Source organism: Asterias rubens, chromosome 9, assembly GCF_902459465.1.
Source record: "Asterias rubens chromosome 9, eAstRub1.3, whole genome shotgun sequence".
In the NCBI taxonomy this organism is placed as follows: Eukaryota; Metazoa; Echinodermata; class Asteroidea; order Forcipulatida; family Asteriidae; genus Asterias; species Asterias rubens.
In genome coordinates this window covers 4,242,469-4,366,103 of record NC_047070.1, presented here as the reverse complement: position 1 = coordinate 4,366,103, position 123,635 = coordinate 4,242,469, and the positions used below count along the sequence as shown (strand labels likewise).

At 38.7% G+C, this 123,635-nt stretch overlaps 4 protein-coding genes across 8 annotated transcripts; 1 reads left to right on the top strand and 3 right to left on the bottom strand.

Moving 5' to 3' along the window:
* Positions 1-2,783: 2,783 nt before the first annotated feature.
* LOC117295103 lies at positions 2,784-26,154 on the bottom strand. Of its 2 annotated transcripts, none has more exons than XM_033777671.1 (16): positions 26,075-26,154; positions 24,158-24,267; positions 22,886-23,030; positions 21,837-21,957; positions 20,037-20,206; positions 17,529-17,710; positions 13,809-13,881; positions 13,088-13,131; positions 12,462-12,616; positions 11,120-11,452; positions 10,489-10,572; positions 8,904-8,942; positions 7,394-7,513; positions 6,163-6,304; positions 4,805-4,955; positions 2,784-4,009 (listed from the first exon to the last, which is right to left on the bottom strand). In XM_033777671.1, the coding sequence occupies exons 1-16, from the start codon at positions 26,137-26,139 to the stop codon at positions 3,931-3,933; spliced, it is 2,013 nt and encodes a 670-aa protein (XP_033633562.1). In that variant the 5' UTR covers positions 26,140-26,154; the 3' UTR covers positions 2,784-3,930. The 2 variants fall into 2 exon arrangements, with proteins under 2 accessions (XP_033633562.1, XP_033633563.1); XM_033777672.1 differs by having other exon boundaries at positions 12,462-12,610.
* A 2,174-nt stretch (positions 26,155-28,328) lies between these two features.
* LOC117294427 (SH3 domain-binding protein 2-like) lies at positions 28,329-65,441 on the top strand. 4 transcript variants are annotated; one of them, XM_033776820.1, is made up of 14 exons: positions 28,329-28,653; positions 39,721-39,986; positions 40,744-40,975; positions 47,896-48,013; positions 54,472-54,533; positions 55,298-55,512; positions 56,031-56,102; positions 57,847-58,072; positions 58,386-58,458; positions 58,673-58,753; positions 59,841-59,914; positions 61,418-61,481; positions 63,093-63,155; positions 64,348-65,441. In XM_033776820.1, exons 2-14 carry the CDS (start codon positions 39,833-39,835, stop codon positions 64,471-64,473), a joined length of 1,560 nt encoding a protein of 519 aa, XP_033632711.1. In that variant the 5' UTR covers positions 28,329-28,653; positions 39,721-39,832; the 3' UTR covers positions 64,474-65,441. The 4 variants fall into 4 exon arrangements, with proteins under 4 accessions (XP_033632711.1, XP_033632710.1, XP_033632712.1 ...); XM_033776819.1 differs by having other exon boundaries at positions 28,329-28,662; XM_033776821.1 differs by lacking the exon at positions 28,329-28,653 and adding an exon at positions 38,156-38,594.
* Positions 65,442-73,977: 8,536 nt separating this feature from the next.
* On the bottom strand, positions 73,978-86,656 carry LOC117294641. Its single transcript, XM_033777142.1, has 14 exons — positions 86,323-86,656; positions 85,224-85,372; positions 83,731-83,920; positions 83,334-83,588; positions 81,834-81,932; positions 81,473-81,613; positions 80,849-81,123; positions 80,212-80,419; positions 79,595-79,849; positions 78,833-78,931; positions 78,239-78,361; positions 76,562-77,647; positions 75,589-75,968; positions 73,978-74,191 (listed from the first exon to the last, which is right to left on the bottom strand). Exons 1-14 carry the CDS (start codon positions 86,507-86,509, stop codon positions 74,060-74,062), a joined length of 3,579 nt encoding a protein of 1,192 aa, XP_033633033.1. The 5' UTR covers positions 86,510-86,656; the 3' UTR covers positions 73,978-74,059.
* A 24,623-nt stretch (positions 86,657-111,279) lies between these two features.
* Positions 111,280-114,302, bottom strand: LOC117294909. Its single transcript, XM_033777459.1, has 2 exons — positions 114,029-114,302; positions 111,280-113,684 (listed from the first exon to the last, which is right to left on the bottom strand). The coding sequence occupies exon 2, from the start codon at positions 113,528-113,530 to the stop codon at positions 112,487-112,489; it is 1,044 nt and encodes a 347-aa protein (XP_033633350.1). The 5' UTR covers positions 113,531-113,684; positions 114,029-114,302; the 3' UTR covers positions 111,280-112,486.
* Positions 114,303-123,635: the final 9,333 nt, after the last annotated feature.

Genomic DNA, 123,635 nt, shown 5'->3' with positions numbered 1-123,635 from the left:
CATTAATGCATGAGAAGTGCAAGACTGGATTTAATTAGTTTTAGTTTAAATGCTCAAACGTCAAGAGAGATTGATAGAGCAATCATCTACATGTAGGTTTCTGACAAAAATATTGTTTGGATGATCATGTTAGATTTCAATCCTTTTGTGTGTGCTCAGAAAACTTGCCAAAATTGCAAGAGTTTACACTTGTTTCAATTTGAAAAAATATTCATGCTGTTTACAATTATTTTGATTAACCAGAATTAAAAAAAACAACATTATTTCTATTTGAAAAAAACATTCTGTATTCATTTGATATTATACTTGAATTATGGCAAAGAAGCATACAGTGTAAATGCAAGTCTGTTTTTAATAGATCAAAGAAAAAGTTTTGTTGTTGTCTTTTAAAAAAAAACACTAATTTGAACCATAATTTATTTTATTTTCTAATCATGCATTTGAGAAACCATATTGTTACTAGTTACTGTTTAAATATTGTGTTGATCAAAAAATGTTGACAGATTAATGTTTGTATGTTCTCAAAGATTGAAGCGCAGAATCACTTCTGAGGCGAATAAACGTCTGATTCTTCTTTTTATAACTTTTGAAATCATGATTTTGCTAAAGTCAAACTTTCTCTGAAACGGCATTTCTTCAGCCATTTGAAAGAGTTAAAGGGTCTGGGTACTCTTTGTAGGACACAAAACACAATGTTCACAGATTTGGAGATAATGGTGGTAGAAAGCTTCTCTTAAAATATTACTTGCTGAGGTGCTGTAGTCTTTGAGAAAAGGGTACACGACTCTCCTGAAAACATTGCTCGATGATGTTCATTTTTGTTACAGGTAAACTATATTACAAACATCTTCATTCACAGTGTGTAAGGATTCATGTCATGGCTTAACATTATTCTAGATTATTCTAGGTAAGGTCATTAGTTCACAATGCAGTACAACAAAGTGAGGTGAGGCAGTTTGAACTAATTTTGGCTGTTCCAAATTTCCAAACTTGTGCTAATTAATAATAATTATAATACTGAAGTCTAATTCAGCGCACGTATCTACCAAACAAGGTACTCAAGGCGCTGAGTATACACAAACTTTCAGAAAGATAGGTTATTAAAGTGATGAATTCTGAGACACTATTATATACATGTAGCACCTTATAAGGGTTTTAGAATTTGGTAAAAATGCTGGACTTACCCCTTGTGATTTTTTCAGTTTAGATCTGAATTTGACAAAAATGCAGGACTTACCCCTTGTGATTTTTTCAGTTTTAGACCTAAATTCGATAAAAATGCTGGACTTACCCCTTGTGATTTTTTCAGTTTAGATCTGAATTTGACAAAAATGCTGGACTTACCCCTTGTGATTTTTTCAGTTTAGATCTGAATTTGACAAAAATGCTGGACTTACCCCTTGTGATTTTTTCAGTTTAGATCTGATTTTGACAAAAATGCTGGACTTACCCCTTGTGATTTTTTCAGTTTTAGACCTGAATTTCATTAAAATGCTGGACTTACCCCTTGTGTTTTTTTCAGTTTTTGACCTAAATTTGATAAAAATGCTGGACTTACCCCCTTGTGATTTTTTCAGTTTTAGACCTGAATTTGATAAAAATGCTGGACTTACCCTTGTGATTTTTTTAGTTTAGATCTGAATTTGACAAAAATGCTGGACTTACCCCTTGTGATTTTTTTAGTTTTAGACCTAAATTTGATAAAAATGCTGGACTTACCCCTTGTGATTTTTTTTAGTTTTAGACCTAAATTTGATAAAAATGCTGGACTTACCCCTTGTGATTTTTTCAGTTTTAGACCTAAATTTGATAAAAATGCTGGACTTACCCCTTGTGATTTTTTCAGTTTAGATCTGAATTTGACAAAAATGCTGGACTTACCCCTTGTGATTTTTTCAGTTTTAGACCTGAATTTGATAAAAATGCTGGACTTACCCCTTGTGATTTTTTCAGTTTTAGACCTAAATTTGATAAAAATGCTGGACTTGCCCCTTGTGATTTTTTCAGTTTAAGACCTAAATTTGATAAAAATGCTGGACTTGCCCCTTGTGATTTTTCAGTTTAAGACCCAAATTTGATAAAAATGCTGGACTTACCCCTTGTGATTTTTTCAGTTTAAGACCTAAATTTGATAAAAATGCTGGACTTGCCCCTTGTGATTTTTTCAGTTTTAGACCTAAATTTGATAAAACTGCTGGACTTACCCCTTGTGATTTTTTCAGTTTTAGACCTAAATTTGATAAAAATGCTGGACTTGCCCCTTGTGATTTTTTCAGTTTTAGACCCAAATTTGATAAAAATGCTGGACTTACCCCTTGTGATTTTTTCAGTTTTAGACCTAAATTTGATAAAAATGCTGGACTTACCCCTTGTGATTTGTTCAGTTTTAGACCTCAATTTAATTAAAATGCTGGACTTACCCCTTGTTATTTTTTCAGTTTTAGACCCAAATTTGATAAAAATGATGGACTTACCCCTTGTGATTTTTCAGTGTTAGACCTAAATTTGATAAAAATGCTGGACTTACCCCTTGTGATTTTTTCAGTTTAAGACCTGAATTTGATAAAAATGCTGGACTTACCCCTCGTTATTTTTTCAGTTTTAGACCTAAATTTGATAAAAATGCTGGACTTACCCCTTGTGATTTTTCAGTGTTAGACCTAAATTTGATAAAAATGCTGGACTTACCTCTTGTGATTTTTTCAGTTTTAGACCTAAATTTGATAAAAATGCTGGCCTTACCCCTTGTGATTTTTTCAGTTTTAGACCTAAATTAGATAAGGGATATTTTTCAGTTTTTGACCCGAATTTGATAAAAATGCTGGACATACGCATGGTGATTTTTCAGTTTTTTAGAATAAATCAAACCTTAATGCAGAGCAATCACAAATACCAGACAGACACATTATTCCTGCAATCAAAACATTGTTTTCTTTGTTATCACTTTACTTTTAATTTTATTGTAGATACTAACAAAAAGTATAAGTAGGTAGCTATTTTATATACATTTTTTGTTATAGAGCTAGTTTTGCACTATGTTTAAACTATAAAGGGTTTTGCCATCTCTTGTGACGTATTCCTTGCCGATAAATAGTTCTAAAAGGTTCAAAATAATTTGTTCAAATAAGCATCATGAGAATTGCTTTTGCAGAAAAGGTTAAATCATAAAAAAATTTAATGATGTCATTTAGCTGTTACAGTAATTTCCTAATTGGTACCACACTGACTCTTATGGAGGCAATTGCCCCCCATGATCCTTGATCATTGCCTTGGTGCCCTTGAAAAGCACCCTTTACTGAGGACAAACTTTCTGCCTTTACTAGAACCAAATATCAGACCTGTAAATCATTCAGTAAGTGATTAGAAATAATTCCTTAAATATACGTTTATCTTTTTGTATACTCAAAACATTAATTAAACCATAAGATTTATAAGTTATTTTCATATTTTAAGCATTTTGATTTCAGAAGTAAAATAAATGTTCACATTTTCAAGTTCTGTTCAAACAAACTTTCTCCAAAATATTTGTTTCTGTACAAGTGTTTTAGGTACTTAACTTAAGGAAAAACACATGTTCGTAAGTTTGTATACTATGTATGTTGCATCGTCATAGATCCTATTGCAAATACTTTGTTTGAGCGCGTCAGGGGGAGTGGGGTACATGTTGATTTAACTAGTGATCAAGTTTGATCGCTAGCTAGACCAGCATGGGCCTCATTTAACATGTTTAACATTTAGCACTTGCGCAAGGGGTATTTGCGAAAAATGCGCCCTCAATGTCCATTGTCCTGATTGCGTAAAGAACTCTCCTGTGTTGCCAATGTACATGTCGCTGACAGCATCTCCTGACATCTGAAGGGAATATAGTAATTTTTAATTACAATTAAGTTCACCTCCCTGATGGCTGATCATGGGGAAAGTATAGCGCCCTCAATGTTCAATATCCTGAATGCGTAAAGAACTCTCCTGTGTTGCCAATGTACATGTCGCTGACAGCATCTCCTGACATCTGAAGGGAATATAGTAATTTTTAATTACAATTAAGAAAATGGCTTTTTTGCTGGGATAAAACAAATTTAAAGGCTTGAAAATTTTCATGCAGGCGGGATGATAAACTTTCAATGAGCATACTTGTTGTTTCTCTTTGCCTTTGAGAAGCTGCTGAAACAAGTAGAAAGAAGGTATCAGATATGATATTTGGTCTTTGGAGAAAAAAGCAGGATCTGGGCTGACCTACTTGTTTATAAAATGGTACATGTACATGACGACTTTTCATGTTATATATAATCCAATTTTTAAGATTTTTTCCAAGGGCAACAAAATGGGAAACAAAACTTAATGGCACTGAGAATCTTTGGTAATTGTCAAAGACGAGTATTCTCACTTGGTGTATCCCAACATATGCAAACATTTACAAACCTGTGAAAATTGTGGCTCAATTGGTCATCAAAGTTGCAAGAGAATAATGAAAGAAAGAACACCCTTGTTGCACAACCTTGTGTGCTTTCAGATGCCTAAAAAAGGCTTTAAGTCTGAAGTTTGTTTTATATCAGATATAAATATTTGAGTGAGAAAAAACTAAGTTACTTCAGATGGAGCCGTATCTCACAATGTCATGTACTTTTAACAGCTCCCCGTCGCTAGTTACTATGTTTTTTTTGCTAAGAATTATTTGGAGTAATTACAAAAAGTGTCCAGTGCCTTTAAGTATAAGACAAGTTTTTTTTCTCTCTCGTTGTCTTCAAGAAGCTGATGAAGTAAGTAGTAGGAAGTTATAGGAAGTAGATAAAACCAAGGAGCTTACCTCTTGAGTTCCTTATCTTCATTCTCGACGGCTTTCTGCAAGGCCTGAATGGCGCTGGAGAAGGAAGAGACTTGGGGTTGATGGGCTCGGGTTACTACGCTGATCTCACCCAGAAGATGCTCACTCTCTGCTAGGGCACTCAGGAGAGATTCTGGTCACAAGAACAAAAATAAGGAACACACATGAAAGTTTCTAAGATACATGTAGAGGAGTTAATGGCACTGGAGAAAGAGGAGACTTGGGGTTGGTGGGTTTGGGTTACTACGCTGATCTCAACCAAAAGATGCTCACTCTCTGCTAAGGCACTCGGGAGAGATTCTGGTCAATAGAAGAAAATAAGGAACACACATGAAAGTTTCTAAGATACATGTAGAGGAGTTAATGGCGCTGGAGAAAGAGGAGACTTGGGGTTGGTGGGTTTGGGTTACTACGCTGATCTCACCCAGAAGATGCTCACTCTCTGCTAGGGCACTCAGGAGCGATTCTGGTCACAAGAAGAAAATAAGGAACAGACATGAAATGTCAGTTTCTAAAGATTGAGGAGTCTTGGAGTTTGGGTTGCTCTCTTGGCTATAAAGGGGTCATAAAGTTTCCAACTGAGTGTTAATATGATGTTGAAAAAAGGCCACTGCAATTTTTTAAAATCAAAATCCAACTATTGATGACCTCACATTTCAAATAATATATGGTCATTATTTTTTCATTTTACAGAGAATTTTTATTTCTTCTCTGAATTTTGATGATGTTTAAAGGCAGTGGACACTATTGGTAATTACTCAAAATAATTATTAGCATAGAACTTTTCTTGGTGACGAGTAATGGGGAGAGGCTGATGGTATAAAACATTGTGAGAAACGGCTCATTCTGAAGTGCCATAGTTTTCGAGAAAGAAGTAATTTTCCACGAATTTGATTTCGAGACCTCAGATTTAGAACTTGAGGTCTCGAAATCAACCATCTAAACGCACACAGCTGCGTGTGACGAGGGTGTTTTTTTCTTTCATTATTATCTCACAAGTTCGATGACCGATTGAGCTCAAATTTTCACAGGTTTGTTTTTTTATGCATATGTTGAGATACACCAAGTGAGAAGACTGGTCTTTGACAATTACCAATAGTGTCCAGTGTCTTTAATTTGACTTTGGCACCCCTTTTTTTAATCAAATTATAAAAAAATGCCTACCCCAGGCCTAGCCCCTTCCTCATAGTTAGATAGATTACCATATACACTTACCATGAAAGTGGTCAGTGCTGCTGCCCCAAGACCAGATCCTGCCCCATTCACCCCAGCACGAAACCCCTGCCCACCTCTTCCCCTGTGCCTGCCCCACCAGAAGATAGACTATCGGATGCACTTACCATGAAAGTTGTCTTCGTCTTGTGGTACATGTATTCCAGTGACGCCCAGCTGGTGTCTAGTTGTGTCCAGGGCATGTGCCAAGGTGCTGTACTGCTGTTTCAATTGGCTCAGGTGGGCAACGACGGGACTCACACCAGAAATCTGCAATCAAGGAGGCATGTTGGATTCTTCAAAGGATGTCATTCTTTCGTTGGGGATTTTGGAACATAGGACTTTATTAGTTTGCCCTAAATTCTTAATTTGTTTGCCCTAAATTCTTAATTTGTTTGCCCTAAACTCCTTAATTAATTTCTCTAAACTTTTGTTTGTAAAACTCCTCAAGGGGTGTTGTGGCTGAGCGGTCTAGGGAGGTAAGCTCAAGTTCTGTAAATTACAGAAAATATACAGAATGTGGGTTTGAATCCTGCCCTGGCATGCCTGGTCAGTCCCGACACGTGTGTCCTTGAGCAAGGCACTATTGCTCCTCTACACCGAGGGGTATAAATTGGAACCTTTTAGGGCTGAGACAGTATTGTGTTGGATTAACCAGGGCTGCCAACTCTCTCTGTCTATGCAGAAACTTCTGAGAAAATAAACCAATCTATCCATGTAAACACTGCCCTTTGAGAGAGAAAAAGGAAAATTTCCGAAGGCACAACGCAAATGCAGAGCGAGGCAGCCGAAACGCCATGGGACATGCGACCCACAACGGTACCCTAGAAACTGCTGAGGTTTATTAAGCTCTAAGGTGCATTGTTAGCCTGTAACGTGGAAGAGTTGCATGCCTGCAATCAACGCACAAGGATTTAAAGGCAGTGGACGCTATTGGTGACGAGTAATGGGGAGAGGTTGATGGTATAAAACATTGTGAGAAATGGCTCTTTCTGAAGTGCCATAGTTTTCGAGAAAGAAGTAATTTTCCACGAATTTGATTTCGAGACCTCAGATTTAGAACTTGAGGTCTCGAAATCAACCATCTAAACGCACACAATTTCATGTGAAACAGGTGTGTTTTCCTTTCGTTATTATCTCGCAACTTTGATGACCGATTGAGCTCAAATTTTCACAGGTTCGTTATTCTAAGCATATGTTGAGATACACCATCTGTAAAGGCTAGACTTTCACAATAACCAATAGTGTCCACTGCCTTTAAACTAAACAACGTAAAGGGATTTAAGAATAAAAATCATACTCAACCGGTCTGGCCATGTAGACAACAAGATGAAAGTATTATAAGCTACGGTTGTTTACCTGTACATCAAGGTGATGGTCTAGATTGTTGGCATGGCGAGCGCTCTTTAACTCCATCTCCAAGTTTCGTTTCTTGGTTCTCATTCGCTCGTTCTCATGCCACAGCCCGTAAATCTGAGACTAATACAGATACAAAAACTTGTCATTAAATAAAATAACCATTGAGCAGTCAGTCTTTGGAGTAAAGAGTTCCGACACATGCAGTATTCGAACCAACCGAAATAAGGGCTCATTGTCATGGTGATCCCTACCACGCTCTCAATGGTATTTGTATCACTTCCGAGGGTATACGCGAATCGTCCTGTACAGTTTTTAACATCATTCTGTCACTTTTGTTGCGCCTTAATTTTAAGTTGCTTTAGAGGTGGGTTGCAACAGCTCCTTTGATATGATGTCTGTGGTGTTAATGTGTTCCAGTCTTTCATAACCTTTGATATGATGTCTGTGGTGTTAATGTGTTCCAGTCGTTCATAACCTTTGATATGATGTCTGTGGTGTTAATGTGTTCCAGTCTTTCATAACCTTTGATATGATGTCTGTGGTGTTAATGTGTTCCAGTCTTTCATAACCTTTGATATGATGTCTGTGGTGTTAATGTGTTCCAGTCTTTCATAACCTTTGATATGATGTCTGTGGTGTTAATGTGTTCCAGTCTTTCATAACCTTTGATATGATGTCTGTGGTGTTAATGTGTTACAGTCTTTCATAACCTTTGATATGATGTCTGTGGTGTTAATGTGTTCCAGTCTTTCATAACCTTTGATATGATGTCTGTGGTGTTAATGTGTTCCAGTCTTTCATAACCTTTTTAGGTATGAATGAGTATACCCCCGGAAGTGATACAGATATGTTTGAGAGCTCACTCACGCGGTCAAAAATACAGCACATTTGGGATTATGACAATCTGTAGAGAGCATGGATTTATGACAAAGGAAAGTGCAGAGTTTCGTGTTAAACAATGTGATGAAATAGTGCTCTGATTTGCTAGTGGCATGTCATGGCCTAGCGGTAAAGAGCACTGGATGGAGCTCTGGTTTTTTCGATCTGCAGAGTGTTGGTTCGAAGTACTGATCATGGGCAATTTGTGTGCTTAATAAAGCTAGATAACACTATAGTTGCTTTGGTCTTTGGGATGGTCTATTGCAGTCGATTGGTCTATTATTGTACTAAACTCAGGTTCTTGTGATTAATGTCAGCGGGGTCTGGGCTCGAGTTCCGGTCATGACACATGTGTCCTTGAGCAAGACAATTAACTATAGTTGCTTCTCTTCACCCAGGGGTAAATGGGTACCTGTAAGTGCAGAGATGGTTCTTGTGATTGATTCAGTTTGGTGAGCTACACAGCACAGGCTGTATACTCCCCAGGGAGATGAGATACCTTTGGAATATAATTGTCAATGCTGTAAGGACTTGGTTCGAATCCCAGTTCCTATTTCCTTGCCCTTCATATTTCCTTGTATAACCTTTTTTTATTGTTACAAAAGCAACAAAAAATAATACAAATATTTACCATCGATTCCTTTTCCTGTTCCTTTAATGTTTTCTCCAACTATTAACAAGGAGAAGAAAAAAAAATCATACAATTAAACAATTCAGACCCAAATTTTCATTACAAAATTTAATGTTAAGAATAAATTACTTTTGTGGGATGTCGTGGGCGTTCATTTAAGGGCACCAAACTCAAGTATTTCTGATCAGCAGAGTGTTGGTTTTGAATCTCAGTCATGGTCTTTGTGTCCTTAAAGACACTGGACACATTTGACAATTGTTAAAGACCAGTCTTCTCACTTGGTGTATCTCAACATATGCATAAAATAACAAACCTGTGAAAATTTGAGCTCAATCGGTCGTCAAAGTTGCGAGATAATAATGAAAGAAAAATCACCCTTGTCACACGAAGTTGTGTGCTTTCAGATGCTTGATTTCGAGACCTCAAAATCTAATTCCGAGGTCTTGAAATCAAATTCGTGGAAAATTACTTCTTTCTCAAAAACTACGTTTCTTCACAGGGAGCCGTATCTCACAATGTTTTATACTATCAACAGCTCACCATTACTCGTTACCGAGAAAGTTTTTATGCTAACAATTGTTTTGAGTAATTACCAATAGTGTCCACTGCCTTTAACCATTTAGCCACTGGACCGCCCAGCCGCCTATCGATATACTGTATGTGGTAGGAGGAAACCTTGCTAGCTTGTGTTTGTAGAAAAAAAGGAACATCAAAAGAATCCTCGATAGTCATTATTAAGCTAATGAAGCTAATGATGGTGAAATAATTTAGCTCTTACCCCAACAAGACGCTCATTAGTAAACACAAAGGAAACTGTATTTATTCATCATTCATGATAATATTGTCGAAAACTCACATTTAATCAGTATAATCATTGAGTCAGATAAAAGCCTTGAAAAGCTATTGTGTCCATTTTATCCTTACAAACAAATATTCGCCATAAAAATTACCGTAGCCGTTTAACGAGAGACATGTATTGTTCTCATGCGAACTTGTACTTTTATACAAATATCAAGGTTCAAATTGTGCATAAAAATTAAGCTGTGGCTATCTTTTAAAATTTGAACTACGATTCCAGTAATCAACTGCAAGAATTTTGAAGTATTAGTTTTCAGCAAACTCGGGCGGTGCAGGGACTAGAGGGTTAAGCAAGATACTTCACCATAAGTTGCTCTGTCATTTGGATGGGATATTAAGCTGTAGGTTCTGATACTATGATTGTATGAAGGTAGTGCACGCAAAATGTTTGATGTCTCGAATTCAAGCATTTGAAAGCACACAGCTTGTGAGTCAACAGTGTTTTTTCTTCAATTTTTCTCTTGCTACTTCGATAACCAATTGAGTTCAAATTTTCACAAGTTTGTTATATTATGCGTTTGTTGGGATACACCAAGTGAGAATTTTACTGGTCTCTGATAACTACCAAATGTGTCCAGTGCCTTTAAAACAGCCTCAAAAATACAGAAAATTTAAAAACAATCGTAAATATATACATTCAAAGAGTAGGTATTAAAACAGTCAGCATTCAAAGCAGTTGCAATGTAAATTAGAAAAAAAAATGAAAAAAATAAAAATCCAAGCCTACCTTTGAATCGATGAAAACAGCCTGGAGGTAGCGACCGTACACTCTGTCTAAATAGTCTTGGCTTATATCAGGGTGGCGTTTCTTCTATAAAAAGGAAATGATAATAAAAACTTGGGTCTGTGATTGGTTTTTCTGTCAGCGTAATGCTGATTTATAGGCACAGTTATAAGGAATACAGTCAAAGACTTATGTAAAACTTTCAGATGAACTATGAGTATAGTGTCTACTTGCTGAGAAAACAGTGTGATTTTCACTTTTCTCAAAAAATTTACGACCAATGAAGGTGAAACTTCTACAGGTATATTACATTACATACATCTTCTTTCACAGTGAGTAGGGACTCAGATCATTGCCAAAAACAAAAGGTATCAAAACCTGTTAACTGAAAGTAGAGTTATTTCAAAATAGCAATAATAATAGCAACTGGTTTATATAGTGCCAAATCTATCGAAAAACAATGCTCCATTGCGCTTACAGAGTAACATATAAAAACAAAATCCCTATGATAAAGACAAAGTCATCATCAGAATTATCAAAAATCAGTCTGAAAAAATAAATTACAAAAGAAAAATGACAAGCAATTATAGAAATATGCAATATGTTTGAAAAATGCAAAGTATTTCTAAAATACCTTGTGCGTTGGGAGGGAAACATACGCCGAGTCTTGGCCTGCGGAATGGGATAGATTAGAGTGGAAGACAGACACGTCACCAGAGGGCGCCATTCCCATGGAAACATCGGGGCCTTGGATCATCGATGCGCCAATCGCAGATGCATCCCAGTTGTTAGCGATCATCGACTCGTCAACAGCCGGAGTTGACGTTATACCGCCCCCTCTGCGTGTCCCACGCGCCATAGGGGTGTAACTGTACTGTGATTGGTTGGTTTGTGCGCGGAGGGGTTTCTGATTGGCTGTGGGGGCTTGCTGCATCACTGAAGTGCTGACTGTACGCTTTGTGTGACTCTGCAAAATGAAAAAACAACACAACAAAGGTTTTAAAATTAGAGCCATGCTGTGGGAATAACATAAAATGTTTACTGGTACAGTATTAATGAAGCCCAATCATTTAATTTTGGTTTAAAAATCCCTACTCTGCAATCTGGAAAAAGAAAAAAGAAAATATAAACATTATTTTTTGGGGGGAGAATAAAAGAAAAAACAGAATTTCTTTTTTAAGGGCAAAAAAAACCTGGAATTCCGTTTACAAACAGAGAAATCATATCCCTGAAATGTTAAATTAATGAGGGGCTCCAGGGTCATATTACGCTTTTTTATTGACAGCTTCCTCATAAAAGTGGGAAAAAGTTACAAGTCGCTACTTCACATTAAAGTGGTGTAAAACATAAATTTTTGGCACAACTTCAGAGACAAATTTGAAAAATGACATCTTCCGACAGCAAATGGTTAAATTGTAGAGTTCAATTTTCTGCTGTTTCAATTGAATATTATCAGAATTCAAGAATGATCTGAAAAATTCTATGTAAACCAAAATATACAGGGCCCAATTTCAAAGCTGCTAAGCACACAACTTTGCTAAGCATGAAATTTCTTCCTTGATAAAAACATAATTACCAACCCAATTTCCATGTGATTCATATTGCTTGTTACTGGTATTCAGCTGTTGTTTGTTTGCTTATCCTGAAAATCACGTGGAAATTTTGTTTGATGTATTTTAAATTTGACGTCATCAGATGTTTTTTGGAAAAAATTGCACTTTGAAGGGTATCAGACACGGTGGCATTTTACACGATTTTAATGTGAAATAAGAGACTTGAAATTGTTTCCCGATATATGGACTACATCTATTTAGAAAATTAGTGCATCACAAAACTGATTTTGAAATGAAAACAAAATCTGTTTTGTTGTAGCCCTATACCAAGAGTGGCTTTTAGCCTTGTTTGGGTCAAACTTAGACAAAACAAATCCAAAAAATCTAAACAGCGGTCTTTTATGTACCATCAGTTTGCTTTACCTTTTGAGACGCTTTCTTAGCGAGACCAAACCTGGATGGCAGAGCGGTTGAGGAGACTCTTGGTCGTGGGGGCACAGAGCTTGATTCCCCCACCGAGGTGGAATGGACGGACTTGGAAGCTGATTGCATGTATCTGGAGGGTACTATTCCTGTGGCTTCAAGGTAAATTAAACTGAATTGAGTTACGTCAAAATTTCAGATGTAAAAATTTAGCATGTTTTCCGGAAGAGAAAACTTAATCAAATTCACTAGTAATAAACATGCCATACCACAAACTTAGTAAAACTAATCTTTGAGAAAACATACAAATTATATCCTAAATATTACGTAGGACCACGAACTGACCTAACTCATTCACAGTTTGAAAAAACGTGTACGGAGAAAAACCTGATTGAAGTTTCACTACTTGTGAAACTGCTGTTTCGGAGTCTGCTTACTATTTTTATGTTATTCTTTTATGACAGCCACAAGCCAAGGCTTCTAAAAATCGCCTGTGTTACTAACATTATTTTCACAAGACTTCTTACATCTTCTTGATAATTTAATTTGATTCCTTAATTTCTTCTGTTTGATTGACTTTTTCATTTGATACAGAAATAGAAAGAAAAAAAAAAGTTGTCACCTACCCTTGGTTTTCTTTTTCTTTTTAATAACAGAATCTGACTTGGCACTGAAAAAGACAAATTCATTTAATCAGACTTCTTTTCCCAAGATTAAAGCATAAATTTATTAATTCAGTTAAATCTATTTTTATCAATTAAGCATTAAAGGCACTGGACACTATTGGTAATTACTAAAAATAATTGTTAGCATAAAGACTTATTTGGTAACAAGCAATGGAGAGCTGTTGAAAGTATACAACATTGTGAGAAACGGCTCCCTCCTATGAAGAATCGTACTTTTTGAAAAAGATGTAATTTTCCACTAAAATATTTGCATTTAAATTTGAGACCTCAGAATTAGATTTTGAGGTCCTAAAATCAAGCATCTGAAAGCACACAACTTTGTGTGACAAGGGTGTTTTTTCTTCAATTCTTCCATTATTATTTTGCAACTTCGACAACCAATTGAGGTCAAATTTTCAAAGGTTTGTTATTTTGTGCATATGTTGAGATACACCAAGTAGGAAGACTGGTCTTTGACAATTACCAAACGTGACCAAACGTGACCAAACGTGACCAAATGTGTCCAGTGTCTTTAAGGGGACGTCAAATGCATCTATGGGAGTCTAACAAATATGGCTGCAGTGTGATAAGACGACTATTGAGGATCGAGAAAAAGTCTAAAAAGAATGTAGTTTTGACTTGAACAATTTTCCTCAAAATTCCTTAGGTCTTTAAAAAATACCTGTTAACTGATGTGTTTTCCTCCCCTCTTGAGCTATCACGGCCAATAGAGGGGGCCCTTCCACGAGAAACACCTTCAGAGAGAAAGAAATAAACAAGGCCATATTAGATAACCTTTAAGATTGTTCTTCTTATTTATTAAGTGGATTAAATGTTAAAATCAAAGAAAGTGCTGGTTTGTTCAATGGCAATGAATTTGGCTTACAGCAAGGTTGATTCAAAGATTCTAGTAATTGTACCGGATTGGATAATTGATTTTTTTTTTCAGTGATTGTAAAAGTTCATGACCAGCACCAATTATCCACTGGAGATTAATATCTGAGGTACTGAAGTACAAGAAATCGTTGCTGCTTGTATAAATAGTCACAATCAAATTACCCCTTATATAAAAATCGATCGTAAAATCACAGAAGTAAAAGGAGAAGAAAAAAAACATACACAAAAGGCTTTTGCCCAACAAAATTTTCATTATTATGTTTATTGGAAAGTAGAGGACAAATTTACTCTTCCAAAAACCAATGGTGTATTTTGAAAGTCTCTTATAAATGAAAATAGATTATTAAATAAACATGAGTTGATACTGCATCACCATAATGAACGGACAAGTGGGTGGTTTTGCTTCTGGGTGGGTGGGCGGGTGACACAAGTTTAGGGCTCAAAATTAACTGATCTGTAGCGTCGGGCCAGTAAACTCAAGACAGGACAAGTCTGGCTGTCTTGGGTTTTATAGTTGAATAATAGGCTACTTTATTAAGTGATACTTTTTGAAAAGTGTTGACTATTTTTTATTCTGTTAAACATATGTCCATTCTGTTGAGTTTTGAAAATACTCATGAGTTCAAAAATAAGACAAATAAGATAGATCTTTTCCTAGTGCTTCTTTTCAACTTGTTTTGACTCCGGTCTTGTAAAATCAACTCTGGTCCAGTGAAAACGTTAGAGCCCTATTGTTGGGTTGGTTGGTGTGAGCAGGGCCTAATTTCATAGCGCTGCTGAGCGGCCGATTTTGTACTTACTTTGCAATTTCTATTTCATAGCGCTGCTAACGTGGCTAACCGTAAGCACACGAAAAGGCATCCTAACCTTCCAGTGCTTACCGCACGAAAATAAATGACGTCACAATGCAAATCCGCAGTAAACACGCAATATGGCCGCCCAATTTTTCTGCCAACCTGTGAAATACGCTAAGGCTTAAGCAAATTTGTCTGCTACAGTAAGCACGCAAATTTGCTTACCGTTAAGCAGTGCTATGAAATTGGGCCCTGGTGAAATGTTTGAATAGAAGTATGTTTTAAAACACATTCTTGTCACTTTGTGGTTACATCATAATGCTTGAAGTGGATCAGATCTCAAAATAGTCATACAAATTATTTAAAATTTAGTATTCACATTTGGGACAAACACAATTCTTTATGGTACCCCTTAAAGGATTTTGGTTAATTAAATACCAGCACCGGACATTACATCTCCTGAGACAACAATTATTTTTGTGATGTTGTTTTACTCATTTCTCAAAAACTGCAGCACCTCAGCAAGTAATATTTTAAGGGAAGCTTTCTACCACCTTTATCTTTAAACCGTGTAAGTTTAATGTAAATCTGTGGACACTGTGTTTTTTGTCCTACAAAAAGTACCAAAACCCTTTAAATATTAATGCCCCTCCCCCCATTCTCCACCCTTCACCATTGACAGGAAGTAAGGCTCTTAAAGGAACAACAGCTAGGCAAACTTCCTTCTGCGTGACACTGGAAATTAAGTACTGCAACAATGCATTGGTGTGGTTAAAGGGTTAGTACAGCAATGGTGGAACAGGTGACCTGTGACGTCTAAAAATGTCACTGAGCCTGTACTTCCTGCAGGCACAATTTGATTGAACCAACAAAATTTATATTAAATCATTTAAAACAAATTGTTATAGCTACCAACTCATTCTTTGTTGCAAAAAAAATATGTGAACCTAACGAGGTATAAAAGGCAAGTAGCTTCGAAAATGGAGGCCATATTGGTTTATTGTGAGCCCAATGGTATTTCTTCAATTACTGATCCGTGAAGAACATTCATGCAGATCGTGGTGCTTGTATCACAAATTGAATGATTCACGGTCTTATCTGCCCTGATACATGTAAGTAGTACACAAAACAGATTTCAGGATAATCGAGTTTAATCCCACACGTCAAGGGGTCAACTTGTGTCATCGAGGCCACCCCAAAAAACAAGTACCCTGAGGTCAGCATATAGCCTTAATAAGGTCAACCTATAGAAGCTAATAGGGAAGTCAACAGGATATTGCTTAAGTCCTCTTTTCCATTATCACATTCTAGTAGACGGTAACCCGTAAGTGAGTGTGTTACACTTACTGTAAATCATTCCCTAGCTTTTAGGAAACCAGTTTTGACTCTAAAACAGTTTTTGCTTTTTTTTAAAGACAGATTTTGTCATGTTTGTATCAACAATTTTGTTTCAGTGCAGAATGAGTAAAAACAAAAAGTGGTCGGTGTGGTTTGTTGAATTAACTGTGTGCAGGCCAGGTGGTGAGGGAAATAGCTGGTTATTTAAGAATAGACTGATGATAGAGAAGGCATGATTTAGAGTTAAATTTCCTCAGTATTTTGAGTTACAGTGATAAAGTTCGCTTTTGATGAGGCAGCGTTGGTTTTTCTGTTGGACATTAATGTTAATTATGTAGTGTGCGTCCGCCCAAGCTTGAAACCTTTTGACAGTTTTTGGCTGTAGAAGTTTCAGCTTCCTTAGTCGTAAAAAAAAATTAGAACAAAAAAGGAAAAGCTCAGAGGAAATCTGTTGTACACTCCTGCTTAAAACAATTTTCGTCTCACCGAGACAAAAATACTTTTTGTGAAACTGTTATTTGTGTTACTCATTTCTCGAAATCTACGTACAGCACCTCAGCAAGTAATACTTTTTTGGGAAGGAAAGCTGTCTACAACCATTACTTTTAAACTGTGTAACTTTAATGTAAATCTGTGGATGTTTTTGTTTCATGTCATACTAAAGGCTACATCATAGGTAAAGATAAATAAGTTCATACTAGAACCATTTTTTCTGTGAAATACAATAATAATTTCCCTCCGAAATGAATTCACATTTGAGAAAACTGTAAAAAAAAAAAATCTCTGATTTCGATTGTTACAACCCAAATTAAGACCAACGCTGAACATTGTGCATGGTTTTTCACAATTTTGCCCTGGCTCTCACAGAGGATTATCAGGTTTGACAGGTTGATCACTCTAAACATGACATGTCTGCAGCTATTCTGTCAGCTCTACCAATCCTGTATACTACCATGGAGGTAGATACTACCAAGGGATGACATTTGATGAATGTGAAACAGCTTACAGGCATGGGTTCCCCCATATTCTAGACCAAGAACCTTCCAGATATTACAGTTTCGCATAATCTGTGAATCACCAGAAAAAAACCAAACTACAGAACTGGACACAATGAATTCTTTCTCCCTTTCGTCAAGTGAGTGCGCATCACGCATTTACGCTGGTCGAATTGGGGCACCTCAGGCATGCGAAGCAATAAAGGGAAAAAAATATATAAAAAAATAATAATAATAATAAATGGTCCTGATCAACAAAAAAAGCGGATATCCATTTTAAAGCCGAGATTTCACAGGCCTGTATTTGAGGCGCGACTAGTAGAGCAGCAAATTTCACTAGTCGCCCTTTGAGGCCTAACAAGGATCATGTGAACCTACCTGCCATTGTGTTCTCCTTTACAACTAGTGGGGTTCTAGCTCCACCATGTGAGCCACCAACGCCGTGCTTGGTTGACTCTCCACCCTCGTTGACCTGGGTCATGTCAAGGTCACCAAGAAGGCTAACTGTTGGTACAGGGTCAACCCTGATCTTGGCCGTCTCCTGAGTGTAGCCAGTGTCCCTGTTTACAACAATGATAATAATGATAGGGCTAGTTATGATAAAAATGATTACAAAACAAAAAGACCTAGTTCAGCTGACAGCAACAAAATATAATGTAGGGTGCTCTTAAATTGTTCTGGGCGCTTAAAACTGTTGGAGGTAATTGCCAGGTGTGGAAGATTTGCATGTATTCACAGTTTCGTATTTATGACAGGTTATGAAAGTTATAAATATGAAACCGATTTTATTATTAAACATGTAGCATCTTGAAAGGTTTTACTTTAGTATTGCGGCACAAACTACGCCAGACCATGCCAGAAACACTAGGCAAACCCTCTCGCTTTTAACCATAAGTGTCCTGGGTTATTTAATGTGCGTTACACAACACACGGGACCTTCGGCTTTAAATACATTTCGAAGGATTAAGCAAAAATGGTTAAGTTAAGTGTCTTGCCTATATGGACGCAATACATCAGCTTTTATCCCCCAAAATTTTAATCTGAGTACCGTTAATATAACTTATAAGATATATTTCTCAGAGTAAGTATTCTAATTACGGAATACTCTTCCAACGAGAACATAACCCTGATTTTTGGCCAATATCCCACAAACGTGACCACCTTTTGAAATCAAATTTTCACAGGTTCGTGTTACTAGTGTATAGTTTATCTACAATTTACATAGGATTAGAAACGATCAAACAGGCCCTAAAAACCAAAGGTATATACCTTCCCTTTAAAGACAGTGGACACTATTGGTTATTGTCAAAGACTAGTCTTCACAGTTGATGTATCTCAACATATGCATAAAATAACAAACCTGTGAAAATTTGAGCTCAATCGGTCAGCGAGGTTGCGAGATATCAATGAAAGAAAAAAACACCCTTGTCACACCATGGTCACACGAAGTTGTGTGCTTTCAGATGTTTGGCTTCGGGACCTCAAATTCTAAATCTGAGGTCTCAAAATCAAATTTGTGGAAAAATACTTGTTTTTTCTTGAAAACTACGTCACTTCAGAGGGAGCCGTTTCTCACAATGTTTTATACTATCAACCTCTCCCCACTACTCGTTACCAAGTAAGTTTTTATGCTAACAATTATTTTGCGTAGTTACCAATAGTGTTCAGTGCCTTTAAAGGAAACGACTTCAAATTAATTCAAGTCATTATACAGAGGGAACTAATCCCTACTTACACCGTGTACATATCCAGGTACAACCGGCGACGTTTGCTCTGAAAGGACCTTAAATAGAACTTTCCTCCCCCTCTTTGGGTTCCTCCTCTAATTAATACCGACAGAATAAGGCAGCCCAAAAGGAAGCCTGGATTATCATCGACCTAAAAATAACCACCGAATTAATTCGCTATGACGTTAGTAACTGTGGTTTATTTTTGAACTGCGGTGGGAGGAGGGGAAAAGAAAGAAGCTGCATTTGGGGGGCAATCATTTTTGGGGGGGAGTGAGGGATTTTTATTTGTCGAGGGATGTGCATTCGAGGCTGTAGAAATCTCTGGAGTGTAACGAGGCTTCGATGTACGTACATGTATGTGAATTGAATTTATGCCAACGCCAGTGATGCCAATCAGGTTCGTAATTACAATACTTTGTTTCTTGTTTCATTCATTTCATTCATTCAATGGTTTATTAAAAATCTATTCAATTCGCTGTCAGCAGCGGAACTATATGAACAGTTACATAGTTGACCATGAACAAGTGTATTCCGTGGCCTTCACGCCAAACAATTTTTCGAAAAAGAACTATCATGTTCCCAGCAGAATCATACAGCATTTGAAAACTTCTAGGAAATTTGTTTTAGGTCAAACTTGCATACATTAACTTGTAGTCATGAAGGCACCTAGACATATTTTAAGTAGGATTTGAAGATTTGCATGGTGGGAGCATAATTAGGTGAGGTTTCTTCCTCTTCTTCTTCTTCCGTAAAAGTACAGTCACCATCTGGTGTATTACGTACTGAGGTTAGGTTTGTGGTAGCACCATGTGTAGATCTCTTCTGAGTAGTCTTGGTTCTGAAAAGAACCGGTGGTTGACAACGTTGTGAACAGTATGCTCTAAACAACTTCAGGAGGACGCTAGATGCAGTATTGTCTTGGAGATTAACCTTTGCTGTGATCACAGCAGGCCTCTGGCTGTACGTGGAATCATGAACTCTTTCCCATGAACGTACACACTGGCCATCGCATCACAAAGGGCGCCCTCACTGTAATATTGTGAAGCTACAGCCAGTGCGCATGCGACCAGTAACTGGGTTAGACTTCACAATTCACAGCCACAGGCCTGCCATGATTATGAAGAAAGTCCACTTTTCTAAATGAAACAAAAATTACCTGAGATCACTTGCAACAACGGCTGGGGCATGGCATATGACCTTTGCGGGCGAGGTCACAAAGTCTGTGCTGGTCATGACCTCTGACCTATCAGGGTCGAGGCGACCTCCCGATGCGTCTACGAGTAAGACTGGCGAGGGTGTATGATGCCTCACATGCTTGACCTGGGACTAGTCAACAGAAAAAAGTATGAAATGTTTTTGAAAAACATTCATTATACAATAATGAACTGAACTAAATCGTGTATTCGCAGTTAAATCAATTCATGCATAGTTAAATTAATTTTTTGCACAATAAAATATAATTATTTATTTCTCTATAGTAGTATTGGTTGAGCCAACTTTTAAGTCCTATTTTAAGACTAGAAAAGTTAGGCTAATTAGTGAATTTTCTTTGCAGGTTTAAGTCTAGCTGGTGTAAATGTTTCTGTGTTCAACCCTAAAATATTGTTTTGAGTAAAAAACTGCCGCCACATGTACATTTACAATGCGTGGTCATCATCACAGTGCTGTTGTTGCTTGAGGCGTCGGGCTGGGGTATAATTAACCAAGAGGGAAATACTATTAATAAAAGCTACCACACCGCACATCTAAAGTTCTGAAGGGGAGAAGCATGTGTCTAAACTTACATGAATTAATCATGACGGCATATATCTATCATGACGTCATGCAAAAAGTGCCTGGGTTTTAACCGCAGCTTGACTACAGGCCAGACAGCTCAACTATATGGCATTTTTTTTACGAGGCACCCTCGAGGCCAAGACACATAGGAAACAAAAACCATGCAGGGCCCTGGGCCCAATTATTTCATAGAGCTGCTTAAAAGGCAGTGGACATTATTGGTATTACTCATAAATTGTTTGCATAAAACCTTACTTGGTAATGAGTAATGGGGAGCTGTTGATAGTTTAAAACATTGTGAGAAACAGCTCCCTCTGAAGTATCTCAGTTTTTGAGAAAAAAAGTATTTTTCCACAAATTTGATTTTGAGACCTCAGACATGTCAGAATTAGATTTTGAGGTCTTGAAATCAAGTATCTGAAAGCACACAAATTTGTGTGACAAGGGTATTTTTTCTTTTGTTATTATCTCACAACTTCGACGACCTTGAGCTCAAATTTCACAGGTTTGTTTTTAAGTTTAAACACATGTGTTGAGATACACCAAGTGAGAAGACTTGTCTTTGACAATTACCAATAGTGTTGACAGTGTCTTTAAAGACATTGGGCACTGTTGGTAATTATCTCAAGACCAAAGACCAGTCTTCACACTTGGTGTATCTCAACATATGCATAAAACAACAAACCTGTGAAAATTTGAGCTCAATTGGTCGTCAAAGTTACAAGATAATTAATGAAAGAAAAAACACCCTTGTCACACGAAGTTGTGTGCTTTCAGATGCTTGATTTCGAGACCTCAAATTCTAAATATGAGGTATCAAAATAAAATTTGCGCAAATACACATCTTTCTCGAAAACTATGTCACTTCATAGGAAGCCATTTCTCACAATGTTTTTTACTATCAACCTCTCCTCATTAGTCGTTACCAAGAAAAGTTTTGTGCTAATAATTATTTTGAGTAATTACCAATAGTGTCCACTGCCTTTAAAAATGTTCTTCTACGTGTAGAAGCAGGATACTTGTCATTAATTTTACATGTGACATGGTATTTTGGCTGGTAACCTTATTCTAGTAAGCAAAATAATGTTGTGCTTAGCTACTTTTTGTGCTTAAGCAGCTTTCCGAAATTGGGCCCCTGAGTGCTATCAATTTGTCCCATTATGCCGTTATATAAACTCACCTTGGACCTCGTGTAGTACAGGTCTCTCTCTGTGTCGGACAGTTCCAATGAGGCAGAAGGGGTGGGCTTGGAAGGAGAGGTGGGTGGGGAGGGATGCTTGCCGACAATTCCAAACGGTGACCTACATTTACAAATAAAACAGGGTTTTACAAACAAAACAGGGTTGGTAATAAGAGGAAGGGTATAAGAGATGTTAAATTTGCAATGGGGATAAAAATATTAATTTTGGTGTTTACCCATTCACCGATGTGTTTTAGTACTGTATACTCAGTACTTTCCCGAGTTCTGTGAAAAATATCACAGGCATATTTACTCGGGTGGGATTTGAACCCACGACCCTTGCAATTCTAGAGCAGTGTCTTCCTAACCAGACTACCGATGTTGCCCGGGTATGGGTAAACCAAAAGTTAATATTCTTCATCCCGATGCAAATTTAACATCTCTTATATTGTCGCGGTACCCGCTGCCAAAACATAGGATTCGAACTGCCTCTAGCTACCGGGCAATCTCGGTAGTCTGGTCGATTTCACAAAGAGTAAAAAAACATATGGCTAGTCCTAAGTTAGGACGAGTAACCCGTCCTAACTCGAGATAAGACTAGTCTTAACTCTTTGTGAAATCCACCCCAGGGCTTGAATTTGGCTGAAAGTTCCACAAGATCACATGGCTTGCTGCTCAAAATGCTTACTTCGCATGTCTGAGATCACAATATCTTGTATGGTTTGCGGTAACACGGTACATAAGTCTCTCTTACGATGTGTGTTGCTTCTGAAAAAGAGTCGAGTTATTCAACTACAGTTTTTATTTTAGAACCACAACTCATAAGAAAGGTTTACATGGTGCAACCGCAATCCTTCTTTAAAACAGTTTTTTTTTCTTTCAGTTATATAGTGTTAGCTTTTGTTAGAGTGAGGAAGGATCCTTGTACAGTACCCAAGGGGGTTAGCGTAGATGTATCACAAAAACAAAGTACAACAAATCAAAAAACACCTGTCCACAAAACATTTTGCGTTTTAAAAAAAGGTTTCAAAAAGGGAATTCTGACTCACTTTCGCGGTGTACCAGAATTGGTGACGTCTTGTGGGGTTAGCCGGTTGCTATTTCTAGTCATAACGCTGGCCATTACTTGTCTTGGGGGAGTTGTGGTTCCCTGCAAGGGGTAACCGGAATGTGGAATGGTCACTGATAAATCTCCTGGAGAAACAAAAACAAAGACAAATAAGAAGGGTAAAAACAAACTTTGTACAAAAATAAGGGCACATTAATAGAAGCAGTAGGCCTATTCAATTAAGACAAAATCTGATTAGTAAACTTTTTATATCTTACCCCAATGTACATGTATCAGGGAATTGTAAATTTCTATTGGAACATTTCAAGGGCACCAAGGCAATGACCGGGGCAACGCCTTCTTGAATATTGAAGGATTAGGCCTGCTGTGTGTTTATTGAGGAATGGGTTTGAAAATAAATTTACTTTTCCCAAAACCAATGATGCGTTTATCCCCTTGAGCTAAAGGGGCACTGTTTATATGGTACCGATACTAAGGTCCTGGCCTTAGTCCAATTTCACAAAGCTGTAAAGCAGAAGATACTGCTTAACAAAAGTCTCTGCTGAGCAACTAAAATTGAGTGGGGCATCACTTGCAACGAGGTGAAATTTATGGAACTTTGGCTGGTAACCTGTTTCTGTTAAAGGCAATGGACACTATTGGTAATTACCCAAAATAGTTATCAGCATAAAACCTCACTTGGTAACGAGTAATTTGGAGAGGTTGATAGTATAAAACATTGTGAGAAACGGCTTGCTCTGAAGTGACGTAGTTTTCGAGAAAGGGGCAATTTTCCACGAATTTGATTTTGAGACCTCAAGTTTAGAATTTGAGGTCTTGAAATCAAGCATCTGAAAGCACACAACTTCGTGTGACAAGGGTGTTTTTTTCTTTCATAGTTATCTCGCAACTCCATCGAGCTCAAATTTTCACAGGTTTGTTATTTTATACATGTTGAGATACACCAAGTGAGAAGACTGGTCTTTGACAAATTACCAATAGTGTCCACTGCCTTTAAAGGAACACGTTGCCTTGGATCGGACGAGTTGGTCAATAAAAAGCGTTTGTTACCATTTGTTATAAAATGCATATGGATAGAAAGATCTTTTAAAAGTAGAATACAATGATCCACACACATTTACCTCTAAATTGCGTGGTTTTCCTTTTACTCTGCGAACAGTCCTGTTATATATATTGTAATTATGGTGCCAGTCTTCCTTTAACCATAAAATTATAAATAATAGCACAACAAAACTGTTTCTTGTTAGTTTACCTGTTTCTGTATCAAAACTGTTCATATTGATGTCTCTCGGTGATGCAAATACTGTCATCGTGTCTGGCAGGATAGGTTTGTTGACGAGACGACCCTGGGCAAGACCTCGTCTGAAACATAAGTAAGTTTTTAATTTGTAAACAAAATTACAAGCTATAATCACAACACTACAGGCCAGGACTTCATCTCTGACTGAGAGGGCAACAGGGCCATTTTAATTTTGCAAAGGGCACTTCAATTAGAATTGTCAATTTCTTCCCTCGACTATGGTCAAATTTTAAGGGGCACCAAGGCTAAAACGTTGGACAACAGAGATCATGACCTCCGTGCAAATCCAGGCCTGCGCTCTTGCTTGGGCCCAATTTCATAGAGCTGTTAAGCAGAAAATACTAATGCTTGAAAAATTAAATGTGATTTTGGCGGGTAACCTGTTTCAAGCAATACTTTTCAGTGCTTAGCAAGTTGTTGTGCTTACAATTAAATTGGGCCATGCTGGGTGTGTTGTTACATGAATTTTGTTTATGATCGACAGCATGCATGTACACACTTTGCGGAATTTGTCTTCTTGAAATTTAAGTTTTACCCAAGCGTTAATTTTATCCCCAGGGCAAATTGTCCCGCTCTGCTTGAGAACTGAAGTTGTTATTATTGGTTTATTACTGGTTTATTAAAAACATTTCAAAAGTTAACGACCAGAGGTTGAATTGGATTTGAATTAAAATAAGAAAAAATAAGATTATGTTAAAAATTAGTTACGATAACGTAAATCCTCCTGCTGCCGACGGCGGTTACAACATTATCGAACTACTTAAAAATATAAATCTAAAGCGCAAAGGCCACAAAGGACCTACATGTACAACAAAAACATGAAACACCCAAAAAAATGTAGGAGAGGGATAGCACTTTTGCTGGATCTATCAACTTTGGAATTTGCAAAGTCAATGTTCAAATACAGAAAAAGTTGCGAGGATGATGGAGGGTTTCTATATAATATATTAATTATCACAACTTAAGTTTCCTATAATACAAAACAGAGATACATACGTAGAAGATTGCAAAATATTTACTCTCATAACAAACATGATATTTGTCTTCCCTGTGTAAGGGAGACCATAGCAAATATATACAACAAGAATAAAATTACAATTTACAGATAAAAATACAAATATACAGATATAAATATGTGGGGAGCATGTAAAAAGTACAAAGAAAGAGTGAACCAAGTTATCTCCATCATACTAATAACTGTTAAAAACAGAACCACATCGTTTCTTCATAAAACATTACTATTGAGATTGGAGAATGAGTATGCTATTATAATAAATGGAAAAGTTTCCGTATGGCATATGGCGCCACCATTTTTTCATTCGATATGAAATAATACAGTATATAATTTACCTCAATGAGGTATCCCTTTTTGTAGAAATGAGTGAAAAAGTGGTGGCGCCATACGGAAAGTTATACTTTATTTATTTCAAACTTGTTCAAACATGTCAAAGGAAAGGTTTCAGTTTTCAGTTTCAGCATGCTCAGTATCCCGTCACCACTTTCTTTGTTTTTCTATTTTTTTTACAAACCAAAATAGAAATAAAGAAAAGGAAATGGAAATGGGACATCCCATTGGCCATTGGTTGTTGGATTAGAAATAATTTTTCCTTTATGTAGTTACTTCTTGTATCTAATGTCTAACTTTAACCATTCCTCTCAACAATAACTAATTTAAATTGATACTAAATACTATAGAGACTCTCACTCTGTGATTGTGATTGCGCTATTTTATTGGATCCATGATTGAATTAAGAATGGTTCATTCTTTACATGTAACGAATTAAAATGAGGTGGCAAAATACGGAAACTTTTCCAATTCATATGGCCACTAAATAAGCAGAAAACAAACAAAACCATGCGATGACAAACCTCTGTTCTTTGCTACCAACATCTTGCAAAGTTGCCGGTTTGTAAAGTCCTCTCTTCGACGCCATCTTGAATCTCCCGCCGCCGCGCTGACACACACACCGTCGGACTATTTCCGTCCCATAATAACGAACGCAACAATGCAATGTTTTGTCAATGTTTAATGTACTACACGTCCTCTAGTTGGTAACGTGCAGTCCGCGTTGTCAGCACCTAACACTTTAAAGGAGAAAACTTCAATTTTTAAGCATTTTTTGTTCACTTCTTCTTTTTCTAATTTCTAGATAAAAAGTCATATAAATAATATGTGTGATCGCATAGGAATTGAGGAAATACGATTGTTGTTTCCTTTTCTGAAGAACAAGAAGTTTTAGCGTGAAAACGCATAACTCAAGATAATGCTCTACCGAATTAAGGAAAGCGAAGCCATACAAAAACAAGCATGGTGTGTTGACAACACAAATGCCTCGCTGAGATAGGAGTTGCTACACCAAGTCCTTTTTGAGTTATTGTTTTAGCCAAAATGAGCTTAAAAACCCATGACCAATCCACAAACAAGTTATGAGTGGATACGTCGAGTCCTTCTTGAGATATCGCTCGGACAGGATGATGTGCACGTGCACACACCCCACGCCCACACGCACTAAGGAACTTCGGCTGGCTTCGCCGGCGGGGCATAAAAATCATGCATTCCCAATCGGGCAAGGGTTTGAGGATCCACTTGTTAATTCCATATGCCCCTGCTCAGGCAAAAACAAATAACTTTTGAAATAAAACCAAAACTGTTAATGGAAATAAAAATGCTTTTGAATAAAAGAAATGCTCTGCAAAATAAAGAAATCTCTTTTTAAAATACCCTTTAAAAGGGCTTTTGCATCCCTGCCACCAAATCCTCTCCAAGGCTTTTCACATAAAACAAATATCGTAGGAGGTCCTGTTTTCGAGGTGTCCCTAAAATCGTGGCAAATATTTTACCTCTCTGTGCGCGATGTACACAGTCCCCAGATAAAAATTGTGTGGTTTTATTTGCCAAGCAAAGAGTCTCCTCTCCCTTGACCAAAACTTAGAAACACGTAAGGCTCCACTGGATATTTGCACTTGTAAATGCAAAAAGTTTGGTATTTTAGGCATTTCTACAAGGTACAACAATAATGTCATAATGTTGAGGCCATATAAAAATATTTGCCTACCGAAAAAGTTTCATCAAACACTATTTCAATTCACAATTCATGATGATCAAATCATGTGACTGAATATTTTGCTGAGCATTCTGGGGAAAAATACAGAGGCTTAAAGAAGCCATGTGCCTTATATCATTTTCTAATATTTTTGGAGATTTTTATTTTTAACCCTCCGATCAATGTTATTATTAATATTAAAACTTAAACGATCAGCTTGTTGATTCAATTATCACTGTTTATTTATACGCTTTATTATAAATTTTAAGAGAAAAAAAGGGGAAAAATCAATAAAAAATCAGATTTGAAAGCCAATGATTATTCACACTTTTTATTAAATTATTTATTTTTGTTATTTTTTGCAAATTACCATGGTAATTTTAAAATTTCATTAAAAAATATTTTGAATAAAACGAAGACAACTGCTGGCTATAGAGTCATACACAGAGTCTCAAAGAACACTTGTAGTCACTGTAGATGTGTCTTCCATGTATGGCTTCACCGTACCGGGAAACCATGCTTTCTTGTTTGCCGTGAAAACAGGAAAAAATCAAAACAAATGGGGCCAGTTGAATTCATCGAAGATCGGTGTGTAGTGTGAACATTTCAATATCCATCAAGTTTTAATATAATATGTTTGCATACTTCATATTAACAAAAGAAGGTAATAAGGGCATCGGTTAATATAAGGCATCATTATTTTTTTTCCCAATTCAAAGAAAAAGGCATAATAGCGTGAAAACTGGTAAGGGGAGGATACAATTTTAAAATTTAATTTTTAAGTTTAAAATTAACTCCAAACAATGGTCCACACACACGGCAATAAATGATCGTACAATTGAAAACAAGTCTACAGGCTTCAGTTATCGAACATCTGCTGTATTAATTGATCATAAATATTTATTAACATTTTATTATTTATTTTGAGACGGGCCAGTCAAAACGTCAAAATGTGCGTGAAGATGAAGGTTTGCCCTTTAATGCATTTCTGACACGAAGTACACGTTGTTGTACTAAAAAGTTGAGCAAGACTCGGGATTGTTTACTGGCTCCACACACAAGAGTGTGGCACACAAAAATGCACAGTGTCGTGTATAGGAGGATAGGAACATTGTTTGTCAAGTTTGTATTGTTGTGTGATCTTGATTGTGTGTCTGCTGCAAACAACTGCACTGGTGACTGGTGGCTAGCTTCTTTACTGTCTGACAGTGACAGCTGTGGTATTTCGCAAAAAGAGCAACGTGCTTTGGAAACACTCTGTCTGTGCTGGAAAGTAATATTCAACTCAAGGAGTTTCATTGAGTACTCCGTGTTGGATTTTGACCGTGCGATCGACGTGCTGGACTACCGTGAGAAGTGGTCGTATATGAACGGCCTAGGTTGTTGGCGCTAATGCGGCAAAATGTGAGTTTGGTAAGCAATATTCATCACATGTACAACAGCTTCAAGCATTCAAATTGTGTATAAAAATGTAGTGGGGTTGATGTGTAGTGCACTGTTCTGTTGTTAGCTTTTGAAATACTACTAGATTTTTATCCCGAACATTAATCTGCTGGGAATTCCTGGTAAGTGATCATCTGATCATGGTGTCGGTGATATTGGGTTGGAAAGCAAATTTCTATAAATGTTTATAAAAACCCAAAACAACATTAGTTTGAGCTTTGCAGAGCATCAGTCTCAAATTTAGACCTGTGCTGTGGATTAGTTGGTCTAATAAGGTTTATCGCGAATAGCAAAATATCAAGAGAGGGCGCGGAAAATTTTCCGTATGGCGCCACCACTTTTTCATTCGATATGAAATAATATAGTATCTAATTTACCTCAATGAGATATCCTTTTTTGTAAAAAATTGTGAAAAAGTGGTGGCGCCATACGGAATGTTATCCGAGGGCGCTGTTGAACGCACACAAATGTATAGGCCTTGCGTGCACGAGTCATACAAACTGCATAGTAACCGCCCCATATTCCTTCCCACAATGCAGTGTGTTTCAGAATCGCGATAAACCTTATGGTAATGGTTGATCAATATTTGTCATGGCGACAGCAGACCAGCTCTCCTGTGTTGCGATAAAGCGTAACTTCTACTACTTCTACTTCTAAGTGATACTCGGCATTGTCCGCAAGTCAGGATATAATGTATAATGCCAAGGAAAAAACTAAAGACGACGGGAGGAGAGTTACGTTATCGTCGGGAGGAGGGCTTACGTTATCGCAACATACGTGCAGCTCTCCCGCTGCTCCTAAAAAGTTCTTAAGCTTTTTTTTTCTTTTTCTGAGACTGCTGACTGAGATTTGTCTCAGGAGAGTCAGCTAGTACTACGTAGCTAGCAGTACGTCTATGCATAGCCTCCTGTGAGAGTCATGTATTTCAAGAGCTTAAAGTAGGCAGTGGACACGATTGGTAAAAAATTTCCTCAAAACAATTATTATCATAAAACCTTTCTTTGGTGAGAGGTTGATAGTATAAAACATTGTGAGAAACAGCTCCCTCTGAAGTGACATAGTTTTTGAGAAAGAAGTAATTTTCCGCAAGTTTGATTTCGAGACCTCAGATTTAGAACTTGAGGTCTCGAAATCAAGCATCTGAAAGCAAACAACTTTGTGTGACCATGGTGCCGACAATTGTTTTTTTTTTCTCCATTAATAGCTCACAACTTCGACGACTGATTGAGCTAAAATTTTCACAGGTTTGTTATTTTATGCATACGTTGAGATACACCAACTGTGAAGACTTGTCTTTGAGTTGACAATTACCAATAGTGTCCAGTGTCTTTAAACGAACTGTTTGAGGTTTGTTCTGTCTGCTTTCTGTGTAGATGTAGATCTTATAGGGGGGCCTAGGTGATAGCGGTCTGTCAAATTAATGTAAAACAAGGTAAAGTATTTAATTTGGGATGCTCACATGTAAAAATGTGACAAGTCTCCAACCTTCCTTTAAGATAGAACCAAGTGCCAAGTTGTATTGTGATTTATCTATCTGTGGGCAAATTCTTAACATCCAAAATATAGGAATAAAATGTAACTTTTTGTATAAAATTGGGAATTTTAAGGTTAATTCCTGACGGTAGGCCTATCCAATTGAAATAGCATTGAATTGAGACTCAGTTTACTAAAATCAAAAAGTGTACAGGATTCAGGAAGAGTGGAAATTTCTGTCTCCTTAACAACTGATGGTGTCATGTTTCAATTTCTCTGAATAAGTGAATGATACTATTGTGGTAATGCTGACTTTTAATTGTTTCCCCACTATCATAAAGGACTCTTCGACTGGAAAATGATTATTTCATAGCACTGGATTTGAGTCTGTAAGTTAAAGGCAGTGGACACTATTGGTAATTACTCAAAATAATTATTAGCATAAAACCTTACTTGGTGACGAGTAATAGGGAGAGGTTGGTGGTATAAAACATTGTGAGAAACAGCTCCCTCTGAAGTGCCATAGTTTTTGAGAAAGAAGTAATTTTCCACGAATTTGATTTCGAGACCTCAGATTTAGAACTTGAGGTCTCGAAATCAACCATCTAAACGCACACAACTTCGTGTGACAAGGGTGTTTTTTTCTCATTATTATCTCGCAACTTCGATGACCGATTGAGCCAAAAAAAAATCACAGGTTAGTCATTTTATGAATATGTTGAGAGACACCAACTGTGAAGGCTAGTCTTTGACAATTACCAATAGTGTCCACTGCCTGCCTTTAAAGCCTTCTTCTAAGGGAGCTAATAAACGGTAATTACAGGAGATACATCAGGCCTTACAAAATAATTTGTTTTGGTTTCCTTTAAAGGGGCTGTGTCATCAAGATCGAAGCAGGCTTGTGTCTGTAATGTACATGGAATTATATAGTATTACTGGGTGAAAGTTCATCATATAACAACCATAGACTAGGCCTGCTTTGACCATGAAGACAGTCCCTCTAAAGACACTGGACACTAATGGTAACTTCCATTGACCACCGGTCTTCTCACTTGGTGTCTCTTAAGCAATACACATAAAATAACACACTGTTAAAAATTTGAGCTCAATTGGTCGTCTGAAGTTGTGAGACAACAATGAAAGAAAAATTACCCTTGGCACACGAAGTTGTGTGTGTGCTTTCAGATGCTTGATTTTGAAACCTCAAAACTAATGAGGTCTCGAAATCAAGTTTGTGGAAAATTATTTTTTTCTCGAAAACTACGTTACTTCAAAAAAAGTCACAATTTAAAAACAAAATTCTTTCACGTCTCCAGACCAGAACCAACCCTCTATTCCCCCAGAAGCATTTTACTGGAAGCAATAAAGAGTTTTTGTTGTTGTTTTTTTAATAGGAAAATAGTACAGATATGACAGACTAAGTAAAATGTTATTGTCTGTTTTTCGTCAAAAGAACCGAAATTTGCATTCATAATTTTTTTTTTTTTATAAGATTGTTACACCAGGAAGTAAGGTTTCCTCCATTGTTACACATACCTTGTACATGGACATGTAGGTACTCTCAAGTAATAGGATGTCTGTGATAGCCTATTTGTTCACAGAACTCGGGAAAGTACTGGTATACTGTGCTTACACACATCGGTAGGGAAAGGGAAAACAAAACAAGTTGAATTCAATGCGTTAATTGTCTCAAAAAATATACTGCTCTTGAAAGTCTAACACCCTCATATCACCATGGTATTTCTTGGGACGTCAGATAAGTCTAATCAATTGTTTCCTGAGCAACTAGCAAACTTAGGTGACTAGGTCAAGAGGTCAAGAATTAACCATTCAACCCCCCCCCCCCACCCCCACCCATCCAGTCTCCTCTGACCACATTCAAAATGTGTCTACAGGCTACTAATTGTCAGGGAAAATGCAATTTAAAACAGTGTCATTGAAACAAAGCAATTACTTTTCAAACAATGGTAAATGTTACTTGTGGTCATGCCAACTCAAGAAAATAAATAAAAAGTTTCCGTCTGCGTTTTGTTCCATAGAAGATCATGTTTAAAGAGGAAGCGTTCTATTGTTTTGTCGTCAATGACTCATTGTGTTCATCAGGTACAGGGCTCGATTCTGCTAACCACCAAATTCTGTGCTTACATGACTTCGCCCTGGAAAGTTTATGAATTTTGATATTATTCAATGTAGAATTTTAAATTTTATTAAGTTATTTAATTTCAAGGGCATGGAACGATTTTTTGTACCCACCCAATGCACCAAAACGAATCCCGGTCAACTTTCTTTTGATTCGCCCAGTACAGGGAGTGCAAACTTTTATGTTCGATGTATGCATTGTATCTTTAGAAAAGGATATGGCTTTTAGGATGAACTCAGTTGACCTTGAATTTTAACATCATAGATTTCTACGTATAATAAACATTTGTACCATATTTGTACGAGTCCGATGTCACAAACCTTTTTTATGCATTTGTTTATTATGCAAGGTAGCTTTAGAAAATGAAATGCACTGTAGATGAACTCAGTCGACCTTGAATTTTAAAGGAACACGTTGCCTTGGATCGGTCGAGTTGGTCTTAAAAGCGTATGTAACCGTTTGTTATAAGATGCATATGGGTAGAAAGATGCTGTAAAAGTAGAATACAATGATCCACACAAACATGCCTCGAAATTGCACGGTTTTCCTTTACCTCGTCGACTAACATGGTCGGCCATTTATGGGAGTCAAAATTTTGACTCCCATAAATGGCCGACCGTGTTAGTTCGCACAGTAAAAGGAAAACCTCGCAATTTCGAGGCAAATTTGTGTGGATCATTGTATTCTACTTTTAAAACATCTTTCCAACCATATGCATTTTATTAAAAAACGGTTACATCCGCTTTTTATAGACCAACTTGTCCGATCCAAGGCAACCTGTTCCTTTAAACAAGGTAAACATTATTTTTACGGAAAAACGTGTACAGTGTGTTTCTTGTAATCTAGGAGTCTTTCATCCAACGGTACTGTGGACTTAGCATGGACCATCCAACCTTGTACCTAGCCACACCCAGAAAACCTTTAAAGGCCTGCACCCTGTCTATGAGTTACCCATTGCACCCCCCAGTAGAGCCTTTAATCTATGGCACAGTAACAGGCGCCTGCAGCCCATGGCTGTTTGATTCCAGTCGATTCCAAGTACATCCTGTTTGTTCAATAGAACCGGGACGCTTTACTCTGCGCAAGACGTGAACGCATCGGCTATCTAAGACACACACAGTATGCATCATACATTCTAACGTCTTGACATGCCGTGGTGACTTTACAATTAACTTGAATCATTCATAACAGGCTACTACAGTATGCTTGTACTGGAATAAAACCGATGCGCATTTTGTGCCATATGGAATTACCGGAGTATTTCCAGCTGGAGTATTTTTAGCCGAGTTTCTCAGCGAAAACAAACCATAGAGGTCCTGAGGTGATCATACAGTTTGTGCACTGTAGCGTGGACAATGTACCCACCCAGAACTTGTGGTTCAATCAAGTACACAATGCTCAACAGTTTTATAACTTCACAACTGTGGGATTAGTCTCTCTCTCCAGACTCTAGTAGCAGCCTGAGGTGAGTTGTACTGGCTAGTTTTGTTTCAAGGTGTTGTCTTTTTTAAATGTCTGGGTGATGAAGTCACGGAAGGGGCATTTTTAGTGTTTGTAGTGTTTTAAGAAGCATTTGTTCAGGAGGTAATCTTTTAAAAGTGGTTAGCAAAGTGTGATCGTTTTGGTAATCATTGACAAAAGTACTTTGTGTAATTGTATGAGTCCTGGATTATTTTGGGGGGTGGAGAATGGCAAAGGATGTTTTTTATGTAGTAGAAAGTGTTTTTATTTTAATGAAACTTCTCTTTTCTGAAGCAAAGTGGCTAGATTGTTTTGGATGCTGTTGTTATGTAACATGTTTGCCGTTCCGCTATAAAAAAGTATGTATAATTTTATTTTATTTTTAATTGAAAAATCCCTTGTTTTTTTAAGCAAGAAGTGTACTCCCTTTGTTGGGACTAACATTAAAATGTTAATTTATAAAGCTGTTTAGTAGAAAATATTTCTTCGCAAATTTTCTTGGTAAATGAACAATTAGTGGGTTGGCCTACCAGTCACAAAAACGAAAAATGCTTACGAACTAAGCTTATTTATTTTTAAAACACATAAACTGTGTTTTAAACAATACAATCACTATCATGACTATGACAATCTCATTTGTCTTATAGTGTTTCTTCAATGTTCAGATTGAAAGATGTTTTAAGTCAACACTCAACATGTGAACATCAACTTTTGTAAAAATGTAACACTGTTTATACAGCAAGGTATTTTTATTCAGTTTAAAACACACTAAGATTGTCAGACTTGTCCAATGTCTAGTCATACATTACATAAATCACTGGCATCTGGCATTCAGTCCAGCCACTGTCAAATTTCTAGCCCTGTGCTTAATGTCCAGCCACTGTCAAATTTCTAGCCCTGTGCTTAATGTCCAATTTGTGATTACCGTACGATTTTTCATAAAATACCAACCTGGAAAGGCATGCTGACCGAATGGCGCTTCTTTGAGCAAATTAATGACATTGTAAATCCATGGTGTATAGGTGTACACTACAAGATGTCTTTCGTATGTTCTACATGTAGCATCCTGTGAAATACGCTAGGCAAATGACACTGGTAACTGTCAAAGACCAGTATTCTCACTTGGTCTATCCCAAAAAACAATGTACAGTGTACGTATGTACAGTACGCATCAAATAACAAAGCTGTGAAAATTTGGACTCAATTGGTCATCGATGTTTCTAGAGAATAATGAAAAAAAAAACACCCGTTGTTGCACAAAATTTGTGTGCTTTCATGCATTTAATGAAAGGCTACAGCTCAAAGTATTTTATCATTATACTATAAGCAGCTACCCATTGCTCGTTACCAAGCAAGTTTTTATGCTAATAATTATTTTGAGTTACCAATAGTGTCCAGTCCCTACTAAGCTGAAATATTTGCTTATATCGAGCAGCTTTGGGAAGTTGTCCCCAGATCTCTGAGTACTGGTTTGTTGGCCTACATGTAGTACCTGAAGTTAAAGGATCTGGGTACTTTTTGTAGGACAAAAAAACACAATGTCCACAGATTTACACTACACAGTTTGAAGATAACAATAGTAGAACGCTTCCCTGAAAGCTACACTAAACTTACACAGTTTGAAGATAATAAGAGTAGAAAGCTTCCCTGAAAATATTACTTGCTGAGGTGCTGTGGACATTGTGTTTTGTATTACAAATGCAGCCTGAAAGTTGACAGAACAGTTTAGTTTTTAATCAAGTTACATCTAGTGATTAAAGGCAGTGGACACTATTGGTAATTTCACCAAATAATTATTAGCATAAAACCTTTCTTTGTGACAAGTAATGGGGAGAGGTTGATGGTATAAAACATTGTGAGAAACGGCTCCCTCTGAAGTGACGTAGTTTTTGAGAAAGAAGTAATTTTCCACGAATTTGATTTCGAGACCTCAAGTTTAGAAATTGAGGTCTCGAAATCAACCATCTAAACACTCAACTTCATGTGACAAGGGTGGTTTTTGTCTTTCATTATTATCTCGCAAGTTCGATTACCGATTGAGCTCAAGTTTTCACAGGTTTGTTATTTTATGCCTATGTTGAGATACACCAACTGTGAAGGCTAGTCCTTGACAATTACAAAAAGTGTCCACTGCCTTTAATGACATTAGTTGGAGGATAATTACTGCATTGACATTGTAATGTTTAGCTATTAATACACAAGTGGGCATACAATAATTCTACAACAAGGAAGTGGATATTGGATTTAAGTTGTATAATCAAACTTCCTTCCTTTGGGACTTATGAATTGCACGATGGCAACCGCACAAAATCAACAGCTCATCAGAGAACATTTTTTCACTGTCACAAAAAACAAACACAGTATGCCATAGTATTATCTAGCCCTGCCAGTGAGAGTTGAAGACACTGGACAATTGGTAATTGTCAAAGACCAGTCTTCTCACTTGGTGTACTCAACATAATTTTATTTGCACAAAATAACAAGCCTGTGAAAACTTGAACTCAATCGGTCGTCGAAGTTACAAGATAATAATAGAAAAATAAAACACGAAGTTGTGTGCTTGATTGCTAGATGCTTGATTTTGAGACCTCAAGTTCTAAACCTGAGGTCTCTACATGTAAATCAAATTCAAATATTTTAGTTGAAAATTACTTCTTTCCCGAAAACTACTTCACTTCAGAGGGAGCTGTTTCTCACAATGTTTTACTATCAACCTCTCCCCATTACTCGTTACCAAGTAAGGTTTTATGCTAACAATTATTTTGAGTAATTACCAATAGTGTCCACTGCCTTTAAAACACATATAAAACCACCAGTCAAAGTTCCCTTTAACTTATCTGGCTGTCTACAATGTTATTCAGTGTTGAAAAGCATCCTTTTATTTAACATGAAAGATGGACTGGTGAAAAAGCCTCTACATGTATCACTGAAAACTATTTAAATGGCAAAAACTATGAGCAACATACATTATAGACACTGGACACTATTGGTACTTGTCAAAGTCCAGTCTTCTTACTTGGTGTATCTCAACATGTGCATAAAATCACAAACCTGTGAAAATTTGAACTCAATTGGCCGCCGAAGTTGCAAGATAACAATGGAAGAAAAAACACCCTTGTCGCACCATGGTCACACGAAGTTGTGTGCTTGATTTTGAGACCTCAAATTCTAAATCTGAGATCTCGAAATCAAATTCGTGGAAAGTTACTTCTTTCTCGAAAACTACGTATCCTCATTACTCGTCACCAAGAAAGATTTTATGATAGTTATTTTTTTGAGTAATTACCAATAGTGTCCACTGCCTTTAAGACAAATTCAAATTGTTGGCTTATTCATTGTTGAACAATCCCATTTTCAGGGTAAATCAAACCAAGTTTACCAAGATTTATTCTTTAATTAAACAAAACAACAACTATTACACAAAGCCCCAGTGAAGCACATAATTAAACTTGTAAGCATTCTTTCCTGCTTATAAATCTGAAAAAAGGAATGAAACAAATTTATAATTTCTGAGAGAAGCTTGCCTGTTTTACTGAAAGCACAGTGTTTTAAAAATGAGTACAACACAGCTAAAATGCTTACTGCTACTTTACATAATTTGTTTTGTCAAGTATTCCATGGACAGCTAGCAAAATGAGTACCTTTATTAAAATAGGCATAACTCCTCCTACGAATTATCAATTTTGTTCATTCTTTTTTTCTCTCTAATAAGCAGGAGAGCAATGCTTTCCAGAAATTTTGAGTGTCATTGTTTGTTTGTTTTGAAAAACATCACCAATCCCGGTGAACTTCTTTTTGACTCGCCCAGTACAGGAAGTGCAAACTTCTATGTTCGATGTATGCATTGTATCTTTAGAAAAGGAAATGGCTTTTAGGATGAACTCAGTTGACTTTGAATTTTAACATCATAGACTTCTACGTATAATAAACATTTGTACCATATTTGTACGAGTCTGATGTCACAAACCTTTTCTATACCTTTTTTATGCATTTGTTTATTATGCAAGGTAGCTTTAGAAAATGAAATGCACTGTAGATGAACTCAGTCGACCTTGAATTTTAAAGGAACACGTTGCCTTGGATCGGTCGAGTTGGTCTTTAAAAAGTGTTTGTAATGGTTTGTTATATAATGCATATGATTAAAAAGATATTTTAAAAGTAGAATATAATGATCCACACAAGTATCACTCTAAATTGCGTGGTTTTCCTTTTACCTCTTCGACTAACACGGTCGGCCATTTATGGGAGTCAAATGGCTGACAGTGTTAGTTCGCAAAGTAAAAGGAAAACCACGCAATTTCGAGGCAAATTTGTGTGGATCATTGTATTCTACTTTTAAAACATCTTTCTAGACAATGCATTTTATCACATACGGTTACAAATGCTTTTCAAAGACCAACTCGACCGATCCAAGGCAACGTGTTCCTCTAACAGTATCAAAGACTACTTTGACATTATTAGTACATATTTGTACAAGTCCGATGTCACAGACACATACCTTTTTAGTTTTTAAATCAGTTTTATCTGACATTGTACATATTACATGCACTGTATGACGGAGGGGGGTTTCCATTAATAGTCAAAGTGCAATGCAATCACACCTATAGTGTAGATAATGCCCTCTGGGTTATTGTATTGTAAAACTTGATGGCGCAATGCCCAGTGATCCGTTTTTAGATACATGTAGTAGTACAGTCAGGTACTACAATGTACGTATATATGCAAACCATGGGTTTAAGTCAAAGTCTTGTATATGTGCAAGGCAAAGGCGAGGGCCGACCATCGAGTTTATAAGGAAGACCACATCCAGGGGTAATCAACAATTTGCGTAAGTTCTTGACACTCTTTTAAAAGTGTTGCAAAGTTGGACTGGGATGATTTGGTAACAAAATACTGACCACCAAAAGTTTTAAAGAAAATATGTGGTACACTCACATGGGTTTGCCCCAGTAGTGTTCCTGGCTGTGGCTGCTGTATGCGCCGTAGCACCTTGTAGGTCTACATGTAAACCCTTATAGGATGAGCACTACATAATTGGATCACAGAATGCAAAAACTTTAAAAACCTATCTTTCTGAAAAAATGTACATGTATCTAAGCGCCTTGAGTACCTTGGTGGTTTTGCGCATAAGACTTTGATATTATAAATATTTAATATTGATTACATACAATGCAGCAAGCAGGGTACAAAATGCCCATACAATTTGTGGATGGCCACAGTTCAGTAATTTTATTGTACCTCACAATTAAACAGTTCATGTATTTCTTAACGTAAACTTTAAAAAATCTAAAAGTCCAAGCCTCCTCATACCAACAAAGTTAGCACTAATAAAAACGAGTTGGGAAGTCTGAGCTACAAGATTGTCTAGTGGAGATTCTAAGTGCAAGAAACTCTTGGATGAAAAGGAACTCAATATTTTATTTTGTTTAATTCAGTTATTAATTCTGGTTGTACTAGCCAAGCATCTGATGGAGAGATAAGAAAGGAAGTTTCTGTTTTAAAAGTGGGAGGAAAACCCCAGAGAATTATTCCAGGGAAACAAACACTCATCATACAGGGACTGAAAACCCAATCCACGTACTTGGACATGTAGTGCCTCTGGCAGGATTTGAACCACAGTTCTACAGGTGGTAAGGCGAGGAAAGACACCACCTCCTCCCACTCGTGGTACGGAAAACCCACACCATCATGCAGGGACTGAACACCCAATCCACATAGTGCCTCCGGCAGGATTCGAACCGCGGTTCTACAGGTGGTAAGGCGAGCAAAGACACCACCTCCTACAACCCGACCAAAGGACCCTAGGGCCAAGCCCTTCTCTCTACCACTTTATGTACATGTACCTCTAGTCCTCTCAACCCCATGACTATGAAGCAAGTTCCAGGTTATGTAAAAGATAGCTGACCGCTTTCTTGTAATGACGTCTTTCCTGTTTGTTTTGTTTTATCGTTCAGATCCATGAGTTAGTGGGCTCCGCATACGTACGTATTCTTTTCTTCCCCTAACCGGCGAACTACCCATGAACCCCGTCCTGCCAAGAGTCATTAGTACCACCGTGCTTCGTCCATGGCCCAATCTTGGCAGCAGCAGTCCCAGCGAGAAGGCCCTGAGGGCTACAACTCGTCAACGAGCGCTAGTCTCGCAGGGTCCTCCTCGGTGAAACTTGACATCGAGAACAACTACATGTACAGTCTGGAACATGAAGCCCTGGAAAATATCAGTAAGTCAATTCAGTAAATCGTCTTTTAAGAGAAATTTATGTATTTATTTCAGAATTATTTGTCAATTTATTGGATACATACGTATGTACATGTCGGCAATCATCCGATGAGTGTCTCTCAAAAATACGTGTACATGTAACACAATTTGGGGTTGAGCAAAGCAAAAAATGGACTAAAGCAAGACTTGAACCATTGGGCTCTGGATTAACGTGCCAGCGCTCTTCACCAACAGAGCTACTTCGATAAAGACCCAATAGTCAAAATTGAGCCATACAATTTGTTTGACTGATGTGTCTAATGACAAGGGTCATCTGCACCTCAAGATTTTTTCTAAAACACTCTTATTAAATCTCTCATGAGTTGTTGGGGTTCTGAAAAGAACAACTCTACATTTCGATCAGTACGCTTTGATCATCTTCAGGAGAAGGCTGGTTTCTACTAAAAATGATCGGAGTAATCAGTAATTATAACTGATCGAAATATTAGCAACCAATTCTTTTTAGAAAGTTTTCATATAAAAGTAGTACTGCAAACCTGAAAATCTAGATTGTAATCGCCACCAGCCACGCAAAGTTTCAAAACATATATATATAAAGAAAACTTCTCACTAATTCTACTGTGAGTTTTCATGAACTGAATTATGAAAACTTGTTTCATAAACATGATTCAAACAGGTTACCAATTCTTAAAACTTGTTCCATAGACAGATATAAAACGGTTTACGAATTCTGGGATTTTTTTTCTTGTCCATTCAAGGTGTATGCGACATCCTCAAACAAGACAATGAACACAGCGGCTTTCTCTACAAGCGAGCCCAGGAGAAGATGACCGATACAGTGACAGAGTCCGTAGGCTCTGTCATCAGCACGGCTTTGTTTTCAAAATGGCAGCTTCGATACGTGGTACTATACCGGGAGTACGTCCTGTACTACAAGAACGACCGGAGTTTAAAGCCGAAGGGCGTGTTTTCACTGCGGGGCTATAACAGGTGAGGCCTGAATTGTTTATGAAAGAGAATTAAAAAGTTTCACTGAGAATTACTGTAATGAATTTAAAATTTAATTATGACGTGGTAATTGTGAATACCGGTACTAAAACCATTTCACTTGGGAGAAGACATTAAAGGAACACGTTGCCTTGGATCAGTCAAGTTGGTCTTTGAAAAGCGTTTGTAACCATTTAGTATAAAATGCATATGGTTGAAACGATGTTGTGAAAGTAGAATACAATGATCCACACAAACACGCCTCGAAATTGCACGGTTCCCTTTTACCTTGTCGACTAACACGGTCGGCCATTTATGGGAGTCAAATTTCAAACCTATGTCATATCTACGCTAATCCGATAACACCTTGACTACCCACAAGGGCGAGTGAAATTAACAAAGTTACTGTCTATGCAGATTGCAATGGACTGTATTGTACAGAACATTTATTTCCCTCCCCCCCCCCCCAACTCCCAACAGGACTGTTTCTCGTTGCCACTGTATGTGTAAGTGAATTAAAAACACACCCAGTTATAAATGACGAACGTCACTGGACACAAGGGAGGGTTTCCTCACAAATATCCGAGTACAGTGTTCGAAAAATCCCACGAGACATTGTAACTTGTAAGCCATACAAAGATCCGGCACTGTCACAACCAGGCCTTGAACTTTCGTTCTTGAAGGGGCACAGCAATCTTCCTCTAGTACGGGGCACGTCTAGAAGGGGCACAGCAATCTTCCTCTAGTACGGGGCACGTCTAGAAGGGGCACAGCAATCTTCCTCTAGTACGGGGCACGTCTAGAAGGGGCACAGCAATCTTCCTCTAGTACGGGGCACGTCTAGAAGGGGCACAGCAATCTTCCTCTAGTACGAGGCACGTCTAGAAGGGGCACAGCAATCTTCCTCTAGTACGGGGCACGTCTAGAAGGGGCACAGCAATCTTCCTCTAGTACGGGGCACGTCTAGAAGGGGCACAGCAATCTTCCTCTAGTACGGGGCATGTCTATGAGGAAAATTTATATTGGGGAACTTTGCAAAGGGCACAACCAAAGCATTAGCACAGGGCACCAAGGCACTTGTTGTGGGTGCCATAAGTTAATTCACTGCCTGCTCTACATCTTGACCCCTTGACCGTCCCAAGATGGCCTTCTCGTGAGTTACGAGTTGACAGTTTGATGGTTTCGAGACGGCGGCCCCTGGAGTCCGCGCGATTGAACAACATCTGTATCGGGTTACATTTGTTTTGACTCTCTGGCTGCAAGGTCTATTTACGAATGTACGAGGGGGTTTGCCCGCCAGAAAAGAGTTTGCCCGCCAGCGATGTTACTATCAGGAGGGATGCAGATGAAATGGTTCCTGTCTGTAATTGAGTTATTATGACCTGCTGAGTGAACGAGGAGCTACAGTCAGCGTTTTAATCGTACAAGGCCTCCCTGTGTTGCCAACTTTGCTTGATCAATCAAGTCTGATTCTTCATGAATGCAATTGAGGGAGGCTCTTCATAGACACAATTAAGGGAGGCAAGCCAATTCCCCTAGTCTATATTCATTGTCTCTCTAGTTGGTGCCCCTTTAAATGACAGCAGATTTGGTGACTCGAGTCTTGAGACTTGAACTTGTGCTCTCACTGGACTCTAATTGTTTAAGGCCTCGGACCACTAATTTCTTTGAATTTAATTTGTGAGAGGGCAAGGCTATATTGTAGTTTTGCAAAGGGTACTTCCGTTGACAAATCTTAGAGTCTACAGGGAAACTTTTGAAGGGGACATTAAGGCCAAGACCAGGGCAACGGAAACCTCGGTTTCCAGCGCCTCAATTGACTTGTATAATTCTAGCATTAAAATACCCTATGGCAACTCTGAATGCCGACAGAAATTTGAATTGTTCTTATGTGACTGATGTGATACATAAATGAAGGAAGGAAAAACTGCCTATTGATCTTATAAGAACAAGATACGGTGTACAGTATGGTCTTATTGAGCCAAAACATGCACTATTTATGGATAGTAAGACAGGACTGGCAAGCAACGGATCGCATGGTTGTTTTAAGGTTGAGCACCAGAAGGGGGTAGGCACTAGCTCTGATGGTTGGGGAGGGAGGTGCACCAAGGCGGTTGTACGTGTAGCTGTCACTGGCCATTGGGACTCGACGAGTCAAGGTCTCTGGCAGGTGCTTCTAAGCAATGGGTGGCACTGTTACTATTGTGGATAGAGAGTGCACTATGACTGGTTAGTGTTGACTGACGGTGGGGCTAGAAGACTGGCGGGCACCAGGACTAGAATTATGGTCCCCATCCAGGCCTTGGTGACAGTCACTGGAGTTGGTAGGAAGTAATTGGTCAGCAGGTCACCATGATTGATGGGATATGGATTGACAGTGACCAGGGAGCTCCATGCAGTGACCGTCAATACTGGATAGCTACAAAGTCCCGAGACATCTGTACTGTGACTGGCTAGTGCAGGATGACAGTGATCATTAGGACTGGCGGGCAACAAAGTGGCATAAAGCTTAGTAGTAGGCGATCCCTAAAGTTCAAGGGATGTCAGTACGTTGCAGAGACCAAAAATGATACACACTACAGTATACAGTGTAGTAAAAGATTTGGCTGTTAAATGGTGTAAGTCTCCAACACATTCAGCGTTCATTTAAAACAAAAATTGTAATAAACTCAACAAGGAAATTGAGTCATGAGAAATGTTGACGGACTTGAGTTTCTAGGTAAAAATCTTTTACACCACATTTCTGTAGATTTTCCTGTCAGCTGCTGCTTGTACTTGGGGTTAGACTGTTAGATGTCTACTTTTATTACCAAGACAGCCCCTCAGTATCATTCAGCAAGCTTCGGTTTGTGACAAGAAGCGTAATGAAATAACAACCACACCCATGTGGACTGATTGAGTGTGTTAAGAACAATAGGATCCATTGCTCCATGGTCAGCTGGTGGTTTCTGCACTGTAGATAGCACAATGGCCGTAGAAAGTTTTGTTGCAAGCACTCACACTCACAGGAAGCTAAATGTTAAATTAGAATTGAACAAAATGTAAAATGCCACTATGAGAATAATAACTACCGCATAGTAACATCAATGCTCTTCATTAAGTGCCCTGGTCATTGAGCCAAAATATTGACTGCTTCGAGTGCTATGGTTAAAACTACGACTTCCGAAGTGATCCCCCGAGCATTTTTTTTTTTTTTTTAAATTGAACGGTGCGGGGATCACCGAGGGAGTCAGAGTTTTAACCATAGCACAAGTTAAAGCAGTCAATATTTGTTTTACAACACCCCAACGGATTATTATCATCTTCGTACATGTTATGTTCGTATGCGCGTTTCAGCTACACAGATGCAGAACTGATTGGGTTCGAGGTGGGTAAAAAGACGTCTGGGTACTGCACGCCGTGTGATAGGGCCTAGTCATCGGACTATCACACGGCAAACGATGCACTATCACACGGCCCCCGTCTAGTAAAACTCAGACATATCATGTGACGCGCTCTAAACCAATGAAAATGAAGAATATTTGTAAGGGGCGTTATAATAAAATTTGTGTTATCTTTCTCAGCTGCCTGGGGAGATAGGCATTTTTAAAACACAAGTGTCAACCATTTCCCTTGCAGTACCCATTTATACCCCTATATCTGAGAATGCCCTAGATTTAAGAGCCATTATTTTATTATTATTAAAGACACTGTACACCTTTGGTAATTGTCAAAGACCAGTCTTCTGCTTACTTTTGGTGTATCTCAACATATGCACACAATAACAAACCTGTGAAAATTTGAACTTGACTGGTCGTCAAAGTTGCGAGATAATAATGGAAGAAAAAAAGACAAGAAGTTGTGTGCTTATGGATGCTTGATTTCAAATTCAAATGTGTTGGTGGAAAATACTTCTTTCTCGAAAAACTAAGTTACTTCAGAGGGAGCTGTTTCTCACTATGTTTTAAAGGCCTACAAATGTACTATCAACAGCTCTCCATTGTTTGTTACCAAGTAAGTTTTTATGCTTACAAGTATTTTGAGTAAATACCAATAGTGTCCAGTGCCATTAAACACGAGATGATGTGTGTCTCCCACTGGGAAATGTTGGTAGAAGGAAGTAAACTTGATGTGAGTAAAAATGGTATCTTCCCGATCAGTGGAAAGAGACAACATTTACAGTAGTTTGCAAATTACATGTAGTACGTGTTCCATGTGCCAATAATTAAAGTGCAATTGACTCTAGTCTTGTCAAGTCGAAGCGACTGGCGGCTCACATGTACTGTAAATGTGTGTTATCTATTTCTGATATAACTGGTCCACTCGGCTATTAAAACTGCCGTTGCATTATGATAACGAGTGTTGGGACCAGCCCTGTAGGAAATCTAAACATTTGACTACAGCAGTTATGTAGTCCAACTATTGTTGACTTAACAGCGCTCGGGCTATTTTTACTTACTCAAATGTATAGCGTGTGCTTTTTTTGTTGCATTTTTATATTTGGTGTGTTTTTAAAAAACTTGTGTGAGCAATGCAATTTCTTCTTTCGGAGATCAAAAAAGTTTTCTTATATATGTCTTATGTGTTATGTCAAATAGTTCTTTTTTGCGCGAACTTGGCCCACACCTCGGCGGTATCATACATAAAGTGGGCGTATTAAATAGGCTTTCAAGTACAGGAATCTACTAATTGTGGGTTAATTAACTCAACATTGCGGCTTGTCGGCTAATGAAGTCATAACTGGGTTTTGTTGCTGACCTTTTGGGGTGGAGCATTTAGACTTAGAGCCAGGTGGAATGTAAAGAGTCCATGTAAACAGGATTTGATCCATTAGTTACTAATTGGACTCCGAACTTGAAAATGATCCCTCTGTTTTTTTTTCCTCTCTGGTGATTTTGTTAGCATTGTCTGAATGGGCTGGAGAGACGTTTCCTTAAAGGGGGGACTGTTGACATGACCGCAGCAGGCCGGTGGCTGTCAGAGTAGTTGTTTGCTCATTTTTATGACTTGTGACTTGACTTGTTAATTTCAGCGTTAACTTTTGAAATGACTTAGACTAAACACGAAATTACTTGTTGCCTTATCTGTTGGTTGTACATATGGAATCATAAACTTTTGTCTATTTTTTTTTTTTTTTTGGGGGGGGGGGTGAACCCTCAGATCAAATTCACAATATTCTTAACAATAAAACCCAGATAGGGCTTTTAAATACTTCATGCAAAAAACTTTCAGAGGAACTACTGTAGTTTAAAGGAACGCATTGCCTTAGATCGGCCGAGTTGATCTTTGAAAAGCGTTCTGTAACTGTTTGTTATAAAATGCATGGTTAGAAAGATATTGTAAAAGTAGAATACAATGATCTACACAAATATGCTTTGAAATTGCGTGGATTTCTCTTTACCTTGCGACTAACACGGTCGGCCATTTATGGGAGTCAAAATTTTGACTCCCATTAATGGCCGACCGTGATAGTTCGCGACGTAAAAGGAAAACCGTGCAATTTTGAGTGATACTTTATGGATCAGTATATTCTACTTTTAAAACATCTTTCTAACCATATGCATTTCATAACAAACAGTTTCAAACGCTTTTAATTGACCAACTCGTCCGATCCAAGGCAACGTGTTCCTTTAAATTAATCATGCTTTAGGTCAGTATATAGACCGTGTCACCGTTAAAATATCTGCCTTACAACGTGGCGTCTGTGCACGTGTGCTTGTTTGTGTGAGTGCATGTCTCATAAAAATCAAACCGGGAATGCTGCGTGCTTCATTGATGTACGCGTTTGGACGCGTATACGGTTTGCTCTACAAGATGGCGACCTTCATAGCAAAAAGGGGGCTATTGAATAGGGTCTACATGTATCTATAGGTGTTTTTTTTCCCCTCATTGCAACACTTCCAAATACACGGTCCACAGAATGACAGTTTTGATAAAAAACCTGGGGAGAACCCTGGTAAACAATCTGTCTTTTTTTTTTCCCTCATTGCGACACTTCCAAACACTTGCTGACTAGCCATACATGTAAGTGCACGTTCCTGTATAGCATCCACGTGTCCTTGTACAAAGATATGCCAATGTGTGTACCCGGAGGATTTCCTAATTACTAGGATTTACTGGATCTCCAGGTCAACGCTTTACTCTAAGACTCCATCGTTGTGTCATTTTCACAACTTCGGTTACGCACAGGATGCGTCCCTTCATGATAAAAGAGAGAGAAGGAAAAAAAACAGCAACAAAAACACTCATGACGTTGACATCATGACACTGACAGAGTGACTAAAGAATCATTTTCATGTTTTCACTGTAGGGCACTTGTCCTCCTTTTCATCCAACTTGAGCTGATCATCCGATTATCATCCAGAATCTAAAACCCTTTTTCCTCCGGACGGATGAGAAAAGCAGACGTTCGGATTTTCTTGGTCTGTCGGAAGTGCTATCATTTTGACAGAGACCACGAAAAACAAATTTAATTACGAAGATGAAAATTAATTTGACAGAAAGCCGCATCCCCACTGAGTGATCCCCCAGACTGTCACTTCCCTGATTAGACACGGGACTGCTGGGGTGTGACACAACCAGTGTTGTAGCTATAGACCAATTTAGTCCACCAAGGGCTAAGCGGTTCAACAAAATTATTAATGTTTTAAAGATATGAGGCCATCATTGCTGAAAGTGCAATCTTGGGGAAATCTGCACAGTGGATTTTGCTCAGAGTGCTGGGAGAAATTTGTTAGTAAGGACACCCTCTTGTTCAGTCTTTTTAGAGGAAGGTTTATAAACCACACAGCATTCGAGTCCCAAGCACAACAAATATTAAACAAGGTTGATTCAGACCAACCAAGAATTACTCATTTAACAGCCTAATGAGTTGTCCATTTTGTTCATTGTCCAAAAACATCATCACTAAACAAGTTGCTCTTGTGTTTCTTGTCACCTTTCAGAGTCGTCCGTGCTGAGGACATGACATCGGCCAATCAGCAATGGGCTTTCAAAATCATCGGGTTACGGTCTGATGACAGAACATGGTACTTTGGTGCTGCCTCAGAAAGAGAAATGAGGGTAAGAAACTTAGGAGTGATGAGGGGAGAGGGCGCAAGGGAAGGGGGGCAAGAGGGTACATGTGTAGGAGGACCGAAGGAGATCGGGGGGAAAGAAGGCAGGGAGAAAATGGGACACGAGGGTGGGGGACAGAAGAGAAGTGGACAAGAGAGTAGAGAGACATGAAAGTAGGGGGGATGAAAGTAGGACTAGGGGACCTGAGGGGGAATGCATGAAGGCAGGTGGACACAAGGGAAGGGGGTCACAATGGATTGAGGGCCGCCTGGACAAGAGGGAAGAGGGACATGAAAGTAGGGGGGCAAGGGAGGGGGACGAGAGGGGCAAGAGGGAAGTGAGGACATGTGGGATCGGGAACCTGAGGGGATGCATGAAGGCAGGTGGACACAAGGGAAGGGGTTCACATTGGATTGAGGGCAATCCCAATTGAGAACATGAGATGAAATGATGGTTGAAAGGTCAGGATTCTTGACAAAAAAATTGGTTGATGTTGTAAGGTGGGGTGTGGTGAGGTGTGGCAGATACATGTACACCTGGAAGAAGGATGGTCAAAATTACATGTATTTACTAAAGAGAACAGTGGCGGGAGTGCAGCGAGAAAGCCTGGAGAAATGTCGGTGGTTTACTGTTTGGCTTTCATTAATCAGCTTTTAACATGTTTAATGGCAAGAGTTCAGAGTACAAAATGTACTTGTCAGTCAGTATTATGTATTAACTGGATTGTTTGTACAAGTATTTACAGTGTGATAATTGGTACTGTATGTCACATGGTATAGCACTAATTGAAGCACAAGTTACTCATTTACCATGATCAGAAATAACACTTGTAAATTTTAGTGAACATTTCCTGGTTCTTGTACTATGAATGTAATTATGGCTCAAATGTCTGTCCCAAAAAACCCATGACTAGGGAAATCCCTATGATGAATCCGGCAGTCACAGCCAACAAATGAGTAATCAAGTTCTTGATCTACGGCCAAATTCTACTCAAATACAGACATGAACACGAATGTATTGAGTCTAATTTGCAGCAGCACTTCTTGAAGAATACATGTATTCACAGCAGTGAACACAAATGTATTGGGCAGTATTTCACAAATACTACTTCCATGTAGTCTTATCTCGAGTTAGGACAAGAGTTACTCGTCCTAACTTAGGACTACACATGTAGCCTTAAAGGCAGTGGACACTATTGGTAATTACTCAAAATAATTATTAGCATAAAACCTTACTTGGTAACAAGTAATAATGGGGAGAGGTTGGTAATATAAAACATTGTGAGAAACGGCTCCCTCTGAAGTGGAGTAGTTTTCGAGAAAGAAGTAATTTTTCACCAATTTGATTTCGAGACCTCAAGTTTAGAATTTGAGGTCTCGAAATCAAGCATCTGATGAAAGCACACAACTTCGTGGGATAACTTGGTGTTTTTTCTTTCACAGTTATCTCGCAACTCTGACGACCACTTGAGCTCAAATTTTCATAGGTTTGTTATTTTATGCATATGTTGAGACACACCAAGTGAGGAGACTGGTCTTTGACAATTACCAATAGTGTCCAGTGTCTTTAAGTTTTGTATCCTAAAGTTAGGATTATCTTTGTGAATTCGACCCCAGGCCTATGGAATATCTTTGTGTTCTAGTATAAAAGGGAAAGCGTAGAGTTGTAGGACAGAAAACATTAACCAATGCAGTTTTCAAAAACTTGGGCCCAATTTCATAAAGCCTGTAAGCACAAAAACCTGCTAAGCATAAGAAAATCTTGCTTAGCAAAAACAGGTAACCAGCCAACATTCAAGAAAGTTGAGACTGTTGCGACTGGTGCCAAACTCATTTTGTGCCTTACGAGAGAAATGTGTTAATCAGTACTATCTGCTAAACAGCTTTATGAAATGTGTTAATCAGTACTATCTGCTAAACAGCTTGATGAAATGTGTTAATCAGTACTATCTGCTAAACAGCTTGATGAAATGTGTTAATCAGTACTATCTGCTAAACAGCTTTATGAAATGTGTTGATTAGTACTATCTGCTAAACAGCTTTATGAAATGTGTTAATCAGTACTATCTGCTAAACAGCTTGATGAAATGTGTTAATCAGTACTATCTGCTAAACAGCTTTATGAAATGTGTTAATCGGTACTATCTGCTAAACAGCTTGATGAAATGTGTTAATCAGTACTATCTGCTAAACAGCGTTATGAAATGTGTTAATCAGTACTATCTGCTAAACAGCTTTATGAAATTGGGCCCTGACAGCAACTTTTTTGTTAAAAAGAAGCATACAAAAAAATATTTGTATGAAAAGCACCAACCCTATTACTTTACAAGATACAACGTGTAGCAAAATCACACGTTTAAATTAATTTGAATTACTACCACATGGTCAAGGCTGCTGCGATCTTTTCTGCTCGACAATCCAAGGAAATTATACACGGAATGGTTAATAATTTGAATTACTAGCACATGGTCAAGTCTGTTGCAATCTTTCCTGCTCGACAATCCAAGGAAATTGTACATGATAAACACCGCTATAACAATAAACCGCAGTGTAGCAGGAAGGAATTGCGATGTTAAAAATACACAATGGCAACGGAACTGCCAATTACAGTGTTTGCAAGAGAGAGAGTCCTGTAAAGGAGTTTTTTTGAACTAAAACTAAAGTTTGTCTAATCCAATCAAAGCTAGCATGTAAATGACAAGGAGTGTTCCAACATTCTGATTGGTTGAAATAAAGAGGGTGTTTTAAAGATCACTGATAAAGATCTCAGGTCCAATTGTATACAGCTGTTTAAAAGCTGAAACTACTGGACTTTCAAAATATTTCTTTACTTAGCAATTGTAAATTTCCTGGAATATTGGCTGACAACCCGTTTCTAAAGCAAGATTTGTCTGTGCTTAGCTAGTTTTTGTGCTTACAGCTCTATGATATTGTACATGCTGAACAAGGAAACGCTTAAATACACACTATGGACAAGATACAGCATGTAGAGTTGGTACATCGAAAATATATGGCCACAGAATCAAAGGCACCAGTTAAAACTGGTTAATGTTCTGACACCCCTATGTTTCAACACCCCTACATTAAACTTGAAGGGTGCATGGCGGTTTTAGACGATAACGTATGGATTTGCAGTGACACCATGTATTTTGAAGTATAGTGGTTTCAAAGGAACCAGTGGACTCAACATTTCAGACAGGATGCTCTGTCCATTGTCAGGAGACTGACCCAACAAATAAATGTTGCTTATCCTGATCCGCTTTACCATGTTTACACCAACCCTGGCGTAGATCACAAGAGTTTATCGAAACGGCACATTAATCCGGAGGTCGTTGGTTCGAATCCCACTCTAGTAAATTCTTTGTTCAACCCCAAAGACACGCAGGGTTGTTGAAAACTACAAGTAGAGTAGTTGGAACGATATGTATAGAGGTTTCGAAACATACAGTACAGTTGTTGAAACATAAAGATGTCAGAACATAGGTTTTTTGGAACATGCATACAGTACATGAAGAACAGTCGCCTTTTAAAGATGCTATGTCAGATTCTTGGCCCCAAACATTAAAACAAATATTTTTTTGAGTGAATGGTATTTCAAGAAGTGTCACCCGCTCTAACGAAAAAAAGTTTAACTTTTACTTTTAATGGTCAGGAACCATGACAAAAATTTAATACGTTTCTTATAAAACACATAAGAATTGGTCATGTGATATAATTGTCGGGATCCTGACAAAAACTAATTTTGAGCACTTTATTTCACTGCTACTAATAATTGGCGAGCAATGGTTCAAATGAAAGCTTGTAACTTTCTCGACCCCCACCAAAACACCTATTGAATTTTAAATCAAAAATTTTGGGTCAAATTGGCCAAAAATTTGACATAGCATCTTTAACCCATGCTTTTGCCTGTACAAACAATCACAGTACAATACAATAAAGGTGTATAACCATGGTATAACTGTAAAGACTGTACATGTTATATTCAAACTAAACCCGTCAAACCACACTTTTGTCCTCTTTGAGAAAGTTTTGGTCATGAGCTCCTGTGTTAATAATCACGTGGTGTTTCTGAAACTAAAGTTGGTTCTGATGACTATAGTGTCACTTTTATTTTTATTTGACAAGGCCTATCCAGGAAATTGCATTTTAGTTTTGATTTTAGTTATCAGCATTGAGGTTTTTCTAGTAGAGTGCAATGCCTACTATACAGGGAATGAATGATACTGTTGTACAGTAACCTTTATATGAACTAATCATTTCATTTTCAAAGGAAAAAACCCACATTCTGAAAAGGGCTCTACTATGACGACGTTATGGTTTGAGGGGCAGTTGTATACAGGGCAGTTTTATACAGGGGGGGGTGGGGCAAGGCCACTTTAGGTTCATATACATGTACATTGTAAACACTATGGAAATAAAAGCTTCCTTACAGTACTACTACTTTAAAGCAGTGGCCCCCTTTGTCCAAATTCTGCCTAGTGACATTTTTATTTGTAGCAAAATAGGCCCCCTTCTCTTGGAAAGCACAGCTTTGTAAACACCCTTTTTCCTTGATCATGTTGATGTAAACCTAACATCTGCAAAAAATAAATAATATTACCACTAAAGTGGCTGGTATTTCTGATCAGCAGAGTCTTGAGTAGAGTCTTGGTGGTGGCACATACAATGTATATGTGTGCTATAGAGCAAGCCTTTACCATAATTGCTTTGTCCTTTAGATTGGTCGTAAAGCCGTACATGTAGGTTCCTAAAGTGGTGTAGTAAAAGATCCCAGAACACTTATCATGAAAGAGAAGGGTTAGCCATAGGAAAGACCTTTCTCTACGGGTTAACCCATGTGTTTCTGGTTCACATAGCAAGCGCTTTTTTGTTGTTTCCTTGGGCTTGCGAGCTGTAGTTATTTTAGTAATTTAGTTCACTTATGATGCATCCTTGGTTTCATCAAAATAAAAATAAGATAATAATAATATTAGTAACTATTATTATTACATGTGTAAGGTCTAATTTACTTCTCTGTTTGAAGGGAAATGGCGTTTTACCTTATTATAGGACAGCCCGATCTGTAAATTTCCTTGTTTACTTTAAAAATAATGACATTGATAATGAAGGCCACAGTTTTTACTAGAATAACACAAAGTGACTGTCTTCTATTGCAAACCAATATTTGGTTACATTGTGAATATGAATCCATCTTAAAGGCACTGGACACTATTGGTAATTACTCAAAATAATTGTTAGCATAAAAAAATTACTTGGTAACAAGCAATGCGGAGCTGTTGGTAGTATAAAACATTGTGAGAAACGGCCCCCTCTGAAGTAATATTAGTTTTTGAGAAAGACAAAATTTTCCACGAATTTGATTTCAAGACCTCAGAATTAGATTTGGAGGTCTCAAATCAAGCATCTGAAAGCACTCAACTTTGTGTGACGAGGGTGTTTCTTCTTTCATTATTATCTCGCAACTTCGACGACCAATTGATGAGTTCAAATTTTTACAGGTTTGTTATTTTATGCATATGTTGAGATACATTAAGTGGGAAGACTAGCCTTTGACAATTACCAATAGTGTCCAGTGTCTTTAATGCAATGGATGCTAAGATTGTGTACTTGTTCAATCATAGGTTTAATTGATACCTGCATTTGAAATGAAAGTTGATTTTATAGCAGTTTTGTGCGGACAATCAATTTGTGAATGGGTGAACACACTCGCTTTTGACATTCCAAGTGTGGCAAACTCAGACACATGTAAGGAAGACAGGGTTCTCTTCATCACGTGATGGCAACTTTTCAAGAAATGCTGTTGACTTTGAGATGTGAACCAAGGCACCTCAAACCAGCAAGATATTTTGTTTGGTGAAAAAGACCTAATTAAAAAAAAAAAATCACACAAAAAGTGGGCACTGAAAGAGTGAGCAGCCTCTCATTTTTCTCTTCAGAGTTCCCATGCGGAGACCTAGTGTTGCTACTGTCTTCAGTCTCCACAAGATAACCAATATAAAGACACTGGACACTATTGGTAATTGTCAAAGACCTGTCTTCTCACTAACTTGGTGTATCTCAAAATTTATGCATGAAATAAAAAACCTGTGAAAATTTGTGCTCAATCAATCATCGAACTTGCGAGATAATAATGAAATTAAAAAACACTCTTGTCACACGAAGTTGTGTGCGTTTAGATGGTTGATTTCAAGACCTCAAGTTCTTAATCTGAGGTCTCAAAATCAAACTCATGGAAAATTACTTCTTTTTCGAAAAGTGCTCCACTTCATAGGGAGCCGTTTCTCACAATGTTTTACACTACCAACCTCTCCCCATTATCTCTTTACCAACTAAGGTTTTATGCATAATTATTTTGAGTAATTACCAATAGTGTCCACTGCCTTTAAAACAACTTTTCTTGAAAAAAAACAGGTGTCAAAAAATGCTCAGATTATTAATTTCCTGTTTTCTTGCTTTTTCTTTCAGCTTTGGATGGCGTTCTTCAAAGTAACAATGGAGAAAGCCATACATGGCAAAGCTAGAGACAGGTTAGTAAACTCTATTAACACAGTTCATCTGGGGCCAACTTCATAGAGCTGTTTAAGCAGCAAATATTGCTTAGACATTTTCTGCTACATTCAGTAAGCAAAAATAAGCAGGATACCAGTTACAAATGGGTCATGTGGTACTCCTTTGGCTGGTAAACTTATAACTTGTAAGGATAATGGTGTTTTACTTTGCTACTTTTGTGCTTATAATGTGCAGCTCTATGAAATTGGGCTTGTCAGGTTTTTCCCTTTTCCAGGTTTTCAACATTTTCTCACACATCTGAAACTGAGCATTACTTCATCCTCTTCTTCAAACAATCTTATAATCTTAACTACAACCTTAAGGCCCGGTCACACAGGCCCCGATAACGAGAACGAAAACGAGAACGATAACAATGCACGCTCGCGATTGGTTGAATTGCTCCACGCAGAATACGCCCACGCTCATTCAACCAATCGAGGGCGTGCACTTTTATCGTTGTCGTTATCGGGGCCTGTGTGACTGGGCCTTTAGTCTTATTCTTGATCTAACTACAACCTGTGACATCTGCCTGAGAGCATGTGGCTCACACATCAAACTTTTGAGTCATCAACAGAGCCACCTTAGACACCAGCCACCTCAACCCTAATAACTTTGTTTACCTGTGGAGAACATCTTCCTCGACACCGAATGATTGCCTATTATAATTATCATCTTGCTAGTATAATTCATAGTGTTACATGTATTCAAATCTAAAGTTTCCAGACAACATTTTTAATTTCAGATCCTTGAAAATTCTGCAAGACCTCAAGTACAACGAGACAAAGTTCCTCCAGGGAAGAGGGCCGCCAAGCCCCAGCGGGAAAAGCTTCGAGCCGGGAATCTACGAGGATATAGAGGAGCCGTTAGAAGAATCAAGCGAAGATCAATATTTACCTCCGAACCTATCCTCATCGATGAAATCGCGGAATCTACCGATACCTCCTCGAAAAGAATCTTGTAAGAAAAGTTCACTTCTTTTTCCCCCAAAAAAATTGAATGGCCAGCCCTTTCTTGAAGGCTAAATAACAACACAACCAAACATGAATATTTCTTCAGGCTCACAAACTTGTTTTACCTGCTGACACAAATAAATGCAACAATTTTGTATACTTAGTCCGTTGTGAGTTTTTTATCAGAAAATCTGGAGGTTTCGAATCCCACTCTAGTAAATTTTTCTGTGAAATCTACCCAGTCAGTTGATCGCACAATATGACAGAATAGCGCGAGGTGAAGTCTGGACTGTTCCATTTCACAAGGGGGAAAAATCATCATCTTCCCAAGATCTATCAGTTTTTAATAGGTTGCATGTTTTAGCCATAGTGGTCTAGATACAACACTGCATTACAAAATCCATTAAACATGTTAAAGTGAGGCAGACCAGAGAATTTGTCTTAAGTGACTTGGTTAAGTGATAAATCTTTTGGGTAAAGTTGCATTTTAAATCTTTCAATTCTATTAAACGTTATTATTGTTAGTTCTTACAGACGTCAGAATGAACAGAGGCCCACTCCCGATCATTCCGCCGAGACCAGAACTGCCGAGAAGAGGTAAGATGACAAACTAAACCATCTTTTTCCCAACGCACTTGGCTATCCCACTTGGCCGATACGCCCGCTTGCAAGCCGGTACATGTACTGGGGACAATAGGGAAATTTTGATTCATTAGGGATTTATATTTTTTGGGGGGTGGGGAGGGATCAAATTCATTAAAATAATATTAAATAAAAAAACAATTTAGCAGCCCCAGATTCACAAAAGGGCTGGTAAAATCAATATAGGTTAAATACCAAGTAAAAACACATTCAGAGGGTCTTGTTTCAATTCATCATTTTGGGGAAAAACTTCCCAAATTTTGGGTCCAAAATGCCCCCAGTTTTGAAAAATCCTGTTGAGAATCCTGTGCTGTCAGTGTCAGGGTCATAGGGTCACTATTTTTAAATGAATCCACAGCGTAGGAATAAACTTCATAATCAATGCAACTCACAAGCCTGTAAGCTGGTATGTCAATTCGGCCGACTCACAAAAAAAGTATTATTTAAAAAAATAAATCTACACTTTTGTTTTTAAGATTTAAAATTTTATGATATTCTACCACGAGTAACTGTAAGGGATTTTTGAAATATTACTCTGTAAGTGCCATGGAGCATTGTTTTTTTGATGGATTGGGCGTTATATAAATTGTTGCTTTATTAATTATTATTATCAGAGCCAAATCTGTTGACAGACCAGTCTTGATTAAACTCTGCCATGTTACCCCCATCCCCTTCAGCCCTAGGTCCAAGAACACAGTCCGATCCCACTCCTTCTTCCCAAAAGAGAGACCGAAGCATAAGTTTCGTCACAAACCCCAAAAATCATCACAGAAGTAGCGCCCCGACCTCGCCCGGTAGTAGGCCTAAGTTACCCGAGCCACCTTTCTTGATGTTTCAGCGTGAGTGGTGTTTGCATGCGTTGCATCTCTCTGAATGAATGCATGGCATTGGAAGTGAATGTCAAGGGTCGGGTGTCATAGTCCAAGGGTCAGGTGTCATATAAGGCATGAGACGTTAGTAACTGACCTCTTTAACTATTTGTTGGGGATTCATTAAGCTTATTGAATAGATGTAAACAATTATATGGAATTTTTAGGCACTACATGGTGCTCGGGGGATATCAAACCTGATAATTTGTAACGTCTCGTCAAATAAATATTGCACAGAAATTTTGCATCCAATACATAACTAATTAATTGGGAGTGAATTTTTTAGTTGTACAGCTTATTATTGGTTAGTTATTTTAGAGAGTGTTTATGGTTATGAAAAGCAACATGAGATAGATAAAACACAATGCCATAAACAAAAAGATTTGGTGTTTGTTGTGGTTCCTCATTTGCATGGCATGCTACAAAGAGAGCATTTAATTCTCTTTTTCTTTGTCCTCGTTATTTTCAAGCTTGCAAGTGAATGCAGGGAGTGACCCTGACAAGCAATGAACAAAAAAGATAATTGGATGTGCTCAGAATGCCTCCACTGCCCATTGTCTTGACATCCACTTATGTAAACCCAAATGGTTTGTTTTCAGAGGTCTTCAAGCCTAGAATTTCACGGAGGCCATAGGGGACATGGACGCCGTTGCTCTGGTCTTGTTCCCCCTTTAATAGTTTCCCATGGACTTTTTCAAATGAAAGAGCCCTTTTCAGAATGAAAATGGCCTTGCACTCTCAAAGATGCAATTCAAGGTCTGGGTCTTCATGACCAACAAAACAGATCTCCTGAATAATCAAGAGGTGCCTCTCTGTGTTTTAATCGACAGAATCTGCAGCATCCACTGATAGCGAAGACTATATTCTGCCACAGGATGTCGACTTACATGAAGCGGAGTTGTTAAGAGGTCGACTCGGTTATTCGAGAGAGGAGCCAGTGAGAGTTAATACCAGACCTTTCGCTAAACCAGAACTACATGCGAGACCAGAAACACATGCCAAACCAGACCTTCACATAAGATCAGATCCACCACCGTTGCCTGTCAGTGAGACAAGGTGAGCTTGGTGCGAGAGAGTAGGGCCGGGGATCGTTGGTTGCGAAAGTTGGATTCTTTTGGTGGCATAGAAGTGGGACTAGTGGTAGCAGAAGTGGGATTATTGGTAACAGAGGTTAAATTATTGGTAGCAGAAGTGGAATTAGTGATGGCAGAATAGATTACATGGTTGCAGAGGTGGGATATTTGGGTGCAGAAGATCGACCTTTAAGTAAACAAACCCTAAATGAGTCGGGTGTTAGTACCTACATGTACACTACTGACTGCGTTATATTCAATTTCAACAAATCACAACACATTTTCTTTAATGACAGGCAAGGACCAGATGGCAACAGCTTTAGAAAAAAGCAATTCCAAGAAATTCCACACAGCCCAAATGAAATTCAGGTAAGTTCAAAGCCTTGTTTTGATTTGTCATTGATGTATGCAGACAAATGAGAAATTTACACATGTTTCTACTGCAAAACTTTCCTGATTACAAACTGAATGTTTCTGTTTGCCAAACTATTACTTGTGAGACCACTCTTAACACACGTACAGTGTGTATATAAACAAAAATTACGTAGAAAATGACAATTGTAAAATTGGTCTTTTATTTTAGGGCACAAGGAGTGCATTAAAGCCAGCTGTTGCCGTTAAGCCAAAGCCGGGATTGAAGCCTAAGCCAGGGGTGAAGCCTAAGGTATGGTTGGGTTGGTAACAACTACCTTTTGATGTCAGTTTCCCTGAAGTATAGATCAATTTCCTTACTTGATTTTATAAACCGAGTTTGATCTTTGATGGACTGATAATTGTTCATGCCAAACACCAGACATTATTATTGGGGCGGGGGGTGGGGGGGGATAATTGGGGGAAAGGGCCTGCTGTTATGATATGAACCACTGATTTACGCGACAGATGTCAAACATTTTGTAGTGTACAAAAATGTAATAATAATAATAATAATATCGAAGTCTTATATAGCACACGTATCTACCAAACAAGTACTCAAGGCGCTGAGTATAAACAAACTTTCAGAAAGATATGTTATGCAGTGATGAATTCTGAGACCCAATTATTTAGCACCTTATAAGGGTTTACAAGGTGCTACGGCGCATTAAGCAGCCACAACCAGGAACACCGGGGCGAACCCCTTCTCTTTTCGATAAGTGTACTGGGTTCTTTTACATGCGTTACACAACACATGGGACCAACGGCTTTACGTCCCATCCGAAGGACGAAGCAATGGTTAAGTGTCTTGCTCAAGGACACAGTGTCACGGCTGGGGATTCGAACCCACACTCTGCTGATCAGAAACACCAGAGTTTGAATTCGGTGCTCTTAACCGCTCGGCCACGACACTTCCATGTACATGGCCAGGCAAAAAAACTTTTATCAGATTATGTTCGCATTTTCTTTAAAAAAAAGTTTTTATCCTTTTTTTAATGAATATTATTGTATATTGCTTACAATAAAATAAAGGATACCTCAAAAACAAGCAGTAGCTCAGAAACGTGAGGGGCACCCCCCCCCCCCCCCCCCCCACCACCACAAAAAAGGGTATTAAAAAGAACTGGACTTATGACTGAAAATCACCTCCAAAGGTCAAAGCAAATTGTGTCTGTACTAAAGAACAATTGTATTACGATTGTCCAGACCTGAATTCAAACACTACATTCTAACCTGGTAGGCTTATTGTAGAAAACATTATCATGGTTTGCGATGCTTTTTTCTCCATCAAGTTCTTAACTTTATATGGTTACTAAGTAACTTTTTTTTCTTTTGTTCAGCCAAAACCTGCAACCAGAGACCTTCTTCCGTCATCAGCAGTCTTCAACTCACAAGACAAGAAACAAGCCGAAGGGTAAGTAATTGATTTTAGTCATTAAAAAAATTATAATAATAATTATAGTGGTAATAATAATAATAATAATAACAATATCGGTTTTTATATTCTGCTTTTCACAACCGAAGGGCTTCTGAAAGCGCTCCAACATCATTACCAAATTAATTCATACCTGGTTTACAGCCTGTGCAATATTTATGTGCTACCAAGCTACATCAATCACAAGAGCCATCTCTGCCCTCACAGCAATTTTAGTTACAAAGGTGTCATGACTGGGACTCGAACCCACAATCTTCTGAACAGATATGCCAGAGCTTGAGTTTGGTGCTCTCATCCCCTCCAGACACATCCGTTTCCCTCTTGTTATAAAAGTGCTCTCAACCACCAAGGGAACACTCGCCGATAACAAGTTATCATCCGTTTGAACATTGAAAGAGTTTCAAAGTACAAAACAATGTTGCTTTCCTGATCAAGGCTTCCAGCCAATATCACATCCACAAAATACCATTTGTGATTGTTATACCTCTGTGCAAATTGTGAAGTTTGATTGGTCGAGAACCAATCATGTGACGCGCAACAAAAACGCATGTTACACGGCTCGCGACGCGCCGGGTAACATGAAAAGTGATGTACACCGGGTGTACATCACCTTGATCATCCCAGCGTTGGTCGATTTCGCGCTGTGTACGAAACAACCGCGGGTTCGAGGAAGTTGTTTCTCGTTCGTGTGCTTATTAAACAATGAATAGTCTGCCGTAATAATGTTTGAAGATGACAACAGAACTTCGAGAAGAGGAATAACAATTATACAAAGGTATAACAAAACAATTGTTGCACGTTGTGACTGGGGTCCATGGGTTTTGTACACCCTCGAGGGTAAATGGCACCCTCGGCTTCGCCTCGGGTTCCATTTTCCCCCTCGGGTGTACAAAACGCCATGGACCCCGTCACAGCGTGCAACAATTGTATACTGGTAGCCTGCTGATTTTCGCTTGGCAGAACATTTTTAAAGACAGTGGATACTATTGGTAATTGTCAAAGACCAGTCTTCTCACTTGGTGTATCTCAACATATGCATAAAATAACCAACCTGTGAAAATTTGAGCTCAATTGGTCGTCGAAGTTGCGAGATAATAATGAAAGAAAATTCTAAACTTGAGGTCTCGAAATCAAATTCGTTGAAAATTACTTCTTTCTTGAAAACTACGTCACTTCAGAGGGAGCCGTTTCTGTCAATGTTTTACACTATCAACCTCTCCCCATTACTCGTTACCAAGTGAGGTTTTATGCTGATCATTATTTTGAGTAATTCCCAATAGTGTCCACTGCCTTTAAGCGACAGTCTCTGCTCAATGCAGTTGGACAATGAGCTTGAGTCCGGTGCCGCAACAGTTGTAGAATGTTTTGACTCTCTTGCAAAACCAACATAGACCAACATGTCTCTTCCTCATAGACCAGCCAATAGAACCGAACTACAATGGTATGGTGCTTCAACTTTCCATTTGTGTTCTTTAACTACAGGTTGCTGTATCAATACTGTGAGGACGGCATGTATCTACTTCGGCTAAGCTCTGGTCAGGGAAAGGTAGGACTTTTGATATGTGTAAAAGGGTTTTGATTTTCACAGAGAGTTGTTAGTTATCAGTCCATGTGGACTTGGGATTGTTATTTGGGCATACAGTCATGACAGTCCTCAATCCTCCACTCTATTGTCACCCAACACCAATATGTTTGGACCTGTGTAAGATTGGTATGCCTGGCCCAGTGATAAGTAATTGTTAGTTGGGCCTACAGTCCCCAATCCTCCACTAACCTCCATTCTGTGGTCACTCAACTCCTACATGTTTGGACTTGGATAAGGTTTGGTATTCCTGGCCCAGTGATGGGACTACAGTCTTCAATCCTCCACTATCCTCCACTAACCTACACTATCCTCCACTATCCTCCACTATCCTCCACTATCCTCCACTATCCTCCACTATCCTCCACTATCCTCCACTATCCTCCACTATCCTCCACTCTATGGTCATTCAACACTAAATGTTTGGACTTGGATAAGACATGTCTGGCCCAGTGATCAGCAGTTGTCATTTGGGCCTACAGTCCTCATTCATCCACTATCCTCCACTCTATGGTCATTCAACACTAAATGTTTGGACTTGGATAAGACATGCCTGGCCCAGTGATCAGCAGTTGTTATTTGGGCCTACATGTACAGTCCTCATTCATCCACTATCCTCCACTCTATGGTCATTCAACACTAAGTGTTTGGACTTGGATAAGACATGCCTGGCCCAGTGATCAGCAGTTGTCATTTGGGCCTACATGTACAGTCCTCATTCATCCACTATCCTCCACTCTATGGTCATTCAACACTAAATGTTTGGACTTGGATAAGACATGTCTGGCCCAGTGATCAGCAGTTGTCATTTGGGCCTACAGTCCTCATTCATCCACTATCCTTCACTCTATGGTCATTCAACACTAAATGTTTGGACTTGGATAAGACATGTCCGGCCCAGTGATCAGCAGTTGTTATTTGGGACTACAGTCCTCATTCATCCACTATCCTCCACTCTATGGTCATTCAACACTAAATGTTTGGACTTGGATAAGACATGCCTGGCCCAGTGATCAGCAGTTGTTATTTGGGCCTACAGTCCTCATTCATCCACTATCCTCCACTCTGTGGTCACCCAACACTAAATGTTTGGACTTGGATAAGACATGTCCGCCCCAGTGATCAGCAGTTGTCATTTGGGACTACAGTCCTCATTCATCCACTATCCTCCACTCTATGGTCACCCAACACCAACATGTTTGGACTTGGATTAAGGTATATGCCTGGCCCAGTGATAAGCAGTTGTTAATTGTGCCTACAGTCCTCAATCCGCCACTCTTTGGTCATTTGACATCCAATTTATTGGACTTGGACTGGTATGCCTGGCCCAGTGATGAGCAATTGTTATTGTGCCTTAAACGTTAAACAACAAACAGTCCTCGACATAAGTCACATACAATTTTATGAAATCTTCCGCAGGTCTATGATTTGTCAAGATTATTATAAATTCTTTTTCTTCTGAATTTTCAATACATTGTCCAGTTTTCATCAACATGATAATTAAACAGTATAATTAACAAAAAATTGTCATGCATTAAAGCTAACACAAATCTCTTCATTTCCCCTTGTTCCTAGGTGCTGATGGCTTACCACAAACATCTCAATTCATGCAAACATTACAAAGTCTTCGGCGATGAGGTAAATAATGTCACTGTTTTTAAATTTACTACAGTCCCTATATTTTCTAAGTGATGTTTAAAGCTTTGCATGGTGTGGATCATAAGAAAAACCATAGTAGTAAACTTGCGGGTATAACCATGTATTCATTAAACTCTTTCGGGAGAAGTGTTGTGGCCGTTCTGGTTTCGTCTCATCACAAACAAATAAAAGTTCAAAATTTGTCATGGACTTTTTGTTACAAAGACACCAAATGAACAACTGAATATATTGAGTAACCCGTTTCATAACTTGTTTATTACAAACTCAAGCAGTTTTGTTTATTATGACACGGTAATTGTAAAGATATAACAATAATAGGGAGGTTTCGCAAGCCTACGGATACACATACAGATACCGATACGTCGATACTTTGTGTGTTCACGTGACACGTATCCGCGACTATCGTATTTTGCACACACGTTAGCAACAGATACGGGAGCTCATACATGTCATAGAAAAACGGATACTGCTTTGCAGTGTTTTAGTTGTATTTTTGTCCCAGATCAAAAACATTTCCCACAGATTTGGTTTCAGTGGTATCGTGCTTGATATAGATAGAAAATTGTTAGGTATTTGCAAGCAAAACGATGAGAAAATCTTTGTATAAAACACGGGGTCTCTATCGGTCATGTTTGTCAGAAAAACACTCATGATGAAAATGTGCGAGCGCACTCAAGTAAAACATACCTACATGTATAATTTGCGAAACAAAATCCAACACGCGGCTGACGTGAACGTATACGGTTATCATATCCGTATCTGTATCTGTATCCGCATGCTTGCGAAACCTCTCTTACATTGAGGTAATTACTACACCCGTGGTTTTCAAACTTTTTGTTCATAAATTGGACATGAACAAAATGTGTATCCATGGATGTGGCTGTGCACCAAAGAGATGTTTCTGCTGAAGTAGTTAAATGAAATTGGTTTATTGGTTCCACAATTTGTTTTTCGAATCAAAGAAGAGACAATGTTTTGACAACGATTTCAGTTCTTACCTTACGACTTGAGTTCCTCCCGAGGCCATGATATACATTGTACTTGCTAGACTATCTCATAACCTGAAATAAAAACATTGAAAAATATCTGTCAACATTTTATCTCTGCACCTCTCAAAAATTGTTGTGCAGAATTGTTTCTAATTTGTTCTTGTTTGTCCATCCCTGCACAGGTTTCAACCTTCTCGCTGAACACTGATCCCATCTTCACGAAAATGGACGACCTTTTAAAATACTACATAGAGAACGCACTGCCAAATACTACAGTTAGATTATCAAGACCCTACCCTGGCTATTAAAAACAACTCTACCTTGGAGGGATGCTTACGTCGCTGATGATAATATTTACCAAAAGTGACGTGTAACAAATGAAATTACCAATGTAATTTTCAGGCTTGAGAGTAGCCTTGGTGCAAGAAGTTCGTAGCGCATTTTGCTACCTGAATGGTTACTATACAGCCATTTGTCTATTTTTGTTTTGCTGATGTAGTGATAGCGGGCGTTCTGTACTTATCAACGAACTAGTACTTTCAACTAGCTAGTTGTCAACCACTGGTTCTTCTCACAAAATCAATATTACACATGGTGCTACCATAAACCATGATTATACTCCCACCATGCAAAGTTTCAAATCCTACGAACCAGTAGTACTGTCTTTGTTGATGAACTGCCACCAGTGGCTGTAGACCCAAAGTGACTCCAATGGGTGAATTCAGAAGCAAAATGTGTCACTCTGTACTTAGTACTTTCCACTAGCTAGTTGTCAACCACCATTTCTTTTCAGAACCAGCACTACTCAAAAGAGGTGTTACACATGGTGCTACCGAAACCCTCACCTAATTATACTCGCATCGAGCAAAGTTTAAAATAATACAAACTAGTACTTTGTTGCTGAACTGCCACCAGTGGCTGTAGACCAAAAGCGCCTCCAATGTGTTAATTCAGAAGCAAAATGTGTTAAGGCTTCTTGAACTAAGACTAACTTGTGAGGACAGTTTTTGCAGAGTTCAAGTGCCAAAATCCGACAAGCACAGTATAACAAACTAATGATGTTTTGTCATGGATTGAATTGCCCATCGGGCTAATTTGACTGTTATCAAAATTAACCTTTGATGATTATGGGATTTGTTCTGATGCTATTTTGTTTTAAAACTTTGGAAGGGAGATATTTTTCTGAAGGTTTTTGTTCTGGTTTGAAATTTATAATCAGTGAGCTGTCAGATTGAAACTTACTTAAAGACAGTGGACACTATTGGTAACTACTCAAAATAATTATTAGCATAAAACCTATCTTGGTGACGAGTAATGGGGAGACGTTGATGGTATAAAACAATGTGAGAAACGGCTCCCTCTGAAGTGCTATAGTTTTCGAGAAAGAAGCAATTTTCCACGAATTTGATTTCGAGACCTCAACTTTAGAACTTGAGGTCTCGAAATCAACCATTTTAACGCACACAACTTTGTGTGACAAGTGTGATTTTTTCTTTCATTATTATCTCGCAACTTTGATGACTGATTGAGCTCAAATTTTTACAGGTTTGTTATTTTATGCATATGTTGAGATACACCAACTGTGAAGGTTAGTCTTTGACAATTATCAATAGTGTCCACTGCCTTTAAACAACTCTCGTTCTGACAATCGCGTACTGTTCAGTTCAGAACACTGCAAGAATATATCAGGATGAAGAGAAGCAATTATGGTTTAGTTTACTTAGATCAGTCGTCCCTTAGGTGCTTGTATGCTCGTTTGTTTTAAATCAAAGAAAAACAATGCATACAATATAAAATCAAAATAAGCTTAATTGTTTACAATGTTTATCGAGCTAACCAAGTGAGGTATGTTCTAAGAATCTGTGCAGCTATTTTGTTTTTCTCTCTGTAAAATGTTCTCTCAAATTGTTTTCTTTCGGACGAAAACACGAAAAAGGGTGTAAGATTCACCGCACGAAAAATGTAAAATTTACACTACTCAGTAAAAGATATTTTTTCACGAGTGTAATATTTTTGATGTACTTAATAATTGGAACTAGCTGATGAGAGATTGACTTATTGTAAATAATATGATATTTTTGGAACCATGCAATTAGTTGTTGTAAAGCTCTAGAAAGGATGTAACTGTTATGAACGTGAAATAGTCAATATTTTTTTATTTATTATTTTTGATTATGAAGTGGAGTTCTTCGTGGTGTGTATACTTAAAGAGTGCAGTTTGTTCCAATATTGGCGTTGTTGTGACAGTGGCAGTGATATTTTGAAGGATGTATTTCAAATCTTCATTAAAACTTGAAATAATTTTATACATTCACAGACAGTTTATATTTCACTAAATTATTCACAAAAAAAAACAAGGCATTTGAACCATCCGTTAAAGTGAAGGCATTTGTTTTTTAATCACTCTTAACATTATTGGCAATACAAACTTTTGGTTAGAAGCCTACAGCAACTTTCGAAAGTATAAAGTATTTCGGAAAACATTTTACTTCTAAGTAATTTAGGTTCATACAAAATGTTTAATCTGAGAATCTTTATGTCAGTAACGCTTCCTTCCCATGCAACTTGTTTCTCCTGCTGGGACATATTCGCTCCGGTTTTTCAGCGATATCTCAAAAACGTGACCATCTTTTAAAAATTATTTCGTACAGTATAACATTTTGTTTTTTTTAGTTTTACTCAAGTGTATGTAGTCATTAGCAACTCATTCACCATTAACAACTCATTATATTAATTTCATTCAAGTTGATCATCCCAGATTCATTAGATCTTTAAAATCAATGATTTATTATTCCGATGCTATTGAATTTATGTTGTTCTAATTTAATTAGCTGTGTACCCAGTGCTTCTCATTTAAAAACATAGTAGTTTGATTTTGTAAAATGTGGAGATTATTTATGTGAGACTCAGAGTCGGTCATGTAGATTTTCCAATCGTACAGTATCATCAATACTTTCTGACCAACAAACACTTTTGTTTTGAATGATAGATAAACTTATTCTAGCCTGCAGTATGATGGCATGTGGTAATGAATGCATACATGTACACAGTCAACCCTCCTACTGTGTGACCATTCAATATAATCCACACTGTGGTTCTGAATGATATATAGACTGTGTCAGTCTGCAATATGATATCATGTGATAAATACTTACACGGTACACAGTCAACCCTCCTGTCTTTTTTAGAACCATTCAATATGAATGCGTATACACAGTCAACCCTCCTACTGTCTAACCATTCAATATCATCCACCGTGGTTTTGAATCATAGACAAACTATGTAAGCCTGATGTGGTAATGAATGCGTATACACAGCCAACCCTCCTACTGTCTAACCATTCAATATCATCCACTGTGGTTTTGAATGATAGACAAACTATGTAAGCCTGATGTGGTAATGAATGCGTATACACAGTCAACCCTCCTACTGTCAAACCATTCAATGTCATCCACTGTGCTTTTGAATGATGTAACCCTTTTTTGTAATAAATGCATCTACACAGTACACAGTCAACCCTCCTACTGTTTGATTCACTGTGGGTTTTCATTGATAGATGCACTATGCTTCCCTGCAGAATGATATCATGTGGTGATTGCATCTACACAGTATACACAATCATATTCCATTACTTCAGTGCACAGACGATGCCACCATACACACCCCACAAAATTAAAGGTTTTGAAATCGTTTGTTAATACACCAATTTGTTGGGTTTTTTTTTTAAATAGGGAGGGAAATTTCCACTTGTAAGACTTTCATTTTAGGCCAAATCTTAAAACAGTTTATGTAGAACTCTTTGGATAACTTTTCGTATAGCGCCACCAGTTTTTCACTCAATTTGACAAAAAGGATATCTCATTGAGGTCACTCAATTTGAAAAAAAGGATATCTCATTGAGGTAAATTAGAGGAAAAGTTTCCGTATGGCGCCACCACTTTTTCATTCGATATAAAATAATATAGGAACTTATTTACCTGATTGATATATCCCTTTTTGTAAAAATGAGTGAAAAAGTGGTGGCGCCATACGGAAAGTTATCCAAATTAGATACCACATTATTTCATATCGAATTAAAAAGTGCTGGCGGAAACTTTCCCAAATCTTTAATGTTTATTTCTAGAATGTACAATGTATGTTTCTTCAGTGCCCATGTGGTGAGTGTTGTTTCTATAGAATTTAGAAAGGAGCTGTTCAATTATACCAAGATCAAGAATTAATATGCCTTTAAACAGCGACCTAGATGTCTGTTTGTATAAAAAAAAAAACTCAAAATGGGATGGAATTTGTATGTATATATTTTGGTTACTTAAAGTGTCTTCCAGATTAACTGTAAATTCATTAAAGGTTACTTGCCTAATTTATGGACCTCATGCACGTAGACAACATCAGTGGGGGCCGCCATCTTTAAAAACCGTATGGTACAAATCAACGCGCGGTACACATAATGAACCAATCAGCGACCTTCTTTTGACCTCTAACAGAGGGCGCCCTACTCAAATGGAACCACGTGCATATCATAAGGTCCAATGTAATAACAATAAACCAGAGGAAACGACGATACAAAGTATTTTGTGTGTGTGTTCGTGTTTGTAATTATTGGCGTGGTTCGGAAAAGTTCTTGACCGATTGAAAATATAAATACTGACAGATATCTGTATAAAGATGTGATGCAAAAGCCTAGAAAGAGCGATTGCTATTTTTTTATGAATACGGCCCAATGTTAAAACATCGGATCATGGTAGAAAGTTCCCTTGAAATTGCTTGGGTTGCTACATAAAGTCAGATGTTTTAAAACGCTCTTTTTTCCTCAGGACTCCGATGAACCATTGAGCTTCATATTTCATAGGTTTGTTATTTCATGGGTATTGGATCACATCATCACAAACTCTGATTACTTGTCTATTACAACACCTTCTACTGGAAACTTGAATAATGATTAGTTCTATCTACTGGCATTTAAGTTTTTAACTTGAAGAATGGTTTTGAAACAAAAACCCGTCACTTATTTATTAAGTTCATACAAATGAATGTTGGGCTGGGCAAAATGTCTAGTCTTCTTTGAACAGTGCAGGTTGTGAAAATAGTATTGGATTAATAATACTTATCGACGTTTTGATTACAATGTCCGATGGTCTACATGAAAAAACAAATTCTGATTATATTATCACCTTTTCACTTCAAAACGACAATGATATGGTATGTAGGCATTAGTTAAAGGACCTGCTCTACGATTGTAATAGCATGATTTCGATCTCACCTATCTGTGTAAGTTTAGAGAGGGCGCTGTGCCGAATTACGTAATCAAACATACCAAAAGATGCAACGCAACGGACCCGAAGCTGCGAGTCCAAAGATAAAGTAAAGAACACCCGGTGATAGTGGGACACACGTCTGCGGTAGAACATTTTTCAAGGATTGTTATTTAATGAAGGAGAAAAGTCGTGCATATTAATTTTGAGTGAACAAAATGGTAAGTTAAGTTTCTTTTATTCCAAAATTGCAAATTTCTATGTTGTTGTTCATCGTTGTATTTTACTTTGTTTGTCCGGGGGGGGGGGGAGTCTTGCAAACTTAAATTAAGACAAAGTCTAAACGATCTAATATAGCAAAAGAAAAACTCGATTTTCCCCAAACTTCAATGCCATCATGTGGTAGTTTATGATAACTGAGGCATTCTAAAAGAAAAAGTGTTCGAGAAAAAACATAACTGAAGATCTGCATTTCTTCAAAATAGTTTTCAAACTTTCTAACCAGATGGATTAGAATTAAAAAACTAAACGTTTTTTTTTTCTCTAATTTACAAAGTATGTATAATAGGCTGTAGGTAAACTGAAAGGCTAGATATCCTTAGTTAAAAACGATTTGCAATAAAAGTCTGCTTTAAAGTTTGAGAAACAAAATACTTGTTGCGGGCGACAATAACACTTCTGTCCAAATATCTAAAGTTATTTCTAAAGTAAAACAAATTATTGATAATCCACACTAAAATCAGATGTGTACGTCTTGGTCCTAAAACTAATACCGTGGATATTTAAAGGCAGAGTACATTTCTTGTAGTTACTATGTAAGTTAATGACCAAAAACACTTATGTTTGGCAAGTTGAGTGCCAAGCACTATAAAACATTATGAGAAACGACTCCCCATGAAGAAGTGTAGTTGTATAAAGAAAATTCAAATGTTCACCCAAAATGTGTATTAAGCGTCAGGCATGACGTCTTCACATGTATACATTATACATCTGAAAGCACATCTATGCAACAAGTTTTTTTCTTTCTTCATTATTTGCTTGCAACTTCGATGACCAGTTGAGCCCAAATGTCCACAGGTTTGTTATTTTAATTCATGTTGTTGGGATACACCAAGTGAGAAGACAATTACAATAAGTGCAAGTAGTAACCTGCCTTTAAAGCCATTGGACCCTTTCGGTACAGAAAAAAAAAGTTCACAGATTTACAAATAATTTACAGGGTTTACAGAAGGTAATGGCGAAAGACTTCTCTTGAAATATTATTCCATGAAATGCTTTACTTTTCGAGAAAACATAACAATTATAAATTCTCGTTGTCGAGAATTATGGATTTATTTTAAACACATGTCATGACACGGCGGAACGTGCGGAAACAAGGGTGGGTTTTCCCCGTTATTTTCTCCCGACTCCGATGACCGATTGAGCCTAAATTTTCACAGGTTTGTTATTTGATATATAAGTTGTGATACACGAAGTGTGGGACTTGGACAATACTGTTTACCGAAAGTGTCCAATGGCTTTAAGCTTGACACAAAACAGTAATTGAATATGAATATAGGTCTTCACACAAGTCTTGCATTTCAACATATCTGAACTTTTCCTCTTGTACAAAAAAAGTACATGCCCCATCCTCTCTCACAACTTCTTAAGACGAATGTTTGTGTTTTTACAGCTCTCGAGAAAGTGTTCGGCATACACTGAGAAATTTCCCCTGACAAAGGGTACAAACAAAAGAAGGACAATAGTGGAAAAATCAATAGCACATTCTTGAGAGAGTCGCTGCCCATTAATAGACCAATCGACCCCAGTCACAATTAATTGTTAGCGAGGGACTAAATCAATAGAGAGGTTTTTCGCGGGTCAATATTTGAGGAAGCCTGAAAACTTCAACACACCCTTACCCTCCTATAGAAATTACGTGACTTTGATGGTGTTCTTCGCCCTAACTCACAACCCGGTACTTATCAAAGGCCTATGGTACAACTTTAAAAAGCTGCTCAAAGCACAAAATTATGCTTCAGAGTTCAGGCCTACCATCCAAAATACAATGTTAAATATACAAAAATGATTAGTATCTTGCTGAGAAAGAAATGAAAGAGGACTATAACCCAAAATTTGATCTGACAAGAGACATTGAAAGTTTGTATTTTTTTCTTCTTTTCTGAATTGTACAAAGCCGTTTGGTTGACAAGGAAGAATGTTCTTTGGGGATAGGCAGAGCCTAAGTGCCCAAACTTTGAACTTTTTTTAGGCTCCTTTGGTTGAGCTGGTATTTTACATTTCCCTAGCAAACAAAACTAGCTTCCCTAGCTATTTAACATTAAAATTGGTTTTTCCCCCGATTTATAACAGCCAAAGTTTAACATTCGCCAAACATGATACAACTCAGATAACTCATTAAAACTTATAAACGCCCTATTACTTTTTCCTTTTGAAGGAGGGCCCAACGTCAAATATATCAATATCATTTAGAAAACTCAGAAGACAATTGTTGTTTCAATTGCTACAACTGAAATGAGGATCGTTGTTCATAAAACCTTTGGAAAAAGAAAAAAAAAATGCTCGTATAGTTTGCACTAAGTTTTGATCACCAAAAGGTACAAGTTCCGCGTGACGTCAGCACGAACTGCAATAGACTATCCAAGTCTCACGCGTAACGGAACGAGAAAAAAGAAAGAAAAAAACACGTCAAACGGAGAACGTATTTCTTTCTAAATCAAATGTTTGTTTTAAAATAATATATCTTGATTTTTGGGGTTGAACAAAGAAAATAATATATCTTGGACGAAATGTGAACACCTTAGGAAAACACCTTAGGAAAACAGAACGTGTGACCTCTGACACTAAAATTAATTATTTACAACAAGGTCGCGTCCGAATCAATTAAAACACCTGTTGATCAGTTTATACCTTCTAATCTAAAAATCAAAGTTGAAAATTGCCTCAAAAGAGAAAAATGTTGAAGAAAACATTCAGAGTATCGCGTTTTTGGCTTGGTGGTTAAATTGGCTGTTCATTTGCCGAAATTGACCGGGAAAACCTTATAGGCATAATATAGCCCTACAATTGGAGAAACCTTATACCCAATTTGCCCCCCCCCCCCCCCATTACCACCACTAGGAGGACCTACGTAGACCCCTTTCATAATGACATGGCCATCTTCTGATCATCACAATTGAATGAAAAGAATATGTGCCGCTCTATCGATCGGGAAGTTTGGTGCATGATCAATAAAGTAACTGTGCCCCGTTATATTCAATAGGGGCTTAAACAAAATGCACTTCATGAGCGTCGTCCGGCTCGGTCCGTTAACAGCGCAAGCCACCAACCCGGTCATTACCACGCAGTGTAGACCGGGTACTCGCACTGTTATTCCCTAAAAAGTATCAACAATGCTGCAAATTGGGATTATCCTTAACATTGTCTGACGTCACACTTCGAAGCGCGTGAATTACGCCGAGCTGCCTCGATCCCGCATCAGTAATAATGACGGTCTTGTGGTACGGATGTACGGTTGATCTAGCGTTTACGATGGATGTACAAGTACTGTAATACATGTATGTTGTGGACAGGGGGTCTGACAAGACTGACGTCATGCACGTAAATGCCTAGCTTCAAAGTATGTTTTTTTTTTTTTTTTTTTTTTTATAATAGCGTGTTTAATCATGCCATCTCATTACCGAAAACACGTTTTCGTTAAGCTTAATCTTTACATCTTTTTATTGTTTTTCAACAGTTGTCAAATTGACCCCGAGCAAGACACCTCTGAAAGCCGAATGGAGGAAAGGTATATACACAATACAGTCGATTGATCATGCGCTGTAGTTTGGTTCTGATCTTGCATGTGGCCTGAATAGTGTACGAACGCAATGTCACTGCTACGTCACTGTTGCGTCACGAGGACCGTGGCTATAGTTGTCGGCAAGCCCCATGAATAGAAAAATCTGCTCCTAAAAAAATCACTCCTGTGTATTCACTGAAATAATGTCGACGTTTCGCTTGCCTCAGATTGGCGATACGAAAGAACAGAAGACTCCTAAACAGAGACGAATATCTACCGGTTCCATGATGGGGCGTTCAACAAAACCATCGCCACCTTCTGCTTCTGAAAGGTCAACAAAACCCGCTTCAAAGGTCCGGACTTTGAAAAGATCCATGTCTGTTCCGGGACTGTCCTTGGGCAGTGACGGTGGATCAGCCTTGCACGAGTTGAGGTCGAGACACGGAAGTCAGAACTCCGGCAGCGGATTGGGGAAAAGCTTCCAGGGTTCCGAGGATCAGGACGAACTGCGGGAGAACAGACGGGTAGATTTGCACAACCGCGCGGTCAAAGAGTTCCGAGTGGTGTCGGCCAAAGTCAATGCATTCTGCACCCGCACAGCAGCAAGTTCCGATCGGCGAGACAGTCGATTGATCGACACTGTCGACTGTTTAGAAGATGGCGATGTCGCAGCCGAAAGATTATTCTTAAATAACACTGTCCTCAGACGTCCTAGTAAGAGGCACTGTTTCATGCCGGACATCACCCAGGCAGAAGCGGGTCGGGGTCAGCCACGAGATGGGGACCAGCGTTGTGTTTCCCCGCGCACTGTTGGGCAACGACCCGCTGAGAACCCGATGCTCCCCGGTGATTCAGAGGAGCCTAGTCAACGGAGTTACGTGGAGGAAGAGACTGCCAATAGACGGATAAGTCGGTGGTTGGAGGACGTGGAAAGGATGCAGGCAGCGGGTTGGCAGGGCCTGGGTCAATCTCAACTTCTACTGAACTGCAGGCCTGGAAGAGAGAGAGAGAAAGATAGACATAGACGAAAAAACAGTTGCTTTTGTTTTTACCATTACGTTCTGTAACTGCTGGTTTGTAAAAGAAAAAAAGAAAAAAAAACAAGTATATTTCGTAGACTTCTACAGTGGACAACTATTTTTTTAAATCTTAAGATAATGTGATGTAAAAACATTAACTTTACGGGTATCAAAATTATGATACATTTAACGATCACCGATTGTGTATAGCTTCTCTAGTAGGATAATGAAATTATCAGACAGAATCCGAGCTTTAGATTAAACTTTTGAAGGAAACAAACATGTCATAAAAAGTAAACAAGCTTGACATATTGATTCCCAACTTGTCACTACTCACACATTCGCTTTTTGCCCCCCCCCCCCCCCCACCCTCCTCTCCGAAGAAAAACAACTACCAGGAGAGCCGTGTCTCGGGTCAGTCCCTGAATTTCTTGCACCCAACTACAATCTCTTACCATTGCTTGACAAAACAAATTCAATCAGATTTGTTGCACTTGATCATACATCGTTTATGCATCAGCTAATCCCCTTAAAGACACTGGACACTATAATTGGTAGTTGTCCAAAACAAACATATGCACAAAATAACAAACCTGTGCAAATTTGAGCTCAATCGTTCGTCGAAGTTGCGAGATAATAATGAAAGAAAAAACACACCCGTCACACGAAGTTGTGTGCTGACAGACGTTAGATTTCGAGACCTCAAAATGTAATTCTAAAGTCTCGAAACCAAATTCGTGGAAAATTACTTCTTTCTCGAAAACTACGTTACTTCGGAGGGAGCCGTTTCTCACAATGTTTTATACATGTACCATCAACAGCTCTCCATTACTCGTTACCAAGTAAGGTTTAATGCTAATAATTATTTTTTAGTAATAACCAACAGTGTCCAGAGCCTTTAAAAATACACTCCACTACAGAGCCTTAAAGGCAGTGGACACTTTTGGTAATTACTCAAAATAATTATTAGCATAAACCTTCTTGGTGACGAGTAATCGGGAGAGGTTGAGGGTATAAAACATTGTGAGAAACGGCTCCCTCTGAAGTGCCATAGTTTTCGAGAAAGAAGTAATTTTCCACGAATTTGATTTCGAGACCTCAGATTTAGAACTTTGAGGTCTAGAAATCACCCATCTAAACGCACACAACTTAGTGTGACAAGGGTGTTTTTCTTTCATTATTATCTCGTAACTTCGATGACCGATTGAGCTCAAATTTTCACAGGTTGGTTATTTTATGCTTATGTTGAGATACACCAACTGTGAAGACTAGTCTTTGACAATTACCATTAGTGTCCACTGCCTTTAATTAAGTCACAAATTTTATTAAAATCAATTTAACATATTATAACTTAATGACAATAATATTCACCTGTGCTGGCTGATCTGATTGCAGCTGATCTACAGCTATTGTTTGTGGCTTATAACTTTTGTGTGTGTCTTCTTGGTTTCTATAAAGTCTTTCCATTAGCAACAGACAACAGTTTCGAGCGGTTTCAATGCCGTCTTGGTTGCCTTCAATAGCAAAACCGGTCTTGCTTCCGTGTGTCCTCGACTCTATTTTGACGTAGTTTGCCTGATTTTTCATTTCTACAAACTCAACTTCTTCAGGCCAGAGGTTATCGATTGTCTTTAGATCAGCAGCGCGGCAAGGAATGTGTTCCTTAATAATTGTTGTGTTTTTAAGGAACTTTATGATCTGAGTCTTCGCTTCCTCCAGTTTAGACTTGAATCCCGCGAGCTCGATACTGTCTGCAAAGATAACAAATATAATTTGTTTAAATTAAAAGAATCGAAACAATTTTTCAAAAAATACCACTAAAAAATGTATAGGTTCTATGATAATTTCAACTGTACCAGTGATAAACCACAAAATGACAATTTAACAAAATATCGAGCCAACAGTATTAGGGCTATAAATGGATCAATTGGTAGAGCGTCGGCACTTTAACCCCGAGATTACAAGTTAAAATCCAACTCTAGCATTAATTTGTCTTTGCGCAACTCATGATTAACTCAAATCCACCCAGTTAACCTGTCTTAAGTTAGTTTCTCACAAATTGTGGCTTATTACTTGTTTTTTGAAGCAAAAAGTCGGGTCCACCTTTAAATAGTTAACCTCTCTACTGTCATTTCCCAGGCAGTTTGTGTGATCCCTGGCTAAAACGAAAGTTTCATTTTGAACGGATTTTGACTAGCATAAACATTGACAAAAATAACATGGAGACCCCCCCCCCCCCACACACACACACACACACCAGGGAGGTCGCAGATTCAAATCTAACTCTGCTAACTTTTTCTTTGTTCGATAACTTTCAATAGTTATACTTTATCAGTATACATACCTTGCCTCATTTCCACCATGACCAACTTTTGCTTGTTGATACAATCTACAAGTTTCTTCCCCTCGTTGCCTTGTACAACAGCTAATGCAGAACCTTTGATGGGAATCACATCTTCATCTATTTCATGGTCGATGTATGCTTTAGCCTCCCTGATATCTCTGCTAGTAGCACCATGTATTGTGATCTTCCCATCATCAGATCCACTGCATGCTGCGAGAATATCCTTTGACCCTAGAGCTTCATAAATTTTGTCAAGAACACTCTGAACAAACCGCACTTTGATACTCCCAACTTTGAACTCAGTCTTTTCCAAACTGTCCATCCTCCTCCTTATCTTTAGCTCCACCTCTTTGACGGTTATCCTTGTTCCCCCGAGAGTAATGCCAGTTTTACCAGGAGAGCTGAAAATTGTAATCTTCAGAGCTGGAAAGGACTTTTCGATCTCTTGTTTAATCCCACACAAGGTAAAAAGCTGCAGGATCTCTGTATCCCAGTTGATGTCTTCTGTTACTTGTTCAGCATCATAGTCAGCCTCCTTCTGTAACTCCATGATGATGTCAATGATTGTTGCTTCAGTGACATCAACATCTCGGTGCTCCCCGACCAGTATCACTTCATGACGTTGAGCATCTGGGACCATCGAGCAAGTTGTAGTCATCTTCTGCAGTTTATCAGCAGCACCCTTCCACAGTGTTTGCGGAACTGGAACTCGGGCTGTTTTGTATCCGTTCATGAAGTCGGTCAGAACATCGACAGCTTCCTTTTCCCAGTTCAACCATGATGATTGAGGCTGGGAGTCATATTCTACTGGCTTCAGTTTAGCTTGAGACTTCTGAGAACCATCCGGCCACAGCAGATTGGCTTTCATCTTGGCCAAGTCTTTCAACAACTTCTTCTTGGCATTTTCACCTTTCCCATAGAGGAATTCCATAATAGGTTCATGTACTTCTACTGACACTGGTTTTGGGATATGTGGAGTTGGGGCATCAAGCGGGCTCAGTCTTCCGAGGAACTCATAGTATGAGTCGACTCGAAGTTCAGTACTACCAAGCTTATGAAGACCTCTTGCTAAAACGTCTTGAACCACTGTAGGTATGAAATAAATTTTAGTAAAATAACAATCCGGTGATTTTGTTATCAGCAGATTCATGCTGTTGGCTCTGAAGCGTTTTTTTTCTTTAATTTTATTTCAATTGAATTATTACTCATTGCATTTAAAGGCAGTAAACATTATTGGTGATAACTCAAAATTATTGTTTTAGCATGAAACCTTACTTGGTAACAAGTAATGGGGAGCTGTTGATAGTATAAAACATAGTGAGGAACTGCTCACTCTGAAGTGACGTAGTGTTCGAGAAACAAGTAATTTTTCCACGAATTTGATTGCGAGACCTCAGAATTAGATTTTGAGATCTCGAAATCAAGCATCTGAAAGCACACAACTTCGTGTGACAAGAGTGTTTTTTCTTTCATTAGTATCTCGCAACTTTGACGACCAACTGAGTTCAAATTTTTACAGTTTTTTATGCATATGTTGAGATACACCGAGTGAGAAGACTATTCTTTGACAACTACCAAAGGTGTCCAGCGTCTTTAAATCAAGTTACTTAGATTTATAGAGTAAGTTCAAAATGAAGACCATTATTTTGGTTTGATTAAGATAGGTGCTGTACATACCCTTCCAGTCTTCAAAGTAGACGATGGGTCCTGGTTGTACCTCTCTCACTCCACCGCCTCCACTCTTCTCCTTGTTGTCAAAATACAACTCAATCATTTCAAAATCTATGTCTTGCGGACATCCTTAATAAGGAAGATAATATGTAAAGAAACAATAAAGAAAGTTAACACCAGTAATACAATATTTATAATGATTTACTGAACAATATGGTGAATGGGAAATGTTTAAATTCTGTTCTCTTGATTTTCCAAACTACACCATTTCACATTGTGTATACCATATAATACCTATAGTTAGTTCTGCTAAGTTGTAAATGATAACTTGCATGTTTGTTCAATGAAATTGGACATGTCTCGGCGTGGTTGAAGTTTGTTTGTTTTATTTCCATTTTGTACAACAACAAATGGATTTTGAGGTCTCGAAATCAAGCATCTGAAAGCACACAACTTCGTGTGACAAGGGTGTTTTTTCTGTCATTATTATCTCCTCGCAACTTCGACGACCAATTGATTTCAAATTTTCACGGGTTTGTTACAAGTGAACCTGCAAAGTATCGTACATAAATAAACACCAGGCACACATGCATAATTTACCTTGTACTCGGAGTGCATCGGATTCATGAACTTTTTCTGCTGTTATTTGAACGCCACGAAGTTTCTTCTTTGGAATCTTGGTTATAACATCATCCAATTCTAAAGCAGTGAAGGCAAGATTGCATTCAGTTAGACAATGTCATGACTTAAAGGGTGAATGTACTTTTTCCTAACAAAAATCACAATGTCCACAGATTTACATTAAACTTACACAGTTTGAAGATTATGATAGTAGAAAGCTTCCCTTGGAATTTTACTTACTGAGGTGCTGTAAATTTTGAGAAATGAGTAAAAGTAATAGTTTTCGTCTCAGTTTTAGCTCGATTTCGAGATCACAAATTGTAAATCTGAGGTCTCGAAATCAAATTCGTGGAAAATTACTTCTATCTAGCAAACTACATTACTTCAGATGGAGCCGTTTCTCACAATGTTTTCTACCAACAACAGCTCCCCATGACTCGTTACCAAGTAAGTTTTTATGCTAATAATTATTTTGAGTAACTACCAATAGTGTCCACTGCTATTAATAAAAAAAAAAAGATTATATCGCTTTACTGACATCCATTGAAGGCCAATTATTTATCCAAAAGGTTGGCCCGTCGGCATCATTATTCAAAAAGAATATCCAGTTTGAATACAGCTTTTGTTGAGTATGTTACTTTTCTGCGCACATTCTTACTTGAACACAATTTCTTTAGGTTGGAATAGTCAACTGTTTTATCAATTATTATGTTTCATTTATATATTTTAATACCTCCTTACCTGGAATATCACATGAGAATGTACATATAGCTGTCCCAGGCTTCTCTCCATATTGGATGGTTGGTTCCTCATCCATGGATGCTCTATTCTCAATAAAGAGCTTCACACGCTCAGATGAGCATCCATCTGGTATCCCTCCTAGAAACATACATCGTGCATTGATTGGAAGTGGTCGACGTTTCTTCTTGGTGATCAGTTTGATCTTCAGCGTTGCACCAACAAGCTTGTGCTTTCTCCTCTCAACTTCAACAGCAACTTTTTTTTCAAAAACAAAAATATTTCAAGAACAAAAATTCTTGAAGAATTAATAACTGTGTTTGTTTTCAAGTTGCAGGCCCTATAGGATTTGGAAATCCATCCCCAACACAATCAACAAATCTAGCTCCATTACCAAGTTCAAAGGGTTGCTAAAAACTTATTTGTTTAATCTGTAATATTTGTCAGGCTTTGTATGCATGTACACGTCAGAGAGAGCCCTGCTTTAAAACGGACTCTCTACTCTAAATGCCGCTGGCCGGACCTGCATGGCAGTGGTTTTCTTTTGGCTTCCATTCCCAATGATGTTGTTTTGTATTGGTTATTCTTGCAAGATTTAATGGCCATGATATCACACTTACCCGATGGGTCCTTGAAGGTAATTCTGACGGCACCAGTCTTAGAATCTCTCTCGATCGTCTCTACTTCACCTCCTCCAGATTTTCCACGATTTTCAAAATAGAGCTTGAAGATCTCATCATCTGTGGACGGTTTGAAGCCAGTCACTTCAATCAGTTGCTCGTAACTTTCGTTATGGCTTCCTTGGAACCCTTCCCGAGTGTCAACAGCCTTAGGTTTTAAAAACAACAATAAACACACACAATAAACCAAGATTCCCTTCCATCATTCAAAACATCAGCCATTGCAATAAAAAAGTAACAACCTTTTCCACAACCACACAACTGCGAAGTGAAAAGTTATTGTCCAAAGTTGCTGTCCTTTTTACGTAGTAAGTTTGTATTGCCATTTATTTTCAGAGTCATTACCAAACGTGTACAGGGGTGCATTTCACAACGAGTTAAGACTAGTCTTATCTCGAATTATGACAAGTTACTCGTCCTAACCTAGGACTAGCCATACGTTTTTAATATCTTGTAGGACTAGTCCTAAGTTAGGACTAGTCCTAACTCTTTGTGAAATCGACCCCCAGACCATTCATTTTTTTAGTTATACAATGCATTTGTAATTTGTCGATACCGAGTTAAAAGCAACACTTGCCTTGCCTCCCTGTTCTCCTTGGAATGGTACCTGGACTCTTTGGTGTGGTTTCTTCGTCCCTACTTTCTGGCCAGTCTCTTGTGCTTCAGCTCCCTCGATGCTTGATGCTACATTACCGGGTCCTCTTTTCAACTGTTCAGGGCTTGTCTTGCCAGCGGTGTGTGAGACGGACGCCTGATCACCATGGTCCAGTTTCCCAAGACATTCATGATACGTTTCAGCTTTTACTACTTTTCCACCAATCTTATGATCTTTGCGCAACACTCCATTCACAACTTTTGGGCATAAGTATAACATGAAACTTATTATTATCATAAGTAAATTTTTCTTACAATAATAAAAACAATAATGCTGTCACATCTTGGCCAAAAAGTAATACATGAACCCATTTCATTTCAGTGTACCATCCTCCCATACTTGAAAGATTCGGTGTGGAATTGTTCAAGAAAAAAATGCTTACCTCAGTTGCTCTTTTGTGATTCAAATCTTTTGAGTGCTACTTTGGATGGCATAGAATATTTCATCAAAACTTACAGTGAATAAGATTATTATGAGTAACATCTTGAAGTAAAATTGCTGAACAATAATATACCAAAATGTAAAAAGAATTATCTGAATACAAACCATTCCAGTCATCAAAGTGAACGATTGCCTGTCCATCCACGGGTCCTGGTTGTACCTCTCTCACTCCACTGCCTCCACTCTTCTTCTTGATGTCAAAATACAGATCAATGACTTCAATCAAACTTACAACTTGTGAACATCCTTTATAAGGAAAACATGTGAATAAACAGGCACTCAGTTAGTGGCAGAATCAATGATATCCTTTACTTAACATTTAAGTAAAACACAAGTATAAATTCACGTTTTGTATCTGTAATTCCCTCAAATTTTGTAAATGAATACCTTTTTTGTGAGAACAGGTGATTGACATAAAACTACACTGAAGACTGAAAGACTAAGTTTTCACATGCAAACATTTTACCTGTTACTAAGACTGCATCAGTTTCATGAACTTTCTCTGCTGTTAATACAACGCCTTTAAGTTTCTTCTTAGAAATATTAGTCAACGTCTCATCGAGATCTGAAGCAGATATAAAGAAGGTTTATTTTATTCCAAAACATAAATATTTCACTTAGGCAGTTTATATGGTAGATTTATGCGTGCTATAAAACTCCTTAGCTAGTGTCAAACTTAATCTCTTCCTTAACATTGTTAAAATATCTTGAATGTTAAAAGTATTTTGATAATAAAAATACACAATTAAAAAGTTGAGATACGACGATTTGGAAACAATTAATCAGAACTCTTTTAAGATACTTTTCATGATAATATCATGAATTATTTTGGTTAAACAACCCATAATTATAATAACGCAGTGTAGCCAGGGGATTAGGGGTAGGTAGGCATGAACCTTTACAATTAATTTTTTCAGTGTCCTAAAGTGCCCCCTCCCCTAAACAAAATAAGGAATAATTAAAAATATAATAGTGCCCTAAAAAAAGATAAAAATATGACCTCCCCTTAATAAAAACTACCATATAGACCTTTTTCATGATGTCCCCATCTTGGTCATGTTCCTTGTTTCGAGTGACACTAATGAATGCTAATAATCATTTTGCAAATAGGAACCAGACTGTTTTGTTCTTCCAGCCTCGTCTTGGTTACATTGATATCAATGGGAAGAACTCAAGATGGCTGCACCATGATATTGGTCTAAAGCCACGCTGCTGCTTCAAGTTCAAAATGTAACATGACATCTTCATTAAAGACAATGAATACTATTGGTAGTTGCATGCTTTTCACTTGCTGTATTTCAACAATGCATAAAATGACAAACCTGTTAAAATTTGAGCTCAATCGGTCCTCGAAGTTGCGAGATAATAATGAAAGAAAGAAAAACCCTTGTCACACGAAGTTGTGTACTTTCTGCTACTTGATTTCGAGACCTCAAGTTCTAAATCTGAGGTCTTGAATTCATGGAAAATTACTTCTTTCTCGATAACTTACTTCAGAGGGACCCGTTTCTCACAATGTTTTATACTATCAACCCCATCACTCGTTACCAAGTAAGTTTTTATGCTAATAATTATTTTGAGTAATTACCAATAGTGTCCACTGCCTTTAAGCTTAAAAAGTTACACCCAGTTTCTTCTGAGAAACATTTATGTACCAAAGTCTAAAGCAGTATATTATAAAAAATGTTTAATATCAATCTCATTCCAAGACATTTTCACTTCACCAATTAATATGGTTTTTGAAAAGATAAAAATATGAAAACTTAAATTGCGATAATTGTTTATGACATTCGATGACTGATAATTGAATTATCCAAACTGTGGTCAATCCCTATTCCTCATTGTCCTGTTAGGAATGGCAAAACTTTAGATAACTTTTCAAAGTCGTTTATTTTCCATATTGATCAAAACTTCCCAAAACAATAATCACTAATTCCAAATGGAATTAGAGAGCATCTCACCATACCTGGAATAACACATGAGAATGTACATATAGCTGTCCCAGGCTTCTCTCCATATTGGATGGTTGGTTCCTCATTCATGGATGCTCTATTCTCAATAAAGAGCTTTAAATGCTCAGAGGAGCAGCCATCTGGTATTCCTTCTAGAAACAGACATCGTGCGTTGATTGGAAGTGGTCGACGTTTCTTCTTGGTGATCAGTTTAACATTCAGATTTGCGCCGGCTAGCTTGTGCTTCCTTGCTTCAACCGTAGCAGCAACTGGTTATCAGAATATATCAGAACAACAAATTGCATGTTGAAAATTTGATTGGAGTAAAAAGTATCCTGTGTTTGTCTTGATTTCAAGACCTCATCAAAAACCTATACACAGTGAACTTTCATGATGGATGATACCACTTACCCGATGGGTCTTTGAAGGTAATTCTGACGGCACCAGTCTTAGAATCTCTCTCGATCGTCTCTATTTCACTTCCTCCAGATTTCCGTGGGTTCTCAAAGTACAATTTAAGGACCTCCATATCATGTAACCATTTAAAACCAGTCACTTCGATCAGTTGCTCATCTTCCTCAACTTCGGCATCGGCTTCTTTCTTTTTATTTAATGAGAAAAAGAGACAAAATAAACCGTGAAAACATATAAAATGACCCCTTTGTGTTGTGAAGTCATATCAGCGCTTCAAATGTCTTTGTGGGCAAAATTAACAGGCAACCGGTTTGACGATCACGAACAATGAACCGTGAACTCGGAATTCCCCAAACAATAGATTTTTTCCCCCATTCGCGTCAAATACTGCAAAGCACACTCATGAACAACTGGCTAAAGATCACTGTGTTTGAGGTTGCCTATACACAGCAAATATTGTTGTGAATTATTTACATTTGTGTTTGAATTTATCACAACTTTAAAGTTATTCTTGTTGACTATTTGTTGAGTCATACTTCAGCCTCTTCGTCAGGTGCCTTGGCCTTTAAACAGTAATTAAAGATTAATTTCTCATCTTTATGGCGTTCAAAAGAGGGTTGTTGTTCCTCTGTTTCGTGGTGCTAAGTTACTTTATAACAAGATTCGGCAAAAATTGGGTCATGCAACTTAAAAGGCAGTAATTGTTAATTACTCAAAAAAATTATGGAAAAGTTTTCGTATGGCGCCAGTCGCGCCACCACTTGTTTATATGATATGAAATAATATAGTATTTAATTTACCTCAATGAGATATCCCTTTTTGTAAAAATGAGGTGAAAAGGTGGTGGCGCCATACGAGAAGTTATCCATGTTGTGTCCCACGCCCGTTGATTAAGTCCCCCATAAGACACATGGAACTATCACTGTGTGATAGTGATCACTGTGTGATAGTGCCAGCCTTCTGACTCGCCCCGTTTTGTCTCGTCTCTGCATTTGTAGTGTGTCTGGCTAAGACATGTGTATTCTAGCCTTGGCTTAATCATACGTCCACTTTGGTGTTTATTATTTCGCTAATCTGTGTAACATTGTGTGCTACATTTTGACATGGAGCAAGGCTGTTCCTTGCTCTTTGCATTTTGAGAAGAGATGCATGAACTAAACGGTTTTTCGAGCTCATGTTAATTTAAGGTATGAGGGAAACACACAGAAACACTGGCCCCTTGAAACCGGATTGAAAACCTTCATTCATGATGTAATGAAAGCAAGAGTCAGTGGACTCGAACCGCTACTGGTGGTCTATAGTTGGCAAGACTTTCGCTCCAGAAGTTCGTTGGTTTGAATCCCACCCGAGTGATATGCCTGTGATTTTGTTCACAAAACTCGGGAAAGTCATACAGTGCTAACACTCATCTGTGCAAGCAATACGGGTAAAACCAAAATTAAGAGTCATTTGCCAAAGTTATAACCAGTTTGTCTAAACAGTGGACTTACCAAGACCACACAAGTCTCTAGATCCGAGTCCGAATCAACTGAAGGTGACACTAGCCGCCAGCTTGGTGCAGGTTTTACTTCAAGTGGAATTGCAACTCCATCAATGATCAGTTCATGGTGTTTTTCTCTTGAAAGTACGAACTCGACACCTGTATTTTGGAAAACACGTCCAGTTAGCATTTTTGCAAAGTGTTAACATCCGGTCCAAGTAAAAGCTACGGCCATGATTATTGTCATGCTTAAGCGCTACACATACTTGGAACACTGCAACAATAAAATGCATATCACAACATTGGTGCTCGATATGGGGCGTGTACCCCATTGTGTCTTCACTGCGCTTGAAATCTCAGGAATTCAGTATAAGAGCTTTTTAGAGGAGAAGGGTCTACTCATGGAGCAATTAACTTATTGCTCGATGGTCTACTTCTGTACAAGAACAAAGCATGTGTTAAAGCAAAGAGAAAGGATAGTTTTAAAAGTATGGTGAAAACCCTCTCTCCCATATCGACATGGTATATTATTTAATTATTGTCGACGGTAGCCCACGACAATTCAGATGACCCATTGCACCTCTGGGGAAAACCAATTTGTAGTCCCATGCCAATGGCAATCCCAATTAACACCAATTTAACGAAGATAGTTCAAATCGGATGTCATTTAAATGACTGTATTTGAATATGGAACATTCACCGGCTATATAGTGTCATGTAGGAAATCATCATGGGTTGTCAACATTTCTTTCTGTAGACCGAAGACTAAATTGCATGACATTTACATAGGAAAAGTTTTCGTATGGCGCCACCGCTTTTTCATTCGATATGAAATAATATAGTATCTTACATGTATTTACCTTAATGAGATTTCCCTTTTTGTAAAAATGAGTGAACAAGTGGTGGCGCCATACGGAAAGTTATCCTTTACATAGTCTAAAGTATGGCCCTGACCTGAGTGTTAGAATATAAGTAGAATAGGAAACATAACCTGATTAGGCCTTTGAAGTGAACAATATATAGGCCTACATAAAAAAAAGAAAATTTAAAAAAATGAAATATAACAAAGATAGGAGAAAAACATTACAAGCACAAAATGCCCAACTAACCTGCAGGTTCGCTCAATGTAACTGTCAGCCATATTTCACTGTCATTTTCCAGGATAATATTGACATCCTCCACTTCAAAACCATTGCTGACCTCCGACTTTTGGAAATGTATGGTTATTTTATCCTTAAACTGTCTGCGTTTGAGCGTAGTCTGTGGAAGACGGACTAATACCTGTGATGAAGGCATGTTTTAGTCACCATGCAGAATCCACGCGAATGAGCTCAATGGTGAGTCTGCAATTCCAGGTTTACAGGGCTTAAAATTCCAGCTCCGGAAATACCATTACTCGGTCTATCATATCCCTAGTTGTATGTCTTTATGGTTGTAAGCCAGACTACACTATACGCCCATCCTGATCAAAGTGTATAGTAGGCCCATGCTACTGAATGTCAATGGCGATAGCCACAACACGATTGCACACAACGAATTCCCCGTCTATAGAACTTTCTTTTGTTGATAAACAAACCGCCTTGGTTGGCATGGTCGGCCGAATGTTAGTAAAACACTAAATCTTAAAAACAGATGTTTTAACCAAATTCAGCATTTTCTGCAAACTTTTAATTAAATAAAATACCTCTCATAATTATTTGTTTTGTTTTTAACAAAATCAACAAATTTGGTTACATTGTTACAAAAAATAGCGATCTTTTCTTAATTTGCACTTACGGCTTGCCATAGTTTTCCAAGCTGGGTTGGCAAAAACTCGGGCTGTGACGTTGCAAAAGAAAGGTCTATTGAAACACCACACTGGAAATTACATGGCTTGTCACGTGATTGTGTGGAGAGTCAACACATGGCGACGCGCCCGGCGCTATACGATCTTTGGTCAACACACAGTTCAAACTTGAACAACATGTATGGCAAGCCAAAGGGGAAAAACTAAATATGAATTATAAAACAAGTATTTTGAAAATTAATTAAACTAATATATATTAATAATAATATGATGATAATTAAATAATTATTATAAATAAAACAAATGCGTTCAATTTGTACGTAATATATAGACGATGTGACCTCTGACGTCACACGAAAACCATAACATGATCCGCGCGCAGACCGCCGGGCAAAACCTTTGTGTTTTAGCAGCCAGCTAGAAAGTGTACGCAATCTTACTGTGACTACGCAACTCAGTGCCCGGCGAAACATGACGTATATAGTGTTTTGTCAACAGAGGGCAGTTTGAATGTAAACATAGGTCACATCGCCTATACTATATAGGACATAATGCATTTAGTTTATATAAATAGGTTAGACACTGGACACTAGTGGTAATTGTCAAAGACCAGTCTTCTCACTGGTGTATTTCAACATGCATAAAATAACAACCCTGTGCAAGTTTGAGCTCAACTGGTCGTCGAAGTTGCGAGATAATAATAAAGAAAAAACACCCTTGTCACACGAAGTTGTATGCTTTCAGATGTTTGATTGCGAGACCTTAAAATCAAATTCTGAGGTCTCGAAATCAAATTAGTGGAAAATTACTTCTTTCTGAAAAAAATATATCAAAAATACTATCAACAGCTCCCTATTACTCAAGGTTATCAAGTTAAAGGTTTTATGCTAATAATTATTTTGAGTAATTACCAATTTAGACCTTGTTTGGTTTTGCACAGAAGAACATCGAGAGGGACAAGTTAGTATGCATACACAGAGTTAAACCATACAAGGGGTATGTCGCAGTGATATGCGACATCTATTGTTGGCTTGCATGTGTCAAGGAGACCCTCCCAGCATTTCAAGAAGTGAGTTCCCTTCATCCACATGGACCATCTCCATCTTTCAAGTTCCCCTATCACCAAGATACAACGGGTGCGTTCGTTTAGCTACCCTGGGTCGACCCCGGTGTGTGGCGGTTTTTTTTACCAGGACGATCGTGGGTAATTATCTGCACACGTTCGTCCTGGAAAAAGAAAAGGAAGCTAATCGAACGCACCCAATAATATACACTAAATTATCATTTACTGTCAGTATGTACCGACAGTTGGCGTTGCAAAACAAACCTTCTTTACCATTTGAAAGATCTAGCCATCATGTGTTGACACTGAACCATAGAGGCGCTGCATTCAAGCAGGTCTCTCGCTGAAGGAAATTAAAAGCAGCTCTATGAATTTGGACACACGCGGCAATAGGGGAAAGGGCGCACCCTAGAGTTTGACTTTCAATTCTACACCATTACACTTCAGTAGAAATAGTTGTAACGTTGTCTTTTATTGAATGTCTTTACTACATGTACGCTGGAAAAAAATGTACACTTTGGAGCAGGGTGACAGCAGAAGAGCAATATTGCATTTTGTTTTGTTAAAACAAAACAAAAATTATAAAATTTACGATAATAATTACAATTTTTTTACCTCCATATAGTATTTTTGAAAAATTATCGTTCGCGGTACTTTGCAAAAATGACGCGTTGTGATGTGAATAAGGTTAAGTCCGAATAAACTGTATAAAGGCAGTTGTTATGATTTTTGAAAGAGTGGCTGATTCCGAATTGGCTACGGCTATGGCTGTTTCTGGGGGTGTTGCTATGGGTCGCTATGGTTATTTGACGATCAAGTCGAAGCCGCTAATTTCTTGCCGAACCGGTTTTCTGCGTTTCGATACACTATAACTGTAGTGCATTTGTTTTACGGTTGTACTGCGATTTTTCTGATTTCGGATTGAAATACAAATTTGCAAAGCGGGATTTGAACCAACGACCTCAAGATTAATGTGCCGACAACCTTCCAACGTTAGCTACCTAGCCTTATATTTTTAGTGGTCTCTGTAATTTGTTGTTAAACTGTTTGTTCATGGGTGGTAGCCAGAAGCCAGACATCAGTATCATCTCAAGTTTAAGATACAACCTGGGAAGCAGCAGCCAGGGGATCATCTTTGCTGATGACAAACGATAATTACTATCAACACGACCGACAGTTGGATATTCAACCCTGACCCGTAATTAAACACCAAATCAGCAACTAATTAAAGATTGGGTGGAATATTAATTGCTCAGCGGATTAGTAATCATCAGAAGCACACGCACGATTCAAGACCAAATCAAGTGCGCCAAAAATTACTTTATAAAAGCAAATAATTTCTCTCGACTTTCATTCCACGATTGAAGACCGAGACGGATAGCTAAGGAGATGTTCTGTGTTTCGATACACGGTACCGCACTGCAGTCATCTGGTGACCTTTCTGATGGCAAACGATAATAACTATCATTCATATTTAATGACAGGATATTTGACAGTGAACTAAACATCGGATTAGCAACTAATGGAGATAGGATTTGGAGTATTACCGGCTTAGTAAGAAGGTTCTTGTTAGAGACACAAACGACTCAATATAAACTGAATTGCGCCAAAGTACGTTATAAAACCCAGCCAAGTATACCCTCACCTTTCATTGCACGATTCAAGACCGAGCAGATGGTGAGATGGTTTTCACTGGAGTTCTGTTGATTCTTTTTGCGGCCCTTGTGCCGATGGGCTCAGGGAGTTGCCAGTCCGGAGCTGGCAACTGCCCGTCATTGTGGCAGGGATGGGGCGATGATTGCTACCGACTTGTCACCACGCTTCTCCCCTGGCAAGAGGCGCGCTCAGCCTGCCGGGACTTGGGTGGTGAGCTAGCCGCACCTCGTTCCCTCCCGGAGAACATGTTTTTAGCCAACATGGCGCTGGAAGTGGACGTTTATTATCATTTCTGGATAAGCTGCAGTGACTTGGAGACGCAAGAGGAGTGGAAATGTGACGGACATGAAAATGGATTTTCATTTTCGAATTGGTATACTGGATTCCAATACTTCCCAGAGAATCGCTGCGTTCTGGTCGCGGCAAGCGACACAGTGTGGTTCAATGCCCCATGTACGAACGCTCAACATTCCGTGTGTGTCCGGCAACCCCGCAGATTGAAACCCAACGGTTGGTTCTCTACCGGAACCACCAACCCTGATCACCCTACATCATGCCTCGTCGATCACGTCATCAAAGAGTTCGTCATCACCAACATCCCTAGCTGTGCCTTCGCCTGCATCAAGGAGCCTCGATGCCGCTCCATCAACATCAAAATCACCGAGGAAGGAGGACGGGAAGTTTGTCAGCTCAACGACTCCACTCGCTTTGATGCTCCGAACGATTTTCAAAAACCCGGCGTTGGGTGCGTTCACTATTCTTTGGACCAGTAAACTCTAACGATGCAGTAAAAGTTTGTCAGCTCAACGACTCAGCTTCCTCTGATGACCCCAATTTGATAGAGGTCAAACTTCGATGCATAAATTACTCAGAGGTAAGCGAGTACTCGGTTGGAGCTTGATCGAACAGAAAAACATACTAACGAAAATTTGATGATTTTAATTTCGAAAAAGAGTTTAAGAATTAGGACGGTGATTTGAATAGCAGGGAGCAGGGCAAAGCTCTAAATTAAAATTAAATCTGCAAATCAATTTCTCAATAGAAGACGAATCCAAATTAATAATAATAATAATAATAACCGTATTTAAAACGCGCCTTTTGCCAAAGGATACAAAGCGCCAGGTGTTATTACTGCAAGGAGTGGGGGCGATTTTTGAGATAATATAAGACCTAATCCTTAAGCACAATGTAATGGTTTACAAGGTGCTGTGGCGCAATATGCTGCCAATCCAACCAGGAACACCGGGGCGAACCCCTTCTCTTTTCGACAAGTGCACTGGGTTCTTTTACATGCGTTTAAACAACACATGGGACCAACGGCTTTACGTCCCATCCGAAGGACGAAGCAATGGTTATGTGTCTTGCTTAAGGACACAGGTGTCACGGCTGGGGATTCGAACCCACACTCTGCTGATCAGAAACACCAGAGTTTGAATTTGGTGCTCTTAACCGCTCGGCCACGACATTAATTAGTATTAAGCATAACAATTAACTCACTCTGATGGACAAGTAAACAACAATATTGAGATAAAGAAACTGTTAAACAATTCGCAAAACAAACCCGTTGTATCTTTGGAAAGACCTTGCCAGCATGTGCTTACAACGAACCATAGAGGCGTTGCAATCAAACAGGTCCCTCGCTGGTCCCAAGAAATTAAAAACAGCTGTTTTTATAATTTATTTTTGACACAGGCGTCAATAGGGGAAAGGGCGCACTCTAGAGTTTGACTTTGAATTCTGGACCATGACATTTCAGTAGAAATAGTTGTAACTTTGTCTTTATTTGATCAATTTGAATGTCTATAATCCATCTACGCTGGAAATACTGTACACTTTGGAGGCAAGGTGACAGCAGAAGAGCAAATTGCATGTACTTATTTATTCAGGATGAGTATCAACGTGTTCATGTTGACATTCATGACTTCTCAGGATGAAGATCTGTGAAGTATGAATCTCCCTAAGCACCAAGTCTTGAACTTGTTCATGTTGTGTTGAAAATTTATAAGCAGATGCAATTTGTTGTCTAACGAAAATACCAATTATTCAGATTTCGAGTATCTGTCTCTGCATATTGTGTTGTTTTTGCAATTTATAAGAGTTTTGTAAATACCACTTTAGTACATCGAGATAAAGTAATACCATAAATTGTGTAAATCTTTGTATATGGGATTGTGTTGACTTTTCTGCAAATTTTGGGCTGACATTTCCCAAAAAAGATCATGATGTCACGGCTCAGGCGTTGATGAAGAACACCCCCGTTTGTTTTTATAATCCTATGTTATGTTGCTCCCAACTTTACATATGCATTTCAAGTTTTTGTTTTCCTCGTAAATATCTGGAAAATATCTCTTGATCATTTTCAATGTCTCGCTTATCCTGCTGCTCAATAGTTTTGGCATCATTCTGAAGTTTACCGAACCCCCAACATAACTCTGTTTACCACTTCACACGTATGAATCTTGTTCAATTTAAATCACAAGTATTTAGCCCTTAGATATCATAGTAAAGTAGGCAGGATTTCAAGTGTTTCTTTTAGAGAACACATTGCTTTTCGATGTATTTTTAAGCAGTTTTCTTAAAATGAGATAGTATGTGTGGCGCGTAAATGACAGGGAGTTTTGTTTGACTCATTTGCAAATTTGTTTCATTCCTTATAATGTTCAACTTCATCAATATTTATAGATTAAATACATCAAACATCACTAAAACTTCAAGGCAGTTTCCCCGTGTGTTCTTAAGATAGGGGTGATCTGATTAGCATAATTTGGACAAAAATTCATGCATCAGTCTGATTACCATAAATATTACAGGCTCAAAAATTCATTTGAGTAATAACTTGTTGGGGTCATGTCATTAATAGATTGTGTAATATGACCAGATATCATACCCCGATGGTTCTGTGATTCAAATTTTAAAGGTTGTGTGCACTTTTTGTTAAACAAAAGACAGTTTCCACAGATTCACATCAAACTAACACCGCTTGAAAGTGAAAGTAGAAAGTGTACCTTAAAATTAGTTGCTGAAGTGCTGTAGTTTTTGAGAAACGAGTAACACAATGTCATAAAAAAAAACTTTTTAATTGTTAAAATAATTTTTCGTTTCATGATCACTATAAGACAACAATTGTTTTCATGAAATTGTTTTACTCATTTCTCAAAAATTACAGCACCTCAGCAAATAATATTTTCAGGGAAGCTTTCTACTATCATTACACTATCTTCAAACTGTGTAAGTTTAGTGTAAATCTGGGGACATTGTGTTTCTTGTCACCACAAAGAGTGCATTATTGATATTTATTTAACTTCTCGGGAATAAAAAGTACAATAAAGTACATTAATTATGTTAAAAAGTATTGAAAACTATAGCAGAGAGGAATTTAAATACACTAGGTTAAAAAACATTGAAAAATACAGCACAGAGCAATTTAAACAAAGGGTTTAAAGTTGGTCCTATTTGGCTTAGGGAGTGGAGGAGCGCATAATGAAAACCTATGGTCGTAAAAGCAAATTAATTGGAAAAAGAAAGTTATTGGGGTGTTTTAAGTTCACAGATTTACAAATAAATTACAGGGTTTACAGAAGGTAATGGTGAAAGACTTCTCTTGAAATATTGTTCCATAAAAAACTTTACTTTTTGAGACAACATTAAAACAATATAAATTCTCGATAATTACGGATTTATTTTAAACACATGTCAAGGGTGTTTTTTCTTTCATTATTATCTCGCAAGTTCGATGACCGATTGAGCTCAAGTTTTCACAGGTTTGGTATTTTATGCATATGTTGAGATACACCAACTGTGAAGGCTAGTCTTTGACAATTACAAATAGTGTCCACTGCCTTTAAACAAAAAAAATAATTTATCAAATTGACGATAAAATAAAATTGCCATCCAATAAAAGTGTTATTGACAAATTAAAGTTCGATGTACTTTGCTGAAGTGCGTTGTGAAGGAAGGTTATGACAAAATGTAAACTTTTGTAACGGAGTGTAGGCCTAATGACTTGTGAACGATTGGCTGAATCCGAACAGACTACGGCTATGGCTGTTCTTAAGGGTATTGCTATGGGCTGGCTATGTTTTAATGCTTATACGTGACGATCAAGCCGTAGCCGCTAATTCGGACACGGACGGCAGTATAGACTTGTGGACAAGTCGTAACATGTCTGCCGCGGTTCCGAATCTCCCTGCGATTCCCGCTGGTATTCTCGCAAGACTGCTGACTCCGTGAGACTACTGCTCTCACGACTACAGTCGACGGAAACCAGCAGTTCTCGCGAGAGCAGTGATCTCGCGAAAGCACGGCCACAATTGGACTATCCGCGGAAAACCAATAATGATTTAGTAATAAGAACTGCATGGTGCATAAAGCAAAACAATGATCGGCAGACTGACGTCTGAACCTATAGTTTAATTTTTCCTCTTCAGTTTTACCTTCTCCACATCTCTTTGCTTTCGTTTAAAGAAACTGGACAATATTTGTAATTACTCAAAGTAATTATATTATGATAAAATCTAACTTGGTACAACGAACAATGTTGATAGTATAAAACAGCTATAGAAACGGCTCCTTCTGAAGCATCGTAGTTTTGAGAATAAATGGTATTTCTCATTGAAATATTAAAAGACTTCAGTCCTGAAGCCTCTTATTAGGCATCTGAAAGTACACACATTTGTACAACAAGGGTATTTTTTTCTTTCATTATTGTCTTGCAACTTCCGATGACTATTTGAGTCCAAATGTTTGATGCATAATGTTTAGGTTTGGATACACCAAGTTAGAATAATGATCTTAGACAAAATTACCAAACTCGTCAAATCATTTTTAAAGCATGTACACTTTCGGAACAGAAAAAAAAATCACAGATTTACAAATAACTTACAGGGTTTACAGAAGGTCATGGTGAAAGACTTCTCTTGAAATATTATTCCATGAAATGCTTTACTTTTTGAGAAATCATTAAAACATTAAGTCAAATCTCGTTGTCGAGAACTACGGATTTATTTTAAACACATGTCATGACACGGCGAAACGTGCGGAAACAAGGGTGGATTTTCCCGTTATTTTCTCCCGACTCCGATGACCGATTGAGCCTAAACTTTCACAAGTTTGTTATTTTATAAGTTGCGATACACGAAGTGTGGGCCTTTGGACAACACTGTTTACCGAAAGTGTCCAAGTGCTTTAACTGCAACCTTTTTGGGTGACACGCAAGAGAAACGTCCACATCGAGGTAACCGTTTTTTCCCCGCGTTCAACTTCACCTGGGAGGACTTACACAAGTTTAGTTACAAGGTTAAGGCACTCAGTTATTCCACTCTTTAATGTAAATAAAACTATCAAATAAGCCAACAATGTAACTTGAATGACACTTTGTGAAGTCTACTGAATTTGAGACCTTTGTTGTGTATTACTGAGGGATGAAACTTAAACTGAACGATCAATTTCACCATTAAGTTCTTCGAAAGCCTTGGCCAGTTGCAACTTTCAAACAAGGCAACTACAATTCAATTCGTTTCAATTTTAAAACTACCACGTTATAAAATTGGACAGTTCTGTCCAGTGTGCATCTTACGAGAAAAAAAAGAACTGAAAAAAGAAATTGGTAAAATAGAACGGAAGAACTACTAAATGATTAAAAATGGGCAAAATACACCAACCATCCAAAAAAATACTGGGAAAACGAACTAAAAACCACTAAAAACTTCCGCCAGCTTACAGACCTCGATGGTCCATGGTCCCACCAACCGTCCCTCAATAAGAGCGGACTCTGTTTTCGTAACAAGATAGGCTTATATCAATGCCCATAGAATATCGTTACTAAACAAGCAGTCTTGATTAAAGGGGAGAGCACAACGGTTGAATAATTTACCCTCAAAACACTGGACAATTTAACAAGAATGGGTGTTTGTAGTTGACCAGGGATTTAGCCGATTTTGAATGGTGAGCTTATTACACGGTGCCTATACAGGGTGGCTTAACCCCCTTCCCTGGCCCACCAGGCATACGCCATTCATTACATTGAGTTGAATCTAATTGCGTTAAGCCGTATTTTCGCCTGTGTAATCATCCTTACAAAACAGCCGCTACCCCCCCCCCCCCCCGGGATGAACACCCCTACCGAGGTATAGCATATCCAATAACTTAACACTTTCTCCCAAAGACGAGCAGAGTATACTGTTCGAAACGTCGATACCTCACCGGCTCTTCTCAGAGCCACCACTCACACGAAAGAGATTTACACATGGTTGTTGTACCCGCAAGTTTAAAGGCAGTGGACACTATTGGTAATTGTCAAAGACTAGCCTTCACAGTTCGTGTATCTCAACATACGTATAAAATAACAAACCTGTGAAAATTTGAGCTCAATCGGTTATCGAACTTGCGAGGTAATAGTGAAAGAAAAAAACACCCTTGTCACATGCGTTTAGATGGTTGATTTCGAGACCTCAAGTCTGAGGTCTCGAAATCAAATTCGTGGAAAATTACTTCTTTCTCAAAAACTATGGCACTTCAGAGGGAGCCGTTTCTCACAATGTTTTATACCATCAACCTCTCCCCATTACTTGTCACCAAGAAAGGTTTTATGATAATTATTTTGAGTAATTACCAATAGTGTCCGCTGCCTTTAATATCTAGTTATAATGGTGTCTTCCTATTTATCCACATCATGCATGACCATGCAAAGCTTCAAAAAAACAATACAAACTTTAGCTTCTTATTGTATTTGTTCAATTTATCCTTCATGTGGAGATGTGCCGTGTATTTGTTGCCCATTCGAGGTCAATCAAGGTTAATGGCCTCTGACTGACCTAGTCTGGCGATCGATATGTCTTAAATGTACGTTCTGTGATGAGGGTACAAAAATTGGGATATAAGACTTTAGGGTCTAGACTTCAAAGAGCATCGACAAAAACTCAATCAATTGAAACTTTCCTCGGTTTAACGCAATCGCGCAACATCGGAAAACAGTTATGTCGAAAGGCCCACACTTCGTGTATCTTGAACCTGTGAATTAGGCTTAATCGGAACGGAGTCGGGAGAAAATAACGGGAAAACCAACCCTTGTTTCCGCACGTTTTGGGTGTCATGACATGTGTTTAAAATAAATCCGTTATAAAAGCTTGGCCATTATAAAGTACAATTCATCCCTCAAAGAGACTTGAACAAGTATTACACGTGAAAGCTCACTGATTCTAAACTAAAGTTCATACCCAATCGTCACATACCACTCTATATTAGCCTACCCAGGTTCTACATACCGGACCAAAATTGAACCCGTCAGGGGTTTATTTCCATCCATGTGAATTCCCTTTAACTAAAGCGGCCAGCAACGAAAACAGCGGAAAGTTGACATGAAATAGGACGAAAATTTGAGCTCAATCGGTCGTCGAAGTTACGAGATATTAATAAAAGAAAAAAGCACCATTGTCACTCGTAGCTATGTGCTTTCAGATGCATTTCGAGACCTCAAATTTCTAAATCGGTGGTCTCGAAATCAATTTGTTGGAAAATTACTTCTTTCTCGAAAAACTACATTACTTCAGAGACCGCCGTTTCTCACAGTGTTGTATACTATCAACCTCTCCCCATTACTCGTTACCAAGAAAAGTTGTATGCTAATAAATATTTTGAGTAATCACCAATAGTGTCCGTTGCCTTTAAACCGTGTAAAGTTAAAAGTAAATCTGTTGGCGTATTGTAGGCTATATAAGTCCCAAACTATTATTTTTACTCATTATTTTCCCGAGTCCGGTTGACAGAAATCCAATATTACTTTTTGGGAGGACTCGAACTCACTAGTTTTTGTTGTGTGTGAACATTATGGCGTAGTTTCAGTTTTCCCCCAGTTTTTCCGCTCTCATTGTTTCCCTTTTTGGCCGAATCAATCCAGAAGTTAGTGTCTTGTGTAACGAACCCAGCCGGAATAATTACATATAAAGGAAACAATACTGATCCCATAAAACCTTAAGCACAATAGACGCCCTTCGCTTTCATTCTTGATGTGGGAAAGATGATCACGCAACACACAACGTGACCCTGTTTGTCCCCTCTCTCCCAGCATGTTCCAAGAATAAGAATTAATCAGACTTGTACCAGTCGTACCTGTTACTTATTCAATCCCTCAATTGAATCCAACAAGAAATACAGCAGTACAAGACAAGGGGAGGATGTAGACAGAAGTAACATTTCAGCGAGCCCGGGTTAACCTCGAAACGAAGCTTTTATATATAGTGGCAGTCAATGCTCCATCGGCGAGCCGTTTGAGCAGTTAGCCGTGGTTGTCTGGATTGATAACTCTTGATAAGACGTGATGATGCGTGGTCCAATGGTTAAGCCAGGAGTAAACGCTGTATTGAGATTAAGACTGGGTGATTAATTCATGTATCGATCACGTATACCGAAAGAAACTGTTCTGCTACACTATTACGAGAGGTTTCATTACTGACTTTACCGAGGTACCACCGGACTCATCAAGGATGGCGAGCGGGGAGACTGGGTCGTCAAGCCGCCTTGTCAAGCGGAACGGACACGATAATTCCGGCATTGTCGTCGTCGAGTCCACACCACGCCAGCCGTCTAACTCAAGGGAGCTTCACCTACCACCGATCCGCCCACTGAAGCAGGAGTTAAGCGACCGGTCGCCCGTGGAACAGACCCTGGACGATGGGCAAGGTGTGACGGCTAACCTATCACGCCGATTGTCGGCAACTGATCTTGATGTTGGAACCCACCGTAATCAACTATCACCTCGCAAAGAAACTGAAGACTACTCCAAAACAAGAGAGAACAAATCCATGTTTTTAAGGACTAAAGATCGTAATTCACTTTGTAACGAAACGGGAGTAGAGGTTGATGCCGAGGTGAAACAGCGGACAGAGCTTTACAGGCACGGGGGAAGACGGTTCTCCCTGCCAGTTGGAAGACCGTCACAACAACCCGCAAGGATTCAGGCAAGTAGCTGCTTTGCTGCTGCACATCAGCAAGAAGGGTGTGATGGTGAACGGGATGGGTCTAAAGCATTACTGGACGACCCCAACACATCACCAAGGAGGGTGGACTATTACAAGCGGCTTGGAAGACGGTACTCACTTCCTCCGCAGGGCCTTGCGTCCACCAAGCGACAAACCGATGCCCAGCAGAGACTACTGACGGAAGAGACGGCAAGCAACAGCAGCCGACTTGGATTACTGGACTCCTCATCGGACACCGATGATTATTTCTCATGCAATGCCAGTATGCGATCCAATCTGACACCACTGGGCGAGGACCAAGACGAGACGGACCTCAAAATAGAGCGATACATTCACCGGGGCAGGAGGTGCTCTCTCCCCCCGGCAAATCACTTAAGTTCACGGTTCAAGTCGAGCAACCATTTCCACGATCATTCCGAAGTGCCGAGTAGTAGGGTACCGACCCCCATTGCAGCAGATTGTCCTAATTTGAACGGCTTGTATGTAAAGCAGTCCGGATTCCACACAATGAAAGCCGCCAAGTCCGCGGAATCCCTTCTCAAGAAAACGGAGCTCCTACCACCAAGCCCCTGGCGAGACGTGCCGGACCTAAACGCAAATCTACCCGTGAGGAGACCGAGGGGTTACCGCGCCAAGCGAGACCCACCAACGGGAGTTACATGGGAAACAAAACCCACTCACAAAACCTTCTCTTTCACGTACAACGATACGAACAACGTGAGCGAGATGCTCACCCCGCCGGTCACCGGGGGAATCGTTCTGAAATCCCTGCAGGCCGACCGGCCCAGCGAGCCGCAGAACCCCGAGCCCGACTCCACCACAACGGAACCCTTGATCGTCGATAATATCAAGGACACCGCACACATTCATTTGTATAAACCTCAGGAAAAGAAGTTCATTTCGCCGACCCTGCGGGTTTTGAAAGATTCGTGGAGGAGGGAAAACAATGAGGAGAAGACAATAAGGATTCTAAGATGGATTGCAAATGAACAATCGCAACGATCAAATGAAGATGGTTATTAAAACTGAATATCTCTAAAAACTCTGCTCCCTATAACGTTTTGTCATTGAGTAAAAGGCACTGGATACCTTTAAAATTCGTTTACAGACCAGTCTTCTCACTGTTGTATAAAATAATCGAAGTCTTATAATAGCACCGTGTTCAGTTTTCCAAATGACCAATACGGTAACATTACGTCATGCGATGCCTGCGCACAGCAAGCGAAAGTAGTCCATTTTTAGTGCCGTATTGAGTCATCCGTGTTACTCTCCGGTAGCTGTCATGGCGGCGTCCACGAGTACAACGAGCGGCGAACGCGTGGATCGTATGAGAGAATTTGGTGTGAAGACCAAGCAAATTATCCTGTATTTATACCGAACGAGTGCAGAGAATCAGAAGAATTTTTTATTATTCTGGTTTAGTTTATTAAATTTATTTATTACCGATTTTTATTTTATTTTATTTGTTTAGTTATTTTTTTTATTTCACTGAACTACAGTTGCCAGGGTACTCGCGGCGGTATTTTTGTCTGGCTACGTCAACCGGAAAACTGGACACGCCGGAAAGCTAAAACCGTTCGAACAACGTGTTGAAATGTCCGGCTACGTCACCCGGAAAACTGAACACGGCGGAAGACTGAAACCGCCACACCGGTATGCAGGCGCTCATGGCTCACATCCAAAATATGCATACAAAAACAAATCTATGAAATGTTTGAATAAATTGGGCATCGGAGTTGCAAGAGTGAAAGATTTTGTTTTGCGTTACTGTGTTTGCTATTAAACAGCTACCTGAGCGGAAGGTTTTTAACGGAAATGGTATTTAGACTTGTTTATAATGCACTTGTTGACCATTTTAATGTAATTTTGATATGTTTACACTTCTGAGTTTTTCGTAATTATCGAGTAAAAAATCAGGCCCCAACCTAAAGGTTTTGAAAAACTAAAAACACTTCTGCCGTTGAGAGCGCGCGCCAAAGGACAATGCCGCTGACGTCATTTGTGGGAGTTTGCTTTGTTATACCTCCACGCTGCAACAAAGCGGCTTTACAAATTGGAGCTCCCAACTATGACGTTTTAAGAGTGATTACGTAACGGGGCTTTTCGCAAATCTCTCAGAAAAGCACTGGATAAGGGTATTCAAAATGATTGTTTTTGTACACAATCAAAATCTATTTATAATCATATGACTCGATTTCCTTATTCATTGAAAACATTTTAAATGGAATTCAGCAAAGTTCACGACTTGACATTTTCGTTTAAGCAGGTCTTTAAATATAATAAAGGGCTTCAGGTCTGAAGTATTTTATTATTTGAAAAATGAAGTTACATGTGTACCTCTGTCTCACAAACTACCTTACTTCAGAGGGAGCAATTTCTTACAATATTTTATACTATCAACAGCTCGTCATTGCTCGTTACCAAGTTTTTGTTTTGATGCTAACAATTATTTTGAGTATACTAATAGTGTGCAGTGCCTTTAGAAACATTATACATGATTTGTAAAGCTGATGACAAGATAGTCGCAGACAGTTACCGTGTCATTGCTATGTGATCAACCATACATGAAATTAACAAACCGTTGAGAATTTATGCTTAAAGGCAGTGGACACAATTGGTAATTACTCAAAATAATTATTACCTTACTTGGTAACGAGTAATGGGGAGAGGTGAAAGTATCAAACATTGTGAGAAACGGCCCCCTCTGAATTTTGGAGAAAGAAGTAATTTTCCACGAGTTTGATTTTGAGACCTCAGATTTAGAATTTGAGGTCTCGAAATCAAGCATCTGAAAGCAAACAACTTCGTGTGACAAGGGTGTTTTTCCTTACATTATTTTTTTCGCAACTCCGACGACCGACTGAGTTCAAACTTTCACAGGCTTGTTATTTTATACATATGTTGAGATACACCAAGTGAGTAGACAATTGTCCTTGACATGACAGTTACCAATAGTGTCATGTGTCTTTAAAGGCACTGGACACTATATAACTCAAAATAATTGTTAGCATAAACACTTCCTTTTTTTTTGTCAATAATACTAATGGATGCCAATCATCGTCAATTTGATAAATTGTTGTTTTGTTTAATTAGTCTTTTTGATTCTCGGCTAAATGCATTGTTGATTAAATTGAACGTTCCAAGGCCTATATACAAATGTACACCAGTCGCTAATTACTTTATTTTATTTGTCGATTATTTTAGTACACTGGAAACAACACCTTGGGCTTTTTGCAAACGTCGGCTTATGGTCCAGATCAGGGCTTCGTCTGATGTTGAAGCACCCGTGCAAAATGAACCGGGTTACGAACATTGATGACAGAGCCGGAGATGCAACCCAAACCTTGGTTTCGAAAAGAGCCCAGTACCAAACATGTGACAATTTGGATGTTGCTGTGTCACTAGGGGGCGCCCCACTAAATAAACTCCCATTAGAGCAACCAATGTTTAACTCTAAATATTCAAAAACTGCTTCTAAAGAATCACACCCTCTTGAAATCGAATCAAATGTTTGTTAACGGACAATTAAAATTCAGATTTCTTTGCAAACATTTACGCTGGTCAGTCTTTTGGAGTTTTTTGTCGTTTATCCTAGAAAAAACACCCCGAGAAAAGCTTTTATCAAACTGACTCTCAAAGCTATAGTTTTCATGAAGCACCACTCCGCTCCCAGAGCAAAATGGGAACAACTTTAAAGCCTACATTTTATAAAGTCTCCTGAAAAGTTGTAGTACAGGACCCCCATGCTATGTAAACTTGTCATATTACACAAATTGATTTGGGGCCTATTTATGATAATCAGTTTGCTCTTCTGGGCCCAATTTCATTGGCTCTGCGGAAACTCGGCGCTGCAGAAATTCGGCGCTAGCACGTAAGCGGGGAATCGTGATCGTAAGCGCAGAATTCGGCGGTAAGCAGAGTCATGAAATTTTACCTTGCTGTCATATCTTGCCTCCAAGGTGTACAGTTTCTCCAGCGTATGTGTATTTTAGACATTCAAATTGATCGAATAAAATACAAAGTTGCATGTATTTCACTATTATCACGCCTGTGTCCAAAACTCATGGTGCTGCTGACCACGCTATTCCTCTCTCCCTCTTTTGCGAAAATTTCAGCCCGACCGTTTTGCAGAATATCATTCTCCAAAAATCTCATTTAAAAACAAATCACACATTCTTATGACATTACTTCATGGCGATGAACTCTATTCTAAAGTGAGATGTACAAAAACTCTTAGAGTTGAGCTAAAACAAACCATATTGAGCCAGAAATTCAATTCTGAATAATTAAAATTCTCGTTAAATCACAAATTGCATCTGCTTATAAATTTTCAACACAAGATGAAAAAGTTCAAGACTTCATGCTTCTGCATGTATGGCTTCTGGCTGGCACCCCGAACAATGATATTGACAAAATAGGAAGACCGCCAAAATAATTATGGCCACATTGCTCATAGTAGTAGAGGGCCGGTGTGGCAGGAGAATCTGTCCCCCATAATGGCGAATTTAGTACAAACTGATAGCGCCCTCTTTTGAATAATCCTCATCCAGCCCACGTTTTAGGGAGCTTTCGATTTCGGGACGTTAGCACACATGACAGAAGGTAGAAGAACGCGGTGGTCTGAATGCTCACGCTCGAGCGCTCCCGTCCTGTATCATGTGGACTGCACGGTGACATAGAATTGACTCAAGTCCCACGTTAATCCGGAGGTCATTGGTTCCAATCCCACTCTAGTCATTTTTTCTTCATCCAACCCCAATCAGAAGAAGTCACTGTAGGCTTAAAACCGTCGGGTAACTGTACTGCAGTGCCGTGCATCGAAACGCAGAGAACCGTTTCGGCAGGAAATAAGCGGCTACGGCTTGATCGTCACATATATAAACTTTAAAGCATATATCCAGCCCATAGCAACACCTTAAAAACAGCCATAGCCGTAGCCAATTCGGAATCAGCCACTCTTTCAAAATTCATAACAACTGCCTTTGTAAAGTTTATTCGGACTTTGCCTTCACAACGCCTCACTTTAGCAAAGTACATCGAACTTTTTAAAGTTATGTCAATCATACTAAATGGAGGTCATCATCGTCAATCTGATAAATTGTTGTTTTGTTTATTAGTATTTTGGGGGTTTCTCTACTAACTGCATTTTTTTTCATGGAAACTTCCAAGGCTTACCACTATAGGTATTTACATTTTTTTAAACCCTTATTCAAAAGAATTTGAGGCCACAGATTTGATAATCAGTTTGGCGCATTAATTGTTGCCTATTTTGGTACACCCTTATTGTAATACTATGAAGGCTCAGTGAAAGTTGTTTTAAAATTATCAGTAACTGTTTTTTATTGAATCTGTAAATATTGGTGAACAGATCGATATTGAAGGTTCAGCCAATTAAGAATCAAGTTAAACTCAAGTTATATCAATGACAACCAATGTATTAAACTTTAATTAATGGGAAATACATAAAACTTGACGTGTACCACTAATACTTCCGGCCGCCATTCTGGAAAATCGCATAATCTCTTAGGAATATAATTATTTTGAAATACACTGAGTGTCACAAATATGTGATTTAAAAGACACAGAAATCCTTTTGACTTGATAACTTAGGGCTAAAGAAATTTAAACAAATATTGGTAATATGATACAATCAAGAATAATGTCTGTAAATTGGTGTAAAGAATGTTGTTGAGATTTCGGTAAATTTAAGAACGGCAGCCATATAATTATTATCGAGCAGCAAGAAATACCAATTGTAACGTTGGGGGCGCTTAGTAAATTTGAATAACGATAAGAAAGGGTCTGAATTGAACATGCAAAGAAGGATCCACGTTATTAGGACTATACCAAAACTTGTTCTTTATCTACGCCTGGGTCGTGACATCCTGCCTTGCCAAAAATCAGCCTAGTTTGCAGAAAAGTACTGGACAAAATCACATTTTACAAAATGTACACAATTAAAGTCATTTCGATGTACTCTATTCTAAAGTAATATGTACAAAAACTCTTAGATTTGAGCAAAAATCAAACATTCCATGATTAAACAAAAAGTCAAAATTCTGAATAATTAAATTTCGTTAAACCACAAATTGCAATTGCTAACACATTGATTGGACACAACATGATTAAGTTCAAACTTCTCACTGAAGATGTATACTTCTGATATCATCATCTTTTAAATTCATGGATGTCAAAATGGACACGTTGATACTCATCCCAAATAAACAAGTAAATGCAATTTGCTCTTCTGCTATCACCTTGTCTCCAAAATGTGCAGTCTTTCCAGCGTACATGGATTATAGACATTCAAATTGATCGAATACAAGACACTATTTAAGTGAAATGTCATGGTACATTGTACATAATTTAAAGTCAAACTCCCACAGTTTGCTCTTTCTCATTTCACGCCTTTGTCCAAAACTCATGGAGCTGCTGGCCACATTATTCCTCTCTCTTTCGCGAAAGACAGTGTCAGCCCGACATTTTGCAGAATATCTTTATCTTCAAAATCTCACTTCACACATTAAGAAAGTCATTAAAAAAATCACACATTTTATTACATTACTTCATCTCGATGAACTCTATTCTTAAGTGAGATGTACAAAAATTCTCACGATTGAGCCACAAAAACCAATCCAATATTGAGCAAGAAACTCAAATTCTGAATAATTAAAATTCTCGTTAAAGCAGAAATTGCATCTGCTTATAAATTGTCAACACAAGATGACAAGATGATCACACTCCAACCGTACTCGCTTAACCTCTGAGTAACTAATAAGCATGGAAATCTGACCTCTACCGAATTGGGGTCATCAGAGGATAAGATAAGATAAGAACTTTATTATCCCACACTGGGGGAATTAAAACCACACTGGGGAAGTTGAGTTGTTGAGCTGACAAACTTTGACTGCATCGTTAGAGTTTACTGGTCCAAAGAATAGTGAACGCACCCAACGGCGGGGTTTTGAAGATCGTTTGTATCATCAAAACGAGTGGAGTCGTTGAGCTGACATCGAGGCTCCTTGGTGCAGGCGAAGGCACAGCTAGGGATGCTGGTGATGACGAACTCTTTGATGACGTGATCGACGAGGCATGATGTGGGCAGATCAGGGTTGGTGGTTCCGGTAGAGAACCGACCGTTGGGTTTCAATCTGCGGGATTGCCGGACACACACGGAATTTCGAGAGTCCCTGCATACAGCATTGAACCACTGCCTTGAACTGCCCGCGACCAGAACGCAGCGACTGCCCGGGTTGTACAGGTATCCAGGGTACCAGTTAGAGAAGGAAAGGCCATTTTCATGTCCGTCACATTTCCACTCCTCTGGCGTCTCCAAGTCACTGCAGCCGATCCAGAAGTAAGCATTAGCGTCAACTTCCAGCACCATGTTGGCTTAAAACATCTCCGGGAGGGAACGAGGTGCGGCTAGCTCACCACCCAAGTCCCGGGAATCGTGGAATGAAAGTCGAGAGAAATTATTTGCTTTTATAAAGTAATTTGGGGCACGCTTGATTTGGTCTTGAATCGTGTGCTTCTGATGATTACTTTACCGCTAAAGCAATGGGAGACTTTCTGGGACGATAGAGGGCAGCAGACTTACCGGGTAAATCCATTGTTCTCAGAATTATGCGCATGTTCAGAACTACGTAAACAATGGAAATTTACCCGGTAAGTCTGCTGCCGCCTAGCGTTGGAAAGTCTCCTATTCATATTTCACCCAATCTTTAATTAGTTGCTGCTTTGGTGTTTAATTACGGGTCAGGGCCAGGGTTGAATAACTAACTGTCGTTAGTATTGATAGTAATCATTTGTCATCAGAAAAGGTGATCCCCAGGCTGTCTCTTCCCAAGTTCCCAGGTTGTATGGTAAGCTTGGGTGGTTGTATAAGCTTGAACAGGTTGTATGGGTTCTGACTGGTACCTAGTGTTGGTTCCAAGACCATTGTAATGATTGTACACGATTGTAATGAACGAACGTTAGCGGGCGCTCTTTTTCTCTGATTTCTGTATAGACCTTTCTGCCTTGGTTGGCATGGTCGGCCGGATGTTAGTAAAACACTAAATCGTAAAAACAGATGTTTTAACAAAATTCAACAATTTCTTCAAATTTTCAATTAAATAAAATACCTCTCATGATAAGTTGCTTTGTTTTAAACAAAATCAACAAATTTTGTTACATTGATACCAAAAATAGCGATCTACTCTTGAATTGCACTTATGGCTTTCTATAGTTTTCCAATCTGGGTTGGCAAAAACTCGGGTTGTGACGTTGCAAAAGAAAGGTCTATCCGAAAGAGAGCACACGCTTACGTTCGTTCATTACAAGCGTAAACAGATTGTTGCCGTGCATATCGGAACGTTGGTTGTGTGTGTGACCGCGCAACACCAATGGTCTTGGAACCAAGACTAACTGGTACCCCGAACAAAGACACTGGAAGACCGCCTGATTTAAGGCGGCATGCTCAGTTTGGTAGAGCGTTGGTACGTAAAAGCATCAAGGTTAGAACTCATTGGACACTATGGGTAATTACTCCAAAAAAATTGTAGCAGAAAACATACTTGGTAACAATGGAGAGCTGCTGATGGTAAAAGAAACACTGTGAGAAACGGCTCCCTCTGAAGTCACGTAGTTTTCAACAAAGAAGAAATTTTCCACGAATTTGATTTCGAGACCTCAGATTTAGAATTTGAGGTCTTTAAATCAAGGATCTGAAAGCACACAACTCCGTGTGACAATGTTGTTTTATCTTTCATTATTATTTCGCAACTTCGACGACCGATTGAGCTCAAATGTTCACATGTTTATTTGATGCATTTGGTTATTTGATGCATATTTTGAGATACACAAAGTGAGAAGACTGGTCTTTGACAATTATTACCATTAGTGTCCACTGTCTTTAAGGCCACATTGCTCAGCTCGTTGACACGTTTAATTCAGAGGTCGTTGGTTTAAATCCCCGCTCTTGTCAAGTGTTCTTTTATTCAACACCAAATCAGAAAAGTCCCATAGGCCTATTAAAAAAAACGTCGGGTATCGAAACGCAGAGAGCCGGTTCGGCAGTATTTAGCGGCTACGGCTTGATCGTCACACAAAGAAGCGTACAAAACAACATAGTAAGCCCATGGCAACACCCTTAGAAACAGCCATAGCCGTAGCCAATTTGGGCTCCGCCGAATTCTGCGCTTACGATCGCGATTCCCCGCTTACGTGCAAGCGCCGAATTTCTGCGCTAGCCTTGTAAGCCTAGTAACGTGAAGTACGCACGCACAGAAGCCCAAATTCGCCGCTAACCCGTGTTAATACGTTTGCCGTAAGCACAAAATTCCCTGCTTCCGTAAGCGCCGATTCTTTGCTTACGGTAAGCAGAGCCACGAAATTGGGCCAAGGTGATTACTAAAGTGTATTCGGACTCAGCCTTCACAACGCGTCACCTCAGCAAAGTACATCGAACTTTTGTCAACAATACTAATGGATTTCAATGGTATAATTATTATCGTCAGTTTGATAAATTACTGTTTTCTTTAATAAATCTTTTTGCTTTTTTCTACTAATTGCATTGGTATTTTAATGGAAAACGTCCAAGGCTTACAACCAGCTAATTACTTATTTTGAGTCAATTAACTTCAGATCAGAACAATGAAAATTACACATTGGGCCTTTTCCAGACGTCGGTTAAGGGTCCAGCTCCGGGCTACCCTTGCAAAATGAACGGGGTAACAACATTGATGAGGGAGCTGGAGCTGGATCCAAAACTTTTGTTTCCAAAAGAGACCTTACCCAATAATGTAACTATTTGGATATTGTTGAGTCACTAGGGGGCACTCCACTAAATAAACTCCTAATTGCATGGCCCTCAAAACGTTGTTGTTCAATCAAATTCGTGGGCACACAATTAATAATCAGTTTGGCGCATAAATTTGTGCCTATTTTGTACGGTGCTTTAATATCATTTTCTTCACTTTAACAACATTTTCTTCTTCAACCAAAATTATTTATTTCCATCCACTTGCAATCGTCTAGCCTGAACCATTGACGTTGTAGCCTACTCCTAGATCTACTTGCTTGGCCTGCTACTTTAGCGCCCAATCTTGTCGTATTGTTTCCACAAGAGAACAACTAGTCTGGTCCCCTGACCAAAGATTCCTTGAGGTCTCTTGTTAAAAATCTTAGGTCAGGTATCACCCACGGTTAAAAATAGAGCATGACGCAACTTGTCAGGGTCGGGGGTCATCTCCATGTCTGCACTAGTTGCGATAACCCTCCTCCCGTCGGCCGCCAGGCCGGGTCGTTACGAGATTATTTTGATCGGCAATTAATGACAATCTGGTTCAACACGTATAATTTCGACAGCTAGTCACCAGATTTGCCCCATATTTACCACTTTCAAAAATCATGAAACATAATCCTCAATCAATGTCTAATGAAAACTCAAGTCAAAACACCTTTGAAAAAATGTTTTTGAAGAAAAAGGACAAAACTTACCAGATCCCGGAGCGATTTCCCAGGTTTATATATTTTCAACTTGTCGCATCGCTTTGCAAACGCTTCATTTAGGCACAACGCCTGCATTGGCTTTAAATAACAATAGCTGGCATAAAAACTCCTGGATCTACGGCCGACAGGACTGCTATTATGATTCCATACCGAACATCAACGATACTGTCCGAATGTTGACGACAACACGTTCGGAACATTTCGGATAACTTCGAAATAGGAGGAGGAATTCCTCCTTTTTGGTCATGTGATTTAGGGTGATACCGGACCCTAAATTCGACAGAGCCTAGTCGGAGATTTGTTGGTCTGGGAACCAGACTAGAGAACAACAGGCAGTCTCACAGTAGACTGGTCCCCTGTCCTTAGACAGGTAGTGGTCTCACAGAATCAGTAATACCATTTGGTATAACTTACATAGATTACAGTACATGTACATCCATATAATGATGTTTTATATTTATGATACGTGTACGTAGAATTTGACTGCGAATATGAATGCGGTATCAACGGTACATCCATACCACGTGAGCGTCATGATCTTCACATAGGATAGATGGAAGCCAATCTCTGGCGTAATTCACCAGTCTCGAAGTATGACACAATATTGGCCCAAATTCATAAAGCTGTTTAGCAGAAAATACTGCTCAAATAAATTCTTTGCTTATAAAAGTAGTGGGGCACCGGTTACTAATGCAATGTAAACTTTACGGACTTTTGGCTGATGCTAAGCAATATTTGTCTGTGCTAAGCAAGTTTTTTGTGCTTTATGGCTTTGTGAACTGGGCCCAGATGTTACGTGCGGTTTCACAGCAGAATGTAACAATAAGGGAATCAATGTGTGGTGAAGAGGTTTTCAACTAGAGGTTTAATCCCAACGAGGCCTGGTTCTTGATAATTTTACCGAGACGAAGTCGAGATAAATTATAAAGAACTTGGCCTCGGCTGGTTTAAACCACTAGTTGAAAACCGATTCAACACACTTTGATTCCCATTCATAAATACCTTTTCGGTCAAAAACATCATCACTTTTTGGTCAAAAAGTAAAATAAGTGCAAAAATTATAATTGTTAAATGATTTCTTTCAACACAACATCCCTCCAGTTATGACATGGTAAAGCCCTCCGCCGCCCTCGGGTAAGCAACTCCTTATAAGGGAATGCTGTGCGCGTCGCGCGTATCGCGTCATGTGGCACGACTGTTTCAGCTGTTGCTCTCAACCAATAGCAATGAAGAAACTGTCTTAAAAGAACAGGTGCAAGGTCGCGTGTCACGCCCATGAATTAACACTTTTTACCAGTCATAAACAAAGGTTTATACACACCCACTTGACGCGCTCTCCAACAATAGGAATAGCGAAACTGTCTAAGGTATTTATGAATATCCAATATGATCAACTCACAGGAATAAACAACGCATTAAATCACCTCACTCACGACAAAGTATCATTCAATTCGCCAAAACGACAAGTTCATTTTTTCAAATTATGATTATCCCTAAAATATAGTGTCCAATCATGACTTTTATTTTAAACAATTATTACATTTAATGTTTATGACAATTTTTTTCATTTAAAATATATACATTTGGCAAGAAACTGGTTTGTTATAGTCAAAAAATACTGTCGTAAAAAAAAGGTAATCTTACCACCCAATGTCATACAATTTCTGCATCCATGATTGTAAATCGCCTTTCCATACAATAAAAACAATTATTCGAAATATAAAAAAGTTTGTGATGTTTCATTTTTTCATTTTACTCGAGGTTAAAATGCTTTCATCCCCTAAGGTTTAGTATCAGAACTGTCATCAGGACCCAATTTCATAGATATAAAGAATATTTGTGATGTTTAATTTTTTCATTTTACTCAAGATAAAAATGCTTTCATCCCCTAAAGTTCAGTATCAGAACTCTTATCAGGACCCAACTTCATAGAGCTGCTATACACAGAAACTTGCTTAGCATGAAATTTATTTCTTGATAAAAACAGGATTACCAAACAAATTTCCACTTAATTTTCAGGATAAGCAAACAACAGCTGAATACCAGTTACACGCAATATGCCACAAATGAAAATTTGGTTGGTAATCCTGTTTTTATCAAGGAAGAAATTTCATGCTAAGGAAATTTTCGTGCTTAGCAGCTCTATGAAATTGGGCCCAGGTGTTCCTCTGAAAAAACAATCGTGCAATGTGTTTAGTTTTTTTGAACACAACCACTTCACATGTTCTAAACAGATTGATACACAACCTCTATAGGACGTTTGGGTGACAGTATTGTACGAATCAATGAACCACACCCATCAGGGCCCGATTTCAAAGAGATGCTTAAAGCACAAAAAGTTGCTTAGCACAACTAAATATGCTTACAAGAATTAGGTAACCAGCCAAAACTACAATTCATAAATGTCACATTTACCATTTTGTGATTGGTATCCTGTGCTCATTCCTGCTTAGCAGAGAGTTGTTAAGCAATATTTTCAGCTCTATGAATATCGACCCCCGTGGATAGACGTTTACTGGACTGATTTGTTGACTGATAATAGGGGTCTTGGGGATTTTGAAATTTGTTGAAGAAAAAGTGGCAGAGTAAGAAACTTTTTGTTTACAGACTTTCCAACTTATAGGCTAAGGGCTCACCCTAACCCGTTAGGGCCAACGACACAAATATAATTATACACCAAATCCTGAAAATGTTGGCGGTATAGGTCTAAGATCTATCAGCAATACGCTCCATGTTCCTCGAACGCGCCTGGCCAGTTACGGGGACCGGGATTACTCTTAAAAAAAACTCACTTCCGGAATACCTCAGACAAATCCACAACATCACTCTTTTCCAGCAGAAACTCAAAACACACTTGTTCTTGCTTACTTCCCAACATCTTGACAAAACACACGAACGTACTCCACAATCCAAGGGGCAACCCCACGAACGTTTGCAGGGCGGGGTAAGATTGGTCAAAAACAAAATTATTTCTTACATGACAGACTAAGGCTCAAAGTCTATGGGGGAATTCCCTTGAGACAGCGGACAAGTCTATGTTGAAAAAATCCAGTGGGTAAACGACCTTTCCGTGGACACTCAAACTTTTAAGTATGTTTTTCACGCGTATTCTCTTAGAAGTAAGGGTGAATGGGATTTTAACTAAATTTTTTAACACACAGGGAGTTTAATCAAAAAGCTTAATCAAGTTAATTACTGGCAGGCAGTGTATAAGGTATTGGTTCTACTATTAAACCAATCTATTATTAATCAAATATATTTTAATGTATTTTTACCATAGGGTTTAACTAAAAATACATTCAGCTCTTTCCCGCCACCTTCTTTATGGAACCTATATCTTCATCCAATATTCCCCATAGCTCCGGGGATAGATACAGCTGCTCCTGGTTTCCTCGTGGGTCTTTTTCACCCGTCTGTCGGGGGAGTCCGTTCGGTCTGTTACGGTAAAAAACGCCGTTGGACTTCGCAGTCACAACATCAGACCACGTCACTCTCAAATCCCCACCACCGGGGCTCGGTGGTGCCTCCGGCAAACGGGGTTCCTTTTGAAGTTTTGGCGGGAGTTCTGAGGTGTCGAACTTGACGTGTGGACCCTTCTTGGGCCTGTAGAACTCTCTGGCTGTTTTCGATCGCTGGCGATGGTGCGTAGTTTTAGTCATAGATTCAAAAGGTTTCGCAGCCGACTCTGCCGTTGGTGGTGGAGCGGACACGCAGCCCCGTGACTCAAGCTCTGTTGATTTCAATGATATTCGATAATCGACTGTTTGGTCCGAGGTTTTTATTCCTTTCGTCGACTGAGGTCGGTATTTACTCATGTTATTACCTCCTTTTTTGGAGAGTTGGTGTTTCGTTCTCCCGATCCCAATTGTTTGAACTTGTAGTCCTTCCAGTTGAGGCGATTGTTCAGATGTGCTCGGTGCGTACGTCAAACTCACCGGTGATGCTGTTGGTACCTTCTCTCTGCTCTGTAATCTCGACCGGAGATTCCCGTACACATGACGGGCTGCGTTTTGCTTCAGGTACGGCCACCGCGTTGAAGCCTGCACGGGGACGAACTCCGTGGTGGAGCGTAGACCCACCTCGGAGAGGTCTGTCGCAAGAAGCATGTTGACGGGGCTCCGAATCGGGTTGAACTCTCTCTCGTCCTCAAAATCTTCCCACGGGGTAACCGGTGGGTTGACAAGCTCCGGGGATGCGTCTCCCATAGTGTACATGGACTCGGAAATGGGCGAGTTGCTCTTGATGAACATGGGGGCTCGCGAACCTAACGACGGTAGGTACGTCGCCATTTGCCGGGAGAACTCTCCGGTGTCATCAACACCACCCTGCTGAGATTTAGCCATTGTTATCCCTGCACTTTTCTGGTGTCCTTTTTATTTCTTCTTATTCAGAGAGCCAAGGACAGACAGTGGTCTCCCGCACTGGTCAATTCTATTCAATCCACATCACTCTCCAAAGTTGTTAAATCCGCCCCCTCTGCCCTTCGGCGATAACTCTCTGGTGAACAAATCATTGAAATCAAAATCACATACCTTTTATCACGCACAAACGACTGTACACCATAAATCACACTGCAGTCGCACAAAGTACACGTACACTAATAATACAATTTGAAGAGTGTGATCAAGTGCGCTCGTATGAAATTTTAATCACATGCATCACTGGAGCTATGGTGTATTTATGTGCAGTGTGTGTCTCTTTCGTTCCACAGTTATGTCGTCTACGAGCATGGCCAACACAGTGTCAAAGTTCAAAGCATGCATATTAAGTACTTTATCAATGCACAGACTGGATCACTTTCAATCAATAAACTACATGTATTCAATTATATATTGGCTCACCTCCAGTGTAGTGGTAACATCAACCGATTTCGTGGGTTCTGACTGAAACAATAACACCACTCAAACGCTACGTAGGTTCTCTTTCATTGCCGTTATAAAGGCGCTGTTTGCTGCTGCCACACTTTACTCCATGAAATTGTACAATACCACAACGGATAAGCACAATGTTGACGGCATAACCACAGAGAACAAAAATGGATTTTGCAACCCACCCTCTCCAGGACAACAGCAATGCTTTCAGGAGAGTATACCAATTCTAGATTCAAGAAAAGCAAACGACTGCTTCATATTCCGAAACATTACATCAAGTGAGTTACGTCCACAGAACACCGTCCACTGCTGCTGCACATGGGGTCATTTCGTCTGATCTTTCTGTTTAATAGTTACCTAGACAACGGAAGGTCTATATAAACTCGATCCCCAGCAGCTGGCATTGGCCAACCGCTGACCCCAACCGCTGCAGCGATCGTTCCGTATTGCTGGCTATTACAATGTTTGACATTCCAATATGCCATGTAGCTCAAAATGTGTTGAATAAAAAATGAGATACGACCGTGTCACTAGACTCAATTCAAGTCGGAGATTAACACTTCTACATTCACGTCATGTGTGTTATGTTTTCACTAACGCCAGCGTTTAGACTATAAGGAATGAGCTGCCATCTCAGGTCAGATTGTTGAAAAACACTATTTGATCATCGGGGAGCACTTAATGGCACGGGACACCTTTGGTAATTTTGTCAAAGACCAGTATTATCGCTTGGTTTATTCCACATAATGCATAACAAAACTGGAAATTTATTTTAAAAATTGGTCATCGAAATTGCAAGAAAATAATAAAACCCTTGTTGCACAATATTTTATTTACTTTCTCAGATGCCTAATAAAAGGCTTCAGGCATGAAATATTTCAATATTTGAGTGAGAAATTACATGTTACCGTCAATAACTACGTTACTTCAGAGGGAGCCGTTTCTGACAATGTTTGATAGGCTACCGAGTTCACCGTTGCTCGTTACCAAATAAGTTTTTATGTCACCAATTGTTTTGAGTAATTACAAATAGTAGTCCTAGGGTTGATTTTACAATGAGTTATATAGGAAATATTAAACGTACGGCTAGTCGTAAGTTAGGACGAGTAACTCGTTCTAAGTAGAGGTAAGACTAGTCTTTCACTCTTTGTGAAATCCTCCCAGTGCCTCTAAAAACCGAACATAACAGTTTAAATCGCAATCAGAAGCAATTATTAAATCGTAACACGGGTGACCCTAACACACAATGGCGCGGCCCTGTATTTATTTTATTGACATCCCCTTTTTTTGACACGGTGTCAAACTTCGGGAACAAAAGGATTGGTGTGCATTATCAATTGAACTTAGATACACTCTCACGGTAAGTATACACTCGAAACTGATATACCAGGTTGTCATAATTCCATAGGTCAACATGTGGGTCACTTATTTAGCGTGGGTTAAAGGGTTATGTACTTTTTCCTAACAAAAAACACAACGTCCACAGATTTACATTAAACTTACACAGTTTGAAGATTATGATAGTAGAAAGCTTCCCTTGAAATTTTACTTACTGAGGTGCTGTAGTTTTTGAGAAATGAGTCAAAGTAATTATTTTCGTCTCAGTTTTAGCATGTAAAAACGTATTACATGTAACCAGTTATGCTATGGTTTTGGTATAATATCATAACTGGTTAAGGGGATTTAGTTAGTAATATTTGAAGGGAAGCTTTCCCCTATCACCATCTTCAAACCCTGTAAAGTTTAATGTAAATCTGTGGACATTTTGAAAAAGTACCCTAACCCTTTAAAGGGTGCGCCCCACTGCCATTTCTCCACTGATTGTAAAACAAATCAGAAGTATTTTTAGTTCACGAAATAAAAGGAAAAACACAAACAATTTTGAGGCATATATTGATGTGGAGCATATCGATGTCAATTTGTATCGGGGATAACGAAAGTTATCATGTGTGTTGTAGCACTGTACACTCAGCACTTTCCCCCAGCACTTTCCCCCGAGCTCTGTGGAAAAAAAACACAGGCTTATTACTCGGCATTTTATTTTACCATGTACAATTTTCAACCATTGACCATTTTGTAGTTCATAATAAACGCATTTTCACAACCTGTGAAGCGATCAAATCCAAGACCACGAAAACTTTACTAACTGCTGTCTTTGTAATTACTACATTTTGTTTAAACCAGCTTAAAAATGTCATGCCATCAACTGTGTTTTGATGTGAATATGCCAAGGAGACATCAAATCAATATTGCCAAAATGAGGGGTGGGTGTTGGTTCGGGAAAAGAAAAAGAACAACAAATGAATTAAACGAGAAAATACTTTTTTATTCCTTTTATAGAATGAAGACATACCAGGGTTACAAAATTGTTTATAAAACTATTTAGTTTTTCGTCAAAATCAAATACCTTATCAGATGACGTCATCACGACGCCATCTTGTATGTAACACAATGAAAAAAGGGAAAGAAACACAGTGCCTTGATTTTTGTTTTGAATAAAATAAATGTCATACAGGGTTGAGGGTACACAAACTAAATTGTTTAGTTTTAGTCTAAAAACTGGTTATCACTTTGAAATGAAGTTATATTCCTCTAGAAAGCTGTATGAGAAAACCTTTAAAGAAACTGGACACTATTAGTAATTGTCAACGACATAGTCTTCTGACTTGGTGTATCTGAACATATGCACAAATTACAAAACCTGTGAAAATTTGAACTCAATCGGTCGTCGAAGTTGTGAGATATATCTGAACGAAAAAACACCCTTGTCACACGAAGTTGTGTGCTTTCAGATGCCTGAGACCTCAAAATTCTAAATCTGAGGTCTCGAAATCAAATTCGTGGAAACTTACTTCTTTCTCGAAAACTACGTCACTTCAGAGGGAGCCGTTTCTCACAATGTTTTATACTATTAACCTCTCCCAATTACTCGTTATCAAGGAAGGTTTTATATAATAATTATTTTGAGTAATTACCAAACGTGTCCACTGCCTTTCAAAGCGCATGAGCTAACTTTGTTTTTGTTACAACCAACAAGGACAATGTGTTAAGCCTACATGCTGGAAAGTGTGCAGAGTATTTTGTTGGTGGGTGTTTCACTGGTTTGTTCATGTGAACATTGATCACACAAAACAGTGCACATTGTCTGCAACTTTTTTGTATAAGCTCTACCAACCCCGTATATAGTGGCCTAATACCTCTCAGCAAAGATAATCTCGGATCACTGTTCGTTCATTCTTAAATTTTGATTTTAATTACCACGGTTATCATTAACGTTGATTTGACAAAAACAATTAATTGACTAGCAATTTCACATTAAAGGCAGTGGACACTATTGGTAATTACTCAAAATATTTAATAGCATAAAACCTTTCTTGTTGACAAGTAATGGGGAGAGGTTGATAGTATAAAACATTGTGAGAAACGGCTCCCTCTGAAGTGCCATAGTTTTCGAGAAAGAAGAAATTTTCCACGAATTTGATTTCGAGACCTCAGGTTTAGAACTTGAGGTCTCGAAATCAACCATCTAAACGCACACAACTTCGTGTTTTTTTCTTTCATTATTATCTCGCAAGTTCGATGACCGATTGAGCTCAAATTTTCACAGGTTTGTTATTTTATGCATATGTCGAGATACACCAAATGTGAAGGCTAGTCTTTGACAATTACCAATAGTGTCCACTGCCTTTAATTGAGGTAGTTTTAAAAATGTTCCTCTCCTACACTCTTTTATCGTGAGATTAGTGACTTCTAAATGTCTGTGCGCTTTCATATAAGTACACAATCTACTGAAAAACTTTAATGGCCTGACGTTTCGACCCTGGGTCTTTCTCAAGAGCTAAATGACCCAAAATGAGTGCCGCAACAAACTGAATTTGGCCATTGAGGCTCGCCTGTCTTGAACATTCACCAACTATCTCTGCAATATTATTTTCATTATATGCATTGCCAAGTTATACACCCTGCAAGCCTCGCTTTGGTTACATTAATTTGAATGAGTGGTATCCAAAATGGCCGCACCATCATTATGGCATTCTCCTAATCAACGTCATCAATCTCTTGCAAGGCGGCCATTTGCTTTCTCATAAACCGTCGGCAGGTGGCGCTGTCCAAACCGTCTAACCATGTCATCACTCTCTGGTCCAGGTTTTTATTTTCGTCATCATCATCAGCCTCTTTCTCCCCGTTCTTATAATTGTTCTCATCCCCAGGTATGTCAACACTGTCCTCGTTCCCAGCGTCAAGCTTAATCCGGACGCTCCGTAGAGTTCGGTTGGGTTGTGTTGATTTCTGATCCAATCCTGCTTCATTGTTCGCCTCGTGTTCCGAAGAAGTCACCAACACCGGAGTCGGGGAGGGGTTCTGGTGAGGCTTAATAACGCCCCAGCACGTTTGATGACCCGGAACCTTTGAAGGATGCCTTGGTGGTGCTTGGATGGGCAAGAGATCGGTCCTAAAGAGGGACATTGTTGTTGGTGTTGTTGTGGGGATTGTTGGTTCCGATAACTGCCTAGCTAAACACTTCGGCTTGACCGAGGGTAAGCTTGTTCCTGCATGAGGGAAAACAGATTAGGATAATCGGTATTCACTAGGTGGAGATCAGCGGAATTGCCAAAGAGTAATCTAGCTCTAAGCTAAGCGGGATTATACTGTTGACTATTAAGCTGCCCGTCCCGTTGTCAGGATTTCCCACCATATTTGAAATTAAATTTACATAAAGATGAGGAATTTATTGTATGTTGCTCTACCAGCCAGGCTCCTTTTATGGGATGACACCCATGCCTACATCCATATGGACTACGAAGAGGATAACACTGTTTCAGCCCAAGGAGAAGGTGGCAACGTGCCCCTGGTAGCAATTAATCCGCTGGGTCGAATCATCGACGGCCCACGTTTATTTAAGTGTAGCCGTCACCCTGAAGTGGCCGTCCGGCCTTATGAGTTGGGCGTTAAAAATAAAGAATACAGAACATATTATGATAACCATACAATTTCACCTTGTTTTACATTTCTCTGGCTCTTCATGAAGGCAGGTCCACCTTGTAAGGAGGTTGACCTTATCTGACCTGTGACCTCGTAATATGGTTCCCCGGATGTCCGGCTCTCCGAGCTGGCTGTCTTCATCGAGACGACACTGCTCCCCGTGTCCGAGCGCCTCTCAACGGGTCTGTTTGGCAAGCTTCTATCGGTCCCTTCCATCTCACCATCAGATGGTCTCGGTGATAACTTCCTGGCAATGTTATTGTATACTGATCTAGGCTTTTGGGTAGTTTTCTGTTTCTGTAATGGGTCCGTACTTTTTGTTTTCGACCTGTCTGGGCGCATTCGCAAAACCGGTGTTTGTGACGAAATCCACGGCGACGATGTTGCCGAAAGTACCGCTGGGGGCGTTTTGACCGCCATGTTTTGTGTGGATCCGAGTAACTGTGCTCGCCGTCGTTGCCGGTGTGTTCTACCGGTCAGCGGGGAGTCCGTCTCCAGCCTCAACTGACTCTTGGGACCCATCAGGGTCTGACTCCCCGCTCGGTGTTGAGCGGCTTCCTTTTGGTCCCTCAGCAGCTCACCACCCGGTGATGTGTCCTCGCTGTTAACTTCTACGTATTCTAATGGGGTACATAGTTTATACTTTGAGCTCGAAGGTAACATTGTGAGGTTTCATTGTAGCAGATTTCGTAAATTTAGAGACACCATCAAGTCAACAAACCTCGACTCAAATCAACCGTGACAAAATCTATTGTACCTGCAGTCATATGTACAAGTAATATTGTGTAAACCAAACTACACTGTTTTCTCATAGCTCTTGAAAAAATCAGACAACCTCGGCTGATGTCATAAATTTCGGCGGGAAACAAAGTTCAAGTAATTCCGAACGGTTTGAAGCGTCACAGAGAATCAAGCGATTGTGTAACAAATACACCGTTACCCATCAATCAGATACAAATTGGCTCAGTCATACGATGGTATGAACACTGGTACAGTTTTTGCTCCTCAAACTCAATGATCAGTTATATTTTTCTTCGGTCAAATCGCGTGGTTGTTGTAATTCATAACTTTGCGGACATATTTATTGCCCCTTGCGAAGTCAACAGGTCGAAGCCATTCAGTTGACTGGGGGTTCATGGCATCGGCAAGTCCCTCGAGCAAAGAACAAAAATAACCGGGTATTCCTGGTTAATGCCACATTGATATCAAATATTTTACCATGGTAGCAATTTTCATTTGCCACCAACCAGTCAGGGTTCATGAAACGTGAGAGGTAGAATTTTGCTATATAGCGGGTCATAACTAATACTAGAACAAAGTCCAATGACCTGCCCTCATCTGATAGTGACTTGTAGACCTACATCATACAAGTTCGGTACAACACAAAATTCCATAGCAATAATCACCAAAATCGATGTCAACCCGTATCAAGAACCTCGCAGGTTAACCCAAGATGGCCGCTTCCAGCTTACTCTTTTTACCATGCAGTCGCATTGGAAACATAACCCAGGTAGTCATATTCCAAAAATGTATCATTTAATTCAAGGAGAATTCTCCTGGCAGATTTTACAACACACCGTGTTGGTCAAAATTCTATGTCAACCGGATGTCTCAAGCACCTCGTAGTACAGTCCAAGATTGCCGCTTCGAGTTTACTCTTTTAACAGTGCAGTAGTATTGGGAAAAAAACAAACCAGTATTCATATTCCAAAGGTGTATCATTTAATTCACGGAGATTTCTCGGGGAAGATTTTACAACACAACCAGTGTTGGTCAAAATTCTATGTCAGCTCGTTGTCTCAAGCACCTCGTAGTCCAATCCAAGATGGCCGCTTCGAGTTGACTCTTTAGACAATGCAGTCGGAAACATAAACCATTATTCATAAAATGTACCATTTATAAAGTCGCATAGATTTCTCCTGGCAGATTTTGATTCCCGTTAGTGAGTAATACTTGAATTTGGCCACAGTGGATCTGTAGCAATCATTATTCCAGAGAAGGTCACGTGAACTTTACAAATTGTCTATCCTTGCTTCTCTGTATCCTTGGTCGAAGCTAGAAACAATGAGACGTGATTACACACCGGATGCCAACCTTCCACAGATGAATCAATGGCACTTCATCAAAACGTAAACATCTTCTGTGAGGTAGCATTGAAGATCAACTCACGATGAAAAACATCATCGAAGCTTTATAACTCACTCCGCGATAGTGCAGTTAACAACGATCCTACAAAATAAGGCAGTAGTCCCAGCCATCTTTCTATCCCTTCCTCCCGGGTAGTTAAAAAGCACCACAGTTCTTTTCAGATTTGAGAAGTCTTCCGAACAACGCGATAAATCTACTCCGCGGTAGTAGAATATAGAAAAAACAGTTTTCTAAAGAACAAACTCTACTTGGCAAGTAGATATACACATGGTGTTACAGCAAACCAACATCATCGAAGCTGCCAAACTTTGACAGTAGTGCAAGTTCCTCAGCAATTTCCCATTACCATGTTGTATGTGTTGAGAGCGGATATCAATCATTTCAGCGTGCTTAGCGTGTTTAAATAATTCACGCACCATTCCAATTCAATCACCAATCCACTTACTACAAGTACACATTTCCATAATCTACAGTCACCTATACTTTCTATAGACAGCACAACCTATGTTTAACCCTCTCTAGTGAAAACCGCTTTCATGAACAATAGACGTTTTTCTTCTTCGTAAAAAAAAAGAGTCTTAAAGATCGATGAAAGTTATTGCGTGATGGGAGAGCTTTGAGGGCATGTGAGCGCCCGACGTCCCCGCAGGAGCTACTCTAAACAGGGGTAAAGATATCGGGGTCACGACTTTATTATTGAGAACATGGGAACGAACTTGTAGTAAAAGTAACTTTGTATCTATCTGTCCATCACGTAGAATTTAACCTTGTACCATCTAGTTTATTGCTCCATGCTTGTACGCACTACTTTGCTTGTCTGAGGAGACAACAATTTGACTTCGCAAAAGTGCAGCCGCTGTTTTGTAAAAAAAAACTCACTGAGGTTAATACGAAGTGATCGATTTCATTTGGACCGGTAAAAATATCAACCCTTACAATTTAGCACTGTGTAAAGGATAACCCCAGGCTATGTAATGAACTGGTGTCAAAAGCACGTCTTGGCCCGTCGTAATCCGTCAACAACCCGTTTTCTTAGCCTTAGACAAACTCGGGGTCGGCAAATAAACACAACTCGTATGAATCGATTATTTTGGTTTCTGGTGAACGGTCTTTTCTTAGGGAGGCGAGGCCGGGCGATATTCGATTATTGCCCGTCAGCCTCGGGGATGTTTTATCTGGCCTGTCAATAATATGATGAGATAATTCAATTTAGTTCTTAGCTTATTGACGGCACTGTTGTTTCTTGTCAGTTAATTTCAAAAACTTGATGAGGGAAAATTTAATTGTAAACAAAAAAATTATAAAACAAATCAAAGGTCAAAATTCTTACCATTGTGTTTTTTGTTTTTTTTAAGCTGCGCATAAAAAAAACATATATTGCGCTTTACAAACAAACAAGAACAACATAAGCAATTTTAATTCACTAGAGTTTTAAACAACACTTTTAAAAAAGGACTCAATATACAGTTATGCTTTAAAATTAATGGTTCAGCATTTACTTGTCAGATCATGGACTAGACCTCCATAGTCCAGTCGGGATCAATGCGCATTGCATCAACTGACGCCCTTCTCCAGATTGAACTTGGATAAAATCAAGTGTAGCTAAAATACCTTTGTTTATAGCGACCTTTAACTTGACCTACTGAACTTTGATCGAGTTGATAATCTTGCATTCCATTGTGCGGTAGAAGTGGCTTGGTTTTTTTTCAAGGTCAATTACTATCGCCTTTCAAGCTACAAATGCATGATATTGCAAAAACACAAAAATGTGCATAGTCTGCGGTACAAGAAGTCCCTGAAATGACACCAAAGCAACCCTTGCCAAAGAGCATACAACGACCGTTGTATTTAATAACACCAAATAAATTGTTCTACAGGTCCTGTCAAAACCCACTGTTAAAAAAAAACAAGTTAGATAGGCCTATTTTGTCACCGGTAATTTCGCGATTTGATTATCTCTATAATTTTGGGACACATTAAAACATTACTTCAGTTAGTTCTGTAAACTGAAACATTATTTTAGTAAATTATGCCTAATTGTCACAGGTATACTTCGCGTTATCAAAAAATTATTTCCATGATTCGGACACACCAGCTTGTCGAAGAAGTTACAATCACCTAAAACTTGCTTTTACAAAACCATCACGAGGACCATTGCCACCAAACACTTAAAGTCCACTGTACATAAAGAAACAAAGGGACACGACAAGTACCAATGGATCACTACTAAGTTCGATAGCGTATTTCCGCCACATGAATAAGGAAGCTCTCTCTCTCTTATTCTGTACGTACACGATAAATCTAAACTTATCGTGTACGTACAAGATAAGAGAGAGATGTTTTGTTCATGTGGCGGCAATAAGCTTCCGTAACAAACTAATCTATGCAAATTAATCTATGCAAATTATTGTTTTTCCCCGACACCATCTCAGACTGGAACCTCCTG

Bases quoted from the DNA above. Each gene is read 5' to 3' on its own strand.
- LOC117295103 (XM_033777671.1), bottom strand. From the start codon at position 26,139: ATGGCGTCGAAGAGAGGACTTTACAAACCGGCAACTTTGCAAGATGTT. The intron at 7,514-8,903 runs GTAAATATTTGT...TATCTGTATTAG, and splicing joins AACAGGAAAAGGAATCGATG to TCTCAGATTTACGGGCTGTG. The intron at 4,956-6,162 runs GTAAGTGCATCC...TCTTGTGACCAG, and splicing joins AGACGAAGACAACTTTCATG to AATCTCTCCTGAGTGCCCTA.
- LOC117294427 (XM_033776820.1), top strand. From the start codon at position 39,833: ATGGCCCAATCTTGGCAGCAGCAGTCCCAGCGAGAAGGCCCTGAGGGC. The intron at 54,534-55,297 runs GTTAGTAAACTC...TTTTAATTTCAG, and splicing joins CATGGCAAAGCTAGAGACAG to ATCCTTGAAAATTCTGCAAG. The intron at 55,513-56,030 runs GTAAGAAAAGTT...TATTATTGTTAG, and splicing joins ACCTCCTCGAAAAGAATCTT to TTCTTACAGACGTCAGAATG.
- LOC117294641 (XM_033777142.1), bottom strand. From the start codon at position 86,509: ATGCCTTCATCACAGGTATTAGTCCGTCTTCCACAGACTACGCTCAAA. The intron at 78,362-78,832 runs GTAAATTATGCA...TTCCTTATTAAG, and splicing joins CGATGCACTCCGAGTACAAG to GATGTCCGCAAGACATAGAT. The intron at 75,969-76,561 runs GTATGTATACTG...TTATCTTTGCAG, and splicing joins CATGGTGGAAATGAGGCAAG to ACAGTATCGAGCTCGCGGGA.
- LOC117294909 (XM_033777459.1), bottom strand. From the start codon at position 113,530: ATGGCTAAATCTCAGCAGGGTGGTGTTGATGACACCGGAGAGTTCTCC.